We start from the raw sequence: 144,179 nt of genomic DNA on the forward strand, positions 1-144,179 counted from the left end.
GGTTCAGATTGCGAGAGAGTGCAGTCCAGGCTGAGGGACCCCAACCAGTGCATGAATCCATGCACTGGGCCTCTAGTTTAGTATATTAGGTCTATAATCCAGATTTTCTTGTTGTTATTAATAGTTAATATCCTGTGTCCCATAATGGGAGGGTCTCAAGGAACGGAAATGTCACCTTAAGTAGAGAGCACCCTGTAGTACATCTTTCCGGGCATCAAGCGGCCTCTTCTGTTGAGTACCGGTAATTAAAAAAGAAATTGGGGAAGTATGTGCCAAGTATGAGTGGTTGAGAGTGGACCCAGGAACCAGGAGGTCATGGTTTGATTCTTTCAGGGCCATGCCCAGATTTCGGACTCAGTCCCCAATAAGGGTAGTGCAGGAGGCAGCTGATCAATAATTTCTTCATCATTGATGTTTCTATCTTTTTCTCCCTCTCCCTTCCTCTCTGAAATCAACAAAAATATATTTAAAATAAGGAAATGAGGTTAGCTTGAAGGTAAAATGATGGACTCAGGTAGAAATAAGTGAACATTGAATGCTGCATTTGTCCTCCATTCTAATTTTGTACTTCTCTAAAAGTCCCTGACATAATTATGGTTTTCCCATTGGGCTTATAAAGATTTGGCTTATTGATATTTTTGGTTGATAAACTGGGAAAATACCAAGGTCTCTTTCCTGAGATCAGGTAATGCAGAGGCTCTTGGATGATGCAAAGTCTCATTAAAAAAGAAAGCCCTCCAGGGAAATCTAAAACAAGTGGAGTAAGCAATTTAAGAAGCATAGGTTTGCTCATTTAGGATGTTTATTGCTCTCTGTTTTGCTGATGTAGTTTCCTCTAATCTGAATATTTCTAAAGCTATCAAGAAAAATGCCCTGTCTCTTGCAGCAGGAAATATATTTTGCTTTCTCCATATATGTTCAAGGGTAATTATAAATATTAGAAAAGGTACCATGAGTTTCTCCCTTGCAGATATCTGGGCCTGTGCTTTGAGCATTGATCTGGTTGGTTGATTAATTCTGAAAAAAATAAAAAAACAAAAACACAACTTAGTGGTGTGCATACAAATAAGGCTTCAAAATATGGAAATGTGACATAATGGAAAACACTTTTGAGTCTTAGCTAATCTTAGGGAACTGGTGAATAATTTATTCTCTTAATTACTTTTTTTAAAGTCTAACCAAAGACTGCTTTTACCAGTAACTAGGATCTCTATTTCAGCTCCTTTTAGAGAGAGAAATAACATGATGAGTTTAAGCTGGTAGTGCAGAATGAAATAATGTTTTTATTTTCAATAATGTTTTTAAATTTAACAATACACTGTATATTTACTGTAGAAAATAGGGAAAAGTACCAGAATGATTAAAATTACTTCTAATTTTGCCAATTAAAGTAATCAACATTATATATTTTTTCAATCTTTCATAACACTGATACATTATTTTATATAGATGAAGTGTGTCAATGCATAAAAATGTGTATAAATTGGAACCATGATTTGCACATACCATGAACATTTTTTCAAGTCATTAAGTTTTCTTCTACAACACTCTCAGACTGCATAGTATCCCATTGAATACATGTATCATAATTTATTTAATTAATCCTTCTTATTCAACATTTCAATTTTGTATGGTTTTGCATTATCTCTCTACATATATTAAAGCCAAGCGATCGGAATGGTGGAACAACTGGAACAACCAGAATGACCGGTCACTATGACACGCCCTGCAATGGCCAACTGGCCTGATCAGGCCCTGATTGCCTCTCCCCCCCAGTTAGCCCCACCCTCAACTGGTCCCCCTAACCCTGATCAGGGGCAGAGCCCCCTTGGCCAACTTCCTACGTCCTCTTCCCCCCACTGGCCCAGCACCAATCGGAAAATAGGTCAATGTGCTCCTTAGCCAATTATATTGTGAGCCTCTAAGACAGTGGTTGGCAAACTACGGCTCACAAGTCACATGCGACTCTTTGGCCCCTTGAGTTTTTAGCAAAGGCCAGCTTAGGAGTACCCTAATTAAGTTAATAACAATGTACTACCCATTGGGGCGGGCCAGCCAGACCTCACCTGTGCATGAATTTGTGCACCAGGCCTAAAGTAATAAATAATTCTGTGGTAAAGAACCTTGTAACTCTTGATACTCCTGATAATTTTCTAAAGGTAAATACATAGAAAAGGGTAAACATTGAATATAAATATCCCTTATTTTTGCCTGCCCAAAATTCCTTTCCTTTATCAGATGACAGAACTGATCTCTGATGTCACATATCCATTTCCTTTCAGGAATTACTTCTCCCCCATCTGGTGGAACTTTTTGTCACATGGCTGAGACTAATCAGGATTAAAGCAGTGACTGGTCCAGGAGGGGGCATGTGATCCACTTAGGGCCAATAGGAGGGAATTTTTCTAAGTCTGAAATAGTACTTGGAATAAAACATCTCTTTACCTCTGACATGCTGGGTGCCAAGAACCATTTAAAATTGAAACTGACAGGGCCATCTTTGCCACAGCGGTGCCAACACAGAAGAAAGTAGAGCTGAGAGATTGAGAGAGGAGGGGGATTTCTGATGACACCATTTGAGTTCCTGGTTTCAGCTGTGTCAGAAGCAAGAAGTTCCCCCAGACTTTTCCAATTACTCGATCTAATAAATTCCCCTGTTTGCTTAAAATAATTAAAAAAAAACATATTTCATTGTTTTTTTTAAAGAGAGGAGGGAGATAGATAGAGAGTTAGAAACATCAATGAGAGAGAAACATCGATGAGCTGCCTCCTGCACACCCCCAACTGGGGATGTGCCCGCAACCAAGGTACATGCCCTTGACCGGAATCGAACCTGGGACCCTTCAATCTGCAGACCAATGCTCTACCACTGAGCCAAACCGGCTTCAGCCGCTTAAAATAATTTGAATTAGTTTTCTGTCTTTAGGCAACTAAAACTCTTAACTAATATATATATAATGTTTTTATTGATTTCAGAGAGGAAAGAAGAGGGAGTCAGAAACATCAACGTTTAATTATGTTTGTTCCAAGACAAATATATTGCCGAATTTATTTGTGAAATTTTAAATTTAATTATAGTTGACATTGTTGTACTTAGTGTAGAATTATAGTATGAATCAATCTTTCCTCTTCTTTCCATATCCCCTCTCCCTCCTGACTAAAGGAGAGAATCACAGTCAAATCATCCCACTCCGTGTGTATAAGGGTGAAAGTTGTGATGAATATAGATCAAGCCAGGGTTATAGTATGCCTATATGTCAGGGTGAATAAAAGCCCTTGTTATCAAGGAAGGGAAAATAGGTCAATGTGCTCCTTAGCCAATTATATTGTGAGCCTCTAAGACAGTGGTCGGCAAACTACGGCTCACAAGCCACATGCGACTCTTTGGCCCCTTGAGTTTTAGCAAAGGCCAACTTAGGAGTACCCTAATTAAGTTAATAACAATGTACTACCTATATAGTTTAAGTTTAAAAAATTTGGCTCTGAAAGTAAATTTCCATCTTTGTACTGATGATATTTGGCTCTGTTGAGTAATGAGTTTGCTGACCACTGCTTTAAGACTTTTACTTCCTTCCCACTCTCAAAAGTGAAAGTTAAGAGAAGTCTTAAGAGAAGACAGTTCCAAGAAAGGACTTAAATTATTCAGGAGTAATTTGTCAACTTCAAGTCAGTGAACCAAGGAAGAGTATTTTGGAAAGAAACTATGGGACTGGACTAGGAGGAACAAAGTTTTGGAGTCAGAAGAAAGAGGCTGGCCAGTGGACAGCTGTGGGAAGAGGTGGATGGGGTGGGGTGATTTTAAAAGGATGCTAAAAGAACACTGGCAGAAACAAGTCCACGCTAACATTTCACTGGGATGAATTGGCACACAGTGTCCTTTAACTGTGGTTTTTCTGTGGACTCCTGTAGCTAAGGAAATGAAAACGGGTTCCAGTCTCACTGAGGTAGACACCGCCCTTAAAAGGAAAGACAAACAATACTCATTATTAGCAGCAGCCCACCTACTTTGTACTAGTGATCAGCTGAAACTCCTGAGTCAATGAATGTGTGGCCTTGGCTGGTTTCTCGAGAGCAAGTGGTTTGTTTTACTCATCCTTTCGTACACCTCTGGTTCATAAAATTACAAACAAACAAAGCTGAATAGAGAAGAGAGTTTTAGGAAATGGGAACCAGTCGTTAATTTTTTTTAAAAGAAGATTTCCTATCCTTTGCTAGTGGAAGCGAATTGGTAAGTAAATCTGTTTCTTAATAATACACATTTTATTGATTTAAAAATAATTTATCCATATAACAGAAATCCTTATTCATTGCTGATGGGAATGCAAAACGTTACAGCCCATTTGAAAGACATTTTGGCTGTTTCTTATAACACTTAAAGTATTCTTACCATATTATGCTTCTCTCAAAGTGAAACCTAAAAGCCTAAATAAATGTACATCTATACAATGGAATACTATGCTGCAGTAAAAAAGGAGTTCTTACCATTTGCAACAGCATGGATGGAATTGGAGAGCATTATGCTAAGTGAAATAAGCCAGTCAGAGCAAAATAAATATCTCATGATCTCATTCATTTATGGAATATAATGAACATAAATGATGAACAAAAATAAATCCAGAGAAAGAGAAACATCAATCAGACCATTAAATCTCAGAGGGAAGGTAGGGAAGGGTAGAGGCAAGGAGGAGAGATCAACCAAAGGACTTGTATGCATGCATATAAGCCTAACCAATGGACACAGACAACAGGGGGTTGAGGGCATAAGGGGGAAGGGGTAGAGGGTGTAATGGGGAAATAAAGACACATATGTAACACTGTAATCAATAAAGAAAATTTTAAAAATAAAAAACATTAAAAAGCCATAAGCACCTAAAAAACCCAACTTACTTTAAATGGCCACATTTCAGATTATATCAACTCCCCAAAGAGATTGTCTATGGGTCAGAAAATTCTCATCTTGAATAGGGGCAAGTTCTAACTCATACAGATGTTCTTTCCACTCAAATGCAGACACTGTTTTTGTGGAAATAGTAGAAGAGTTGAGCCAGCCAGAGGCCCAGGAGACTGAGGAGACTGAAAGGTCTCCCAATGCAACCACTCCCAAAGGCGGGTCCAATTTCTATGAGCAAACAGTCCCTCCCAAGCCTTTGATGCTGAACTGGTTCAGAGACTACCCTTTGGGATCAGGTCCACTAAAGCGGCCAGGGAGCTTTAGACAAAAATAAATGTGAAGAACGTGGTCCCTGGGATTTGACACTCTGGCAGCCCCAGAAACAACATGGGTTCTCAGTCTGGTCATTAATAAGGTGAGCCTGTGCCAAACTTGGAACTCATGCCTTGGTCTGTCTGGCTTATGTCAATGTGACAGACAGGACTGGAAACTGGAGCCAAGACTCTATGGGTGGAAGTTTGGTTCTTGACCAAATTGGGAGGCTGTTTGTCTTGGAGTTCTCCTAGTTAGTTCCCTTTTTAATATCCTCTCACCTCCTCTTTTGAAGCTTTTCACTCTCCTAGCAAATTGGCACCTCTCCTCATCTCAGCTGCCTTCTGTGATGCCTCTGCACTTAGCCAAGGATCAAGGTCGAAAGGATTTGATTAATTCAAACAAATTTGGAGCAAATGAGAATTTAAGATGTCATTCCTCTCAAATGAATTATTACTTCGTAGGAGACTCTGAAAGATTGTAGTCTTCTATAAAATCTCTAATAATGGAATTTCATACCTACAGGGAACAGAGATTTGGATGAAGCACTTTTCAATGCCTTCATATCATACCATGTTTGATAATACAAGGAAGTACTCATTTAATGCCAGCCAGGGGCAAACACTGTTTTATCTACATTAGCCAATGCCAACTCAGTCACTCCTTACAGCCATATGAGGTAGATGCTTTTATTATCCCCAACTTTATAGGGAAGAAAACTGAAGAACAGAGAGGTTAAATAACTCTCCCAAAGGTTGTATAATTAAGGACAAATTTGGAATTCACATTCATTCAGTCTGCTTCTAGAAGCCATGCTCATAACCACTGTGCTGTTTCACTTACTCTGTTTAACACTTCTCCCAATCCCATTCTAAAAGTTGAAAGTCCATAAAATTACTTATATTTTTATGTTGAGTTAATTTTTTTCCACAGGGAGCCCCATGATGTGCTAGGATTACATTTATTTTCTTGTGCCACATATTTTCCCTGTGGTTACAGATTGCCTTTCAATTTTTTTTCTTTCATTCTTTGCCTCAATCCTTAATATTTTCCATTCTTTCAACCCCATCTTCTAGTACACAAAGCCTTCCTGTTACTCCATTGCCCTACTCTCTTCATTCTCTCTGTCAAAGCCCTCCAATGACTTGTCTTTTCAGTTAACACTAAAGCCCTCGTGATCTGGCTCCTGCATGTTTCTCTGACGTCATCTCCTACCACTCTTGGCTCACTCCCACTCTTCCAACCCACAAAGCTCATGTCTACCTCTGGGCCCTTGTACTGCTCCTTCTTCTTCCTGAAATACTCTTCCCCTGGAGTTTCATAAGACCCATTTCCTCTTTTCATTCAAGCTTCACCTCAAGTTCACCCCTTGGAGAGTCTTCCTGTCAACCCTGCCTGAACCAACACACCTCTCCTATCCCTGCTATATTTTCCTTCATAGCATTTATCAGTTCCTACAATTAGTTAGTGTACATATTTATTACTTCTTTTCTATCTCCCTCATTGGAATGTAGCCATTAGTATGACTTTCTTATTTATGGCTGAATCCCTAGAAGAGTACCTAGCACACACACACACACCAAAAGTATAAATCTTGGGAGATAAAGCAAAGAAATTTGGCAAATCAGAGGATAAAAAGACATTAAGGTAAAAATAAACAAACAAAAAACTAGGAGGGCCCTGCTGGTGTGCCCCAGTTGAATGAGCATCATCCCACGTATTAGGAGATTGTTGGTTTGATTTCCAGTCAGAGAACAGGCCTCAGTTGTGGGCTTGATCCCTAGTAGGGGGTGTGCAGAAGGCAGCCAATTGATGTTTCTATCTTATAGATATTTCTACCTTTCTCTTCCTCTCCCTTCCTCTCTCTGAAAGCAATAAAAACACTTTTTTAAAAACCTAGGAAGGAAACTTAAGAAATAAGGAATTATTCCATAAAGTCCAAACTGGCTAAAAAGCATTTGAGAAAGAAAGAACAGCAACATGATTGAAAAACTAATTGGAGAAATATACTATCTCCATAGTGCAAAAACCATTGATTGCAAAACAGGATGTGTGTATGTGTGTGTTTCTGTGTGGTGGGGGTGGGAATCCAGGAACATCAATGGAATATATAAAGATAAAATCCTAAAATCTTCTAGAAAGAAAATTCACATATACAACATATACACAATAGGTGCACAATAAATATTTGCAGAAAAAATGAAGGAGTTTCTCTCTTAAACCTGCTAAGTAAATGTCATCTCTTACTGCCTTCCTCACTCTCCTTCAATGGGCTTATTGATTTCTTTATCTATTTTGCTGGAAACTATATTCAAGTAACCTCCTAATAAAGAACACACTGGGAGTAAAATTTCCAAACTTACATATCTGAAAATGTCTGTGTTTTGCTTTCAACCTAATTGACTGGACATAGAATTCTAGGTTGAAACTCATTTTCTCTCGGGATTTTTACAGCACTATCCCTGTGATAAGTCTGAAGCATGCCTGCCTTTCATGCCTTTGTTCATGACCTGTGTGTGTGTGTGTGTGTGTGTATAATTATAGTTATTCATAATGGTTGTTTCATTCATTTTGGTGACCTTTAACCTCATCTTTACATATGAAATATAAATATTTTAAAAATCTCTACAGTACTATTGGGTCGGCAGCTAAGTAATTGCGGGTATCACACATATATGGCTTCAGTTGAATTTTTAGGTTTGCAGACGTAGTACAAATGTAAAACACATTTTGTTATTTGATAGTTGGCTATTCAGCTGTTAATCAGTAAAAAAAGTTTTTTGATCTGTTTTGTAGTTTTTGTTTGGCGTTCGTTGAAAAATGGAAAATCAAAAGGAACATTTTTGTCATATTTTGCTTTTTTATTTCCACAAAGGGAAAAACGTATCCCAAGCTCATAAAAAGTTATGTGCTGTTTATGGTGATGAAGCCTTAAAAGAACGGCAGTGTCAAAATTGGTTTGCCAAATTTCGTTCTGGTGATTTTTCATTCAAAGATGAAAAACGCTCTGGTCGTCCAGTTGAAGTTGATGACGCCCTAATCAAAGCAATAATCAATTCGGACTGTCACAGTACAACAGGTGAGATTGCAGAGAAGCTTCATGTATCACATACATGCATTGAAAATCACTTAAAACAACTTGGCTATGTTCAAAAACTCGATACATGGGTTCCTCACGAACTGAAAGAATCACAGTTAACGCAACGCATTAGCAGCTGCGATTTGCTAAAGAAACATAATGAAAATGATCCATTTTTAAAACGACTGATAACTGGCGATGAAAAATGGGTTGTTTACAACAATATCAAGTGGAAAAGATCGTGGAGCAGGCCAGGTGAACCAACTCAAACAACATCAAAAGCTGATATTCATCAAAAGAAGGTTTTGTTATCAGTTTGGTGGGATTACAAAGGAATTGTCTACTTTGAACTCTTACCACCCAACCAAACGATCAATTCTGATGTCTACATTGAACAACTAACGAAATTAAACAATGCAGTTAAAGAAAAGTGGCCCGAATTGACAAATCGAAAAGGTGTTGTATTCCATCATGACAATGCAAGGCCACACACATCTTTGGTCACTCGGCAAAAATTAATGGAGCTTGGTTGGGATGTTTTGCCACATCCACCATATAGTCCTGACCTTGCACCATCTGATTACTTTTTGTTTCGATCTTTAAAAAACTCCTTGAATGGTAAAAATTTCAATAATGATGATGATGTCAAATCGTACCTGATTCAGTTTTTTGCTAATAAAAACCAGAAGTTTTTTGAACGTGGGATTATGATGCTGCCTGAAAGATGGCAAAAGGTCATCGATCAAAATGGGCAATACATTACAGAATAAAGTTATTTAGTTCCATAAAAAAATTGTCTTGGATTTTCTTTAAAAAATCCGCAATTACTTAGCTGCCGACCCAATAATTTATGGTGGGATGATGATTGACATAACTGTAGGAAGCCATTCGTTTACTTCTTGCTTCTATTTTTGCCAAAGTCTGTTTTTCCTCACACCATCTCTGAGAGGAGTATGGATGTGTTTCTTGACATTTTACATTTCTCCTAGTGAACCTTCCTATTATGAAGCTTCAAGCCCCTAGAACTTTAATGACTCTGATTATCAGTGTTATACATTTTAAGATTGGTCTCAGAAAAGGTTAGGAACCACATGTAATTCTGTTTTGTTTTGTTTTGTTTTCCACTATTTATATATTTACATCTTCAAAACAAAGTCAAGTTAAAATATTTGGTGGGGAATGCAAAAGTCCATGTTTGACCCAAGTGTCACTCCTATTACAAAGCAAAGTGAGAACTTAAGTGGACAAGCCCACAGGCCAGTCTACAATTTATTGCTTAACTAGCAAGATCTCTGACTTTACTATTGAGTTTTCATTCATTTACCTTGAAAGAAAAGTTGGAGGGTATACTTAGAATGACCAATTGTTCTGGTTTTCAACTATTGAGGGAGTTTCCAGGACACAGGATTTTTAGTGCCCAAACTAAGAAATTCCTGGTCAAACTGGGATGAGTTTTATGCCTTGAGTGTGTGTGTGTGTGTGTGCATATGTGTGTGTGTGTGTGTGTGTGTGTGAAGGGGCATAGGTCTATGTGGTAGACATTATTTTCTATATCCCATATAATAACTTAAATAGATGTAGTATATATGCACATATCTATCCATCTATTATTTTTCTCCTTTTAATTTTAACTTAAGTATACACTGAGTGGCCAGATTATTATGATCTCTGAACACATAATAATCTGGCCACTCAGTGTATGTATATCCTATATAATAAAAGGCTAATATGCAAATTGTCCCCTCAATCAGGAGTTCAACCAGCAGGCAGGCCATCCAACCGTCCATGTCTCTCCCCTTCCCCCCCACGCCAGGCTTGGCTGAACCCCACACATGCACGAATTCATGCACCAGGCCTCTAATATATATATATACTGAGTGGCCAGGTTATTATGCTTTCAGAGATCATAATAATCTGGCCACTCAGTGTATGTAGTATATATGTGTCTGTATATATGCATATATCTACTTCTCATTTATCTATCTCCTTTTACTTTTTCTTTAGTTGAGTCATCTTTAAAACGAAAAGGATAGTATGCAGTGTGCTGACAGTAGTGTTCAATTGCTTAATTAATGCCTGTAAATTGTTTTGGGTTCCTTTGATGAAAGCACTAAGTAACTGTAAATGTTTATAATAATATTATTCTTATTTTATTCAGAGGAACTCAGCAGGATTCAAATACGGCTCGAACATAAAGGGATTACTTTACCATTATTTAGATACTATAATTCCCATGGAGGCTCACTAACTGTATTTACATAATTTGGAACTAGTTCCCAACAAATTGTTCTTTATAAACCATCAAAGGAAAGATAAATGATACAGGGCCTTTGGACCTAAAGAACAAAATACACAGTCAGGAAGAAGGAGGTTGCACAAGTCTGAAATAAATGAAGCCATTTTGAAATGGCTTTTGTAAAAAATTATATGAAGGGGCTCCTATAAAGAAAAAAAAGGCTCTATTCTCTTTGTATGCATTCTAGGTACACATATTTATGTGAGATGTAATTAGTCCTAGTTACTGAAAATGTCATGTTCTCTATTGACAGATATGCTAGTTTTCCTGGAGCTAATTTGGGAATATTTGAGATAAAAATAAGTGGTACTATTCAAATGGAACATTTTATCATTTTATGCTTACATATTCCTGTGGGTATTTCTTAGGAACAAGGATATTCTATTACATAACCACAGGATAATAATCAACATTGGAAAATGTACATTAATATTTTCTAATTTACAGATCTTAATCATATTTTTGCCAATTATCTTAGTAATGCTTTTTATGGCAAATTGTAATTTAATAATTGTGGTTTATACTCTGGTGTCTCTTCAGATGGCATAATTTTTTTGCCTTTTAAAAATTGTGGTTAAAGATCTAATTGGGGACTAAATGTTGCATTTAGCTGCTTATCTTTTTAACCTTATGAAATCTGAAATAATTTCTCAGTCTATTTTTCATGACATTTACATTTTAAAGAGTATAGACTAGTTATTTTTTTCTTTATTTTTGTTGTTGCCACTGTTACAGATGCTCCCATTCCACCCCCCATATACACCCTCCCCCCAGGTCCTTTTTCCCCTTCCCTCTAGCCATCTCCACACTGTTGTTTGTGTCCATGGGTTATACATATATGTTATTTTAAAATATATACTTTTATTGATTTCAGAGAGGAAGGGAGAGAGATATAGAAATATTCTATATAATAAAAGCATAATATGCAAATTGACCAAATGGGGGAAGGATAGGTCACTATGACACACACTGCCCACCAAGGGGCAGACGCTCAACATAGGAGCTGCCCCCTGGTGGTCAGTACACTCCCACAGGAGGAGCTTTGCTCAGCCAGAAGCCGGGCTGATGGCTGGTGAGCATAGTGCCAGTGGCAGGAGCCTCTCCCATGTCCGTGGCAGTCAGACATCTCCTGAGGGCTCCAGGATTGTGAAAGAGCTAGGCTGGGTTGAGGGATCCCCCCCTCCAACCCTCCCACCCCTGCCCTGAGTGTACGAATATCATGCACAACCCTGCATGTGCCCCAATTGGGAATGGAACCACAACCTCCTGATTCATAACTCAACACTCAACCACTAAGCCATGCTGGCCAGGCACATATATGTTCTTTGGGTAATCCCTTCACCTCCTTTCATTCAATCCCTGAATCCCTTTTCCCTTATAGGCCAGTTGTTTTATATAATATCCCTCACTTTTTGTTTGTCTGATGTTTCTTCATGTTTAGATTGAGGGCAAGTGGGGTAATATAGTAGTGATGTGATCTAAGTATATCATATCAAGAGGCAGTACAGACATTTTAAAGAGCAGTGTTTAGTGGTACATGAGTATAACAAACCTAGGCTGTGGACAAAGCCTTCAGTGGGCTGGTAGCAGATACTATGGAGCACCATCCAAGTCCACTTTTGGGAGCACTGGATTCTGACAACCCACAGCTGAGTCCCTCTCCAGTTAGTCCCTCAGCCTAATGAACTGTCTCTCCCCTTTTCAACAGTTTGTTGAAGTTGAGGTGCAAAGGCCTGGTTTCTTGCCTCAGATGGGACAACTCTGAAGGGTCATCCCAACTCCAGAGCTCCTTGCAGGATAGGCTGAGACCTCTGTTACACCTGCATCTGAGCTCAACATCTCCCTCTGCCTAATCCTGCTGCCTTTTCTCCCTCACCTGAGTTGTTCCAGAGATCACGCCACAATAAATCTCCTGCTGATTATTCCAAGAGCTTTGAAATCTTTTCCCCAGGAAATCTGAACTATCGATACAACTGGGCTATTTTACATATGTGAGTGAGTCTTTTAATAATTATTTCAAGTATTAAAATAGGTCTATTTAAAACATATCGACAGTATTAAAGTAGTATGCAAATTAATCCTCTTACACAAATTTTACTGTAGCACAATTCTACCATAAGATCTGTGTAGACAGAGACCAATAATACAAAGATGCCAATAAGAGACTGTCTAGATTGCTTAGGATAGTCAGAGCTTGATCTTAGCTTTGCATGTCCAGAAATTTAACTTTGTCAGGGGTGATCAGACTCAGAGAAACTAATATAGAGTGAGGGTAATCTAACTCAGAAAAGAAGATGTCTCCATTTATAGTGAGGAATGTAATTGTCAAACAAAAAATGTTTATTGGCTAATTGGCATACTCTTACGCCATAAGAAAATCTACATGGGAAGCCAAATCAGAAATTTACTTAATGCATACAATGATTTATACAATTTTAATTTCTCTGATTTATCATGATCTGGTCATCTTTGCAATATTTAGCCCTACTGAGACATACTTATAAGTAGATCTGAAATTCATTTCTGCTTACCAAGGTACTCTAGCCCTAGACAGTTTACAATACACAAGTTAATACTTAAAAATATAACACAGCCTCCTTAAGGTCCACTGATATCCATTCTGATTCCCCACACCAGTTCTCCACATTACTAGTAGAGGTACAATAGATTATTTTTTAAATATCACCCCTCTGCCTAAAACCCTTCTATAGCTTCTTATTGTTACTAAGTGAACATAAATTTCCTTCACCTTTTGCACAAGGCCACATGTGGCTTGATCAGGAAAAAAAAAAAAAATCATCAATTCTTTGAAAGCCCTGTGTGGGTTACTTCCTCCAGGAAAGCGAGTCAGCATAAAATGCATTAGGCCAACCCTATAAAAACAACAACCTGACTCACAGCGAGGTTGGGAAGGGTAGCATATGAGAGGCAGATTCAGCCATTTCATCCCCACAGTCCTTATCTCTAGATTTATGAAACCATCCAGCAAAAAGAAAATTGCCTTGCTTGTCCCGGAGGCTACTCGAATTCTCTATATTCAAATAAGCCACAGGTTCTGTGACTTACTTCCCTACAGAGTCTTGACCTGAACCTTAGCCCCAAAGCTGAAAGGAAGAAGAGGAACTTAGATTGTGTGCCTATGAGGCAGCTGTCACTTTACAGACCTTCTCAAACTTAGTTTTTACAGCTCTATCAGAGGCAGGGAGAGGGTCCTCCTTATCCTGTATTCATTCCCTGAGTCCCCATTATTATAAGATTATTCAAGGAGGTAAAAGTCATCAAAACATGAATATAATTACTAACCAATTGATCTATTACAAAATGAGTCCCTATACAAACTTCCCTTTCTGCTTAACGCTAGGGTTTATCTGTAATATCATGCCTAAGGTCTCAGTCTCTATTTGGCAAGATTAAAAACATAAGGCCTAGTCTAAAGGAGCATGTAGGGAAATGGGAATTTTCTTGTATGGCTTGCTTGTAACTGTGGAGATGAGTGAACCTCTGGATGGTAGTTTGGCAATAGGTTTGGAAATATGAAATATGCATTCCCTTTGACCCACTTCTAGGAATTTGCTCTAAAGTTGACATTGTCTAGTAGGAAGCAGTAACTGAGAAGGAAGTTCAGTTGTTTTAACTATGTTAACATCATGAAAACTGTTGCAAACAATGGTTTGACATAGAAAATATAAACATGAAAGTATTTTAGAAAACATTTTTTCAAGAGCAATACTCTATATGGCTATGACGTGATATCATACGTAAACTGAGGGATGCGAATTTAAATCATCTAAATGTGTCAGAAAAATTAGGCTAAAAAAAAATCTCTAATGTGATTTAGCCTTTGCGCAGACTAAGTACTGCATGGCAGCAATTGTAACCTAAATATTTTTTTCAGTTTTTAAAAATTATGGTAAAATACAGGTCTCATTATTTTTTCTTACACTTGGTATAAAATACTGACCCTCCTTCAGATATTTTTTTTTCTTTCTGGTAACAATTATCCTCTGATAATGAGGACCTTCTAAATTTCCTCCATGTGGATGAGTAAATTGAGGTTTAGAGAGTTTAACAAATGTGGCCCAAGACAAAGGATTCAGTCCTTAGTCCAAATGAAGATCTGCTAGTTTCCCCTACATCTTACTTGCCCTTTAATAAGCATGGTGAAAACATCTAGTAGTACTTGGGGCTGCTATGCAGGTATGAGTTAGAGACATTCCTCCCCTGGCCTATTCCTCCAGTCCCAGGAATTTCAACACTGAAAAATAAAAGAAAAATAAAGAAATTGATAATTGAAGGAGCAGAACCTGCACATAGAATCACTGAATAGGATGGCCATAAGAAAAGGAAAGAAATTCCCACCCACCAAGTTGGAAGGGGTAAAGTAAATCCCCTCTAAACTTTTTTAGTTTACAGAGTTTCTAAAACCTGCAACCATCTGTAAAGAACTAATTCTAACAATCAAATAGACTCTAAAGTAAAGTCATAATCATATAAGGAAATCAACTTGTTTTTACATATCCTATATTAAATTAAATAATAAATTGTAGAAGGAGAACCAAATAAGGTACAGGAACTCTCGTTCAGATCCAAAAGCAAAACTACACACACACATACACACACACACACACACACACACACAACTTAGAGTTAAAAATAGGAGTGTATCATTAAAATTCCTTTTAAAACTGGAAAGTAATTGTTTTTCAAAGGTATAATAATTTTAAGTGTTAGAATCACAAGGTATGAATAGATACTCTACCACAAAACAACTATAATAATATCCTAGAATGTATCAAAACTATTTTTAACCTTTCTTGGGCTGCCTGCACTAAATATAAGAGATATTTTTGTAGTTGAATTCCACTATTGTGATGAAAACAGTATTTTGGGGGTCTGCTTTCACTTACTTGAGAAAACGAGAGAAAGGCAGTGAGATTTAAGGAAAAAGCACTTTTTAGCTTCAAAGAGGAAAAGTCTTTTTTTAAAAACTTGAGTGTAATGTTAGTGAATTTTTAATGTCAAAGAACATCATTTTGGGAAGACTGAAGATACCAAAAAGACATTTTTTAAGATTTGATATTTAAAAATTTACATCAATATCATATATCAGCACAAAATATTTCAGTGTTTTGCATTTTTCTTTTGTAAAGAGTTTAACTACCAGAAACCAAGATGGTGGCATAGGTAAACACCTGAACTTGCCACCTCGCACAACCACTTCAAAGCTACAACTAAAAGACAAAACAGGGGCGACGCCGACCCCGGCAACAGGCTGGAGCAGCGCGGGAGCCCGCGGAGAACAAAGGGGTGCCACAGGCCAACCTGCTAAGCTCCCAGGACAAGGAGGAAGAAACCAAAGTTCTAATGTGAAGAAATCAAGTGAGAGCAAAAGATAGTAAAATTACTTAAGAAAGAATACAAAGAAGATCTTGAAAAATCAAAGACTAAGTCAGAACTCAACTGACCAGCCAACATTGCAACATAAATGCGTTTTTTTTTTTTTAAAAAAGGACAGAATGTTGGAACAGCGGTGGCCAGGCCTAGAGTGCCCAGGCACAAAGCAATGGCAACCGGGCCCGGAGCAGCAACGGCCAGGTCCCAGATCAGCAGCAGCCAGAACCAGAGCAACAACAGCCAGCACTGGAGCAGCCAGACCTGGGGCAGTGGCAGCCAGGCCTGAGGCGGAGACAGCCAAGCCCAGGGTGGCCAGTCCAGGAATACCCAGACCCGGAGTGGCCGGACCCGGAGAAGCCGGGCCCAGAACAGCCGGGTTGGGAGCAGCCAGGTCCAGAACAGCAGTAGCCAAGCCCGGAGCATCCAGGCTGGGAGCGGCCAGACTCAGAGTGGCTGGGCCCGGGGCAGCCAGGCCCAGAGCAGCCGGGTCTGGTGCGGCCAGGCCCGGAGCAGCAGCTGCCAGGCTGGGAGCGGCCAGGCCCGGAGCAGCGGCTGCCAGGCTGGGAGCGGCCAGGCCCTGAGCAGCGGCTGCCAGGCTGGGAGCGGCCAGGCCCGGAGCAGCCAGGTCTGGTGCAGGCAGGCCCGGAGCAGCGGCTGCCAGGCTGGGAGCGGCCAGGCCCGGAGCAGCGGCTGCCAGGCTGGGAGTGGCCAGGCCTGGAGCAGCCGGGTCTGATGTGGCCAGGCCCGGAGCAGCAGCTGCCAGGCTGGGAGCTTCCAGGCCCGGAGCAGCCGGGCCTGGAGCAGCCAGGCCCAGAGCAGCTGGGTCGGGTGCGGCCAGGCCCGGAGCAGCAGCAGCCAGGTCCAGAGCAACTAGGTCGGGAGCGGCGGTGACCAGACCCAGAGCAGCTGGTTGTGGAACGAACCAGAGCAACAGAGGCCAGGCCCGGAGCAGCCAGGCCAAGAACAGCTCGCTTCTTGCCTGCCCCTGCCCCATGGCTGCCTCTCAGACATGGCTGGAAACTTTTGTGGGAACTTGAGGGTCTGCTAAATCAAGTGATGAAGGCTTAGATCTGGATGTGTTGAGTTAGTATAGGGCTGGGGTGTTGATCTGTGAGTGCCTTGGGTGGGGCCTGGATGAGGCTGGTTGACCTATTTGGAAATGTCTTTTGTGTGAAATGTATCATTGGGCATGTGGTGGTATTATTGATATGAGAAAATGCTAAGTAATTGATTTACTATCTGAAAAGGGATTTACTATCGGGGAAAGGGAGGGAGGAAGAGACTGAACATAAACTGCACCTATAATTGAGGACAATGGGGGATGGGGAGGGGGCGGAAGGTGGGGTGGGAATCTGGTGGAGGGGGGAAGAAATGAGGAACCTTTGTAACAATATGAACAATAAAGATTGATTTAAAAAAATAAAAATAAAAAAAATAAAAGCTGCCCCTAAAAAAAAAAAAAATTAAAATAAATAAATAAATAAATAAATAAATAAATAAATAAAAGACAAAACAGACATCATCCATAACCACAGGAAGGCTGGTTAAGTGGAAATTCTACAACTACCATGTTTCCCCCAAAATAAAACATCCTCCGAAAATAAGACCTAGTACATGGAAAGATAAGACAGCCTCTGAAAATAAGACCTAGTGCAACTTTGGGAGAAAAAATTAATATAAGACACTGTCTTATTTTCGGAGAAACAGGGTAGAAGGGAAGAGAAAAGCATACTGAGACTCAGAGAAGCTGCAGAAGTAAAGTGTGGAGATACGAAGACATGCATGTGTAGAGGGCTGGCAACTGAGAATGTGGCTGGTTTTTTCAAGCCAGAGGGAGACACTAGCTCCTGACTGCTCTGAACTCCAGTTCCGGGTGAGACTCTGGAGACCCAGACTCATATGGGAGAAACTGGACTGTCTGGCAGCGGGCAGAACTTGAGGGTGGCTTTCTCTCAGAGGTGCTTGCAGTGACTATCAAGGGACACTGAGACCTGAGGGCCTCTTAGAGAAGGGCTGACGGGAAGCCATTACTGTTTGCTCCACCCTGAGACTCTGTCCCATCCAAGTTGTGCGCAGAGGCCATATGAATGGCCTGCTCCTTTGAATTCTAAACTTAGCTATCAAACTGTAGCAGAATCAGAAAGACCCAGAACATCCAAAGCAGGTTGCATTGCTTCACAGCTGGGCTTCATCTGAGCACCTCCAAAACATAAACAAAGAAGAGGAATCTGCAGTTCTCTCCATAGCTCCTACTGGATGGCCTCAGGCAGAAGCTAAATTAGCACCTCCTTGGAGATCCAAGAGCCAGTACCCACGTGCCAGAGTAGGTCCATCCAGATTATAACTCCTCAGATCCATAAGTGACACACTCAGGGGGGCAGATTCAGTGAGCACCAAAGCCCTACTGAAGCAAGTCTTGCCTCATAAGGGTGTCTCCAGCACAGAAGGTCTCCCATCATAGACACAGCTAATCCTCATAGCCAATTGGTCTGGAGGTCAATTACTCTCGTTAATACCAACAACAATCAAGACTTAACAACAAGACTGTGCACACAGCCCACAAAGGGATGCACCAAGAGTGTCCACCTCAGGTAAATGGGGAGGCTGAACCACTGGACTCTATAGGACACCTAACACACAAAGCCACTCTATCAACACAGGGAAGCAACCAAAATTTGGAGACAAAGAGAGCACAAATGACATAAATGGAGGAAAGCAAAGTACTGGATATAGAGTTCAAAACCACGGTTATAAGGTTTTTCAAGAATTTTCTAGGAAAGGCCAATAAATTTAGTGAGACCCTCGAGGATATGAAAAAGGACCAACTAGAAATTAAGCATACACTGACTGAAATAAAGAATAATATACAGAGATTCAACAGCAGACTACAGGATCACAAGAATCAAGTCAAAGATTTGAAATACAAAGAAGCATGAAATGCCTAACTAGAAAAGCAAAAATAAAAAAGAATACAAAAATATGAAGATAATCTAAGGAGCCTCTGGGATAACTTCAAGCATACCAACATCCAAATTATTGGAGTGCCAGAAGAAAAGAGAGAGCAAGATACTGAAAACCTATTTGAAGAAATAATGACAGAAAACTTCCCCCACCTGGTGAAAGAAATAGACTTATAAGTCCAGGAAACACAGAGAACCCCAAACAAAAGGAATCCAAAGAGGATCACACCAAGACACATCATAATTAAAATTCCAAGAGCAAAAGACAAAGAGAGAATATTAAAAGCAGCAAGAGAAAAACAGTTACCTACAAGGGAGCACCTGTATGATTGTCAGCTGATTTCTCAAGAGAAACTATGCAGGCCAGATGGAAGTGGCAAGAAATATTCAAAGCGATGAACAGCAAGAACTTACAACCAAGATTACTCTACCCAGCAAAGCTACCATTTAGAATTGAAGGGCAGATAAAGAGCTTCACAGATAAGAAAAAGCTAAAGGAGTTCATCACCACCAAACCAGTAGTACATGGAATGCTGAAAGATACACTTAAAGAAGAGGAAAAAGAAGAAAAAGCTAAAGATAAAAATTATGAACAACAAATACATATCTATCAACAAGTGAATCTAAAAGACAAGTGAATTAAAAATCTGAAGAGCAGAATAAACTGGTGAATATAATGGCATCAGGGGCATAGAATGGGAGTTGATTGATAATTACCAGGGAGAAAGGGATGGGGGATGGGGGGGCGGTCCAGGAAGAGACTGAACAAAAATCATACACCTATGGAAGAGGACAGTGGGGAGTGGGGGGGTGGGGGTGGGTGTGGGTAAGGGCAGAGGATAGGGTGGGAACCGGGTAGAAGGGAGCTATGGGGGGCGGGGGCTATGGGGGTTGGTATCACCCAGAGTAATTGACCTCCAGACCAATTGGCTATGAGGATTAGCTGTGTCTATGATGGGAGACCTTCTGTGATGGAGACACCCTTATGAGGCAAGACTTGCTTCAGTAGGGCTTTGGTGCTCACTGAATCTGCCCCCCTGAGTGTGTCACTTATGGATCTGAGGAGTTATAATCTGGATGGACTTACTCTGGCACGTGGGTAATATATTTTATATTATATATAAAATATAATATATTTTATATTATATTTAAAATATAAAATATATATATTTTAATAAATGCAGTTATATATATCTTCATTTTTTAAAAATTGTATATATATATATACTAAATAAGGGTCTCTGGAAAATGTACCCCACTGGGAAGACTGAGTTTCAGGAATGCTAGGCAATGCTCTTCTATCCACGGTACCTAAGAAGCTAAAGCAGAATTCTTTGAAATCTTAGTGGACACTTAAATTGGCTCAATTCTACAGAATAATAAAGCAAGATTTAAAACTTTAAAAAATAGAGTTTAATTACCAATTTTTCTTTAACAGGTGGAGAAAGGGAATAGTAATATCTAGCATTTGGAAAGTGTTTTTCATGTGAACAATATCTAGCCATCATTAGTACTATTGCCAAATAGTTATGGTTTTCTCTCCTTCCTGGGATGTCAGAAAATGGTATTCCCTGATTCCCTTTCATTTGTATGAGGCCATGCAAACACTTCTGGCAAACGGATTGTGAGCAAAAGTTTCTACCTGAGACCCTTGAATCTTGTCTTTTCCTCCAGGTATGAAGATTGGCAATATTCACGATGAGGGATGCCTGGAACTATGAGTGATTCTAAGAACAAAGCCTTTGCTGACCTGCAAAGGCCATAAAGCACAAGCAAGTAAATCCTCACTAATTTAAACTACTAAAATTCAGTGATTATCAATTATTGCAGCATCACTTAGTCTCATCTTACTTATGCACTATATTTCCTATTTCACAGATGGAAATTACATTCTGTCTACTACTATCAGCAATTTGTAAAAATGAATAGAGAGTAGATAAGAATCAAAGCAAGAAAAGTCTGACAGGGACTTTTTCTCTTTTCATGAATGTGAATTTCACACACACAAAAAAAATGTTCCTTAGATGCAGAGAAGGCATTCAATTTGTAGTTGACAAAAAAAAAGGGGGGGGGGTTGCATTCAGAAACATATTTTTGTCATATTACTAATTACTAGTATTAGTGGTAAAAAATAATAGCTACCTTGAATTTAGTGTGAATATATTCTGAGTACTCTATTAGGTGCTTATTTTATATTACCTCATTTTATTTCACTTAATCCTCTCAGTGATCCTAAGAGGTAGCTATTATTTAAACAATGCTATCTTCAAACCAGCATTTTCCCCATTACTACAATGGTGTTTTATGATTTGCAAAGTACAAAATCATATCCATCTTTGCAGCAACTATTGGGTTAATATTCTTCCATTTTACAGAAGAGAAAATAGGTCTTCAGAGAAGTTTTTAAAATCTGTGTAAGGTTATACAGGTGGTAACAGAACCAGGTCCTTGGAAAACAAATCTCATGTGGTTCTGTGTTACACTTGGCAGAGTAGTAAACATAATGCAAAGAGATAGACATATTTTTCACTTTCCTTAATGTTTTTCTTCAGGCTTCTGATTTACATAGGCGATTTTTCACTTTTGGAGAGAAATAGTCTAAATCTTGGAATGCTTTAACTCTAGGTGATAAACAGTTAGCAGTTTGGTCAAGCCAGTTAAAAATTAAAGCATGGATCAATTAGAAGTCATTGTTTCCAGGTTTATAAATTGCTTTGCAAAGGCAGTCTGGTGAGAGTTCTGAATGGATTGTCATGTGTTCAATTAAGTGGTCTAATGAAAGTCCCCTGAAGCTTGCCGAACAGAGCTTTATTTTCAAACAAACAAACTCAATTGCATTTAGCCTGGTTGGACTAGATCCCATTTGAAAATCATGGCTATCAAGAGAGGAGCCAGGCGTCAAGCACCCTTAGTGTCAATCAGAAAAGGCCCATTCAATTGTTGTTGTTGTTTTTAAATTCTATCAACATTCTATTTTTTCCATAGTGAAAAAAAAAATGAGTGGAATTATATTATGACAGTCTCCAAGGAAAACTGAAAATTCATATTTTCTCTTTCTTTCTTCTTCTTCTTCTTCAAAATCTATTGGCATAACAATGTACATCATAATCTTTTTGTTTTCATAATCACATTAGAGAAAACTTTTATTTTAGTGCTTTACTTTTCATTCTTCAAATATACATACAAACATGTATGCCATATTATGAATATATATATATATATATATATATATATATATATATATATATATACACACACACACACACATACTATTTTCAAGTAATTTTTATACAAAGCATCTTATACTATTGGTAACCTGCTTTAAAAGAACTCCCAAAACTAACAGTATATTCTGAACATCTGCCCATGTCATTAACCATTTATTTACATATGATTTTCAACACATTACATTGTATGGATTCATGATTTATTATATTAACCCCTCTGTTTATACATCTAGATTAAAAAGACAACTTTTAAAAAGTGTATTTTTATTGATTTCAGAGAGGAAGGGAAAGACAGATAGAAACATCAATGATGAGGAAGAACCATTTATCAGCTGCCTCCAGCATGCCTCCTACTGGGGACTGAACCCACAACCCAGGCATGAGCCCTGACCAGGAATTGAACTGTAACCTTCTGGTCACTCAATCACTGAGCCATGCCAGCTAGGCAAGTCTCTAATTTTAACCATAATTTTTTAAGCTTTAAAAATCTTCAAAAGGACACATGGCTCTAAATTTGTTTCAATTCAGGCACCTTCAACAATCTCCTGGGGGAATGTTTAGAATGGCCTCTATTTAGAAACTGGAGGTCAAAGTCTTAGCCTATCTCATGTTATCCTAATCTGATACTCTGGAGTAGTCCATATTACTCTAGCTAAGTATGACACATTTGAAAACAAATTTTTTGTAGAACATTCCATAAAATGTTCTCAATCCTACCCACTGTATTAGTACACACACACACACACACACACACACACACACACACACGGAGGGAGGTGTACAAGTCTCTGTCAAGCATGTTTGATCACTATTAAGCCTCCTTATGGTTAAATAAGGCAATTGCCATTTGAGCCTCCAAATGATCAGATGATATAGGTGGAACTGATTTCCCCAAGAATACAATACAAAAAACATGAAGTATGGCTACCTAGCTATGTATGCATGTAAAAAAGAGAGAGAAAAATGATTCTTCACTATGTCTTTTTAAAAAACATATATTTTATTGACTTTTTACAGAGAGGAAGAGAGAAGGATAGATAGAAACATCAATGAGAGAGAAACATCGATTAGCTGACTCCTGCACACTTCCTACTGGGGATGTGTCCACAACCAAGGTACATGTTCTTGACTGGAATCGAACCTGAGACCCTTCAGTCTGCAGGCCAATGCTCTACCCACTGAGCCAAATCAGTTAGGGCTTCACTAAGTCTTTTGCAGGGTCACCTGCTCTTGGTGAAATTAAAGATAATGGTTGGCATCTCTTAATTATATTTTTTTGCAAACACAGTATCAGCTTTTTATGTTATCTTAGTAGTTAAAAGCTAAGGTCTTTTATAAAATCTCCACTATTCAGATTAAGACAAATGTGTCAACAATAATTTGGAACTATTCTCTTGTTTTTTCCAAGAAGTTTTCTCTTAAAATTCCAATGCCTCATCTTCCCAAAGCTATCACTTCTACACCATTCTACAGGAAGGTGCTTTTTCTCGTTCTCAATCATCATCATCATCATCATCATCATCATCATCATAATAGCCGAAACCGGTTTGGCTCAGTGGATAGAGCGTCAGCTGGACTAAAAGGTCCTGGGAGTGATTCCGGTCAAGGGCATGTACCTTGGTTGTGAGCACATCCCCAGTGGGGGGCATGCAAGAGGCAGCTGATGATGACTCTCTCTCTCATTGAGGTTTCTAACTCTCTCTCTCCCTTCCTCTCTGTAAAAAATCAATAAAATATGTTAAAAAAAATAATAAAAATAGGTCAGCATTGTCAGTTATTTTAGATTTTCCAAGATAACGCAGGCAAAATTTTCATGTTTGCCATCAAATATTTTGTGGTTTTTCCAAATCTCGAGCCCCTCTCAGGTCTCTGGAGTTGAGCCATGATGAAATAGAAGGGTCAGGGAACCTCGGTGGATCCCACAGCTACTGACTGAAAACGACTTGACCAGCCAATCCTTATTGGTTGATCCTATTTTCCTAATCTGAGAAATGTACAGATTTGTGGAGATGTATCCCTCAGCCCCTATTTCTTTCTTTCTTTCTTCCCTTTTTCCAGCCCCTATTTCTAACACTCTTTGCATTGCATTGTGCAAATGCATTATGAAGTCTTGGGGGGAAAAAAAACTCTGACTACATCCAGGACATGTAACTGATGTGACCACACACTAGGCCCCTCTCAAGAGAGGCCTGAGCTAGCTCTGGGTAGAGAAGAGGGAAATGGAAGTGAGGTTGGCGAGGGAGGCAAGTGCTGACTCTCCAGCCAACCCTCCGGGGCCAATCAGAAATCCACCCGGAGCCAGACGGGTGGGGCTGGAGGCCATCGCTGACGACAGAAGGCTACTTCCGGCTGTGGTGCGTGTGACGTCAGGGCCGAGTGGCGACAGCCTCGCCACCTAGACGCCGAGGAGGGAGACCTCGCGAGAGTTCCGGGAGGCCGCTTCGAGATTTCGGCGCGCGGCCGCCGGGCCCACCTCCCGGGGGCGGGGCGAGGGCGGGGCTGGCCGGAGGGAGCGGACGGGCGGGCGCGGGGCCGGCGGAGGTCCGTGCGGAGGCTGAGCCGGCCGCGGGCGCGACCGCAGACAGGTGAGTGCGCGGATGCCCGGGCCGCCCGGGGGGCCGGCCCGCCGCCCCTGCCCTCAGTCTGCGCGCCGAAGGGAGAGACCCGGTGCGTCTTAGGGTGTCCGGGGGAAGCCGGGTTCTTGTCGGGGCTGCTCATGCCTCCGGTGAAGCGCTAGCGACGGCCTCGGCCCTCTGGATCCCCGGGGTGATGCCGGCCCCGGGTGTCCGGAGGGGCAGCCTGGAGCCTGGGAAGGCATCTTTGTCCTTCCCGGCTCCTCTCACCCCGCCGCTCCTCGGCCCTCCCGCGGGCGCCCGCCCGGCTCCCGGTCCTGCCCGGGCTTCGTAAACAATAACAATCGCGGCGGCTCCTCGCCGGCTACCTGCCCCCCGGGGGCTCGCCCGGCCGGTGCCCTCTGGCCGGTGCCCCCGAGGGGAGGGGGTGCCAGGCGCGGCGCCTGCCTCGTTGGGGGGCGGTTTGGGTACCATCCCCAAAAACTGATGCGTCAGATTGCCAAAGTCGCCCGGCTCCCGGGAGCACGGGGTGCGCGCGGCCGGGCGTCCCCCACCGCTGGCCCCACAGACCCTCCTTTTCCTCATCCCTTTCTCCCCTTTTTTGCCCCTTTCCCGTCGCGGACAGATGAGGGGTGGTTTGGTATGCCAATCAAAAAAAAAAAAAAAAAAAAAAAAAAGGTTGTTCCCGATCGGGTAGGAGATGTTTCACCTTTAGAAAGTTGTCAGGTTGACAGCCAAAGAGCAAACTTTTATCTCCCCCTCCCCACCAGGAGCCTCCTCCCGGTTTACTGCGGCTACTTTTGTGGGTCGCTTTTCGGGGTGCACTTTAGGGGAGAGAGGTAAAAAGAAATGGGGCGCGGGTGGCGGGTCGGGGTGTGTGGAGCTGGCGGTGCTGCTGGAAGTAGTGGTGGCTTGTCCAAAAGTGTGATTCCGTTCTTCACGAGATAAAATGCAGAACCAACAACAATCTTGTCTGTTTCACGTAACTCATGTTAAGTTTTGGGAGAAGGCAATTCATTGCTCAGGAAAGTCCTGAGTTATTAGCTTTACGACGGCTGAAATCCGAGGGAACAGCGTGGTTTGAATGGATGACTTCTGGTTGTGGGATGGGGATTGGCCGGGGAGACCTTGTCCTCCGGTGGTTGGGGTGGGGTGGAGGCTTAACCTTGCCAGGTCTCCCTACCTTCAAGGCAGGGTCTCTGATTTAAAGCCATTTTATTATGTATCCAGTGAAGGGTCTTTGAAAGTTCATTGTCTTGCCGGGACCGGTTTAGCTCAATGGATAGAGCGTCGGCTTGGGGACTGAAGGGTCCCGGGTTCGATTCCGGTCAAGGGCATGTACCTTGGTTGCGGGCATATCCCCAGTAAGGGGTGTGCAAGAGGCAACTGATTGATGACTCTCATCGATGTTTCTAACTCTCTATCTCTCTCCCTTCCTCTCTGTACAAAATCAATAAAATATATTTAAAAAAAAAAGTTCATTGTCTTGATCGTATATGTATGTATGTGTAGGTAAGACCCTGGAGACCTCTTTGTGTTTGATTTGCTTTTCTTTATATATACCTCAGGATACGTAAAACAATTAAGTTTATTTTACTCTCTACCCAGTAGCTGAGAGGTATTGTACCGTACGTGAATTAGCCAGTCTTGGACTATTGGAGGGAAGGGAAGTTAGTTTAAAATGTTACTAAGTTGTGATGACATTTGTCATTGTATAGGTTCAGAGTACTTTTATGTGCAAAGTTCTTATCTGAAAAGGAGTACAACGAATAAAAAATGTTTGGTTTGATCTGTCTTAGCTTTGCACTTTTCCATTCTTCTTATTAAGATGGCCTGTAATGTTTCCCCTTGGTCGGGATAAGAAGCAAATAGGGTGAACTGTTGGTACTCCTTTGAAAAGCACTGCCACTGGGGAATGAAAAAATTAGAAAAACTATGTTAAATGGGTGCAGTTATTCTTTAGCCTTTTGTTTTTGCATTTGTTTTCAAGTTGAGGATCAGATTAAAAGAATCAAGACTAGGAATATGTGTGCAGGTAAATAGGTGTCCTCAACAGTTTTTATGCTGAAAAATTAATTTCAAAAGGAAAAATGGTACTTTGTTGAAATTGGTAACAAAGCACTGGGTTCAGTTCTGCCATTTGTTTTCAGAAAAGTTCTCTTCTCTCTAAGTAAGTGCAACACGTCATTGTGTTACCAAAGTGGGATACTTTAGAAGGTGCTTTCTTAGGTAATCCTAGATAAATGAAAGGCGTGTGTGTGTGTGTGTGTGTGTGTGTGTGTGTGTGTAAATGGCACATTGTTAAGAGGGAAAAGGGAGCAGAAATCAAAGCCAGAGAGATGTACATCTTGATGTCAAATTTAAATTATTTTATTTGTGTAGGGTGAATCAAGCAAGCTTATTGTCATTCAGCATCCCATGATTACATGCAAATCAGCAGATGGGCAAGTTATGATTAGGTTAGACATGACATATGCAGAAATGCTGCTACTGTATTTTTATATTAAAAGCATCATGGGCTTTTTGAATGAGATAATGAAAGTAAGGTTTTAAAGCATAAGGAAAATTTAAAAATAAATAAACTTTAAAAGATATTCTTGCTGAAACCAGTTTGGCTCAGTGTATAGAGCGTTGGCCTGTGGACTGAAAGGTCCCAGGTTTGATTCCCTTCAAGGGCATGTATGTACCTTGGTTGCGGGCACATCCCCAGTAGAGGGTGTGCAGGAGGCAGCTGATTGGTGTTCCTCTCTCATTGATGTTTCTAACTTTCTATCCCTCTCCCTTCCTCTCTGTAAAAAAATCAATAAAATATACTTTTTTAAAAAGATATTCTTGACCAGTATAAAAATATTAAGTGAATTCTTCTTGCCTCGTTTACCCCTCCTCCCAAGTTTTTGTTTAAGTCTTAAGAGAATATTTATCAAAGTGTGATTAATATTTAAGTTCACTGGTTATGCAAAGCTCCTGTCTCCAAGTAAAGTTTTGCTGATTAGTAGGATATTATTATTCAGAACCTTTAGAGAGAGAAATGAAGGGCAACAATGAGCAATATTTGCTGCCCATTGTACTCAGATATTGTCTCTCTCTTCAAAGAGATATAATCTAATTGGAGGGAATTTTACTCAAACAACTATGAAACACAATGCATATTGTGGAGAAGTCAAAGAGGGAGGTATTAAATTCCACTAGTCGAGTTCAAGAAGGCTCTGAGTAGGACAAGGCATTTGTATAGATGATTTGGATGATTGAGTCATATGATAGTCATAATAAGCAAGCACTTTAGGTAATGCTACTTGCTAATAAACCCTTACATGAAGTAATTTACCTGGGTTTAAGCCATACAATAACAATATGGAGTAGATATTTGTATTATTCCCATTTTGCAGATGTGGTAACGAGATACTAAGGTCAGATAACTAGAAAATGGTAGAACAAGGATTGCAACCCAGGCATTCCAGCTTAAACCTGACTAGAGGCCCAGTGCACGAAATTTGTACGTGGGTAGGGTCCCTAGGCCTGATCCCTGACTACTTCACCCCCTGTTGCTGGCTGCCAGATGCTGGCTGTGGCTTTCCTTTGTTCCGCACCACCCCCTGGTGGTCAACGTGTGTAATAGTGAGCATTTGAACTCCCTGGAGTTTGGTCTGTTGAACTCCGGAGGAGACAACTTGCATATTAGCCTTTGATTATATAGGATCCCTGTGCTTATTCACTCTCCTTATTTTCTCTCCCATTCTTGATGATCTTTTTCTAGTTACAAATAATTGATTTGGGAAAATATATTTTTCTGACAACTAAATTTAGGGATCCATTTCTTAGAGCTCCAAAATAATGTAAACCCAGTAAATAAATTGTTTTTGGCATGTTAGATATTTAATCAATTTTTGGAAGTTGCTCTTTGTGCAATTTAAATATTTTATTTTATCGATTTTTTTTACAGAGAGGAAGGGAGAGAGATAGCTAGAAACGTCGATGAGAGAGAAACATTGACCAGGTGCCTCTTGCACACTTCCTACCGGGGATGTGCCCTCAGCCAACGTACATGCCCCGGGATCGAACCTGGGACTCTTCAGTCCGCAGACCGACGTTCTACCACTAAGCCAAACCAGTTTCGGCTCTTTGTGCAATTTAAAAGTAACCACTGAGTGGGACTTCTGATAAATTTGACTTCGTACCTAGTAGCATACCTATAAGGATTTAGAAATAAGAAGTTATAACTATATTAAAATCCTTTGCCTAATGGAATTTCTGAATCATATAATTTGTCTTGTAATTTTTAAAAATCATTTGACACTGGGTATTTTTTGGATTAAGTTGTAATGTTGGAATTTAATGATCGAATGCCAGTCTAACCCTTTTAGTTTTTATTTCCACAAACAGCTAAATTTATAATGTCTGAATCAGGATTATGAGAGACATTTAATCACTGATACTTTATTTTAAGGCAACTTTGAAAGCTTTTTTGGGATTGTGAAACAAAAAAAGCTATAGAAATACACTGTGCCTAGCATAGGCCTACTCAGTAAATACTGCTTTGTTGAATGAATAGTCCAATTGATTTTACTTATGAAATTTCAGGAATAGTTCACATTTGTTATTGGTTATCTAAATATTGGCATCACAATAAACTCAAGTGGATTTAAAGATTAGGAAACAAAATATATCTAGGCAGTGGTAGGGGTACTGCTTGTCCTTCCCTATCCAGCAAAAAGCAAACCCTTCTACTCTTTGTCAGTGCTCTGAGTGACTCAGTTTTAAGTAGAACTCCAGAGGCACAGTCTCTGTGAACGAATATAATAACTGTTCTCTCTTGTCTGAATGGGGTAGTTCTAGTAAACTTCCACAGCAGGATAATTCATGGTTGATAGCTCAAAACCTACTGGGGAAGTAGCAGAACTAAAGTCAAGATATAAAGCCCATGTATACTTACGTTACTGTTATAAGGTAGAAGTAGAAAAATAAAAACTTTAAAAATATTTCTTTATTTAAACAATTTAAATTAATAGGTGATAGTATATTATTTTCATTTACCAACCCCCGATTGGCAAAATTATCAGTATCTAAGCTGGTAATTTCATGGAGATGTTTATAAGTCAACTGTAGTTTGTTATAACAAAGTTATGTTCCTGTAAGTACAGGTTTGGTTTTGAACAGTATTCTTAGTAGAATGCAAACAAATACATCAGACATACTCTCACCTTTTCACTGATAGAAATTTTGGGGGCATCCTTTCCCATAATAGACTAGTTTTGTCTACATTGAAAACCCACTGAGACAGGTAGCCCTTCTCGTAGATAGTCTCTGCACAAGTCTTAGGGAAGACCTTAGCGGTTACATGTCATGTAGTGAACCTGACCATTCACATTGGTGTTGTGTAAATTCAAAAGGGCCTCAAACTTTGGCAATTTGTCTATAGCTTATGGCATTAAATTCTTTTAAATGCTCAGCTTTTAAATTCTTAATTAAGTTCCTTGCTATCCCCTGAATTAACTTTGACGAATTGACAACCCGAAATGATGTTGAGTCTCTGGCCACACATGCAGAATGTTTCCTGTTTTCCTTGTATTTTGCTGAATCTTATTGATTCCACCTGTATGGATTTTTCGTGTTACAGTATATAAGACTCTGATCTCATATGCACAGGCAGTATCCACTGCTTTCTTACCTTTTACAATTATTTGCTTTTTCTACCTCTGATTCAGGAGAGGATTCTAGTCTTCCTAATTTTGGAACACTTTTATTGCTTTTGCAGTTACTTAATATGATGGAATGAATAATGTTTAATACCTCAAAAATCAACCACAAATACAACAGTGTGCCCAGAATAAATGACAAGATGGCAGAAACTTAAGTGGCTGTGCGTGATAGTTAATACCATCTATTTTTTTGCAAGCAAGTTGTTGTGCCTTTGCTGCGGGGCCTCGCTTTCATTCTGTGAAAATTTAGAAAAATTGAAAGTATGGAAACAAAGAAGCTTCTGTATACATCAATAAGCACATTTTAAAGTTTTTATTTTGATTTTTTGATTCTGTTCTCCTTCCATACAGTCATTGCTATTCTGCTTTTATGACTTGGAGATACTGGCTTCGGTTCTCTAGATTCTTCAGCAATCCTGGAGACACAGTAAGTAATTTGCACATTTATATGAAAATGCGTTGTGTAATCTATGTTTCTCAAACTTTGTCTCCCTACAGTAATATATATATATATATATTTAGATCTCTGTATATCAGCTTCCATTCTGACATGTTCTTAGCTCCTTTTTCTTCTTGAATGCCATCAGTTAGGGTATGGGTATAACATTATTTTAATCAATAACAGTAACCATTAACTTATCACTTACTATTGTAGCATACATAGTGCTAAGTGCTTTATATAAATATAAATATTACCTAATTTAATCCCCACTTACAAATGAGGAAATTGGAGTCTAGTGAGGTGAAGTGACCAGGGTCACATAGGTAGGTAGTAAGTTGAAGAGTTAGAAATTGATCCCTAAGACCCAGGTTTGCTTTCTCTTTTACACCCACCCACCCTCTTTTCTACTTCTTCCTCCCTTTTTTAGGATTATTTATAGTTTTGTATGTCAAACATAAGTTCTCTTGGAAAAAATATACGTAAGTAATTCAGCTCTATTCAGATTTCCTATAGGGGGGATTTGCTCTTAGAGAGAGCTTATTGTAATAATAATACTAATAACACCTTCCATTTGTATTATGCTATATAGTTTTATAAAGCATTTTTATATATCTTACTTAATTCTAATAGCAAACTTAAACTCAGGTCTGTAGATTAAAAGTTGTTACAGGCAGCTTGCTAAGGAATTTATAAAATGAGTGTGTGAGACACAGTTTTTGCCCTCAGCAATTTTAATGCTGAAATAAATGATATAATCAGATGTTCTGATTTCATTCAAGCCAATTAGGAGCAGATAAATATCATTATGACATAGCATTTTCTTAAAAGGTGTTTTTAATTTTGAGCTTTGAGCTTTGTTTTTGGCCAAAATTGAGAAGTAGAAATTATAGTGTTACATTAAATCATGAAATGTTAGAAGTCTTTAATTCTTGTGATTCAGTGAATGATAGTTGAGTTGCTATCTACCTCATTCTGCACACAATTGTTGCATTTAACTAAAACAATTATGGTGAAAGAATGGGGTGGAGGTAGGAAAGACATAATTTCAAAAGTGAAATTAAAGAATTGGAGATCCTAATAAGGAAAGGTAGCTTATGGTATACCACACTGTTGCAGGAAATTGGGTGTAGACTTTAAAGAATGGATAAAAGTTTTAAGTATTCCCCTCTGAAAAGTTTTGTTATTTGAGAGATAAAAGAGCTTATTTAACAATCCATTTTTGAAGTATTTTCTTCTCTCAGTGTCTGATTTTTACTAAGCTGTGGGCATTTTTACTTATCAATAGGTAAGCATTTGGCCATTGGCTTTGTCCCCGTTATGGAAATACCACACCATGTTTGCCCTTCATAATTTTTCTGTATTTGTCACTGAGGCTGGCTGTCTGGCTTGTAGAACTAGGGAGTTGCCTTTTGTTGTGTTTTATAATAGAGGTCCATTTCGTTTGGACACATCTTTCAAATCTGGTTGAGGATATTCCCCATATATCCACTATTATCTAGCCAAACAGAATAGACTTTTTTCTATTTTAGTGGCTAGAATGGAAAAATTTTAGTCTTGAATTGCATATATTTGGCCCATTGATATTCTTATTAGTAGCAAATCCTAAAGGAATCACAAACTCATAATGTTTTAGTGAGGTTAGCTATCATAATTCAACATTTATCAGCTTTTGCATGGCACTGTATTAGGTGCCATGGCAAAATAGAGACATGTAAAGTATATTTCCCTTCCATTTAGAAAGGTTTCATCTAGTAAGAGACACAATGTATGGGTATAAACTCAAATAGAAGTGATAAGGGTACTGTGGGAGCAGAGGAAAGAGAGATTGCTTCTGGCTGGAGATATTAGGAAGGCTTCTTATATAAAATGAAATATGGATTGACCATCTAAAGTAAAGGACAAGCCAGGCCAAGGAATTAGCATGAGTTGGATATTTTCTATAACACCTGATAAATTATTTACTTATTTACTTAATTATTTATTTCTCTCTGTGTTCTATTGGATTTGAGCCCATTGAGCTTAGAGAACAGGTGTTTTTCAGCTCTTCATTCTCTGCATCATCAACTGCTCAACCTGGTACATTTAATTAAAGTTGTAATTTGGTAAGGTTACAGTGGCAAGAATGAATGTGGAATGGATTTCAGGGAAGAAGGCCCAGAAATTGGAAGACCATTGAAGAGACTGATTTAAATAATCTAGGAGAGTCTGGCCGGTGGCTCAGTTGGTTGGAGCATTGTCGTGTAAACCAGAGGGTTACGGATTCCATCCCCAGTCAGGGCACATACTGGGTGGAACCGGTCAATGTTTCTCACATTGATGTTTCTTCTCTTCCTTCCTCTCTCTAAAATCAATAATAGCATATCCTTGAAAAAAAAAAAAAAGAAATTATTAAAAAATAATAATATAGGAAATAGATAATGAAGTTCTAAATTAGGTTGGATTGGAAGAAAGAGACTCGGATGGATGTGTGTTGAGACCTATGGGATGACCGATGAGGTACGTCTTGTGTACCAGGACATGCAGTGATGGAAAGACGCAGTGCTCCCACAGAGCTACACTCGCAGGTATAGAAGTAATTGCACTAGCACACCGCTGCTGTAGTGAAGGAGCAGTGTGCGGAGCGCTTAAGGGAAAGGAGCAAGGGTTTGAGAGGATCAGAGAAGCTTTGCCTGGAGGTGTTGGTGTTAGAGCTTATTCTTAAAGGCTGAGTTGGGAGTTTTTTCAGGCCAACAAGCAGCAGGAGGACATTATAGCATAGAGATGTAAAGACTGTTTAGACAGCCACGAGAACCTGGATTATTTTAGGATTGGGACATGTGGCTGGATAGGATAGATAGACTTGCTTTATAAAATAACTTTTTATTTGCCATTTTTAAAATCCTTATTTTATCCAGCTTTAGCACTCTTGAGTTTTTGTATTTCTGTTTCTTGCATCCTAGTATAAGCACCTGTGCTGTGTTTCCCACCCCCCTATACCTTACCCCCGCCCCAGCCTGCAAGTGTATTTCCAGTGATAAATTGTCTCTTGCTTTCTTTCTGTGAAATTAAGCAGAGAAGGTAAGGATACCATTAGCCAGAGAGATAAAGAGAGAAAGAAATCCACAAAAGACTCTTTTTTCTGATTGATGTGTAGAGCAACTAGGGTTGTGTAAGGAGAATGCAGCATCAAAGCATAGCGCCAAGAGCGCTTGACTGAGGGAGGGGATTGTGGTAAGAACATAATTATGTGCCTTTCCCATAAAGTTTTATGGAACCCTTAAAAATTTCCCAGGACTGTAATATCTCGTGGTAAAGTTCTTTAATTTTGAGTCTAGCCTTGATTTCTTTCTGTCTTCTCTACTTAACCCTTCCTGTATTTTAACAGCTTAGCATGACTTCAACTTCAAATGGTGTCAGACATTCTCTCTAGTTGCCCCCGTCCCACCTTTTTTTTGTCCTTCAGAAACTTGCACCTGCAAATCATGATTCTGAACTTTGTATGTATAATCTGTATTAGTCTGTTGGAGCTGAAAAGCATACTATAGGTTTACTTTCTACAGCCATTTATTTATTTTTTTCTGTCTTGTGGATTGGGCCACTGAATCAGAATATGGTTAAGTTGTTTTCTAAGGACAACCAAAAAGTTAACTCCAATTAGAATTAGATCCATTGTATTATTTTTAGGCTTGTTTTTTTAAATAATTTTTTCTTTTTATTCAAATATATTTTATTGATTTTTAACAGAGAGGAAGGGAGAGAGATAGAGAGCTATTGTAGAGCATCGATGAGAGAGAAACATCGGCCAGCTGCCTCTTGCACACCCCCTACTGGGATGTGCCCGCAACCAATGTACATGCCCTTGACCGGAATCGAACCTGGGACCTTTCAGTCCACAGACCAACTCTCTACCACTGAGCCAAACCGGCTTCGGCTATTTTTAGGCTTGTTGGCAGCTGTGTTAGCTTTAGTGCCATTAGTGGTAATAATAAAAGTTTATGGGCATTACAGGAAGAGAAGTGAAAGACAAGAATAGGAAAAGAAAAAGAAGGCTTGCAGACTGGTGGGAGAGGCATAGGGTGGGGGCAGGAGAAGTGCATATGGTTAAAAGATGTTAAATTCCTCTAACACCTGTTCCAGGTGCCACCGGTGAGACCAGTGCCATATTTTAAGATTAAATAAAAATGCCAGTAATCTTTTCTAAAAATACACTGGGCATATTGTTTTGCAAAAATTGACAGCTTGTCTTAATAAAATATTTTTGGGTTTAATAAAAAATGTGTATGTATTACCCGTGATCCCTGTTTTTAGACTTGAGCAGAAAGGGAAACAGAAACCAATACACTGTAAATATTAGTGAAAATTATAGGTACATTTCTGAAATATTGTAAAACCTTTAAGACTTAAACCATAAATTTTGGCCGAAACCTGTTTGGCTCAGTGGTAGAGTGTTGGTCTGCGGACTGAAAGGTCCCAGGTTCGATTCCGGTCAGGGGCATGTACATTGGTTGCGGGCACATCCCCAGTAGGGGGTGTGCAAGAGGCAGCTGGTCGATGTTTCTCTCTCATTGACGTTTCTAGCTCTCTATCCCTCTCTCCTCCTCTCTGTAAAAAATCAATAAAATATATATTTTTTAAAATCATAAATTTTGGATAGTCCTAATTAGGCAGAAAGTGGCAGAAAGGGAAGGGGAAAATAAGTGGGAACATGCGTTTGGATAAAATTGCATTCTCATACCAACCATATAATGAAATATGTGTTATATAAGAACTCTGTTTTAAATGATATTTGGTGTCCATTTCACCCTGTATTTAGGAAAGGTCAGAATATAAAAGATCAGGTATGTAAGAAGCCCTCTGAAGACTCCACAGAACTTCACATATGAAAATATTTCTCATCAGCTGGCAGTTACTATCACTTAAACAATAACAGCATGGCACCTCTTTAGTTAAACTGAAGCTCAGTGAGATTTGGTGACTTATGAATAAGCAGGACTCTCTATTCAGGTCATTTGTTGTATTATGCAGTTCTCTGTGACATTCATTCCAATCAAAGCACTCTTTCAAAAGACCTAGTGTCTGTTCTCCTGAAGGTTGGAAGGTGTTCAGACTTAGAGAACAGCAAGTATTATTCCCTAGAACTTTGGGAATAATATGGGGCATACCCTGCTGTCATCATTACAGAATTATACCTAAAAGGACTTCATGAGAATGTGCTTATGAGTCTCCTATGATATCCTTTAGGATGGTGCTCGACCTGCCTAAACCACTACATGCATGTTAAAGAGAGGCTGGGACTGAAGTTGATAATTTCTTGCTGAATCAGTTATCCAATATTGAGTTCTGCACCTTGCTAAATATTGTGGGGGACAGAATAAGGTATGGCTCTTGTCCTCAAGAAGTACGGAATTTAATAGATAACTAACATATATAACAGTAAATCCACTTATACCAGTATGGAAATAAATGCCTAATTGTGAGATTCGTAATAAGTGCTAGACAAATTCTGAAAACTGAAACAAATGAAATTGGATTAATCAGGAAAAGCTAAATAGAAGAGGAAAATTCATTAAGTTCTTTAAATATGAATACAGGGGAAAGGAAGGACTTTTCTTTTTAAATTCATATATTCCAAGGCTTGGTGGTAAGATTGATTATGGCATGTCTGTTGGTTGATGAGGGAGGAGATTGGTATATAACAGAAAATCAAGTTAAGTAGTTAGGATGGATCCAAATTATACGGTTTAATAAAAGCCAGGTATAAATTGCAGTGGTAGAAAGGGGAAGGCTTTAGTACTTTTTGAGCCAATGGGTGACATCTTCCAAGTTCTGCAAAAGGAGTTGTGGCTTAGAAATGAGAGCACATGGCATCAGGAAGACCCATGCGAATGCTGGTGCAGTAACATCACTGACAGTGCTATCAGGGCCTGGACTGACAGAGTGGTGGAAGTAAGAAGAAAGAGTAAGGTGATCTGGGAGAGAAATTTTGACACCATTTATTAGTGAACTGGAAATGGGAAAAGGAGAGATGAATTTAGGCTGTTTTCCAAGCTTACTGAATGGGAGAAAGGTTATTACCATGGACAGTAATGTGTTTGCTAGAAAGTTTGCAATAGGGAAAAGTTAATGCATTTATTTTTGGACATAATTAAATATGAGTTATGTGAGTAAGGCATCCAGTTGGAATATTCAGCAGACAACTAGAAATAAGAGACTAGGTTGGATGAAAACAAAAGGTGTGTTACTCGGTTGTATTGCTCATTCTTGTAGAGCAGTGTTTCCCAAAGTGTGGTACGCGTACCCCCAGGGGTACGGGAAGAGTTTGGTGTGGATATGCAGTGCACTGTGCTTAGCTGTGCCTAATTCTGTGTTCTCATGAGTAGAAGGGGTACTCAGCGTTACAAAAATTATAGAAGGGGTACACATATATCAAAAGTTTGGGAAACACTGTTACAGTATCCCTTAAAGCAGCTGTCGGCAACCGGTGGTCCATGGAACAGTGGGAGTCCGTGAAGTCCAAAAGGTTGGCTACTGCTGGTTTAAGGAAACCTTTGGAGCAGCTATTGCCAATCTTTGTCCACGGACCACTGGTGGTATGTGATGACCGAAGGGTTGGGGACCGCTGCCTTAAAGGCCTAGGAAAAGATAAGCTGTATCTCAGAATTCAAAGGCAGAGGTTCAAGGACTGGTATTGCTGAATAGCTTCTAATACATATGTCTGAAGAGTTCTTGGTATTGTATTGATTGAAATTACTTTGATAGGTTTCCCCCCCCCCCCCCTTTGTCATAAAAGACTTTTGGAGTTCCTCAGTCCCCTCAGCCCCCAAGCCGCCCAGGGCTGGCCTGAGGTGCAGGCAAGCCTTGGATGGCGGCCGTCCAGCTGCCCAGGGCCACCCGAGCTCAGGTAACCTGGGCAGCCGAGGCTTGCACTGTGGGCAGTGGCAGCAACAGAGGTGTGGTGGGGGTGTTGCCTTCCCCTGATAGCCAGGTCGCCTCCTGCTCCTGAGGGCTCCCGTGAGATGGGGCAGGCTGGGCTGAGAGACCCCCATCCCGGGCATGAATTTTCATGCACCAGGCCTCTAGTTAATAATAATAATAAAGAAATAGAACTTTACCAATGTCCCAGCAGCTCCTGTGTGCCCTTCTTCCTCCCAGTGGTAATGACTGTCTTTAATTTTATAGTAAGCATTCTCTTGTTTTACTTATTCTAGTTTTATCACCTAAGAATATATCCCATTGATTCAATGTTATTTTCTAGGTTTGCTTGTTTTGAACTTTATTTCTTTTTAAAAATTTTATTTATTTTTATTGAATTTATTGGGGTTACATTGGCTAAAGGGAATCATAGACTATGTATTATATACTAGGACTTGCTTTTTTTGGCTTTGTTTCTGAGTTTATTTATGTTACAAATGTGCTATTTTGTGGTTATTTTTTCTTCTATGATTATATTGTGTTTTTTGCTTTAGTATTTTAATATATGTAGATTAGGTTTTATACAAAAGCTTGAAAACATAGTAATAACTATAGCATATTCATTTTGCATAAGTTACATTTCATAACATATAACTTTTCAATTCAGCAATACCAGACCTTGGTATTTCTTTTTCACTGCTGTGTAGTTTTCAGTTATATAAATATACCACAATATATATATTATTCCACTTTTGTTGGTGGTCATTTGTGTTGCTTCCTATTTGTTTGTTTTGTCTGTAGGAACAATGCTTCAGTGACTTTGTTAAGCACTGCCCCCTATTTCACACGTGCAGGCGTATTCTTATGGTGGATACCTAGAGCAGAATTGCTTGGGTATTGAAGATGTGGATGTGCATGTTCAGATTTACTGAGTAGTATCAAACTGTTGTCCAAAGCAATTGAACAATTTATACCTTCACTAGCAGTGAATAAGAGTTACCATTGTTCCTTAGCAAAACTAGATATTGACAGCTTTTTATGTTTTAACCTATCTAGGTATGTTAAATCATGTCTCATTATGGTTTTAATTTTCATTTCTCTGATTAGAATTATAGTTGAGCATCTTTAATTTTGTTTAGGAGTTGTTTGTGCTTTCTTTGAAATTTCTATTTGGAACTTTTGCTCAAAATTTTCAAATTTTGTTTTGTGTGTTTTTTTTGGTATTGATTCATAGAAATTCTTTATGAAGGTAGGACACTTTATGTTGTTTAGAACAGTGCCTGATACATAGTAAGATCCAAATAAACATAGCTGCTATTTCTGTATTACTATTGTACTGGTATTTAACTCTGTTTTTAGGTGTTGCAAATGTGCTATTTTGTGGTTATTTTTTCTTCTATGATTATAATGTGTTTTTTTGCGTTAGTATTTTAATATGTGTAGATTAGGTTTTATATAAAAGCTTGAAAACAGTAATAACTATGGCATATTCATTTTGCATATGTTACATTTAATAGCATATAACTTTTCAATCTTTATTATTTCTTGTTTTGGCTGCTGCTGTTTTGTTTTGTTTTGTTTAATCCCAGGAAAAATGAACCTATTTAATCCCCTGTTCAAATTAGTTTTATTTTCTATGTTGTAGCCTAGTTGCAGATGCACCTGTCTCTCCAAATGTATTGTGATTATTTTTAGCTTAATGATTTCCAGAGTTTAATACTCATAACTTAGGGACTGACATCTGCAACAGTTGTTCATAAGAGATTCAAATGAATCCTAAACTGCTATTATAGTTGAATCCTTATGATGTTAAATTACATACTTAAGTTCATTACAATGTGTAATTTGGTGACCAAACTACCAAGTATCATTTTCTTTAACTTAGGAGTAGTGCAGAGATCTAATTAACTTTTGACAGATTTTTCCACATTCTGAAGGAATGTTAGAGGGACAAGCTAACAGTATAATTTTCAAATTAACAACAGTGTTGATAACAATGATAATAATAATTGTTTCTTTAAGTTGACCACTTATTGTGTGTCAGGTACTGTTCTAAATTTTTATTAACCATTAAAAATCCTTTTGATTGATGAGAATATCAAGGCTTAGACAGATTGATTAACTTCTCTAAGATCACACAGTTAGCAAGAGTGGAATGAGGAATTCAAATGTAGGCAGTCCAGTTCAGAGTCTTAGAAGGAGATTCATTGTCAACTTGGTATCCAAAGAAGTATGCATTCATTTTTAGCTTCTGAAGAAGAGTTCACCTAAAACTCTGTTTTTGTTTGTTTTTAATGTGATTGGGAAAGAATGGGAAACACATTTTCAATGCGGTAGGTGGGATCAAGTACTTTTAAGGTAGGAAAAGGTTAGAGCTGGAGTTACCTAGTGTATCAAGCTAACTTTTTTTTTTTTGGTAATAAATTTCCTTTATTTCCATTTAACAATAAATGTGTACCATATTCTTCTTCATGGAAAAATAAGACATCCCCTGAAAATAAGACCTAGCGCATCTTTGGGAGCAAAAATTAATATAAGACACGGTCTTATTTTCGGGGAAACAGTGTATGAACCAGGAGGTCACTAGTTCAATTCCCAGTCAGGGCACATACCTGGGTTGTGGGCTTGATCCCCAATAGGGGGTGTGCAGGAGGCAGCCAATCGCTGTTTCTCTCTCATCATTGATATTTCTTTTTATTCTTTTTTTCCCCTTGTATTGTCAAGCTAACATTTTGAATAGCTTTGGATCTCTGAGAGTGGATCATGGCCTATGAAAGATTTCAGGAAATTCATCACTTTTTTCATTCAGTATCCCATATGCCATATACAAATATTTGGTTAGTAGTCAGTGGAAATGGTCTTTAAAATACCACATAAGAAGGTTCCAACTGATTTTCAAGCTGGTTAGTTACTATTCAGTTGAGATAGACCCTTCCTAAAAGACTGTGGTATATAACTCTTATACAAGTAGCTGATAAATAGCTAAACATATTTGAAAAGTGTCCACATATTAACTTTAGTTTCAAATAATTTTCCTCCTAATAATCTTAATTTTGGATTTAGAACATTCTCATTGATTCATGAAACAGTTTTCTTTAGGTTGCCTCAGTGCTTTGGCTATTTTCAGGTATAATTTTTGCTCAGCTGTGGTTTCTTTATTCATTTATCTATAGATTAAGTACCTAAGTGAATTAAGGGCAGTGCATTTACTTTAAAAATTAAATTACTAAAGGGAAAGAATGAAACAAGTTATAGCTTCTTAACCACACTGAGTAGAATTAGCACAGAGTTAGAACAATCATGTATTGGAAAGATAGTTAGTGTTGAGGTGATACACTTGTAGAGTATTATGCTGATGACTCAACTAGGGTGTGTATCTTACTGGAAACGTTTGAAAACTTTGCTATGGGATTTAAATGATATGTTTTTTCCCCCTGTTGCTTCCCCCTTAAGGAGGGATTAACGAAGTAGCTCTTTTCCCTCCCATGTATGGTCATAATGAAGGATTACAAATTAATTTGCTGCATTCAAGGCATCACACAGATTGAATTCCATATTTGTCTTGGAGGGAAGTCCAGTCTTCTGTTTGGAGTGATTGAAGCGGGGCTTTGTGAGACTGGGTGCAACTTCCTTGTATTCAAGGGCAGGATCATCTTGTCAGCCGCCAAATGCCTTAGAAGAAATGAGTCCCCCAAATGTGGTTTGTTTTTAATGTTTCTCTCTACTCTCTTTCACCCCTCTCCACTGCCTGGGCACACACACAGTATAATGCACCTGCTTGCTATTTGGCAGTAGAGTCTGTGAGGATTAATTGTAGACATTGTTTTCTCTATGGGTTGGGGACACAAAATTGCTCTTTAACCTTTATCCAAGTCTCAGATAAGTACTGAAAACTTTGGCAGTGAATGTGGACTCTAAAAGAAACACATAAATATTGGGAAAACAAAAGCACACATCAGAAATTTGAAAAGCATTATTTTCTAAATTAGCTCCTTTTATGACTTTAGTTAAAGGTGGCCTTGATGTGTCAAAAAAGAAACTTTATTAGCTCTTTTTTTAGAACCTTATGACCTTTATGCTATGTTGACAAAACCATTTGGTGTTTGATTTTTTAAAAACAAGGGTGAGTCTTTATACTTTGCTAATTCCTGTGGAGTGGTTATGATTTGTTTCATTGAATAGGTCCAGTATGGGAGGTAGAGTGGTAAAGGCCCTGAACTAGGAGCCTGATTCTGGCTCTATTTCTAAGTATGTGACCTTATGCAAGTGTTATCAATTTTCTGAGCCTCGAATTTTTATTTATTTATTTTTTTAAAATATATTTTATTGATTTTTTACAGAGAGGAGGAGAGAGGGATGGAGAGCTAGAAACGTCGATGAAAGAGAAACATCAACCAGCTGCCTCTTGCACACCCCCTACCGGGGATGTGCCCGCAACCAATGTACATGCCCTTGACCGGAATCGAACCCGGGACCTTTCAGTCCGCAGACTGACGCTCTACCACTGAGCCAAACCGATTTCAGCTGAGCCTCGGATTTTTAAAGTAGAGGTAATAAATACCTGCCCACATACCTCATATGGTTTAGGAGAGGCAATACCAGTCTTGTTTCAGCTATATTATTTTGTAGCACATCCTTGGTGTTATATTATTTCATCCAGAAATATTTTAGTATGCGTGGGATATAATTTTGATCTTTTAAAAGGGGTCTCTCTGGTATTTTGGGTAGTCATGATGTTTCAAACAAAATAATGAAGTCTGATAAAAGACTTGGCTGCCTCTTCCACTGGGCACTGGTCTTCTGTCCAGTGCTCTCCCCGCCCCTCTGCAAGCTGCTCCCCAGAACCCCGCTTCACTGAGCCCACCTCACTGAGCTTCCTTTGTCCGTATGCTCCAGAGGGAGTTGTGCTTTTTTATTTCAGTTCTGTTAGATGGAAGTGTAAGGGGGAGGAAAAGAAATAGTGATTATATTAGTAAGGAAAATAGATAGTTGTTAGTAGAAAGGGAAATACTCTATGTATAAAGTTAAGTAGCCTTAACAAAATTATAAGAAACCTTTAAAAGACAAAGATTCCTCGGATCTTTGTAGTAATTTTATGTTAAGATTGTATTATAAAACTTATTGTTGCAGATTTTATTGTGATTTATTACAAATATACAGAGGGTTAAAGAGAAAAATATAATGAACATTTATGTGTCTGATGCACAAATGTTAATATTATACAGTATTTGTCTCGGATTTTATTTAAGTCACAAAACATTACAGATAGAGTTTGAGAAGCCTTTCTAGTTCTTCCTTTCCCGCCCTCCCCAGAAATAACCATTATCCTGGATTTAGGGTTTTTATTGTTTCAGTGCATGTATAACCTTATGTTGAACAGTGTGTTGTCTTTTATAAAGCAATTTTTACCTCTTCCATTTGACCTTCACAGCTCTTGAAGTGTGTGGGGAACTACATAGAGTTTTTGTTTCACTTCCAAAAATGATTAGCCCACCAAATTATCCCACTTTCACTTACTAAAAGTTGTCCGGTGTGGAGTACGTTTAAGATTTACAGTGTATCTCATTACAAATAGAGTTCTGAGGCTTGTGTGTGAAAACTATTCAACCCTGCTGTGCTCTCTGCTTAATCTAAACTTGTATTAATAGTTACCTTTAAAAGTACAAACAGCATAATAAACTGGCAGGGTTCTCAGAAGGTTAAATAGTTTTAACTTACTGATTTTAGTGAAAATGCTTTAAAACCAACTACCAGGTAAGCTTTCTGCTCATTTCCAGAGAAGATACCCTCCCTGAGTAATGCTTCCTGGCGTGACAGATTGGTAAAGAAGTCACTGAAATGTCTTGCTGTGCATTCTCTAATACAGCTTTAAAAATTAAACAACTGTAGAGTTTGCATATGATATAAAATTTTTTTTTAAGTTTTTACCCTGTTTCCTACCAATCAGTATTCCCAGCTGTGTTTAGCATTAGTTTTTGCTCCTTGTAAGGAGAAAGAGTACTCATCCTGTTTATTCAATGATGACCCAAAGAAGCCCCCCCCCCCTTTCTTTTTAAATAAAAAAACAAATCTAGTACTGTTAAAAATGTCTGACTCAGTTATTTTGGAAAGAACTATCTCTTTCCACAAATAGATGAGCCCACATACTAGGTTTTCTGAGTGAGCTAGTACATTTCCATGACATCAGGAAGCTGGGTGGAGTTTTTGTGGATGCAAGTCCAATGGAATAGGGACTTTTTAGGCCAAGAATAGGGGGAGTCAGATCAGATTCTGATTTTGAATAGCCCTTCAAGCCACAAAGCATTTAGAGATTTCTCATGGGGTAATCCAGTGCTAATCACAGTTGATGTACACTGAGTGGCCAAATTATTATGATCTCTGAACATAGAATAATCTGGCCACTTAGTGTGTGTGTGTGTGTGTGTGTGTGTGTGTGTGTGTGTGTGTGTGTACACTAGAGGCCTGGTGCACAAAATTTGTGCACAGGGGTGGGGTTGTGTGACCCTCAGTCTAGCCTGTACCCTCTCCAATCTCGGACCCCTCGAGGGATATCCAACTGCCCGTTTATGCCCGATCCTACTGGGCAGTTGGACATCCCTCTCACAATCCAGGACTACTGGCTCCCAACTGCTTGCCTGCCTGCCTTCCTGATTGCCCCTAACCGCTTCTGCCTGCCAGCATTATCACCCCATAACCACTCCCCTGCCAGCTGATTGATGCCTAACTGCTCCCTGCCAGCCTGATTGCTCCTAACTGCCCTCCCCTGCAGGCCTGGTCCCTCCCAATTCCCCTCCCCTGCAGGCCTGGTCACCCCTAACTACCCTTCCCAGCAGGCTTGATCACCTCCAACCACCCTCCCTTGCAGACCTGGTCCCTCCCAATCCCCCTCCCCTACAGGCCTGGTCACCCCTAACTGCCCTCCCCTGTAGGCCTGGTCCCTCCCAACTGACCTCCCCTGCTGGCCATCTTGTGTCCACATGGGGGCAGTCATCTTGTGTGTTGGAGTGATGGTCAATTTGCATATTACTCTTTTATTAGATAGGATATGAGGCCTGATGCATGAATTTGTGCATGGGTGGGGTCCGGCCAGCCTGGCCAGGGGGAGGGGACATGGGAGTTTGGCGGCTTGCCTGCTGGTCAAACTCCTGGTCGAGGGGACAATTTGCATATTAGCCTTTCATTAAATAGTATATATGCTGAGTGGCCAGATTATTATGCATTTAGAGATCATAATAATCTGGCCACTCAGTGTATATCATCTGTGGTAGCTGCTGCAAGAACAATGAGATGCTTGCTTATAGGATCGCTGACCTTTGATTAAAGTGCTGTAAATGTGACTCAGTCTTGATTTATAATCCAAGTTGAAATCATCACTGTTTTTTTTCTTATGGGCTTCTCAATGGCTGTCATTAAATTTGGATGACTGCCAGGCATTCAGTTAAGTTAAAGCTGACCTACCCAATTTATTAGTTTTAATAGAGTACTGCACTGCAGTCCACATGGATCTTTCCCTGTTCTGAAGCCCTGCTTATGAAAGAAAGACCCACCCAGGGTTTTGTTGTTGTTTTTTTTTCCGCCCCCATTGATTCCAGAGAAAGAGAAAGAAAGAGGGGGACAGAGAGAAACATTAATTGGTTGCCTCTTGCACACTCCCCAACCAGGGGTTGAACCTGCAACTTGGGTATGTTCCCTGACCAGGAATCGACCCGAGACCTGGCAGTGAACAGGACGATGCTCTCACTGCTGAGCCACAGCAGCTAGGCCCATCCAGGGTTACTTGTCACATGTATTGATTATTTTTGTTTGCTACTTTTGCTTTTTTCAAGAGTATTATAGCATAGTAGAGTGCTCATGTCATCTCTCTTACTACTTGGGTTTCTTCCTACTAGTATACTGTCCAGTGTATGTCAGTATACTAATGATGCCAATTATTTGATCAGCCTTACCTAGAACTAGTGAAATGATTAGCCTAGCTAGTATCTTCCTTCTATTTTTCTAACTTTTGCCGGACTGAAGCCCCAACTGTCTTGCACACATCTCCTGATAGAGTTATTGAATGTCTTACTTAATACAGGCATTATAATTTTGGATGTAGCTTTTTAAAGGGGATTTTTAAAAACCTTAACCTTGAATTTGGATACTTGTTCCCAAGGTGGAAAAGCATAATATGCTAATTAGATCGGACATTCTTCTGAGCGTCCTTCCAGACAACCTTCTGGACAAAGCCGTGGTGGCAAGGGCCAAGCCCCTTGCATGAATTTCCTGAATCCATACTCTAGTATTCATATAAAACATTGTGTAAGAAACTGTGGGGGAAATACAAAGGAAAAAGAGAAATTTGCCCCACCAGTTGCCAAAATATATTTTGCAGCTCTAAAGATAAAATAATGTGACTTAGGTGTGAGAATAGATAGATATATAGATGGATGATGGTAGGTGGAAAGAACAGAGAATTTATTTAGTGCAAAAGTGCTATAGTTGCTAATCATGCTCCTAAATCTTGTACATATTTTTTCATAGTTTAAATTTTTTTTGCTATATTCGTAAGTATGACACTCTTTAGTTTTGTAAACCCCTGTTGCTATATTTTCACAAATGTTATAATGGGAAGAGATGAGAAAAGTAAAATCTATATAAAACCCTAATATGCAAATAGACTGAACAACCGGTTGCTATGACTTGCGCTGACACCAGGGGGTGCACACGGAACCTGGCAGGTGTTGGCAGCAGGCAGCAGAGTATGAAACATGGTGGTACTGGCCAACGGAGGATGGTGTAGCAGGTGAGTGGAGGCATCAGACCAAGGTGAGGTGCTAGTTGCTGTCATTGGTGTGAGCCTCTGGTGGTTACTGAAAATTCTTTGCTCCCACATGCCGCAGTACCACCAGGTGCTTGCATCTGCTGCTGGCCCCTGCACCTGCTACTGGCACCAGCCCCACTCACACCCTCTGCCAGCACCTAGTGCCAGCCCTGATTGCTTGGTGCTGTCAGCGGGTGCAAGCAGTGGTACCAGCCCCGATCACTTGGTGCTGTTAGCGAGTGCAAGCAGTGGCTGCTGGCTCCAATCACCCTCAGGGATTCTCCACCCCTCCCTGCTTCGAGGAGTGATTAGAGCTGGCAGCTGCCATTCGCACCTATTGTCAGCGATTGCCCTGTTCACACCTGCAGTGTTCACACTGGAGCTGCCATTTGCACCTGCTGCTTCTGCCACTTGCACCCGCTGCTTCTGATAGTTTGGTGAGGGTGAGCAGGACTGACACAGTCAGTGGGTGCGAGCAGTGGCTGCCAGCCCTGATTGCCCATAAGGGCTTTTCTACCTCCCCTTGCTCCTGAGGAGCGATCAGGGCAGCAGCAGCCACACTCACCTGCTGATGGCATGGGCCCTGCTCACAATTGCTGCTTGTGCCAGCCCCAATTGTTGCACACCATTAGTGGGTGCCAGTGGGGCTGGTGCCATCAGTGTGTGGGAGTGTTGGGGGGCGGGGGCTGCCAGCAGATGGGATCAGGGGCTGCGACAGGAGAGGCCGGGCGGAGGTGCAGAGGATGAGCCAAGTCCTACCCTGTGCTCACCACAGCCTCGTGGCCCACAGTTCCTTTCAAGGTGCACAAATTTTGTGCACTGGGCCCCTAGTGTATACTAATAAAAGGGTAATATGCTAATTAGACCGAGAGACCTTCTTGGAGACCTTCCAGATGTCCTTCTGGACAAAGCCATGGTGGCGGGACCGAGGCAGAGGCGGTTAGAGGGTGATCAGGCCAGGAGCGGAGGGCAGTTGGGTGTGAGCAGGATGGCAAGAGGGGCATTTAGGGGGGAGGAGGCTGACAGGGGGCCAATAGGGTGCAAGAAGGCCAGTAGGAAGAGTGGTTAGGGGCTATGAGACAGGCAGGCAGGTGAGTGGTTAGGAGCCAGCAGTCCTAGATTGCGAGAGGGATTGTCCCACTGCCAGTTTAGGCCCGGTTCCACAGGGGTCCCAGATTGGAGAGGGTGCAGGCCATGCTGAGGGACATCTCCTCTCCCCCTATGCACAAATTTCATGCTCCAGGCCACTAGTCCTATATAATAAAAGCCTAATATGCTAAATGTCCAGTCATCCAGTGACCAGTCAACTGCTTAACCAATCAAAGCATAATATGCTAATGATATGCTAAGGCCACTCAACTGCTTGTTATGATGTGTTCTGACCACCAGGGGGCAGACAGTTGACTAGTCAACCAGTTGCTATGAAGTGCACTGACCACCAGGGGGCAGAAGCTCCAACTGGTAGGTTAGCTTGCTGCTGGGGTCCAGCTGATCGGGACTGAGACAGATTGGACATGCCCTGGAACCCTCCAGCAGTCCTCCCCAGCTGGCCAACCTCTTGTGTCCCTCCCCAGCCCCGATTGTGCACTGGTGGGGTCCCTTGGCCTGGCCTGCACCTTCTCCCAATCTGGGAACTCCGGGGGATATTGAAGAGCCAGATCCCACAGGCCACTCCTCTCGGGAGGGCGCCACATGTAGAGCTCACAACTGGCGAGCGCTGCTGAGGTGGTGCGAGCTTCTCCTGATTGAGACTATTGAGGTGCAAGCCTGTGGCAGGCTCAGTGGGGCCAGGATGAGCAGGAGAGGCAGGTAGGAACTGCAGGAGACATTGGATATGGGTTTTGGCCCAATCCCCGCAGGCCAGCCAGAGGGACCCCACCCGTGCATGAATTTGTGCACCAGGCATCTAGTTTGTTATAAAGAACTTGTTGCTTTGAGGAACAAAGTCCTCTATGAAGGAAGGCTTACACACTTAAAAATAAAGGTCAGATGAAAGATGATGTAGACTCAGGCGTCTTCAAACTACGGCCCACGGGCCACATGCGGCCCGCAGAGGAGTCTGATCCGGCCCGCCAGGTTTTTTGGGCAGTGAGCGCAGCCGAGGTGTTACAGTAGGAATTAGTAGTTCATATAGTCCAGCCCTCCAGCTCTCTGAGGGACCGTGATCTGGCCCCCACTTTAAAAAGTTTGAGGACCCCTGAAGCTGAATGGGTTATGAGTTAGGCTGTGGTATAAAGCAGGCTAGGTTGCATTTACTTGTATGTCTTTGGGATGGCAACTAAGGTTCAGTTTCTTTTGTCAGTGTGAGAAATATATTCTATAGAACTTTGAAAATTGAAGCATGTCATGTGTGCTAAACATTTAGCACTGTACCTGACACAGAAGAGGTGTTTGATAAGAGTTACCTGTGACATTATTATTTAGTATATTTTTAAAATCCTCACCTGAGGATATTTTTCCATTGATTTCTAGAGTGAGTGGAAGAGAGAGGGAAAGACAGAGAGAAACATTGATGTGAGAGAAACACATGGATTGGTTGCCTCCTACACGTGCCCCAACCAGGGCCTGGGCCAGGGAGAATCCTACAACCAAGGTATATGCCCTTGACTGGAAACCTGGGACCCTCTGGTTCACAGTCTGACACTCTATCCACTGAGTAAACCTGCTAGGGCTGGTTTTATTATTTTTTTATTTTTTACTTTATTGACTTTTTACAGAGAGGAAGGGAGAGAGATAGAGAGCTAGAAACGTCGATGAGAGAGAAACATCAGCCAACTGCCTCTTGCACACCCCCTACTGGGGATGTGCCCACAACCAAGGTACATGCCCTTGACCAGAATCAAACCCGGGACCTTTCAGTCCGCAGGCCGATGCTCTATCCACTGAGTCAAACCGGTTTCGGCTGGTTTTATTGTTAATAGACCTTTAAACGCACTATGAAGGGTTTGTTTTTTAAACTCTCAATAGTTACAAGTCATGAAGACTTCAGAAAAGCAACTTTATTTTCAAATCAGTTTCAGAGTTTTCTTGGAAGACAAGCAATTCTCTTTGCAGAATGGACTGACTATATATAATTTTTTTCAGTGAGGAGAATTAAAGATTATCAGTACCTTTTTCTTATTTTCTGTCAGCATTTGAGCATGTTAATTGCTACAGTGAAATTCTTCATTTTTATGGAGAATATGAGAAAAAGAAGTGCGTTTCAATTTCAGTGAAAGAGATACAGGTTAGATGTAAGAACTTTCTGATAGTAAGGCTGCCAGGCAGATAAGAGGGACTCCTTTGTGGCCTGAGGTTATTTCAGGGCTCCTGAGAACCCATCTAGATGCACATTAAACATGGACTTCAAACCTAATGGAGCATCTTTGCCTGAATTCTGGCTGCCACCCAGTGTTGGTTAATTCTCCCACACATACAGTAAAGCATTCTGATACTTTTGATCTATTTACAAATAACAGGACAGCATAGATAGAAAATACATATTTTAACTAATCTGAAATAATTGCTAAATTTCTAACAGATTATAAAACTCTTCCAGCAGTTATAGAGCTATTTTCGGCAAGAGGACAGGTTAAGTGGGAAGAAAGTTAACGCAGCCTTGTTTCTGATAGAAGAATGGGTGAGTTATGTATTTAAAACCAGAAGTTATACAATAATTTAAGATTTATCAAGAATAAGTAAGGTGATCATATAAAAAAAAGACCAGTAATTTTCTTGATTTGCCTTTAGGAAGGCACAGATTTATTTTTGGCTTTAGCTTTGTTAAAGTAATTGAGTCTGGTCCGTAAACAGTAGGCATGATGTTAGAACATTAGAACAAGAGTCCTGTACACATGGTTCAGATCCCAGCTCTGCCACTTTCTAGCTGGCCTCTGGCAAATAAATTAACTTTTCTTAGCCTCAGTTTCTCATTTGTAAAATGGGGAAATAGTACCTTCTCATATGGTTGTTATGATGATTGAGATAATGCACACAGCACTGTTTGGCACAGAGAAAGTACTTAATAAATGGTAGCCATGATGATGACAGAGATGATTATGACAAGAACAAGGACATTGATTAGTTGCTTTAAAAAAGGAAATTATAGCCTGGCTGGTGAGACTCAGTGGTGAATGTCAACCCAGGAACCAAGAATTCACCAATTTGATTCCCCATTAGGGCACATGCCCATGTTGTGGGCTTAATCCCCAGTAGGGAGTGTGCAGGAGGCAACGGATCAATGATGTTTCTTTCTCATTGGTATTTCTATCTCTTGTTTACTCTCTAAAAAGCAGTAAACACATATTTTAAAAAATTAAATATGCTAGTCCAAATAGGGTCCAAACTATACTAGTAGGCTCTTAATGCCACATCTGAATAACAGAAAATTTTAGTTTTTGAAAACCTATGTTTTTACTTATACCCTGTCTCCCTGAAAATAAGACAGTGTCTTATATTAATTTTTGCTCCCAAAGATGCGCTAGGCCTTATTTTCAGGGGATGTCTTATTTTTCCATAAAGAAGAATAGGGTATACATTTATTGTTAAATAAAAACAAAGGAAATTTATTACCTGTATACGGTACGGTAGTACGGTAGTTGTCAACACAAACCAGACAAACTGTGAATCCTACAGTATCAAGAATTTACTCATTTATTCAATGACAATCATGTCATCGTCTTCTGGAACATCATCATAACAATCCAATTCCTGAATTTCTTGTGACTCCATTTCTTTCAGAATCAGTGGACCAAATCTCTCATGTTTAGCAATAGCACTGTCTTTAAATGAGTACTTCTTGTCAAGGTAGCCTGCTCGCAGTGCATTTGCAATGCAATTGTCAGTGATTTTCTCCCATGAATTCTTCACCCAAGTCACAACTTCTTGCAGTTTAGGTTTCACAAAGTTTCCACGCTGATTTCTCTCCAATCTATTTTCAATGTAGTCATTAATTTCCATGCGCAAATTGTCTTTGAATGGCTTGTTTATTGCAATATCAAGAGTCTGGAGATAGGCCGTCATTCCTACGGGAATCATTATCTGATCTATTTTTTTTTTCATGAAGAAATGTCTTCATGTCTTTAGCGCGGTGAGTGCTGGCTGCATCCCAGACTAGCAGACCTCTTTGGCTCCCTCGCAAAACAAGCAGCAGCATTAAATTGACCCACTTCCTTATAACTGCTTGCATGGCCCAGGCTTTTGCAGTTTCAAGAATAAAAACGCCCAAAACACATTCAATCTTTTCCTTCTTGCCTTAGAAATGATTAAAGGTGGGATTTTAGTGCCATCCAGACGAATTGCCAAAATACAGGAAACACGTGCACTTTCGTAAGCAGTGGAGGGATTGTACACTAAGGAGGCACCCTGCTGTTCAATTGCTGTTTGAGATGATTGGCCCATAAACAGTGCAGTTTCATCCATAGCAATCATGTTGGAAAGACTGTATTTAGAGAAGTCAGCATCATCAATAAAGGACTTGAATGCAAGTGCTCTCTTAATAACTTGAGTATCTTCCAACCTAAACAGTGTTGTAGATCTTCTTAAAGACAGTTCACTTCACTGAAGGAAATTATCCAGCCAGTGTTGTGATGCTTTGAAGTCTTCGGGGGCTATGTCAAACTGTGGTGCCATTGCAAGGGCAAATTCTTGAATCTGAGCCCTATTCACAACCAAAGCCTTTGCTCTCCTGTCAACAACCCATTCACAGATCAGGTCTTCCAGCTCGGAAAATAATGGTTGCTGACCTGATCCACACTTGCACTCTTTAGCATTTCCCTTGTCCACTTGTTCCGTGAGGTTACCATACTCTGCTCGCCATTTTTGGACCAATTGGATACTCAACATCTTCTCTTTGCAGAAAGCAGTAAGATTTTGGCCCCAAGAGTCTTCCATGATTTCTTTCTTGTACTCCACAGAGTAGCATTTTCTTTTTCATTTCTAGGGTAAAAAAAAGGAATTGGGATATCAATGTGGAGGGAGGAGGATCACTTAAAATGACACAGGGGGGATCAGAGTGGGGAATCAAAATGGCATAGGAGAATCAGAAGGAGGATTACCATTTTAGTAACCCCTTTTGATCCTCCTGTGTCATTTTGATTCCCCACTCTGAACACCTTCACCAGACATCCCCCCTACCCCTTTATCAGACATTTACCCCTGGGGCCTGCCTGAGGACTGTCACTGGGCTTACTGGGGCCTGGATCTGGGCTGGAGCAGGGTCTGCCACTGACTGAGAACCTTCAGCCATCATGAGGGCGACCACGAGCATTAGGTAGTGTCACCAGAGACAGACCAGCACTCACCACCTTGGCCACATCCCATCTGCTCTAATCCTCCTGTTCTTCTACATGCATCTGCAAAAGTCTTCTCCTCTCTTCTGCCCCCCGCTCACCGCTCACTCCCACCTCCGCTCCGCCTCCACACAGCAGTGACGTCAGGACTCTGAGTAACGTCACTGGTTGCTAGATGCCAGTCGGGGCAGCCCTAGCGACCAGTTTATGGTAAATTAATTTTCATTCTGAGACAGAGCCTAGGGAGGGCCTTATTTTCGGGGGGATGCCTTATATTTCACTCAGAAGGAAACCTGTAAGTAGGTCTTATTTTTGGAGGATGTTTTATTTTCGGGGAAACACAGTATTATTCCTCTTTGAGTTGTGTGACAATTTTTATTTTATCCTGCTGATTTATGGAAAAGTACCCTTCTTCTAATATAATTACAGTTCCTGCAAGAACTAAATGATATTCTGACTTTTTTCTTAAGTTGAATGAATTGAAATTATTTAAATATTGGCATATGGTATGATTTCAGCTATTTAAAATACTACCTCAGAATGGGCTGTGATATTGTTTAAATATAGTCTGAATGGTTTAAAGAATTTCTTCAATATAAAAGTAGGCAAAAGACTTAAATCAGGCAGCTTATAAAAGAAGAAATAGTACTTTAAAATATATTTAACTCATTTTAGTCAAAGAAATGCATAAGCAAAATGAAGACATCACAGGTCCTTTTTAATCCGGCTTTTGAAGATGAAAAAGATGGACAGTGCCTTGTGTTGGCTCTTAATGACTTGATGGTCAGTTGTGACTGATATAAGCAGTCTGGCAGCGTGTTTCAGAATTTTAAATGTGAATATTCTCGTCGAGACCGGTTTGGCTCAATGGATAGAGCGTCGACTTGGGGACTGAAGGGTCCCGGGTTCGATTCCGGTCAAGGGCATGTACCTTGGTTGCGGGCATATCCCCAGTAGGGGGTGTGCAAGAGGCAGCTGATCGATGACTCTCTCTCATCGATGTTTCTAACTCTCTCTCTCTCTCTCCCTTCCTCTCTGTACAAAATCAATAAAATATATTTTAAAAAAATAAATAAAAATAAATGTGAATATTCTCTGACTCAGCAATTGCATGTCTGGAAGTATATAATAAGGAAATAAGAAAAAGAGTGTACAATACATGATCTAATTACCTTTACTGTGGAATTGCTAAAAATACCCCGCAGTGGAACCCATCTTAACATCTATTAGTGGGCATTGGTTTAAAATGGCAGCACTGTAGAAGATGGAGTGTGCCATGTTTGCTTAGTTTCAGAGGAACCTAAGTTCAAATCCTGCCTCTACCACATTTAGCTGTATGATTTTAGGCAGGTTACTTAATCCAGTTGAATTTCACTTACCTCCTCTCTAAATGGGAATAATAATGGCACATGTGTTTTAGGATTGGTATAAGAATTAAGTGAGATGATACCCATAAAGCACTGTGTCTAGCCAAAAGCAGTTCATGTTAGGAAATATTACTCTGTGTTCCTTAAAAAGGATAAAAAGGACCTGTTTGTATTAACATTAAAGGATGACTGCAAGATAGTAAGGGCAAAGCAAGATTCAGAACACTTCATATAAGCCCGTTTATATTAAAACTGTGTATGTGCCCTTTTGGCTGGAACTGCCATCTTCCAGTAATTCACCAAAATGACTAACACAAAGGAAAATGCTATATATTCTCTAGGCCTTTTAGAAAACATGGAGCTGTTCCTTTGGCCATATACATGAGAATCTACAAAAAAAAGGTGATATTGGGGATGTGAAGGGAATGGGCACTACTCAAAAAGGAATGCCCCACAAATGTTACCATGGCAAAACTGGGAGACTACAGTGTCACCGAGCATGCGATGGGCATTATTGTGAACAATCAAGTTAAGGACAAGATACTTGCCAAGAGAATGGATGTACATATCGAGCATATTAAGCACTCTAAGAGCCAAGATAGCTTCCTGAAATGTGTCAAGAAAAATGATCAGAAAAAGGAGGCCCAAGAGAAAGGTACCCGGGTTCAACTGAAGCGTCAGCCTGCTCCACGCAGAGAAGCACACTTTGTGAGAACCAATGGGAAGGAGCCTGAGCTGCTGGGACCTATTCCCTATGAATTGATGGCATGATAAGTGGGGAAAATAAAAAAGACTTCTGTGCTGATAAAAAATGTATCTCTTAATTAGGTAGAAGTGTGGCATCCCTTCCCCCAAAGAATAATTAAAGAAAACTTTGTATCACCCTTAAAATAACAACAACAACAAACATACGTATGTGTGTGTGTGTGTGTGTGTGTGTGTGTGTGTGTGTGTTTGTGTTTATATATGCAAGTTTTGGAATGATGCAACAACAGTTAACATTTAATGAGCACTCTACTAAGACTCAGGTACTGTTTCAAGTGCTTTAATATATATCAATTAATCAGTTTCTTAAAATTAGTTAATATATTTTAAGTACTTGGAACAATACCTATACCTTATAAAGAGACTTAATAAAACCCTAGTTACTAATCTTCACATGTTGTCATTATCTTTACCTTATAGATAAAGACACTGACACACTACAGCCTGTAAGCAGCAGAGCAAGAATTTAAACCTAGGCAGTCTAACTCCAGTCTGTCGCTCAGCAGTTAAAACTGAATATTATGGCCCTGATCAGTTTGGCTCAGTGGATAGAGCACCAGCCTGTGGACTTAAGGGTCCCAGGTTCGATTCTGGTCAAGGGCATGTATATACCTTGGTTGCGGGCACATCCCCAGTGGGGGGTGTGCAGGAAGAGCTGGTCGATGTTTCTTTCTTATCGATGTTTCTAGCTCTCTGTCCCTCTCCCTTCCTCTCTGTAGAAAATCAGTAAAATAAAATAAAATAAAATAAAACAAAACACTTAATATTATGGGAGGCAGGATTGCGAGGTCATTTTTATTTGCATTTTAATCTACTTCTGGATATTTTCACATTTATACATGAAACACTTCACTTTCGTAAATACAAAAAAAAAGGATATTTCCAGTTTGGAAAGAAAAACGTGTATTTTTTTATTTTAGAAAATTTATTTTATCTGCTATAAAATACCAATAGCAAATTACAGACATTTGAATATACACTTAGGTTTGACCTCATGCTTGGTTGTCAGGAACAAGGAGTGCTCCGTGACCCCGTGCAATGTATAAGATTTTGAGAACCTCACTTTGGGGCACATTTTTTAAGGAAATAATTATAGACAGAGGTAGGAGCCCAAGCTAAATCTACATCACTTAATGGTGTCTAGCTTCTGTAATTAAAATCCTCATAGCTTTCAAGAAGCTTTTAGTCATAGCATTTTGGTTTCTACTAAGTATAGGGTAAAATGTCATTCTTTAGCCTTCTGAGAAAAGCAGGTAGAAGCCAGTTATCTGATCCATAGATCTACAAGCATAAGAGAAAGCAATGATTTAGTGTCAGACATGGATGTCATGGCTAGAACTAATAGATACCATATCATCCACAACTCAGCCGTGGCTGTCAGTGTTCTGATAGTTTCTCTGCAGGGTGCTCTCTCCAGCTAGATTGGGAGCTCCTCATGAGGGTTGAGTGTTCTAGTCCAAGCATTTCCACCAGATAATCCCTGGTCAGGGCACATATGAGAATCAAACGATGAATGCATAAAAAAATAAATGGAACAGCAAATCGATATTTCTCTCTCTTTCTCTCCCTCTCTCCTTCCCTCCCTGCCCCCCCTTTCCCCTTTACCTTCTATGTAAAAGTCAAGAAGAAAAAAAAAAGCTGGGACATAATTAAATTCATAAGCTGATTTATAGAAAGGCTTACCAGTACTCTCACTTGAATTACAGGATATCCTTGATAACTGAAAGGGCAGGGCGGGGCGAGGATGAGCTCCCAACTCCGCCCCGTAGGGCGGAGTTATCCCTAGCCCTCAAAACGCCTGGACCGGGAGAAATTCGCTCTCTTCCGCCATGCTGCCGGCATGAGTGGGAGGAGCCCATTGCTAGCATGGTACAGGCTCTTTTGTTTATTGCATCGGACTCGGCTCCCTGGTGGTCCTTGGGGATCACGAAGTCTGGGCATAACAGAAACCAACTATACAATGTACTTTTTGTTTCATTTTAGGTATTTTTTCTCTACTATACTTTTTACAAATAAAACCAGAATTGTGTTCTAAGATCATAAGACAATAAAATGGTATGGCCCTGTTTGATCTGATCTTAGATAACAAGCTGTTTAGGTAATACAAAGATCACTAGCACTAAGAAATGTTTTTTCTGCCTTTTTGTACTATGGTGTTTTATTGAGGTGGATATCTCCTGGACTTTCTCAGTTACATTGGTCAAGAAGTGTGTGTGTTTAACACAGTGTCTAAATTTGATGAGTCACCTGGTATGTATGATTTTAGCTGGGAACACAGTACTTTGGTCACTTGTGATGGTCAAAAAGTCTCTTGGGAGAGTTGACTCAAAATAACTAAAAGTTACTCATAGCTACTTATATCTTAAAATTATAAACTTGATGATATCATGTTCTAATTTTAGTCTAATCTAATTTTTGCCCTCAAAAAGGACTACTGCTTCTGGCTTTTAAGTTGTTAAATTAGTGTGGTCTCTTTCAGCAAGTGGTTTTTATTTTAAAAGGAACCATAAACAAAATAACACAGTAATTTTTAAATTAAAATTAAGAAATATAAAAGAAATTTGTACAATGGTGGGCTCCACTTAGGTCTCTCCTGAAGCTATGATGAAGAAGCTTTGAATATTTTGAATGAATGGGAAATTAAAATAGCAGTTTATATTTTCAATTAAAGTCATGTTTTAGAAATTTGCATTTTACATTCTCCTTTAAACTCATCTATTTTCAAGTTTAATTTTGTGTGAATGTCGGTCTGTTTCTTTCTCTCTCTCTCTCATTTCTATTAGAAGCTCAGTTTTATGATGAGCACATTTGTTATAGTTGGACTGCTGAGTGATTTATGTGTTCAGGCTGCTTCCCAAAGCTTGCTCCTCCCCTTTCCTTAACCAGCATGTCACACCACCTCTCACCACTCATGGTTTTCCTGCCCTGTCCATTTATTGGTTGTTCCCGGTCACACCATGTCTTCATCTTTTAGCACAAAATAGGCATTCTTGGCTATACTGGCGTTTTGAATCAGGCACTATCTCCTTTAGAACAGACTAAGTAGGAGTAAAGGAAAGGGGGGATATTCTTTAAAGCTAGAGAATTTATTTAGTCTCTTCTTATGATTTTGGAGTAGTTTTTTTGTTTGTTTTTTTGTTTTGTTTTTTACCTTGAATAGGACTTGAAGTTAACTTAAGTAAGACTTATGCTGCCTGCTTTTTTATTTTGACAAGGGCCTTTGAGTTACCAGTAGAAAAGCTAATTAGAGAAGAGAGTGACAGTTTGTGAATACCAAAAAAACTCTCCCTGAAAAGAGGTGTAAGAGATGACTGAAAAAAAGTAATAATTCCCACTTATCTCATGGTTTGTCTTTAGTTTTAATCCATGACTTCAAATTCTTTTTGCTGTTCTTTATAACCCTGCACAAAACCAGAACTAAGAATTTGGCTCATAGGAAAAAAAATCCAAGTTCAGTGGTACCTAGAAAAACAAATAACTGGCTGGGTGGCTCAGTTAGTTGAGCATTGTCTCGTGCACGAAATGGTCCCACAATTTCAGGTTAGGACACATACCTGGCTTGTGGATTCTATCCCTGGTTGGGGTGCATATGGAAGGCAGCCGATGTTTCCCTTTCCCTCCTTTTCCCTCCTTCTCTCCCTCCCTTCCTCCTTCCTTCTCTCTTTCTCATTCCCTCTCCCTTTCCCTGTCCTTCTTTCTCACCTTCTCCTTCTCCCTTCCTATTTCTCTGAAGTCAATAAAAACAAATCCTAGAGTGAGAATTTAAAAAACAACACTCTGCTAAAAAGTACAAATTGATTCTCTTTTATTCCTATGTCTACTCACACACAACTACTCTTAAATACTTTTTTCTTGTTATAAAAATGATTGTTTCCATCATGGAAAATTTTTTAAAAAATGATAAAGGACAAAATTGAAATAGTCTATAATTTACCTCCGTTTTTCATATAGTAGAGTGCATATTTCACGTAAAGATAGAACTTTGTATCTTGTTTATATAGCATTATTTCTCAGTCTGTTAAAGTTTTTTGAGGGAATTTTTTTCACTATTATTTCTATGTCATTTCTTGCTGTCATCATCATTTCATCAATCATTTTACCTAATTTTAAACATTTGTTCTGCTTGTTATTTTAAACAGTGCATTGATTAAAAAATTATAAATCTTTGCTGCAATTTTGATTATAGTACATGTTAGGATAGATTCCTAAAGGTAGAATTATTATGTCAAAAGATAAAGAAATCTTTAAGTTTCTTGATAGAAATTGCCATAATCCCTACTAGAAAGGATTATGTCTCTGCCAGTTAACATAAGCACAGGGAGTGATACTATCAAGATGCTGATATAGGTCATTCCCAACTTTAATCCCCATCACAGAAGATGAACTAGAAAGTCCTGCTTGCACACAGGCACTGCCTATACCCCAAGCTGAGCTGTCAGGTGAAGGTCTTTCTCTGCCAACAAAACCTGTAAAGTTTGGAGAAGGAGACCACTTACCTAAATGTGTAGATACTAACACAGGGAATAAAAAAATACAAAAAATCAGGTAAACATGATACCATTAAAGGAAACTAATAAAACCCCAGTAACTGACCCCAAAGAAAGGGAGATCCATAAAGAAGTCCAGCGAACTTCAAGAAAGTAGAGAACTAAATAAAATAAGGAAAGCAATGTGTAAACAAAATGAAAACTTCAACAAATTGATAGAAACTATTAAAAAAAATCAAACAGAAATCTTGAAGAATATCATTAAACTGAATTCAGTTAAGAGCTCAACAGCAGACTTTACCAAGCAGAAAAAAGAATCAGTGAACTAGAAGATATGTCATTTTAAATTATCCGGTCAAAAAGAAAAGGAATGAAACAAGAAAAAAAAAGTAGAGAAAGCCTTTGGACTTATGAGATAGGATTAAGAAATATAAGTATGCATTATAGGAATCCCCGAGAAGAGAAAGAGAAAGCAATATTTAAAGCAATAATGTATGGGTGGTAAATATACAATGCAATATACAGATCGTGTATCATAGAAATGTACACTTGAAACCTGTGGATCTTACTAACCAATGTCTACTGTTCCACCCCAATCAGGGGTCCTCAAACTTTTTAAAGTGGGGGCCAGATCACGGTCCCTCAGAGAGCTGGAGGGCCGGACTATATGAACTACTAATTCCTACTGTAACACCTCGGCTGCGCTCACTGCCCAAAAAACCTGGTGGGCTGGATCAGACTCCTCTGCGGGCCGCATGTGGCCCGCGGGCCGTAGTTTGAAGACCCCTGAAATAAAATAAAGCAATAATGAGTGAAAACTCCCCAAACTTGGGGAGAGAAATGGATATCCAGATACAAGAGTCCCCACAAACTTCAAATTGGTTGAAGCTAAAAGGGGTAATATTTATGTGTGGAATCTTAAAAACAAGCAAACAAACAAAAAAACTTTAAAGTTCAGAAAAATTTTTAGTTATCAATATTATTTGGATCAACATACCCAAGTCATCTGACATTAATAGCATTACTCTGGCCAAATAAGCTTTTGGAAACTCATCCATTAAAGTATATTTTGTGTTCAGGAAAAATATATCTCTTTCTAAAACAATACTGAAAATAAAAGAGATAATGTTAACTTCTGCACCATTACACCATCACCACCAGGCTTATGACTTCACACAAAAACAAAAAAGAAAGTATCTATGAATTCACTCTTCTGGACTAGTGAATAGGGCACACACCAAATGTAGAGAGTCACATTAACTAATTGAAAACAAAACAAAAGCTTTTGATACTAAATGCAATCACTAGATTATAAATTGGATGTCTGTTGCCTCATAAGAATTGCAGCATCTTGTGAGAAAAGTGATTAGTTCTTCTTAGGAACACTTTTTTTTCTACCCTATTTATACCCCCAAATCAATATTAACTTCTAATACAACTTCTACAAATACTTCTGTTTTTTACTTCATGTCTTTCAGTTTAAGAAACTGCTATGCACTTTTTGATACATTTCTCTCCTCCCTCCATTAAAAGCAATCTAATTTGTCAAATCAAGTAGGTATAAGAGTAGGAGAAATAGGGAATATACATAGAGACCACATTTATAAACTAACTTAGGATAGCAGCCCAAGGCAAAAGGGGTGACCCAGGAAGACTGGGCAGGGAAGGAAAGAAAATTAATCATTTTTGCCATTTAACATGAGTCAAGAGATGTTTTAAAATACTTTTTCACATAATTTATTGATTTATCAAAAACCTCACATTTTTCTGTGCTAGGCACTAAGTCCTTTACAAGTATTAACTTTCCTAATTCTTAAAAATCTTGTATTAGCATAATCAGCATGTGCACAGTTGACCATTGTTATCTTTATAGTTGTCTGCAGAAAAGTGAAGCATGGAACTTTTAAGTAATTTGCTTAAAGTCACACAACTAATGAGTATCTGGGCCAAAAGTCAGATCCAGGCAATCTGGCCCTGTATCATTGTGCTCTGCTGCCATCGAAGCATCACATCAAGGCCGTATAGTTGGCATGCATGATCTCCATTTTATTTTATTATCTTTTTAGAAATTGTTGTTAAAATATACTTTTCTTAATTTCAGAGGGGAAAGGAGAGGGAGAGAGAGATAGAAACATCAGTGATGAAAGAGAATCATTGATCGGCTGCCTCCTGCATGCCCCCCCACCGGGGGTCCAGTCCACAACCTGGGCATGTGCCCTTGACTGGAATCGAACCCAGGACCCTTCAGTCTGCAGATCAACGCTCTTCCCACTGAGCCAAACCAGCTAGGGCCATTATTTCCATTTTAGAGATGAGAATCCTGAGTCTAGTTAAATAACTCAGACAAGATTAGCCTTAAACTTACTCTTCCCCACCAGTTTAGCTGTTCTGATACTACCTATTCTTTTCCCATTTTAGAAGTTTGATGGTAAATGGTTAGAGATACCACCTCTATTTATAGATGGCCTGAGTGCCAGATTTTTTATCGCCTTTCCCCAGGCTTGGTAAACGAAAGAATGTTGGACTTAACTATTATTGGTAGTGTCTCCATTAATGAATAGGGGAGTCTGGAGAAAACACGTGAACAGGAAATTCAAGGGCACCTGGTGTTGTTTTTATCAGTCCAGGAATTCTAGACTTGCAAATTGTATCCTGTTCTTTTTCTGGCTAAAGAAAGGGCTTTAATAAAAGACAAAGAACAGTATTAAATCCACTAGAGGAATAAATTTTCAATATAATAAGTGCCAGTCATCTATTAATAGATCATTCTTTGTAATAATTTGGTCACTTTTGTTCTTAGTTTTGTTAAATTAGAATTTTTATAAAGCCTATTTGTGTCTGGTAACAAGAAAATATTTTTCCTTAATTTTAAAGCTCATCTCTAAAAGATGCTATTTATTCAAGAAGAATTTTTGGCCTTTTCTGTAATTGTATCATTCAAGTAGGGTTTGTTTCTGAAGTTTAACGTAATACTAAATGATTTTCTAGTTTATAATCCAAAGGAAATTATTATATGTGAAACATTATTGAAAATCCATTAAATTTAAGTTCAGTTACTCACCATCACTTATTTATAAAATGCCTACTGTGTGTTCAGTACTTTACCAGATGCTGTAATACTTTCATTACAAGGATAAATACACAACAGATTTGCTATGATTTGGTTTTTAAACAAGGCATAAACACTTGCATGTATGTGTAGCAAGAACTGAAAAAACATACTGATACGGTTAAATTATAGAATGTATAGAAGTTGTTTCATTACTTGATATCCACTTCTGAATTTTGGAGTTGAACTCATTACATCTTTCCTATGATGGGAGAAACCTGATCTTCTGTTTCTCCTTCTTTTGTAAAGACCTCAGGTTCCTAAATTTTTATCTAAAATAATTCATATTTATTTCTGTATTATTAATGCAAACAATTCCTAGTTGTTTGAAATTATTTTGAATTCCCTAATAACATTTTTTTATGTTTCATAAAATTTTCCCCAAATTTTTGCTCAGTAATATTTCTGCCTACCTCTAGTTCCCCAATATTGTTTCATCCCATTCAGCAGCAGAGGTTAATATTGGCCATCTCCAGATATTTTAAAGTGGGCAAAATTGCCTATTTAAAAATAAATTTTTAAATAGACAGTGTGTAGTCTATTTAAAAATTTATTTTAAAGATTTTGCCTTATCCTGATGCCATGAAACATTTAAATTGAATAACAATTCTATTTTTTCTGATGCCTGCTCACTGAGCAATTTTCTGACCCTCATTATGGCTTTGCACCCAGCTTGTCTACAAAGACAGAATGCATTTGTGAGATGAAAGGATCTGTTCCTTGTTACTCAATTTCTTATTGTGTAAATCAGTCAATTGACATTGTTTCTTGTGTATCAGTGTCTCCTGAACTCTCTTAGGATAAAGTAGCTTCCAGAATTCGATTGCCCTGGTTCACAGGCATCTGAAGGCCAGACCTTGCCCCTTGGCATACTGAGTAGAGCAGCCTTTTCTAAAAGGCCCCTTGGCTGCCAGTCAACTGCCTTCCATGACCGCACCCGGAGTTCATTATATAGCTTTCTTTTTGACTTCTGAAATATTTACTTGTGGGCTATTTCTTTGTGTGTTTTTCTCAAAAGGCATTATAAAATGTTTTGTTTGCTTTTTCATCATAAACTTTTTGAAAGGAAAATATAGTCCGTGGACAATTAGAGTTGGGACTTGACTTTTTTTCCTCCTCATAACTGGCAAACCAATTTGAAAATTCCTTATCAGCTATAGAACTGGACAAGTTAGAAATCACTCTAAAATCCCTAGGCATTGCTCTTTATTCGAACTTCTATGCCCCCCCTCCCCACTCCAATGTTTGTTAAAAAATAAAAGGCAATTTTTTTTACTAGTGTTTAAAGAGAATTATGTATGAACTCAAATTTTATATGCCTAAAGAAGACTCGCTAGAATACTATTGCAAATTGTATACCTTACCACCTTTTTGAGGATTTAGAGTAAATACCGTGTTTCCTCGAAAATAAGACATCCTCCGAAAATAAGACCTAGCGCATGGAAAGGTAAGACATCCCCTGAAAATAAGGAGAAAAAATTGGGAGAAAAAATTAACATAAGACACTGTCTTATTTTCGGGGAAACAGGGTAGTTACATATTAAAGATCCTGGGAAGTCTTACAACAAGAAACTTGTTTAATTTTGAATTATCGGGATTTTCTCAAATTATTTGAATTCCTCAACTTCTAATCTATCCTCCCCAGCTTCCTTCCCTGCACCCCTAACCCCCAAATCCCAATTAACAAATGGGATTTAGGATGTCTGCTAAAAACCATCCCTGTTCTATTTTCCTTCTTTGACTTTTCTGTGTCTGATCCTTTTACATAGAACATGAACCCAGTGATTCTGATATTTCAAAAAAATGGGTTGATGGTATTATCATCATAATTTACAAGTTTATCAATATTAATAAGGGGAAAAGAGCAAAGAGAGAATCAGGCATTGTAAGCATGGTCACCTGGGCAGCTTCCCCAGGAAGCTACAGCTTCAGATTCCCCAGTGAACCACCGGTCCATTCCCTGCAGATCACTAGGGGAAGGGATGGAACAAAGGGGGGAGGTGGGCACATGCATAGTGAAGTCAGGGTAACATAGGGAAGGTGCTTGCTTGTCAGTCTAGCTGGGGAACAATGGATCGGCTAGGGGGGACCACATCAGAAACACTCAAAATCTTTAATAGTTTAAATCCCTAGACAAAAGTTCCCTCTTCCTTGCTCAAGCTTGGTCTCTTGTTCTCTCTTCTTTGTGCACTCGCCCATGGGCTCACCTGTTCTCTCTCCAAAGCCATGTGTCTTTAAGCAACCACATGTGTGAACACCACAGTTGGGAACACAAGCTAAGCTAGACAAATGCTGGACTATACTATACTTTGATATGGAGCAGAAATTCTGGACAGTGGCCTTCATTCTGGCCCTGCTAAAGACAAGGTGAGACTTCTTCCATAGCAAGACTAACAGAGATGGGATCTTGGAGGGAACCCCATTAATTTTACATAATCAATAAAGCCTTCCATGAAACTCCATTCTCCTGTGGGGGCTTCAGGAAATTCTTTTCCTCTGAGGTGCCCAAGAACTCCGCTATCACCGATCCTGAAACATAGAATATGAACCCAGTGATTCTGATATTTCCAAAAATGGTTTGATAGCATTGCCTTAGATAGCATTCCAAGAAGAATAGCTTAGCAATTAAAAAGCATTTGGCTGTGATAATTCTTGGGTTTCATTACTTATTATTTTTAAAAATAATACTATTAATTTTAAAGCATTTAGCACATTTAAAATATTAAACTAAGTGCTTAAAATAATGTCTTACATTTACAATATATAAGCCATTATGGTTTTGTTGTGTATTGTCTCAGATGGCCTGTGAACTCAGCAGAACAAATACGTAATGCCTGTTTGGGAAAAAGTGACCAGTTCAGAGCTTTCTGGTGATTTGAACAAGAGCATATGATCACTTAGCAGCAGGGCCTAAGTGATTAAATCTCTGAATTTCTGGCTTCTAGGTTCAGTAATTTATTTTTCCACAGTTGCTTATTAATCAGTCTTGATTACTTTTAGCTAATTCTTTCAGCTCTTTCCCCTCCCCCATTTGATAGGTTGAGTCATTCATTCATTAATGCCTGCTATGTGTCAGATACAGTGCTTTTGTAGTAAATACTCAAAAAATGAATCAGGAAAAGTTTTTGCCCAGAGATTCTCCTAGTTTAGTGGGATAGAGAAGTGGAGTGATAAGCACCAGTACCTGAGATACATTGGTGCAAATGCTAGAGAACACATCTGGTAGGGCATGTTAGAGAAGTCTTCACAGTAAGGCTGTACCTTAAAGAATCAGGGGTCCTGTGAAGAGAGTACAGGATAGGCCCTGGCCAGGTAGAAGGTTGTCCCCCATACGCCAAGGTTTCAATTTCAATCCCCAGTTAAGGTACATACAAGAATCAGCCAATGAATGCATAAATAAGTGAAACAACAAATCATTATTTCTCTCTCCTCTTTCTTTCTCTCTGGAAGGAAGGAAGGAAAAGAGGGAGGAAGAGAGGGAGGGAAAGAAGAAGGGAGGGAAGGCAGAAAGGAGTAGTTCAGGACATAACTGATTCAGGGATGGGTCATATGAGGCCTTGGAGGCATGAAAGAGCCAAGCATGTTGGGAGAAGAGTAGGCCATGAGCAAGTGGAGCAGCTAAGGCTGGAATGGCAAGTTAGAGATAGCATTTGGAGTTGGAGTTCTAACTCCATAGCTCACTAGCTATGGGATTTTTCTAAGCTTTAGTTCCTTACTTTACAGGGCTACTATGAGGATGAAATGTAGCATAAGAAGGTGCCACTATCTTAAATCTTCAGGAGGAAAGAGGGAAATTCAGTAATAAAGTATCATAAAATTTCTGATATCTACCAGCATTCAATGTATGTGAGTTATCCTTATCTAATTTGATTTGCTATAGGCAGTGAGGAAACTGGAGCAATTTTAAACAAATAATGTGATCAGCTTCTTGTTATAAAAAAACTTAGAGTAGTTAGCAGAGGAACAAATTTATGATGGTAAAATAATAGATTGATCATGTATGGATTTGCAGGTCCTGCAGTACTTTGAGGTATAAACTCAATAAGATGACTGTGGAACTGGAGATTGCTTATTTTTATTTTTATTTATTTATTTATTTATTTATTTATTTATTTATTTAATTTTTAACTTTTTATTTGACATTTTCGAAGATAGAAAAGTTGCAAAAATACAAAAAAATTGCCATTGTATAGTGATTTTCTAATTTCATAATTTCTTTTATTAGTTGGCATTTGCTTGTAAGGAAATTTTCTCCCTTTCATTCCCACTTTAAATTTTATTTTTTATTTTTTTATTTTTTATCAATCTTTATTGTTCATATTATTACAAAGGTTCCTCATTTCTTCTCCCCTCCACCAGGTTCCCACCCCACCCTCCGCCCCCTTCCTCTCCCCCATTGTCCTCATCCATAGGTGCACCGTTTATGTTCAGTCTCTTCCTCCCTCCCTTTCCCCGATAGTAAATCCCTTTTCAGATAGTAAATCAGTTACTTAGCATTTTCTCATATCAATAATACCTCCACATGCCCAAAGATACACTTCACACAAAAGACATTTCCAAATAGGTCAACCAACCTCATCCAGGCCCCGCACAAGGCACTCACAGATCAACACCCCAGCCCTATACTAACTCAACATATCCAGATCTAAGCCTTCATCCCTTGATTCAGCAGCCCCTCAAGTTCCCGCAAAAGTTTCCAGCCATGTCTGAGAGGCAGCCTTGGGGCGGGGGCAGGCGAGGAGCGACCTGTTCCGGGCCTGGCTGCTTCGGGCCTGGCCTCTGTTGCTCTGGTCCGTTCCACAACCAGCTGCTCCGGGTCTGGCCACTGCTGCTCCCGACCTGGTTGCTCTGGGCTTGGCTGCTGCTGCTCCGGGTCTGGCCACTCCCAGCCTGGCAGCTGCTATTCCAGGCCTGGACGCACCTGACCCGGCAGCTCCTGGCCTGGCTGCTCCCAGCCTGGCAGCCGCTGCTCCGGGCCTGGCCACACCCGACCTGGCTGCTCTGGGCCCGGCCGCTCCGGGCCTGGCCGCTCCCAGCCTGGCAGCTGCTGTGGAGATTGTTTATTTTTAATCTGTATTTGACATTGAAGCACAGTAAAGACTTTTGGTTCATTCAATTATCCCTGGATTCTAGTACAGTTCAGGCCCATATTCAGGTTGGTATCTTTGTGTAGTTAAGGAGAAGTGGGTGTTGGGGAGTAGGTGGCAAGCTTGGGGGAGTATGTTTTTGCTAAAAATGAAATGTTGGATGCTCATTCTTTGCAATCTGGATCTTCGCTAGGTTGTTTTGTTATGATTCCCATGCAAATAAGCAAAAATCTCTTTAACAAATGGGAATATTCTTGTTTTTTTTTGGTCTAGATGTAGACTGTGGTAGGCAAATCTCTTAGGGTCAGTGTCCAGCAAACAGCCACCCAGAGTTCAGCAGCCTTTCTATTACATTCCTTATCTTGTCCAAGTGTACAGATTATCTTCTTCAAACTATAGTACTTTGGCTGTCCCAGTGGTTTTTCAAAGTTGGCACTTAAATGGTGTTAATTAGATATACACAAAACTTCCTCATTATCACCTGGCTTAATTCACACACTTGTGTTTCCTTCATGGTTCCTACAGGCATTTGAGTATCTTTTGAAAATAAATCGGACCTCCTAATTTGGAGAAGTATACTACACCTTGTTATAGTACTATCTGAAATGACAGAATTCAGAATGAAATGGGACAACTGTGGCCTCTGTCTAAGGAGCTTCTTTCTAAACGTATTTTCCCCTAATAAGAATTGCTTTAGACTGGTGTTTGTGTGCTTATTGATGCAACACTTCATGTTTCATAACATTTATATGGAAGAAGCTATTTCTTACTATTTAATTAAACTACATTAACTCTTAAGAGACTTACATTTATTGAGAACATAAGTATTATCAAAATCTTGTGGATTTTATTTAGTAACCAATAAAACAACAACAAAATAGATTGACCCTTTCTTGTTATGAATGCTTGTTGAGTACAACATTTTGTGTGTGTATGTATTTATATTTTCATAGGCTCTCACTGGTGCCTCTTTACTGTTATTCAGCCCTGGTTTTGCGAGTACAAAATTAATTTTTATTGCTTTGGGAATGGATCGTCTTGCTTTCTTTTCTAACATTGTGTTGTTAATAATGTGAAAGATTTGGATATATTAATTTTTAGAGTCAAATTTTGCTTAGTAGAAATCAAACTATTTCTAGAGTCTGTTATAAGGGATAAAAACTGTCTTCTACTGAATAATTTGTGTTTATATGTTATTTCAGTTTCTGTTACTATGGCAATGACGGCAGGGAGTACCACCACCTTTCCTATGAGCAACCATACCCGGGAAAGAGTGACTGTGGCCAAGCTCACGTTGGAGAATTTTTACAGCAACCTCATCTTACAGCATGAAGAGAGAGAAACCAGGTATAGTAACAACTAGTCAAAGTTTTCTGTTTAAATAAGCTGCTATGCTGCAAGTGAAATGTAAACATGTTGCCCATTAATAACATAAATTTTGGAGATCCATCCTTGTGTGTTGTTTTTAACTTTCTTTCCTGATAGTGGACCTAATTATTTGTTCTATTTTTGCAGAATAGTTTTTTGTCCTGTGAACCCACATACTTATTTCAAATGAGATGTTTTAAACAAAATATTTTCAACCATGAAATTATGACATAGCTTTTTACTTTCTTTAGAGGGCTGCATTATGAATAATTGACTTTAATCCAAAAACATTTATAGTGTTGAGTATATATAACTGGGTATAGAAGAATAAAAAATGAAAGACATGTTGTTTTGCTTTCAGGAAACTTGGAGTAAGGGAGCTAATGCACATAGATACTAGATGAAAGAGTGAAAGTATCATTAAGAGAAGGGCCAAGAAGAGAGATTGCTTTTGCCTAAGGCAACTGGGATAGCACCATAAATGGTGATGGTGTTTAAACAGGGCTCTAAAGAAAGAGCCCTATTTATACACACATAAAAGGGAGAATAAAGAAATAAAAGAGCAAGAGGAAGGGCATTAGAAATAGAAGAAACCACCTTCAGTGCTAACTCAAGTACCGTTCAGTTAAGCTCAAGCTAGAGGTCAACATTTCCTGGTAGTCTTGAGTGCTTTGTTAGTGTAGCTTCTCATGGTGGTAGAGGGCCTCCCTGAGTTTTGAACAGAAGAATCAAATGATTGCAGGTGTTTCTCTGGAAGAGTACTTTAATTGTGATGCATAGAATGGACTGTGGGAGGAGGGATTAGGAACAGGAAAGGCTAGTGATGTAGTCCAGGCAAATAGAAAGGAGTCTTGAATTAGGATTGTGACAGCAACAAAGAGAAGAATTGACAGGTGAGAAAGATTAAAAAAAAAACACATGGAAACTAGCCAAATATGAAATGTGAGAGAAACAAGTCAATACTGGCTCTGAAATATGCCTGAGCAAATGGGTTGATGCAACTTCATTGAAACAGGACTCAAGAAGAAGAATTAGGATTAGAACTTAATTTTGGACAAGTCTCACTGCAGATGAGGCATAGCTGAGGCGAGAATTGGGACTAGAAGATAAAACAGTTATTCAGAGACAGAGTAAGAAAATATGAGAGGTAAGAAACATAGAGACTAGTGAGAAAAGCTAATGTACTTTTAATCAAAGTTCTCAAAGGAAGAGGAAAGAGAATGGAGCTGAGGCAAGATAAACTAAGAGTTCATCATCAGAAAAAATTCCAAAAGATTCAATTTAAGCAGAAGGAAAGTGACCACAAACAGAAGGTTTAAATGTAAATAAGTGGCCAAAACCGGTTTGGCTCAATGGATAGTGTCGGCTTGGGGACTGAAAGATCCCGGGTTCGATTCCGGTCAAGAGCATGTACCTTGGTTGCGGGCATATCCCCAGTAGGGGGTGTGCAAGAGGCAGCCGATCGATGACTCTCTCATCGATGTTTCTAACTCTCTATCTCTCTCCCTTCCTCTCTGTACAAAATCAATAAAATATATATTTTTAAAAATGTAAATAAGTGGATAAATCCCAACAAAATTTGACTGTATAAAAACAATAATAATGACAATGTCTTAGGCATTAAAAAAAAAATTAAAATGAGGGGGAGGGGCAATGGTATATGTACACAGATAATAATTTAATAAAAAAAATTAAAATGTTTTTTAACAGTGCACTCAGTCAGGAAGAGAGTGGACTGAAATGTTCTTAGATGTCTTGGTATTTTTAAGAATAGGAATACAATGTTGTCAGGGTAAAGATTAATTTCAGACTTTGACAAATTAACTGTACATATTATTTCTAGGGTAGCCACTAAAAGACCAAAAATGAAGTTTGTAACTTCCAAACCTATAGAAGGAATGAGGGGGAAATCGGTTCAAAAGAAGGCCAAGAGGAAATAAAAACCTGAAATACCAAATAGCAGGCATAAATAGAAACCATAGAATAAGTTAGAAATAAATCCAAATATAGTAGTTACACTAATTATAAACGTAATGAAAGCCTCTGGGAGTGTTCACCTCATCAAGGGAGAGGGAATAATGCAGAAGAGAACAAAGGAAAGAAAGACCTATATTTTCTCAGGAGGGCGACATGAGTTATTTGTCAGAATTTTAAAGGTTCATTGTCTTTTCTTGCTGAAACCTTAAAGTCTTTCATTCAATTTTCCCCTAAACTAAGGAGAGTAAGAATAAAAGCATCTGCTGTTATTAAAAAACACAAATCAAAACAGCCTCAGCGTGGTGGTATCATGAAAGTCAAATTAAACAGTATATACTACACTTTGTAAAATATATAATTGTCCAACCATTATGCTGAACACCTGACACTAATACAAAATAATATTGAATGTAAACTGTAATTGAAAAAAAATTATTGCATTATTAAAATACTAAAAATAAATAGTAAAAACAGTTTATACTTTAAGAAAACATGTGATGAATTTTTAAGGTTTAACTAGTTGGATAAATACATAACCTAAATAAAGTACCAAGCAAAGAACAAAATGCCAGAGCATTTGAGGAGAAAAGCTATTTTTTTTAAAGCTACAAGAGAAGACATAGGTGTTCCGTGTAGGCATGGTGCAAATGAATGAAAATTAGTGCCTCTTGCTCCTGAATGAGATATGATTCCAAGAGATATTAGTCTTGGCAAGGAAAGGGTACAGTAGAGGTCTGAGAAGAATAGAGTTGCTTGTATGTGGCTATCCCTCCCAGATTAATGGTCCTCTTACTCTTTGGATTCTTTCAGCAGAGGAGAAAACTCAAAATCATTCAGCAAGCAGCTCTGCAGGCCCAGAGGTACACGATGGCAGGCACAGAATCCGATGTTAGGCGCTTGTTCCATCCTAAGGTTGGGCTTAGGGGAATAATATGTAAGCAAAAGATAAAAATCAGTATGGTAAGCATTAAGGTACCCATTATAACTGCTAAGGAAGTAGGTGAAGAGTATGTTATTAGATCTCATCTCCGTTTGGGTGCTCATTTAAGATATTTTTGCTTGGAATTTTCCTTAAGAAAGAAAAAAAAGTGATCTTGATGGATTAGGAAAGAGCTTACTTTTGGGCATCTTGTATAATAAAAGAATAATATGTAAATTGACCCTAATGGCAGAACAACCAGTCCTTATGATGTACACTGACTACCAGCGGGCAGATGCTCAATGCAGGAGCTGCCCCCTGGTGGACAGTGTGCTCACACAGGGAGAGCTCTGCTCAGCCACAAGCCGGGCTGACAGCTGCGAGCAGCAGTGGCAGGAGCCTCTCCCGCCTCCTCAGTAGCGCTAAGGATGTCCGACTGCAGCTTAGGCCTGCTCCCTGCCATCAGTCAGAAATCCCCTAAGGGCTCCCAGGCTGCTGATTAGGCCTCAACCCTCAGGGAGTGGGCCTAAGCTGGCAGGAGGACATCCCCCAAGGGGTCTCAGACTGCGAGGGGGTGCAGGCCTGACTGAGGATCCTCCCCTGTCCCAAGTGCATGAATTTTCATGTACTGGGCCTCTAGTACTGTTATAAATAACAAATACTAAACAATGTAAACGGTGGTTTCAATCCTCAACCCCTATACCCGTGTGGATAAAGCCTGGGAAGTTCATCTTCTAGCATACTCAAAGCTAACTAGGAAAAGCTCTCTCTCGGGTTTATCTTTAAGAAAAGCCTGTACAATAGAAATATTTGTTACAAAATATTTGTTATATTTTGAGAAAGAAAACTGTACTTAATGATTATTTTAATTCAACTTGAAAGATTTTTTTAGCATACCATATTGAACAAATAAATGTACATTTAAAAAATGGGAGTAGTTAGAAATGTATTTAAAATGTAAATTATTTTTCTTTTGTTAAGGCAGAAGAAATTAGAAGTGGCTATGGAAGAAGAAGGATTAGCAGATGAAGAGGTAATATTAGCTGTGATTGTTGTGACTATAGTTAACAATACTGTATTATGTGCTTGACAGGTACTAAGAGAATGGATCTTAAATGTTCTCACTCAAAAAAAAAAAGTAGTTATGTGAGGTGATGGATACATTAATCTTATTGTAATCATTTTGCAATATATATGGATCAAATCATTACATTATATACCTAAAATTTACACAATGTTATATGCCACTTCTTTCTTTTTAAAATTTTTTTATTAATTTCAGAGAGGAAAGGAGAGAGAGAGAGAGAGAGAAACATCATGATGAGAATCATTGATCCATTGCCTCCTGCATGCCCATTCCCACTGGGGATGGAGCCTGCAACTAGGCATGTGTCCTGACTGGGAATCAAACTGTAACCTCCTAGTTCATAGGTCAACGCTCAACCACTGAGCCACACTGGACACTAAGAATTAAAACTAATATCATGGAATAGATTTTTTTTTAAAGTAATTTAACAACATTATAGGTGATGTCCCATTTCTGTAAGGTTATATATTCCATACACTTGGGATTCTCCTTTTTTGCTATTAGCTGTCTCCAACACATAAACATTGTTAACTTGCTGTACTATACAACCTATAAAATATTAATAAACATTATTTCTTTAGCTGCTTCTCCCTTGTCTATCAATTTTGAGCATGATTTATGAAACTGTTTAATAAGGTTATATTTTTCATTCAGATTACACAAGTTTCTGAAGCTAAATCCAACTGCACTTTGTTTATTCTATAACTCATAATGTTAGAAATATAGAATGTCTTAAAATTCTTATATTCATTTATGTAATTAAAAGCAGCAGTGCCTTTACTGCTTTGAAAGACAGTACTACAGTGCCACCATGTGGCCTTTTTTATTTACTCTTAAAATCTAAAACTGCTTTTTGATCTCTTTGTTTTATTAGTAATTCAGTTTTTTAAACTGTTATTTAAATGGCATTTTTGATTCAAAAAATAGTCTTCACTGTTTTCACTATTGATGTGCTGAGTATATAACTTCACTTAGCTGTCTAAAGGTTTTACATTGAAGACATCATTCTTTAGAGAGAGAGAGAGGGAAGGAGAGGGACAAAGAGATAGAAACCTTGATGAGAGAGCATCGATTGGCTGCCTCCACCATCCTCCTGGGAATCAAACTGGTGATATCTCGGTTCATGGATTGACACACAACCACAGAGCCACACCAGCCATGTTGAAGACATAATTCTTAATTTGATCCTCTTAGATTAACTTTGTTAGAATTATCAGAATTCCATTGCATTGATGATACACATTTATATATTTCTAATTAATAGTTTACCTAATCCTCTTGAAGGCATAAACAGAGGGGTAGGGAAGGACTATTTAGTAGTTATACCGAGAGCTGCATGTCAGAGCGATGTTTCTGAGCTGTTATGGTCATTTTGACTTATCTCCTCCTCAGAACTGGATATTGGGTTCAGTTGAAGATGAACAGGGGTTTAATTTTTTTTTCTTTTCTTTCATTTTTTTATTAAGGTATGATATGTGTATATATCTTACCAATTCCTTCCCGCCACTCCCATACATGCCCTCCCTCCCCAGAGTTTTGCATCCATTGGTTATGTTTATATGCATGCATACAAGTTCTTCCATTGATCTCTTATCTCCCCCATTTTTCCCTCCCCTCCCCACTGTAATTTGACAGTCTGTTTGTTGCTTTACTGACTCTGTATCTATCTTTTTGTTCATCAGTTTATAATGTTCCTTATTATCCATAAATGAGTGAGATCATGTGATGTTTTTCTTTCATTGACTGGCTTATTTCACTCAGCATAATGTTCTCCAGTTCCACCCAGGTTGCTGCAAATGATAAGAATTCCTTCTTTTCATTTCCCACTTTATGTTACATCTCCTAGGAGCTATGTCAAAAACAGAATTTTGTTTGGTGAGGAGAAAGATGAAATATAGAATAATGAAACAAATGCCCATTCCAAATGTAACCTTCAGATATTTCATAATGTTTCATATTAATGCTAGTTATTTTTTGTGATTGATAAAGAATGAAGTATGGAATTCCTGACTCTAATATTTTAATGAATTCTTCATGTAATTATCTTTGTTGCAGTTTAATTTTTTCAGGAATTTGTGTGCCAAGTCTCAAGCAGTTTATTAAAATATTTCCAAGAATAAATTCTACCATAAGTACATCTCTATGGAAACACTCTTGTTTTGTTATTTTGGTGTCATAAGTCTCAGTAGTTATGACAAGAGCAACCTTGGGATTTAAGGAATTGAAGCAAAGTAGATTTCTTGACAGAGTCAAAATCAACATCAGAATACTATTAGCATTGCCTAAAGTTTAACTTTTATTTTTGAATAAAGTTAGCTTATAGATGAAAGAATATCATGATATAGTTAAGATGAAATATTTAATGGGATATACTTCAATAGTAAAGATTTTTCAAATTGTTAAAAAAAAAAAAAAAGTCTTTTAAAATTTTCTTTAGATTTTATTTGTGCACCGGTAGGCCTTGGTGTGGCCTGCAGGGATCTGCTGAAACTGGCAATCCAACATCTGCAGAGGGATGTAGTAATGCGTGAAGCGGCAGCCAGCTTGGGAGGAGCCCGAGCCTGGGCTGGGCACCGTGCGCTCTTCCTGTTTATCCCGGCCGCTGGCTGGCTGCTCCGTAGGCTCGCTGCTACTCTGCTGTGGGCACAGCCGCAGCAACTCTGCCAGCCGTGAACTTGGTATCTGGCGCCCATTGGTCATCTGTGTGGCTCTCCTGCTGTGGAAGCACACTGACCACCAGGGGAAGCTCCTGCATTGAGCATCTGCCCCCTGGTGGCCAATAAGTGTCATAGTGACCAGTCTATTGGTCAACAGTTGATGGTTCACTTAGGCTTTTATACGTGTGTGTGTGTGTGTGTGTGTGTGTGTGTGTGTGTGTGTGTGTGTGGTAGATAGATAGATAAATAGATAGATAGATAGATAGATATACTTTACCTCACTTTTAAAAAATATTTTTTTTATTGATTTTTTACAGAGAGGAAGGGAGAGAGTTAGAGAGCTAGAAACATCTATGAGAGAAAAACATCGACCAGCTGCCTCTTGCACACCCCCTACCAGGGATGTACCCGCAACCAACGTACATGCCCTGACTGGAGTCGAACCTGGGACCTTTCAGTCCGCAGACCAACGCTCTACCACTGAGCCAAACAGGTTTTGGCTTTACCTTACTTTTTGTTGTTGTTAATCTTACCCAAAGATATTTTTTCCATTGAGGGTTTTTTTCTTTTTTTTCTTTTTTTCTTTTCTTTAGAGAAAGAGTGGAAGGGAGAGAGAGAAACATGGATGCGAGAGAGACATATCTATTGGTTGCCTCCCGCACGCTCCCTGATTGGGGCCCAGGATCGAACCTGCAACCCAGATATGTGCCTGTGATTGTAATCAAACCCAAGACCCTTTGATGTGCAGGCCAACACTCTAACCAATTTGCCACACTGGCCAGGGTTTTACCCCCATTTTTATACAATATATCTTGTCTTTAATACTGTAGGTTTCCTTTGAAAAATCTGATTTTAAAGTCTTTTAAACTGTCTTTTTTTTTTTTTTTTTTTAAATAGAAAAAGTTACGTCGATCACAGCATGCTCGCAAGGAAACAGAGTTTTTACGGCTCAAGAGGACCAGACTTGGCTTGGATGACTTTGAGTCTCTGAAAGTTATAGGAAGAGGAGCATTTGGAGAGGTGTGGTTCTTTTTAAAAATCACTGTTACTGAATATATATCTTATAGATTTAAAATAGATATGTATTAAAATAGTTTAATTTGAATAGAATTCCTAAAATACCATGAGTGGCAAATTGCAATGCTGTTTTATTGTTTTGTTTGTTTTTTAAAGGAACCTACCATTTATTCTAAATAAATATAATAGTAGTGACTGTTTAACATCTATAGTGTGGTCAATTTTCACATTCTAGGTGCGGCTGGTCCAGAAGAAAGATACGGGCCATATCTATGCAATGAAGATATTGAGAAAAGCTGATATGCTTGAAAAAGAGCAGGTATGTTCTTTAATACATGCAACCAAAGAAACATCTGCTGGCTGATGTTGGAATTTTTAAAAAGAAATCTATGTGTCTTACTATATAATCCAGTAATTTTTGATAGCCTGTGCCATTGCTTCTCAATTCTCATAGTTAACATTTCTTCTGAATTTATAACCTAAGTATGTATTAGTCTGTTCAGGCTGCCATTACAAAATACCACAAACTTGGTGACTTAAACAACAGAAATTCATTTTCTTACAGTTCTGGAGGGTGGAAGTCTAAAATCAAGGTTCTGGCAGGCTTTGGTTTCTGGTGAGGGCTCTCTCCATGCTTGCAGGCAGCTGCCATTCCATTAAGGCCCCACATAGCTTTTCCTTGGTGTGTGCACACAGAGTGTGAGCTATCTGGTGTCTCTTCTTATACGGATACCAATCCCCTCCAACCCCACCAAACCCCAATGACTTCACTTAATCTTAAATACCTCCTTAGAGGCCCTTTCTTCAAATCCAGTTATCCTAGGGCTGTGGTTGGCAAACTGTGGCTCGAGAGCCACGTGTGGCTCTTTGGCCCCTTGAGTGTGGCTCTTCCACAAAATACCACGACCTGGCTGAGTCTGTTTTGAAGAAGTGGCATTAGAAGAAGTTTAAGTTTAAAAAATTTGGCTCTCAAAAGAAATTTCAATCGTTGTACTGTTGATATTTGGCTCTATTGACTAATGAGTTTGCCTACCACTGTCCTAGGGGGTTGGGCATTATCATAGGAATTTGAGGAAAAACATTCAGTCCATTACAAAACATCCTCTTTTCTGACTTCAGTGAAAATAAAAGTTAGTTCTCAGTACCCTCAATCCCTGTCACATATCACAAAAGCAAGAACAGTCTCCTGAGAATTTGCTTATTTTATGTATTTACAAAATCTGTAACCACTCCAATTTCATACTTCTGGGCTGTCTTCCTGCTTTCTGTGACTTAATACAGTTTCAGTGGTAGCCATAAATCTGAAAACAGTACTACTATTATTTTATGTATTCACCTGAGTTTCCATTGTGGGTAGACACTCATGTGCTATATAAACCAGTGAAGGCCTCTACAATGGAGTAGAAAGGAAGATGGCACCTCTCTGTACCCAATGCTTTACTTCAGGCTTTCAGTGCCCACCTGAAGCTTACTTTGTTATTATAGCAATATAATATTATTTTTCTTTAATTTTTTAACTTTAATTTTTACTGCATTCTTCCACTTTATTTCTATTTCATTCATTCAACAAGTATTCATATGTTATAGGTTCTGAGAGTACAGTGGTTAACAAGACACACCTGATCCTTGCTTTATAGTAGTGGGTAAAATAGGCAGACCACTAATCCAAACAGTCATGATTGAGAAGTCCTAAGAAGAAATTAGTTTTATTTTTTATAAATATATCTTTATTGATTTCAGAGAAGAAAAGAGAAGGAGAGAAAGATAGAAACCTCAATGATGAGAGAAAATCACTGACAGGCTGCCTCCTGCACGCCCCATACTGGGGATTGAGCCCACAACCCAGGCATGTGCCCTGACTGGATATTGAACTGTGACCTCCTGGTTCATAGGTTGATGCTCAACCACTGAGCCACACCGGCCAGGCAAGGCTTTTTCTTTACCATTTTAGAATGCATTGTAAAAGACAATAGGTAAGAATTTTGAAACAGATCCATAGAGATTATAAAGTTCTCTAATGCCAAAAAAAAATTCCTTAATTATCAATTTTTATTATTGTGCTTTGATCTCAGAGCAGTTAGCATACTAGATAATAATACAGTAACCTGAAATATGATATTTTAAGCAGGTCATATTTTATTATCATAAAAAGGTTTATAAAATATATGTTCAGGCTTTCGGCCAGAATTCATAGTGATGCACAATGAAAATAGCAAAAGCATAAAATCAAATCTTATTCGTAGTCTTTCAAGAAAGAATGCAAAAACATCTGAAAATTGATTATATGAATTCCACAAATTACTCAGTTTATAAAATATTCCAGCTTATAAAATGGATCCCCAATAATTGTGTATCTGACAAAAATCAGTAGCAAAACCCCACAAAATTACATTAATTTGCTATAGATTATGTTTATAAATGTTAGAGAGGTTGTATGTTATAACAAAAGAATATAAAGTTATTATAAATGTTTCTGCTTCTTAAAAAAAGCAAACCAAATGCTTAAAGACCAAGTCAAGTCCTTTGACTACTAACGGTTAAAAAATGGTTTGCTAAAGACCCTGACTTAGTCAAACCGATTTATAGAGCATTGCTTACTTCTTTTAACATTTAAAAGTCAGACATGGGCCCTAAATTTATAAGACAAAGCCAGGATCTTTGCCTAGGTGGAGAATCTGGTCAGAAAGGTTTGAGACTAGTCATTTTTCTACCTTGAAGGCCTCAGCTTCCCCTAATATACCTGTGAATTCCACCTTTTTAGGCCTAAGGATATAAGCTAAAATAAACTCTTTCCTGGGGTTCTCTGTATTTAATAAGAATATGAACATGCATATATGTTTTAAATTTTTTCTAAAACTCCAGCTTTCCTTCATGACTTCTTAGGAACTGGATGGATAATTGTAAGAGGTAAGCTTGAAAATGTGTAATATGTTACAATTATTTTTTCAAAATACATTCATCTAGGTGGCTCATATTCGAGCAGAAAGAGATATTTTGGTAGAAGCAGATGGTGCCTGGGTGGTGAAGATGTTTTACAGTTTTCAAGATAAGAGGAACCTTTATCTAATCATGGAATTTCTCCCTGGAGGTAAAAGCAAATGTAACAGCAATGACAGGCTGAACACAAGCAAATCACTATATGTAATTACAATTTTATTCATTAGGTTTACTTTGGTATTCCTAGCTCTGAGGTTTATATAGTCAGTAATGGTTTTCCAATAGTTCCTCCCATAATAATGTTAATTTTGACAAATCCGATTATTTTGAAGAAAGGAAAACAAATCACTAAAGAAAAACAACCCAATGGGCAAATGATAGCACACTGAAGAACTCTGGCTAGTCTGGAAATATATAGGAAAATGTTCAACTTCACCTGTATTCAGGGGAATGCAAATTAAAACAAGAATGAGATACCATTTCACACTCATCTGATTAGTAAAAACATTAAGTCAAATGAGGCTGCGGGGAAACTGCCCTCTCATATATGTAAATTAACCTGTAATCCTAATGGGAGAACAATTTATACATAGCAATAAAGTGGAAAATGCAGGTGTCCTACAATCCCACATTTCCACAACCAACTGTATTCCCTAGAGATACTCCCCCACACCCATGGACAAGAGACCTATACTTTCAGCATTGTTATAATAGTGAAAACCTAAATGCAAGATAAATGTCCATCCATAGAAAGATGGACAAATAAAATGTGGCATAATTATGAGATGAAATATTTTACAGTAGTTAAAAGTCAGAGCTATATCTGTTTCAACAGTAATATCTCAAACAGTGGCGTAATAAAACAAGCTGTGCAATTATATGTACAATTAGTATTATTTGTCTAATTTTTTAAAAATCTGCAAAAGTATAAGTCTATAGATTAACATATAAGTATAATATATGAAAACATATTTTAAAAAGAAGCTGGAATGATACACATCAAACTAAATGCATGATAATGGTTACTCAGCAAAATGAGAAAGAGGAATAGAATGGGAATGGAGGACAAAGAATACTTCTACTTTATTATTATTATTTTTAATCTGAAGCATCATGAAAATTTATTTTGTCTATTTTGAATGGTAAGTTCATCAGTGGTTGTTCTTTGCCTCCCTTTAAAGAAAAAAAAAAAAAATCCCTTGAAAATAGAATGTCTGGCCCTAGCTGGTTTGGCTCAGTGGATAGAGCATCGGCTTGAGGACCAAAGGGTCTGGGTTTGATTCTGGTCAAGGGCACGTACCTTGGTTGCAGGCTCCTCCCTGGCCCGGGCCTTGGTTGGGGCACGTGCAGGAGGCAACCAATCGATGTGTTTCTCTCACATCGATGTTTCTCTCAGTTTTTCCCCTTCTCCCCCACTCTCCCTAAAAATGGAGAAATATCCTCAGGTGAGGATTAACAAACAAACCAAAACAAAAGAATGTATGGAGGTAAGTCTTTTAATGGGATGATGTCCTGTTTTTGCTAGTCCAAAGAGCTCTGAGTGTTTTTGAAACTTGAATTTGAAAGAACATATCCCGTTTCCAGGTGTGCTTATTGATTCATTTTCCAGTGTGGTGGGTTTTTCTCAGCAACTTATTCCGAATGTTGAGTGATGGATATTCATCATTAGCTCTGCTTTGACTTGATTTCATGTACTTTCTATCTTAAACCCATTAAATGTCATAAAACTTTTGCCTATGCAATGACACTTTTTTTTTTATTTGGTCCTAGAAAAAGTTGGAGGTATACTGGGTGGATCATAAAATTCAAAAATCAGGCATATATTATGTAGAAAGCATTTACAAGATATTTCCCTTTTGAGGCATTTCAATACATGATACTTTCCTTTATTTTTCCTTTATAGGGGATATGATGACATTGCTAATGAAGAAAGATACCTTGACAGAAGAGGAAACACAGTTCTATATTTCAGAGACTGTTTTAGCAATAGATGCGATCCACCAGTTGGGTTTTATCCATCGGGATATTAAGCCAGACAACCTTTTGTTAGATGCCAAGGTATGCGAGTAAACTGGTGAATTATTAGGTTGCTAGTTATTTTATGGAGTAATAGAGCTAATTTTGTGATTGGAAGTGGGCAGCTGCAATTTATATTATTGCTAATCTACATTATTTTATAGAATGATGCAATCACTATCATCAAACATTTATACTATTACATTTCATTTGTATGGAGTCTAAGCTAAGAATTTTTATAATAGTTGAAAAGTTTATAATAAAGCTTTTGTTTCAAAGTTAATATAATCCACTGATTTTACTAGTTTGTGTGTGTGTGTTTTGTTTTTTAGGGTCATGTAAAATTATCTGATTTTGGCTTATGTACGGGATTAAAGAAAGCTCACAGGACTGAATTCTACAGAAACCTTACACACAACCCACCAAGTGACTTCTGTAAGTTTGATGTGTTTTCGGTTGAAGTGGTACAGATGATTTAATTCAGTACTATTGAAAACTAAAGGGTCTCTCTCTTCCTCTCCTTACTCCTTAAACCAGTGCATTTCAAATGTGTATGTGTGTATTTGTTTTGGGGTGAGAGTTTTTCTCATGATAACAATTCTGTCTTGTTGAAAATAGCATTTCAAAACATGAACTCAAAGAGGAAAGCAGAAACATGGAAGAAGAATAGGAGACAACTGGTGAGTTAGCCATGTTTTTAAGAACAGTTTGGTGCCTTGGTTCTAAAATCTCCTTTGATTTTTTTTGCTTGATTATTTTGTATCTTTCACAATGATTAGTACTTACCTCATAGCAATGATAAAGCTTGTTCTGGGATCACACAATTTTCTTAGTTTCTCTGAAGTGTTTCCTTACCTGTAAAGTGAACTGCTGATTTTTACTTTATGATTTAACTTTAAAGTAACTTATAAAACATATCTATAATTAAATAATTGTCTGTTTACTAGTGATTAGCACTTTATATAAAACTCACTGTAGTAAGTGTAATATAGTGACTGCCTGATGATTTCCATTTTTTTTTCGTTTTCCTGTCCTGATAAAACAAATATCAATCAGCACATGTAAGATGGTTGTGTATTTTTAAGAACTTTTTTATTGACAAAATAAACAGGAAGCTTAGGTTGTTAACAGTCTTACAATGAATAGAATTAGAAAGCAGACTTTACCACAGATAAATTACTCCTTTAATCTACAATAAAATCACACTCTTTTCAAATATTTTTTTATTGATTTTAGAGAGAAAAAGGGAGAGGCAGAAAGAGATAGAAACATCAATGATGAAAGAGAATCATTGATTGGCTGCCTCCTGCATGCCCCCTACTGGGGATTGAGTCTGAAACCTTGAGCATGTACCTTGATTGGGAATCAAACCAGCAGCCTTTTAGCCTCTTGAGCCTCACCAGCTGGGCAACACTGTCTATTTTTTAACCCTACACTATTTCTCCTCTATTACTAAGCAAATATAAGAATCTTTTGCCCCTTTTACTCTTTTCCTTTATCCTGTAAACTAGGTTTTTGAACACCCTCCAGGTTAAGAATGTACTTTTTGACTTTGTTTTCCTAACTTCTTATGTAATACTCACATATGGACACTCTGTAAATATGTTAAATTCAACAAAGTGATGAAAATGAAATTAATTTCCTCAAGAAGGTAAATAGACTGAAAGATAATAGCCCGATACCCTCCCAAACCAAATAAAGTGACTTTGACGTTATTGAGTTCATTTTCTCATTAGCCCAAATAATTGCAAGCTTCCTGAGCTTGTAAAACATTTCAGTGTTTTTAAAAGTTTAAAAAAATGTATTGAGCTATGCATTAACAAGAAAAACTTTCTTCTACTTTTAAGTCAAGATTTTAGATCAGATTGTACAATGGAGAAAAGATTTGCAGTATTTCCTACTTTAAAGGGGGAAAATGAACATTGCTTAAAAATATGGTGGTGATTCTGTGTGCATGTTTTACTATTCTTCTGGCCATCATCATAACTTGTATAGTATTTCCCAAGAGAGAAGTAGAGGGGACTCTGTGTATTCTAGACAGGAAATCCTTCAGAACTTGTATCCCCTGTCCACTAAATGCCAATCATGTTCATCCCCAGGTCACTGAGATGACAAAATCTGCTGCCACACATTTCAAATGGTCCCTAGAGTACTACTACCCTTAGTTGAGAACTACCTCTTTAAATTATTTTTGGTAAGACTTTATATGAATTAAGAATGAAAAACTGCATTGCTTCCTAATGGTTGAGCAGTTACCTGGAATTAGGTTTATATTGAAAATACCTGATGATTATATATATTGTAGGCTGTAGTGGTTTACAAAGCACATTTCTTCTCTTGTTTCCATCCTCATATCAATGGTGCAGGCAGGTATTATTACTTCAGTTTTATGTAAGCAGAGGCTGAGGCTCAGAGAGGGTGATGAACCTGCTTAAGACACATTTATTGTGAGTGGGAGAGCCAGGTCTACTGGCTCAACCTTTTTTTTCTTTTTGAAATGGATTTAGGGCTAAATATATAAATAACTCAATTGTGCTTCTTGCAAGGCAGAAATCATGTCTTAAATAACATGTTATTTGACTCAGTACCTATCACTTAAGTCTTATACATGATAAACATACAAAAAAAGTATTAAAAAATGAAAAAATTCCAAGACCAGTTGGCTCAGTGGATAGAGTGTTGGCCTGCGGACTGAAAGGTCCCAGGTTCAATTCCAGTCAAGGGCATGTACCTTGGTTGCGGGCACATCCCCAGTAGGGATTTGTGAGGCAGCTGATTGATGTTTCTCCCTCATCGATGTTTCTTACTCTATCCCACTCTCTTCTTCTCTGTAAAAAATTCATTAATATATATATATTTTTTAAATAAAAAAGTAACTTCTGTATACATTGCTTTTTACAGTAGTGAGCTGTATTCCCATGTTTCAAAAAATATATTAAGAATGTTGGTATGACAAGCTGTTCCTTTGCAGGCATATTCCACAGTTGGGACGCCAGATTACATTGCGCCAGAGGTATTCATGCAGACTGGTTACAACAAATTGTGTGACTGGTGGTCTTTGGGAGTGATTATGTATGAAATGCTAATAGGTATGTTTTATCATTTATTTATGTACATACCACATACATTTCCTTGAGTGTACTGATTAAACATACGCAGATACCACAGGCTAACATATCAAAACTCTTAAACCAATTTCTGACACCCTGCCCCCCAATGTCAAATACACAGCGGTAGATAGCAATGAACTCTCTAGGGATCTGATTTCAAGAAGGAGGTATTTAATTGAACTTCCATGTTTCAAAATTGTATCTGCATGGCCTTTTAAGAAAAAGGGGGAGAAGAATGCTTTAAATCTTTCATTTTATTGACTTCATTAGGAATTTAATTATGAATTGATAACTGGTGGCATTTTTTATTGTTATGTAGAGCACTAGGAGAGCTACTTTGTTTCTTGTGACACTTATGTAATAGGTTTCGCATATTTGTTCATATGATCTGATAAAACTTTTTTTCTCTGATACATAGGATATCCACCTTTCTGCTCTGAAACACCTCAAGAAACATATAGGAAAGTAATGAACTGGAAAGAAACGCTGATATTTCCTCCAGAGGTGCCTATATCTGAGAAAGCCAAGGATTTAATTCTTAGGTTAGTGGTTAAATCCCTAGAGGAGGTTGTCATATCTTAAAACTTCACAGGTACCCAAAAGACTAAATTGGCCATTTCGCTTTTTTGGGAGGGAAAGGACTACCACTGATAATTATAATCAAGAAAAATAAAGAAAATGTGTTGTTGTTTTTAAAGCAAACTCTAAAAAGGACGTATACAGGAAAACAACAACAACTAAGAGTTAAGAAGGCGGAAGAGGTCTTGTATTGTTTCAAAGGTCACTCCTGTTAGAATGCAATGATCCTATCCCATTAAAGGTGAAGGGGAAAATAAATTGTTAGGGGCAGTTCCTGTCACAAAAGTTTTTGTATGAAATCTTATCTAAACAAAGAATTCCATTCTCTTTCATAATTAAGATGAAATGTTTTGATTCTGTTGTGAATGGCTGGAAGGAATATAAATTGGGACAACCTATGGGAACAACCATTGGTAGCATATTATGAAAAGTCTTTATTCTGTATATGACCTTTGACCAAGCAATTCTACGAGGAATTTTGTTTATGCAGATAATCAGATGTGTATAAAGATTTAGGTATGATACGTTTATTGTGATACTGTTATTAATGAAAAATTGAAAAAAATCTAAATGTTCAACAGTGGTGGCTAAATAAATTTGCATGTTCAAATCTTAGAAAATAAAGTTATAGAAAAAATGTTAATGATTTTGGGAAATTTTCTCAATCAGTTAAGTGGAAAAAAGTCCTAAAATAGTAACTATTGGATCAACATAATGTTTTTTAAATTACAGAAATGGCTTCAACCTGTTTATTGTAGTTATCTTTGAATGATGCAATTATAGATGATTTATATTTTCTCTCACATTTCCCACAATAAAGAGTTAACATCAATAGGCAAAAAAGAGAATGAAATGTTTGGAATAGAGTACTTTAGATGTAATTTGCATATAATTTCTCTGTTTACTTTCTAGATTCTGTATTGATTCTGAAAATAGAATTGGAAATAGTGGAGTAGAAGAAATAAAAAGTCATCCTTTTTTTGAAGGTGTAGACTGGGGGCACATCAGGTATGTTCATAGGCTTTGAATGAGAAAGGTCAGAGTAAAAAATGATTTGGTGATTAATTTGTCTCTGATTCTGCTAGATTAAATACAAAAAGTAACACTGTTATAATGTTTTCCAGATTATATAGGTGAGTGAGACTCTAGTTAGACTATCGCTAAATGGCTGGTTTTAACTGATGTACATTGTAGGGGACAAATCATATATTGTACACCTGTTTGGATTTTGTATCCAGATTTATATGATGAACAGTTTTAGCACAACCAAGATGTACTTACATTTCACTCTATAACTTTTCATTTTTACTATATTTTGTCTCATTTTTACCATATTTAATGTATAAGATATAGTCCCTTTTTAAAACATTGTGGGAGAAGTTAAATAATGTGACCTATAAAAATTTGCTTATAGTTGTTAATTGTGAGCACTAGCGTTTACTCAGTTTATCGCCAGACTACCTTCAATAGGTCTCCACATAGCAACAGTTTAGAAACAAATCTGATCATGACATTTTCTTCCTTCCCTTTGCATTTAGAATAAAATTAAGGATTTTTAACTGCATTTCAGGATTGAGGCTGTTACCTCATCACTACAAGTTGCATCTTGTGTGATCTTTCCCACTCTTCCTACCTCCTGTCAGTTGCTATTCATTCTGACTGAAATGCTCTCCTCCTCCTTGCTCTCGTTCCTGACCCTGCACCTGCCAATCCAGCTCCTTTTCATCTTTTAAGACAGCTTCTGTGTAACTTTCCTAGGCTTCTCTAATATCTGTAGAACAGCATAAAGAATTCTCAAGTAGAATTATTTTTTGGAAAATTAAGAGTTCAAGAAAATCATGGTTACTCAATACCTTTTGTAGGGAAAGGCCAGCAGCAATCCCTATAGGAATCAAAAGCATTGATGATACTTCAAATTTTGATGACTTTCCCGAATCTGATATTTTACAACCAGGTAAGACAATCGACAACACAACTAATACTATTAAAAATCTATAAAATGATGACATTTTCACTAATGAAATTCTTTTGATCTTGGTTAATCTTTCTGTCTTTCTAGTGCCAAACACCGCAGAACCGGATTACAAATCCAAAGACTGGGTTTTCCTCAATTATACATATAAAAGATTTGAAGGGTTGACTCAGCGTGGCTCTATCCCCACCTACATGAAAGCTGGGAAATTATGAATGAAGATCACGCTCGCCCAAAACCAAGAGAACTCAGGTAGCTGCATCACAGGCTTGCTCTGCGTAGGTAACAATACACGGAAATTCTCCCGAAGACGGTGGTGCTTATGACTACAGAGGAAATTCTACAGGATTAGGATTTCTGAGACTACTATAGGAATTGGTTGGCAGTGCCAGCTGGCATTTTTGGGGTTTTTAAAAATATTTTATTATTTTTGTTAACTTTATTATACGAAGGTACTGGAATAAAAGAAACGTACATCCCTTTATAACTGCACTGCCTACATGCGTATTAAGGTCCATTCTGCCTGTGTATGCTGTGGCTTCATACTGTAACACCTTTAATCTATTCAGGAGAAACACATATCATTTAAAGCAACATAGGCTAACCTGTAGGTAACACTACAGTATTGCTATTTTACTGCAAATCTTATGGGTCTAGATAATCAATAAAAGCCATCTTGCATAGTTGATGTTAGAACACTTGCCGTATTGGTTTGGACATCTATAGAAAAATACATATGAAGACAATTTCTATAATGCTTTTAAGAAATTTTAAAAACGAAATACACTGGTTATTTAAAAAATAGAACTTATCATCATATTATGACACAAACTCCACAGTAGGGAGTGACAAGTTTATAACAAGGAGGAAGTTTAACACCTTCACTCAAGCGCTCCACTAATATATTTAATTTGCATTTAGAAATACTGATGACCTTTATATACGTAGTCTGTGTACTCACAGGGGAGATGTACTATATTATATAAAATATAAAGTTGCTTTTATTGTGACAAGAGGACTTCTTTTTTAACAAGAGGACATGGCATTATTTTAATTTGATTATAGTGAGTTGAATATGAGAAATGACCAAAAAGGCTGCTTGTAGAACTAGTTTATTTTTATTAAACTATTTTTTTAAATGTCAAACTTCTGATCATGTAAATGGACTTGTAAAGTACAAAGAGTTATTTACTTTGGTTTTCAGAAAGTTGTTACATATCATGGCTGGTTCACTTTTTTTTTTTTTTTTAATGAAAAAATTTCCTTTGGTAGTACTTGTATTATTGTGCCATTAATTTCTTATACTCCAGATGTACCAAAGATCCTGAACAGAATGGATGTTCACAACTAAGTAGAATTTTACTTTCCTGTGTGAATGCTGTATTCAGACATGACAGATCTTTGATAGAAATCAGCTTATTGAAGGGCAATATTATTCATGTTTAGCTACATCACTGTGGATACTGTAAATGGGATTAAGGAGGTAAATGCAGGCTGGAAGGGTTGTGATTAGAGAATAAGCGAGACAGTGTCAGCATCACATTCTTTGGATATTTCCCTAAGAATCAAGTTATCTTTCTAACTCAACATTTTAATTCTAAAACAACTCTCTGTGGTTTTGATTTCTTAAATACTAAAGAATAAGTCTTTATTAAAAAATGGCCTAATGTTCCTCTTAACTGTTGTTGATACAAATTTTTAAAGATATAACAATTATAACCATTACAAATGATATGTGATCAAAATCCAAAATGATGATTTATTTTTAGGAAGATTCTTCTTAATTGGGAAGAATTGCATAGGATTATTATGCAAATCTACAAATGTTTTTATAAATATTGCTGCTAGGAAGTTCCACAATGTTTCAAAAAGGCCATACTAGGAGTTCTCCCCCACTGCCCCCCCGCCCCCCAATTCTTTCCCTCCTTCCTTCCTCCCTTAAATTATTTCATTCTAGTATTTGTATGATACTTGTTTTGGGTTCCTCTAATAGTTCATATCTATTTTCTTATTTGAGTTATGTGGCTGAGTAGAAGAGAGAATTATTAAAATTCGGGGTTATCTCAGTTATACTAACTTGGTTTTTCTTATTATAACCACCTTTAACTTCTGCTCACATTTATGAATTTTCCCTCGCTCTTACCCTCCTCCTTCCTTGTTAAAGGACTGTTTAGCTGGTGTGGTAGTGAATAGGCAGTATATGAGGAAATTGCAACATTCTCTAGTTCTAATATGGTAACTATTCTAGTACAGAAAAATATCATTAATTCAAGTTGACAGAGAGTAAAATAAAGCAGCTGAATTATCTACGTTTACTTCTTAATTGACTAAGAATAGAGCGTTTTAGTTTCCTTCTTCTTCATTCCTGTTAACTGGCAGAACTTGGAAACAGTTGTGATTTCCTGGTCATGAAAGGCAGTTCTGGGAGTCCACCTTTGTTTAATTTCTTATTTTTCCCTGGAGTCAACAGAGTGATTCACAATCTTTGGGGTTTCCTCTTCGTCAAAAGCATTTCTTAAGTGCCTATCTAAAAGCAATTAAAGACTGTGTCTGCCCTTTGGAAACAAGAATTTGATTCCTGATGCAGGTTAGCTAGATAATTTGTGAAGTATCTTTGAGACTGAATTTTCTCTATTGTGCATTTCCCACATTTCAGGTGAACGATTTAATTTAAATGACAAAACCCTATCTACCCAACTGGGCATAATGATATTTTCTTTAAATTAGACTCTATTTTGAATTAAAGAGTTTTATTATAAAGTGTGTGTTTTTGGTTTTTCTAAATATATAGAACGCTTGTATAATTCAGATTTATTGATTTCCTGATTTAATGTAGACCAACTTTTTTATTAAAAAAACCTTTGTATTAAAGCAAGTTATGTTATTTTTCTTTTATGCTTTTCTTACTAACATAGCTTTAAATCTTTAAATGTATCGAAGCATAGTTAGTGCTATCTGAATATAAGGAATTTCTTATAAATCAATCTTTTCTGAATTATATAGCTGATTTAATAAGCTATTAGTTGAATGGAAAATAACAAATGTGGAATATTCAAAATTTTCTTTGGTTGCTAAGGCTTAAGAATTGTGTTTTATTTTTATCTATAAAAGCATACTTTTTCTGTTTTGTAAACACCTGTATATCTCTGTGTAAATTTGTAAATTTTAAAATATTTTAAGTACATTTATTTTTGGTGTTTCATTGTAGAAAACCCTTAGACAACCAATCAATCAGTATGTACTGGTAGGAGATACAGCTATTCTTCTTTTGATGATCTACAAATGAATGAATTGAATTGAAATTTTAATCAAGTAGAGAGGTCCCTGGCTACTAAACACATTTTCTCTTTGAATTGCTAATATTCAAAATATTCAAAATAACTGTTTTGCTACAACTGTGATGATTTCCTCTTGTCTTTAAATTTTATTTTCTCTTTAGAAGTGCACTTATTTCTGAGACATTTTAATGAAACAAACACTTAGAACAAATGTAAATAAGACACTTGGGACTACTAGAGATATTTTAGATTTTTATGAAAAAAAATGTGAGGGGATATTGCTACTTTAAAAAGAAATTAAGTAAAATAGATCTTAATTATTTTTTAAAAAGCAATATAAATTATTTAGCAGTTGTCTAGAAAATTAATCATCAGGCCCTTGAGTTCTGTATTCATTCAGTTTCAAAAAACGTTTTGGTGGCATGAGGCCTTTTTCAATGAAGGTAAGAAAAGAATAAAAACTATGTTTGTAATACTTACGTTGATGAGGTTTTTTGTTGTTGTTATTTCATTTTTGAGTTTTGAGATAGGTGTTACCGAAAACTCAAGAAAGATTGATCTGCAAATGTATTCAATTTTTACACTTAAATATCACATCAAGAACAAAATAAAATTTTGACGTTTCATTTGTGTTATGTTTAAATAATCAAGATAGTTGTACAGGTTTATATACAATGATCCCACTAGGCCAAAACCAATTAGCAAGCAGAATTGGAATTGAAAATATTTCAAAATTAAATTGAAAATGCCTCAAAATAGCATGGAAACTAATAATATAAGTGGCCCAAGTACCACTACATTCTGTCCCATGAAAGACACTGATAATCATGATACTCTTTCTGCAGAGTTCAGAAGGAGCCAATCAGAAAACCTACTTGTTCCCTGGCTTACATCATTTCAATAATGTGATGGTGAAGGCAAAACTGAAAAAACAATGTCAAAATTTGAGCATTGGCACAAACTTGGAGATTAAATTCATCTTCTTTTGAAAGCATCTTGTGATAGATAAACTTACATTTGTATACAAAATGCTTTCACTTACATTATTCATTTTAGTTTTTACTACTCTGTGAAATAAACATAATTGCCATCATTTTACAGATGATGAACATGAGGCTGAGTATGACTTATCCAAAGTCCAGGGCTCCTTCTGTTTCCCCAAATCATATCATGCTTTATTGATAAATTACCTCACATGCTTCTAAACCTCAGAAAATGTGTGGGGAGCTAGTGACAGTTGTCACTGGGTACTTTTGAAGGCAAATGTCAGAAGACAGAAGTAAAAATACGTTCAACAATAAGGAAAATGTCTTATGTAACATTAAGACAAGATAGAGACCATCCAGGGTAGTCAATTTAGTGTATCAAAAACATTATGGAGCCGGGACCGGTTTGGCTCAGTGGATAGAGCGTCGGCCTGCGGATTGAAAGGTCCCAGGTTTGATTCCGGGCAAGGGCATTGCCTTGGTTGCGGGCACGTCTCCAGTGGGGGTGTGCAAGAGGCAGCTGATCGATGATTCTCTCTCATCAATGTTTCTAACTCTCTATCCCTTTCTCTTCCTCTCTATGAAAAATCAATAAAATATATATTAAAAAACAAAACAAAACAAAAAAAACCCAGAAACTTAAAAAAAAAATCATGGATGCAAGTTTTTTCCATTTTTTTATTATTCTGTCTATTTTTCTACTTTGTAATCCTTGGTCTGTTTTTTCAGATGCTAGATGGCTACAGGGACTAAGCACCAAATCCTCATGCAGCATGTAGGTCCTTAAAAAGAGAACTATTGATGTGTGTCCCCTTTTTAAAGAACAAATAAATCCTTTCCCAGAAGCATTCTAAGGAAATTAACCTCCAGGTTTTATCGGCCATGATTATGTCATCCCTTCATTCCTACAACAGTACCTGGCCTGTTTATGGACTTAAAACTAATCAGGATTCACATTCCTGGTACTTGAGTAAGGCTGACCCAAATCACATGGCCACCTGCTACCAGAATAAAACTGGCTTGTAATGATGGCTTTTACTTGAAGCCACTGCACCTAGATTTTGTTGCTAGTTTTGCCGTTATCTATGAAGAACTGAAGGGCTGGTCCACCTACTCTTCCCTGGCCTATCTAAAACAGGAATGTGGCATGCCACTGTGCTAGACCAGTGCTCGGCTGTTGGAATCCTGGGTTGCTTGTCCTTCTGAGAACCAGGAGTAGGAGTGGGTCTGTGGACGACATCATACAGGATGGAAATTGGTCTTTTGCCATCCCTCCCAGGTCCTATTCATCTCTTCATTGGTCCATCTCCCCCCACAGCTGTTCTATTGCTGTAAGGGACCCTCATCAACTGACTTCCCACCAAGACCCAGACAGGGTGGGGTGGCCAGTTACTACTGACTGACCTGCTTTGTCTAACTGAACAAAAGGGACTCTAACGAATAGAAATCGAAAAGGGTGAGTTTGTGCTAATTCCACAAAGTTATCTCTAAATTTCATTACTGTTCATATTAAAGGATTAGTTATCAAAATCTAAACAGGATGACTTGTAAGACTCTTCCACAGGGAGAAACCCATAAAAGGAAAGGGAAACTGTCTTTTGACTTTCTAGTCCTCTTGGGTAACATAATTAAAGAAAACTAGAAGAACTACTGTGGGCAGAGGGGGACTAAAGGGGTGGGGAAGGGAGACATCTCTAATACTGTCAACAGTAAATAAATGGAAAAAAAAAATATATATATATAAAACTTGAAGAACTCTCCTGTAGAATGCTAATCAAGTCAGGAAGGACTGAAGAGGACCCGGAACACCATACTTGCTTTAAAAGTGTCCAAAACCTGCAAAAGTAAAAATTAGTTCCGCTTTTGACATATAAACACACACACAAAAAACATAATTTCCACGGGAAAAATAACCTTAAGCAATAATTCCATATATGAGATGTCAGCACATCTTGTCCTAGCAGGGGTCTTCAAACTACGGCCCTCGGGCCACATGCAGCCCGCAGAGGAGTCTGATCCGGCCGGCCAGGTTTTTTGGGCAGTGAGCGCAGCTGAGGTGTTACAGTAGGAATTAGTAGTTCATATAGTCCGGCCCTCCAGCTCTCTGAGGGACCATGATCTGGCCCCCACTTTAAAAAGTTTGAGGACCCTCAAATGTATATTGTTCCTCCATGTATTTTTCTTGGATTTTACTCCTGTCCTTTAGCTAATAAAAAAAATCTTACACACACATACATGACTTACTCCCTACAATAACCCAGGCTTAACAAAACTCATTTTTAACAAGTTGAAGCAATATTTTCTAAAATAGAGCACTCAGAGCAACTGTTTCAAAATCAACTAGGGTGCTTATACTATAAAATAAAAGGCTAATATGCAAATTGACCAAACTGCAGAATGACTGGTTGGTATGACAAGCACTGACCACCAGGGGGCAGACACTTAACACAGGAACTGCCCCTGTTGATCAGTGCAATCCTATAAGGGGAGCATTGCTCAGCCAGAAGCCCTGAGCTGGGTTCACAGCTAGCAAATGCAGTGATGGTGGTGGGAGCCTCACACACCTCCCTGGCAGCCCTAAGGACATCCAACTGCCAGCTTACGGGGGCGGGCCTAAGCTGTAACTCTGACATCCCCTGAGGGCTCCTGGACTGCAAGAGGGCACAGGCTGGGCTAAAGGACACCGTCCCCTCCCCCACCCAGCCAGTGCAAGAAATTCGTGCACCGGGCCTCTAGTTTGAAATAAGGATTTAGCATGCCTCTCCCAGTCCTACTAAATCAGAGTCTCTGAAGCTGGGGCTGAAATTCTGCACATTCTCATGCACATGGGAGTTGGAGAACCACTGAACTGAGGGGGGCAAAGGGCACTGGTTGGACTTTTCAAAACAAAATAGCACTGCCTCATCAATTGTGAGAACATCTGTAAGAAGTAAGGGGTTTACAGTGGGTGAAGTACAAAAGTCAGTGCTTACAGTAGTGCCTGGCACATGGTAGGCGCACCATAAATATTTGTGAACAAATTAATGAAATAATTGCATTTTGTGGATGGCCCTACTTTCCATCTAAGGTCAATCTCAAAATGTTTTCACTTTTAATATTATAAAACAAAACTAAATTCTAAAGACATTGAGAAGGAATGTAGCTTTTGCCAAGGCTGCCAGTTTCTAGAAAAATAATGTAAGAGGTGTTGCATTACATAATGAAGTTCCCCAAATACCCTTTCAAAAGATCTCTCAATTCCCATTCCCTCTGGCAGCTGCCACCACAACCTTTCATCTTTCTTATGAGTATATCCTCCTAACAATTCTCTGCTTCTCCCCTTCATAGGCCTAGCTCAAGCTGATCCTTCTGAACACATTTGGCCTCCCTATTTCTCCCAATTGCACTCCCACTTGTCAACCTGCTCAGCAAATCCCAGAATCCTCCCCAGAATTTACCCTTCATAGAATGGGGTGGGCTGGGAGCAGTGGGAAAAAGGGTAGTTTAACTTTAATAATTTAGTTACTTTCCTCAGGCACTTAGGAGCTCATTAATGGACAGTTGTTACTGATTTTCATTTGAATGCATCATTGGAAATACATAGAGTTTTCCTTCAATTTAACTACAATGTGAAGCAGGTGGATTTTTTTTTTCTTGCCTTGGACCAACTAAAATATCTAAATGGCCTTAAAGGAACCCCCAAACTAACAACCCCAGCAGGAGATTGAGGAGTGTAGGAATGTGTAGTTTGCAATACAGTGATTTCTAATTCCAGTATTGTTCTTATCTGATCATTTACTTGGCAGTGAAGCAAAATTAGTGAACAAACTAAGTTCACACAAGGATTGGCGATGATTCCTAAAGAGCAAAGCTGTCCCTGGGCTTTTGGCAAGGAAAGCACATTGACCAGAAGCAGTATATGTATATGTATATGTATATGTATATGTATATGTATATGTGTATGTGTATGTGTATGTGTATGTGTATGTGTATGTGTACATGCATTTTGCTTATGTTTTTTTTCTAATGTCCAAGGATATGCTTACTGATTTGAGAGGGAGGAAGGGGGTCAGAGTGCGACAGAGAAGAAGAGGGAGAGAGGGAGAGAGAGAAAGAAAACATGGATTGGTTGCCTTCTAGACACAACCAACAACCTTTTAGGATATGGGATGACACTCCAATCAACTGAGTCACACTGGTCCATTTGTTGCATTCGCCCACGGAGAAAATATGAGGAAATCGCTAGTTGCAAACGAGAGATCCACCTGTGAAGATATTGCATGGCTCTCTGTTTTTTCCTATGCGGCACAACAAACTACTCTTTTAAAATAAAAGATCGTGTAGACTTGAACAGTTAGGGGAACCCTGTGAGAGTGAATGCCCTGCCAAGCCGGGTTAGTCTCTTCTTGGGCACACTTCCTATTATCATATTTAAGTTCTGGATTCCTTCTCTCTGGCTTTTAGGCTGTTTGGTGCAAGTGAATCGTTTCTTAGAAACAAGGATTGCGATGATTCACGGTAAGCTTTTGGACACCATAGAATGAACTTCTAAGAAGGAGATCCGGCTTTTACCGCCTGGCTTCTACCAGCTACTGACTGATCCTGGCCAACATTCTCATCACCTCTGAACCTCTGTTTGCCTACTAATCAGGCGAGAATTACAAGTGATCTAACACCTCACAAAGGTCATTTGTCAGCAAACAAGAAAGTCTTACAAAGTCTGTGCTGTGTATTTTCATTCTGCAGGCTGACACTCTATCCAATGAGCCAAACCGGTCTCGGCTGTGCTGTGTATTTTAACCAGGGTCCTAGCAACTCCGCTTCACCATTAAGGTACCCTGTGCCGCATGCCCAGGTCTAAAAGTATTCTCCCCCCCGTACCCCCTCCCCCCACGTTGGAAAAAGTGTCTCAAAACCGAGTACTTGTCTAGAAAGCTAGGGTTGAACACGTGCAGGGAATCCTAGACCAGATTTTAAGAATATCTGCCAGGCTCTCTGGAATCTTTCCTGCTGAGCTGCCAGCAGAAGCTAGTATTGGTGGATTCCAGGTAAAGTCCCAAGTCAAAGCTAGGATGGAGATGTTTCCAGAGTGGTTTTGATGAGGATGTGTCGGTGCGTTTTATGAAAGGCAGCACAGTTTTTAGCACCTCCACCTCCAGCAGCATATAATCTCGGTCCCCACTTAAGGCTGTGACCGTCTTCCCCTGCCCTGCCTGCTTCTGGGGGGAGCAGGCTTCCAGCCCCTACCCCAGGGCCAGCCCCTAAGGAGCTCTGAGGACCCTGCCATCAGCAGCCGGTTAAGACTAGAATGAAGAGTCCGGTGAGGTGATGAACAGGTTTAGGCTGGTTGGAACCAAGCTTTAGTGTTTCCTCTGCGGTTCCTTCCCTCCACCACCTCTAATAGACTAACTGCAACCAAGAAGCAGGTGCAGGCGCCAGTGAGCGGGTAGGCGAGCCCGGGATGCAGGGACCCTGGAAGGATCTGGCTTCGGGATCGGAAACGGCCTCCTCGGTCCTTACACCCTCCTTTCTGCAGCTAAACCTTCCTTCTTCCCGAGGCAGGAAAGCGCAGGGGACAACCTCCCTCCCACCTGGACACTCCACCGCAATCCCCCGCCCCGCTACCCCCTCCTCCTCCAGCAATGATCTCCATCCACCCTCCGCCTTTCTCCCCCAGGGAAACCGCTCCAGCCTCCGCAGCACTCAGACAGCGAATCCCAAGGCGGCGGCGAAACGCTGTTCCAAACAGGCGCGTCTTCCGAGCGGCGCCAGGTGCGCCCTGGCCGCTGTGCCGGCGGCCGCGGGGCGGGGGCGGGGCCCTGTGACTCCGCCCCCCGCCGTCCGGCTCAGGCCGAGCCCGGCCCCGGGCGGGCGGCCGGCCAGTCCGCATGCTCCGCGGCCCGGCGCGCGGCGGCCCCTCGGCGGCGGCGGCGGCGGCGGCACCTGGCGGAGCGCGCGCGCCCGGGTCTCCGTTCCAGGCCGCCACCTCGGCCGGCGCCGCGCGGGCTCCGGGCTCTGCATGCGGCCGGCCTCGGGGCTGCGGAGCCCGTCCCGCGGCTCCTGCAATGTCGGTGGTGGAGGAGGCTGCGGCGAGAGGTGAGGGCGCGGCCGGCGGCCCAGGTGGGGGCGCGGCGCCGGACGCGCGGGCTGGGGTGGACGGTGGACGGTGGACGGGGCGGGCGAGCAGCCGGCGGGGCACCACCAGTTGTGCATACTTTGCTGGCAGCTCGCTTCGGCCAGGCATTGCCTCCCGCTGGCCTCGGAGCCAGGGTCGGCCCTGGGGGCACCCGTGCGGGGTGCCCCGCGGGCCCCCAGGGAGCGGGAGGCGGGCAGGGGCGCCCGCGGTCGTCGCCGGCTTTCGGGTCTGCCCGCAGCCCGGTTTCGCCGTCCCGGGCCGGGCGCTTTGGCGACGGTGAGCTGCTGGCGGGGGACCATCCGCCCGGGGAGGGACGGCGAGCAGCCGCCCCCCGCCGACCCCTGGGCGCCCGCCTCGCCGGCTGCAGGGGCTGCTGCCGGCACTTGTTGGGTTTCATCTTCCTTTCGCATGAAGTTGTCCTGGGGCACGGAAGGAGCTCGGGTTCTGCGGGCCGGGCCACGCGGACCGGGAACGGGTCACGTCCATCCCCGGCTTCGAACGCCGCTCCTCCGCGGGCGGGCAGGGAGCCTGGCCGCGGGCTCACCGCCTTCCCGCACCGCCGCCCGCCCTGCGGCTTTGGGGAAGTCGTCGGGGAAGTTAGTTCTGTGCTTCTTGGAGTTTTGTTGTGAACTGAGTTGGAAGCGAAGCGGTGTCTTCCTCCTTCTTCCTCTCTGGAGTATTCACTAGTGACATTGGTCTGGTCTCTTCGGTGGGACTGTTCTCAGTTATCAGGTGATTATAAAATATCTGCTATTTAAGACACACGGGAGGCAGAAACACACACACACACACACACACACACACACACAGAAATAACTAACTAAAGGAAGACCGGCAGAGAGAGTTCAGGGAAGCAGTTGCCTTTTGGAATATGGTGATGAGTTTATAAAATATCTGTTTAAGACACATACTCTCTCTCTCTCTCTCTCTCTCTCTCTCTCTCTCTCTCTCTCTCTCACACACACACACACACACACACACACAGAGGGGGGTGGGGGTTAGAAATAACTAAAGGAAGATGGGCAGAGAGAAGTTCAGGGAAGCAGTGGATTAAATCTTCACTTCCCTTTTGGAATACGGTGATGAGTTTAGACTCTTCTCCGAAATACAGCAAGGAGGAGTTTTGGAAAATCTAATTCAGTCGTGGGGATTTGGATCATGGGGAGATTGCCAAAATCCTTTCATTTGAATATTTGAAGGCTTTCTGAATGATAGCAAGCACCGTGTTTGAAAAGCGAATGCAGTTTGTTCCGTTGGGGCTCCCTCTCTCTGCTCTTGCCTGTGACTGAGGGTCCCCCGGGTTAGTTACCCTTTTGCCTTAGTTTCCTCATCTGTAAAATGGGGAGAGTTATAGTATGTCTTATAGGTTGTTAGGTTTAAATGAGATACGAATGCATTTAAATACATATAAGTGCTTAGCCCAATGCTTGGAAAATAGCAAGTGCTCCTTAAATGTTAGCTTAATATAGTTAGGTTAATATATAGTTAAAGCTCCAATTTGCTTTGTGAAATTAATAGGTTTTATCTAGCCTGTTAAGAAAGTGTTGTCCCTCACAAGTTAAAATTAGCCAAATTGAAAGATATTTAGGCTTTACTGAGAAAAAAAAAAAAAGAAGAAAAAAAAAAAGAAGAAAAAAAAAAAGAAAAAAAAAAAAAAAGAAACGTGAAAATATCCTACTAGTTCAAAAAGCAGCTTTCACTAGATACGTTTTATGGACAAGTAGTTGGTTGCTTTATTTGAAAACCAAATATGACCTCAGGAAGTGATAACAATGAATTCTTCTTGGGTAAAAGTAGCGAAGTTACAGGGAGGGCCAGCATTTTTATTGGGGTCCTATTATGCACCGGGCATTTATTTCATAAGGAATTACCTTGCTTAGTCTCCTAGCAGCCCTGCCATGTAGGTGGTGTTCTCTCCATTTCATAGATGAGTTGAGGCTGGGCCCTCTCATAACTGAGGCTGGCCCACCGTTACTGCCAGAAAGTGTCAAAACTGGAGTTCAAGTCCGTGGCTCCTGCCCATGCTCCTCTCTCTCCTTTCTCTCCTGTCTCACTGGGTGGTGCTAAGGAGCCCTGTGCCCACTTCCAGACACCTTTTAGCTAAAGAGGGTGAAAAAGGTGTTGCAAGTTCCCCCAGCCCAGGAGGGGAAAAACGAGAAACAGGTCTCTATGTCAGAATACAGGGCCATGTTTTCCTTACACCTTATCCCTGCAGACTCCTGTTTCCTAGGCAGCTTCACAGGAAGGCCCTCATCCGAATAAAAGTCTAAAACTGGCCTCGAGGAGGGCACCCTTTTAAGATTGGTCACCAAAATCAGTGGGTGCTGACCTACTTGCCTGATCACTTTTTCTGACAGGCTCACGGTAGACACTAAGAGTAAGCAGGCTGTCAAGCGATTGGGTGCCCTCCCGGTCCATGACTGCGGAATCCTTGGAGGTCTGGAGAAGGCGGTGTGGGAGGAGCAGCACATTTTCCAGACTGAGGTGGTCCGTGGGGCAGTTTCCTTTCCTTCCCTTCCCTTTCCAGTGGTCTTGCCTGGGATGTTATCAGACCCAGCTCTTTGGAGGTGTCAGTCTGCCTTTCTTGTGGCTTGAATTTGTGTGACTCAGAAATGAAAAGTCAGGTTCCAGTCAGCTTTGCATTGGCCACTATTCCTGGGCTGGAACTTAGGCAGAACGTCAGCCAGGATCACAGTACTCAAGATAAACCAGGATGGACTAAAAGGGCTTTTCACATGTTTCAGGGAGAGGAAAGAGGAAAAGAGAGAAGGGGAGGAGAAGCGAGGGGGAGAAAAGAGAGAGGAGGAGAGAGAGAGGATAGGGGTGGGGAGAAAGGAGTAAAGAGCCAGAGGAGAATGGAGGAGGAAGAGATGGAGGAGGAGAGAAGCGGTGGGCAAGTGAGAGTGTAAGAAGGGAGCACTGGGGAAGGAGAGGGGTGAGGAGAGAAGGGAGGGAGGTGAGAGAAGGGAGGGAGAGACACCATCAAAGTTTGGCTCCAGGAAGAGAAATCCAATCGAATGTTTAAAATATTTAGGGTAAGCTGAACTATTAGTATAGTAAGCACTTCATTGTTTTACTTGTGGAGAGACTCCCTGGTTCTAAAAAGCAAGATCTCTTTCCGTGCTGTGAAAGTGATTGTAACATCCTTTCCAAATCTCCCCCTCTGCGATGGGTGTAATGTTCAGGAAATTGTAAGTCAGGTCATGACATTTCATTCAAACATTCAATTTGACTTCTCTTCCTGGGGTCAAACTTTAATGGTGTGGCAGTTCCTCCCTTCTCTCATCTCCCTCCCTCCTCACTCCTCTTCCCCTCACCGCTCTCCTTCCCCAGGGATCCTTTCTTACACTCTCACTTACCTCCCCCTTCTCTCCCCTTCACTCCTTTCTCCCCATCCCCTACCCCCTCTCTCTCCTCTTCTCTCTTTCCTCCCCCTCGCTTCATTCTGGTAGCCCTCATTTCAACGGTGCCATGTAGCTGAGGGCCTCCAGCTTCCGTTGTGAGAGCTGACTTACTCAGGTGCCTGGGATTGGGCCATTAGTCCACACCTACACTGCCATCTGTGTGCCAGGGCCCTGCAGAGACTAGTGCACCCCAGATATCTGGGAGCCAGTGATTTTCTGTCCTGGTTTCTGCAAGTCTGCTAACGGGCATGGCAGCCCTTTGCGTACCCCTCACCTTGCCCAGAGCCTCCCTCACTCCTGGCTGGAGGCTTTGAGAACTTCGAAGACTCTACAACGCCCCCCTTCCCCCACCCCCAGCCAGATGGCTGGCCAACCTTCTATGCCCCCCCCCCCCCCTTGTCCTCCTCCTCCCCCACAGGCTCAGCCCTGGCCAGGCCTTGGGACCCCACCTGTGCATGAATTCATGCACTGGGCCTCTAGTATACTATAAAGTGTCCCCCCTGATATTTCCACTACCCACCTGGCACCATGTTTAAAATATTTTTACACTTCTTAAAATGTTTAAATCAGTTTGGTAATATACTAGTAACATCAAAATTCTCATTTGAACATACTTAACTGTTGGTTGGCATGATAGGACACTTGTCATCTCAGAAAATAACTGGTATTTAGTGTCTCTAGTCTTTATTCTTGCGGTTTAAGTCTCTAGATCACATCTTCACAGAGAGATAAAGACAGAGAAGGCTGGAAGAATAGGAAATGTAGAGTCAGTCTTCCACTCAGCGTAGTTTGCATTATTAGATGTTTGTGATTGAGGGCCAAGATTATTGTCATAAAACAGTAATTTCAAATACATTCAAAATGCTTTACTTACGATGTTTATCTTCTTTAGCAGGTAAGAGATGTATATACTTTACCATAAGCTCCGAGCATATCACAGGGAAAGTGCTCAAACCTCTCCACTTTATATGCCTACACTTGGTTATGTGAGGGGATCTCCTCTCCCTGGGTGGTTTAAACTTTGCCATCTCCAGGCTGTTGGCTATCCCTGGAGTGCCCCTGCCCTCCCTCCAGACAGGCCTGTAGAAGTCTGTTGTAGTCCTGAAGGTGGGGCTCAGGTGCCACTGTTTTTATCTGCCTAATGAGGAGGGGGAGGAAGGAGAGGATGGGGAGGAGGAGGAGGAGGAAATCTGGGGTAGGAACTAATGTGGAACCAGACCACTGGAGTGTGATTGCCAGTTTGATTATTTACTAGCTGTATGATCTTGGCCAAATAATTTATCTTCTCCTTGCCTCAACTTCCTTATCTAAAAAATAGGGGTAGAAAATAATACCTAACTTAGTCCGGTTGGTGTGGCCCAACAATGGTCACGGTTCCAGTCAAGGCACATGTCTGGGTTTCAGGCTTGATCCCCAGCAGGGGGAGTACAGGAGCAAACTGACCAATGATTCTTATCATTGATTTCTCTCTCTCTCTCCCTCTCCCTTCATCTCAGAAATCAATAAAAAATACATTAAAAAAAATACCTCCCCTAGCTGATTTGGCTCTAGATAGAGTGTCAGCCTTCAGACTGAAGGGTCCCAGGTTTGATTCCAATTAAGTATGTGTACCTATGTTGCAGGCTCAATCCACAGTCTCTCTCACATCGATGTTTCTCTCCCGCTCCCTTCCATTCTCTAAAAATCAATGGAAAAATACCCTTGGGCGAGAATTAATAAAAACAAAACGAAAGTTCCATACTTAATTTAAAGGGTTAAGTGGGAATTAAATGAGATGATTATAAAATATTTAGTGAAGCCTGATTTTCAACAAATGATTTTTTTTCCTTCCATGAAACCTTTCCAGAACTTTTCCTGCCATGGAAATGATTCTCCCCTTCTATTTTCACATGTGAGTGTGTGTGTGTGTGTGTGTGTGTGTGTGTGTGTGTGTGTTATGACCTCAAACTCCTTGCACTTATTTTAAATGACTAATAAAGGTTTGTTGATGTTAAATGAATGATGGCTGGTTTGAAGTGTGGGCAGGGCTGGTTCATAAAGTGTGCACTAAAAGCATCCTTACTACTGTCCTAAACACACAGAGATGGAGAAATAGATAAAGCAAGAAGAGGGTTCAAGAGTTTATAACATGTACTACGCTGGGTGAAAAGCAGCCAAAATATTTGTATTACAAGATAGAACCTATTAAAATCTGTAGTTTAACTTCTGGGAGTTAACTGCTGGGAGCCTCCCCAGCCAGAGTTGGGAGAGATTGTATCCAGTTCATGGGGGAGGGACTCACAGAAGACTTTCAGAGAAGATGCCAACTTTAGCACCGATGGAGAGAGAACTCTTGGGGCTGGCAGTGAAGAGGGAAGGCGTCTTTCAGGGCCGAGATGAGGCATGGAGATGGAAAACTGTCAGTGATGTACTGGGAAGAACTGATGTGTTGTTTGGCTCCAGCTAGGAAAAGTGGAACAGAAGAATTGACCATTGAAGTTGCATCCTCAGTGCTGGGAGGCTTCCCCTCCCACCTCGGTGATGGGGCGCAGTTGACACGGGAGCCTCGATTTTGTTTGTTCTCCAAAAAGACTGATACATGCATTTTCTTTTTGATACTTGGTCAGCAGCAGAGTTTTTGCATCACCTTGAAAGGCATATCTCTAATCAGAAACACACAAACACACACACATACACACACGCACACATACACACACACCAGAGGTCCTGATTCCTGCCAGGTGATTGGCTCTTAAACCATAGCTTTCGCCGAAACCGGTTTGGCTCAGTGGCTAGAGCATCAGCCTTCAAACTGAAAGTTCCCAGCTTTGATTCCGGTCAAGAGCATGTACCTGGGTTGTGAGCACATCCCCAGTAGAGGGTGTGCAAGAGGCAGCTGATGGATGACTCTCTCTCATCGATGTTTCTAACTCTCTATCCTTCTCTCTTCCACTCTGTAAAAAATCAATAAAATGTATTAAAAAACAACAACAACAACAACAACAACAACAAAAAACCTCATAGCTTTCACTCCAAGTCATTCTGGACCCATTCTTTCTCTCTTTCATCCTCTTTTGTTCCCTGAAAAAGTACTAGTAGCTGCTTATATCTTTAAATTCATTTCACACTCTTTCTTCAAACAAGCATCGCAGGTACTATTTCATTTATTCCCATGGCAGTCCGTTGGGAAGCAGGTATCTAGACTTCCAGCATCTCATCAACATAATGGCTGTGTGGTTCCTCTGTCCCAGTCACGGTGGACTTTGTGTGGACACCCGCTCCAGGTGTGCTTGCCCTCAGGCCCTTCCATGCAGCTCCGTGGGACAAAGCTGGAAGATACCCTCCGCCTTCACTTCCAATACAGTCCCCAGGGAAGGTGCACAAACCAAAAGGAAGCCAGCGTCCTAACGTGAACCAGCACTCCGGGAAACACCTGTGTGTGATAGCATCAGAAGATGCCCTTCTTATTTTGATTCTGAAACAGAAGATCTCTGGCTTAGAAGTCACTGAAAAGTACATCTTCCTTTTTTTCCCCCCTTGGGAGAGGAGTATATAAGAAGCTTAGATTATAGTTGAGTCTAAATAATGCCAAAGCCATGCATATTTTACAGAAATACAGATTTTTTAAAGGATAGATCAGTGTACCATAGAATTGAAGTCGAGCTCTTTCTGGAGTAGGTATCAATAGGCGTTTAAATGAATAAAAGATTGTGAAGATTTTTTTTCTTTTTTTTTATTAAGGTATTATATGTGTACATATGTTACCATTGCCCCCCTTACCCCCCACTCCCATACATGAAGATTGTGAAGATTAAGAATTGTTTTGTCATCGATCTGGAGAAAAGTTTGATTGGAATATTGAACACAGTCTCCACCCCTACTTTTATTTCTCCTATCAGCGGCCTGGTTGGAGAATTGGATTTCCTTTCTTAGTTTCCCGGTACCCAGAGATCCTGTGCTTACAATGCCCTGGTGACAAACACTGCTGCATTCTAGTTAGGCTTTCTGGTCTACAGTGAGTCACCCAGGCAACTACCCTGACCTAGAAAAGAGAGACCAAACCCAGCTTTCCATGTATCCTGGTGAGAGTGGCTTCTTAGGGACAATTCTCCTTTTCTTTAGTTTTCAACTAGAATTTTGGCTTATCAGATTTTTTTCCCGGTAATAAATGTGGCTACCTAGTCTGGGACATGTGGTCATAAGCAAAGCAGCCTGACTCTAGAGCAGTGGTTCTCAACCTTTCCAATGCCGCGGCCCTTTAATACAGTTCCTCATGTTGTGGTGACCCCCAACCATAAAACTATTTTTGTTGCTACTTCATAACTGTAATTTTGCTAGTGTTATGAATCATAATGTAAATATCTGTGTTTTGTGATGGTCTTAGGCGATCCTGTGGGTCAACCTGTGGGTCGAGAAAATAGTTTTATGGTTGGGGGGGCACCACAACATGAGGAACTGTATTAAAGGGTTGCGGCATTAGGAAGGTTGAGAACCACTGCTTTAGAACCACTGCTTTAGAGGGATGGTCAGATTCACACCTCACGTTCTAGAAGTCCTCTAGGACACATTACTCATTCGCTTCAAAACACATTTTTATTAGCTACTTGGGAAGACCTGAAAATAGCTTTAGATCCCGGTCATTAGTGTAACGATGGCATGTTATGCCTGGATGGTATTAAAGTCATAAGTGTCACTTTGGGTTTTATTACCTTAAAAACTTATGTTGTGTTTCAGTTTATAGAACTCTAACATTTGCCTTGTAGTGTCAGTCTCCCCTCCCCTTTTAAAGGATCTTTCTTTTATTGAGAATAATTCAGTGAAAAGATAAACACATCTGTTTTATGAACACTGATGAATTTTTTCCCCCCTCCGAGTTAAACAGAAGGTGCCTCGTTTTGTTGACACTTTAGATGTTAGGAACCATTCTATCTTTTGTAGGTCCTGTATCGACTTTGGCGTATCCACTCATGCCTGATGAATGTTAATCCTGACACTTGCCCACATCGTCGTGCCTTCTGTTTACTCATAGCTGGCATGTGTAACGTGTGGGTATAGACTATCCAAAGCTAAATGCGTTTTTGTGCTTTTTGGAAAACCTGATGTTGAAAACATTATACCCTGTGCTCTTTTTAAGCACAAGGATCAATCAGGCCCCGAACAAGTTAAGAGACTTTTCTGTTTCGATGTGGGACTGAAATTCTGATGAACTGTTGCTTCTTGCTTCTGCCCATCCCTGGATTAGGTTGGAATGCCTGTGAAACCTTGGTCTTCTGCAGAGTTGTCCTCGCCAAGGAAGCATTCTTTAGTTCTGCTATCACTGTGATTATATTCTGCATCGTCACTGCTTTCCCAGGACTCTGACTTCCTTACAGTCATCATGGGTGTTTCTGCTACCCCTCCCCCCACTTCAAAAGCTTAGCCAGGGTCATTCTCACCCATTGGTTCTGCTAAATAGTTAGTAATCCTTCGCCTTTACTGAATATTTACAATGGGTTAGGTGTCCAAATACTTTACATGGTATAACTCATCGAATCCCCAGCAGCTCTATCAGGTAGATATTATTATAATTTCACATTTCAGGTGCGGAAATTGAGACACGGAGGATTTAAGTACATTGCCCAGGATTGCAGAGTAAGTAGCAGAACCAGGGTTAGAACCCAGGGAGACTGGCCTCCAGAGCTTTTAGGCTTTTCATCTTTCATGAATGCCTGCTAGATGTTTGGATGTGGTGCCATGTCTGTGAAGTGCTGATGTCTGCACTTGAACTTCTGTAGGGAGGGAGTGTGGAAGACAGGCCTACTTTTGGCTTTGTGAGACTCTGAGCTCTTTCACCTAATGATTGCGTGATCTTGGCATGTCTTCCAGTCAAGAGTTCAGCTCGGGGAGCAGAACCTATATCCTTTACAGACCTTATTTCATACCACCCTCACAACAACCCTACGCTGGTGGTTTAGCTCGTGAGGAAACAGGCTCAGGTACGCATGTTAAGAGATTCATTGAGAGGAATTGACACATGCGTGTGTGGAGATAGGCTGAGCAGTACTGGAGTCTCAGGGCAGGCCGTCGGGAAACCCGGACAGGCACTCTTCAGCACAGGCCGAAGTGGCTGTCACTGGCGGAGTTTCCTCTTCAGGGAAGCCTCTGCTCTGTGTATACGTTTCAGTTGACTAACTCAGGCCCGCCCATATCTAGGATACTATCTAGACCAGCAGTCGCTGATTGGTGGTCCGTGAACCACAGGTGGTCTGTGAGGTCCGAAAGGTTTGCAACTGCTGACCTGGATTCTCCCTCGTGAAGGTCAACTGATGATGGACTTCAGTCACATCTACCAAATACCATCACCGCAATACTTTGGTTTGTGTTTGATTGGGTAACTGAGGGCTGTAGCTGAGCCACAACAAAAAGACCATCACAGTTGTTGTTTTTTATTCTCTGAGACTCTTTCCTCGTGTGCTAAACCACCACCGTAGGGTTGTGGTGACAACTATATGAAATAAGGTGTGTAAAGGGAGTAGCGCCTGGCCTGGAAGGACTCAGTAAAAGGTTGTGTAATTGGTGGTGGGAGTCGGGGCCGGAGGGGTAGCCCAGCAGCAGTGGCCGTGGTCTCGCCCACAGTAGTGACTTCAGCCCCATTGCTGCCACGCTCCTTCCTGGTCATTCTGGTTTGCTGAGGCGGCTGGCTTCCTGACTGCTATTTCTGCCTCAACTCTCTTCTCATCCATCTTCAATTTTTCCCCTCAAGGCTGCAATGGAGGCCTCGCTACTCTCCAACTTTGAAAAAACGTCTTACTTAAATCGAGACACACAGCGTTTATAGCTTTCCTCATTACATCAGAGCAATACTACCACTCCCCCTCCAAATGGTGCCCACACCCCCTCACTTGCTAAATGCCAGTGGGAGGGCTGCCTTCTCCAGTGGCATTGATTTAAAAAAAATCCCAGCTCTCTTTTTAGGGTTTTCTCCAAATAGGGATTTTTATCTTCCAGAGTAAAACGAGTTTCTTTTCTTTTTGTTTTCCAAATCCAAACATATTTAAAAGGCAATATCTAGTTATAATTGAATCAAATCATAAATAAGAAAACAGCCAAGGAAATCTTTCCCTTTCCCACTCCATCAGATGAGAAACCATGTGTGCATACGTGAATGAACTTAGGGACTGTTCTAATCTATAGGAACGTCCTCTTTGGCATTGACTGTTACACTGGCGTGTGAATGACCATGTAACCTCGACACTTCAACATTTTGCACTAGATTTTACTCACTGATGTGCATAATTGCAACCATTTCCCAATAATTGTGTTCCTCCTGGGCACTTCATTGCACTGCCTGCAGTGCTCGAGCCTTGAGTAAAACCTGGAACTCCAGGATCCACAGAAGGATCTGTTAGATTTTAACTCTCATGAAGGAGCAGTCTCTGTGGCCGCCGTCATATTCCCAGCCCCTGTGGCACAGTGTCTGCTTCCTAGTAACCTGAAGAACATGTACTGGTGATGTGCAGGACACTATGGGATCACAGCTGACAAGTTTCACTCACCAGCTATCTAAATATGGGAATAGACTGGCTCTTTTCCCTACCATCTTCTTTCTTCCTAGTTGTGCTGCAAACTGGAGACCTGTCTTTTGAGTTCATTCTGAAGTTTCCAAGTGGTAAACTTCCTGTTTGTCTGTGTTCAGCTTCTCCCATTGACACCCATCCAATTGGTTTGTGTTCCATCCCGAACACCACGCCCTCAAGAGCAGATAGGGAGAGCCTTACACCTATGGTGTGGGAGAGCCGGGGCACCTGCTCCGTGGAAGGCCACGGCTGGGACATAGTCTGGTGGGACTGGTATAAGCAAGTCCTCCTCTTACTCACACGTGCTTGGAGATATATGTGGTTTTGCACTGAGTAAGCCTGGGGAATACCGGGCCCCTCCTCGCTTAGTGGGAAGAATGTGTCATATGGGTAACCAGATCCTCTGGCTCATTGTAAGCCATGAGGCCCAGTGGCCCTGTGTCAGGGAGCACAGCCTAATCCCCGAGGCTCTCTGACACCCTTGCATTGTCCGCAGCCTGGCCACCTTCTCCGGCCCAAACCAGCTCCGTGTTCCTGTGTGCTGAGTGTTCGAGTCCATTCTCACCACTCTCATCGCATCCCTGGTGTCAACCTTTGGCTTTCCTCTGTAACTCTTACTTGGGTTCTCACTTCACCTCCATATTGTTTGGTCACATTCCTTGCTGTTTCTTTCCTTGGCTTTTTGTTGTTGTTGTTGTTGTTGTTGTTCAATATGCCAGTGAGACATTTGATTTGAAAATGTACATGTCATGCTGGTCACTTTTGCAGATGGCATATTTTGAGGAGTCGTAGTCTGTTAGATATAATGCGAATGCAAAAAGATGCTGAGGGTGACACAGAAGGAGATTAAACTTAAAAAAAAAAAAAAAAGCAAGCACCTATGTACAAAAAAAAAAAGCACATGTATGAAATGATAAAGAGGGGACTTAACACCAGCCTAAAGGAAAGACAGGTTTGGGTTTAATCGGGAAGAGACTGTATGGGAGTCAAGAGACATTATTCTTCCTAATAAAGGGCAGATGCCCTAATCAGCTGTCTTGGAAAGCGAGGGAGTTATATTAGACCATTTATAATGTCAGCTACAGTTCTAAAATGATATAAATGAATGAATCAACTGTGTAAAGGCCCAATGTATAAAGTAAAAGCTAATGCAGTCTTACAGCTGTAAGATAATGAATGTATAATCAAAACTATCAGTAAAAGTTCTCCTCTCTGTGGACTAGACAACTCTTGATGCTATACTCCAATCACACCTTACAGCAAGGGATTTTTAGCCAACATATAGCTGAAAGAGAGCTACCAGATAGCGACAAAGCATCGTGTGGGTAAAATTTGAAAGAATCACATGGTTTGGTTTAGGAGAAAGAGTAAATTAGGACAAAAATGTGGGATAATATGGTTGTCAAAGCTCGAGGAATTATATACTATAAATACACGAGAAGGTAAAACTCTTTGGAAAAAGTCCAGGTTTACAGATTAACTTTTTTTTTTTTTTTTTAAATCAGGAGATGCATTTTCTGACACCCGACTGATATGTATTCATTGATTCAACAACTAGATGTCATTTTTAATGACGACATAGGATTTTACTGAATGCTTTTGTTTTGCTTTCTGTTCACAGTGCTCTTTTAGCCTGAAATATGCATTTTAAAAATGCCTTTAAATGTTATTCCCTCCCCCTAAGTGTCCTTTCCTCTGTGTCCTGAAGCATAAACTTATTACCTCTCTGTAGGTCTAAGTTCATTCTGTATTTCGTTTATATGTCTTTGTACCTACACAGGCATAAACCATATAGTACAGGATTATATGCTTCTTGAAAACAAGTACTAGATTATAATCTTTTAAAACACATCCTTTACCTAGCTTAGACTCTTAATAAATACTGTGAAATAATAGGATATTTTTCATCTCGGCTCAGGAAAAGCTTTTTTAATAACTTGTGTATAGTACTATCTGCAAAAGTTTTTTTTTTTTTTTGAGTAGTGCCAAGTAATACTTTATTTCTATCTCGTATGTGACTCAGCATCTTCAAGCACTGTGCCGGTGGAAGGGAACAATGTTCGGTTTCCACTGTAATGCATTAGCACAGTCCTCTGAAACCATTACTGCTTGTCCTTCTGGAAAGCCAATTTAGACTGCCAAATCCTATGTCACACAGTGCCCTTTTCCCAACAGATCATCAGTGAATCTTCTCTTCTATGGGAGAAAAAACAGTAAAAATGAAGTAATGGCCGGAAGCGGGCCTCTTTGTGTGAAATGGGTACAGTAGGACACTGCGTATTCCTTATTGTAGAATTTCACCTTCCCAGCAGCCCAGGAAGGTGAACCTGGAAGTTTCTGTGTCATCCCTCTTTCAGACTCTCTTTCGAATGTCCAGGGTAATGAAAGGAAATGCCACTCATCCTACCGACAAACTCCAAACACGGACTGTGTGTCAGGCACTGTGCTAAGATCCGGGATTAAAAGGTAACATGGTCCCCAAAGCTCTCTGATACGTGGATTTGCAGCCTAATGAGCAGCTCATAAATCTTCCCTCTGCCTCTTCTCTGGTTGATTCCATGAGCTGAACGCCATTTGGAATTTTGAAGATCAGGATCTTAATGAAGTAATAAAAAGTACCAGAAACAGTACAAATGAAGGCTCCGAGGACAGCATCACTTGTGTGGTATTCTTGACAAACATGCTTAACCTGAATTTAGTCATGAGGGAACATCTGACAAACACACTGGAGGATATTCACAAATCTCCAAGACAAAGGGAAAGGAAGGCTGAGGAACTGTTATAGTTTAATGGAAACTGAGGGCACATAACAGACACTAAATGTGTCTCCTGGATTGGTTCCTGGACCAGCAAAAAGACGTTAGGGGGCAACTGAAACAATTGGAACAAGGTCTGTAAGTTAGATAGTAATACTAGAGGGTGGGGCAAAAGTAGATTTACAGTTGTTTGGATAGAAAATAACACCACAATCCTATATAATAAAAGAGTAATATGCAAATTAACCATCACTTTGCTACACCCACCAACTATGCCCACTAGCCAATCAGGAGTAAGTATGCAAATTAACCCAACCAAGATGGCTGCGGCCACGGAGAGAGCAGGAGGGAGGCTTGGGTTTTCCTGGTGATGGAGGAAGCCAAGCTTTCCACACACCCTGGCCGGTCCAGGCCACCACTCCAGGCTACAAAGTTTCAATTGTAGAAGATAAACAAATCCCAGATACTAGGGCCTCCACTTGGGTCCCGTGGGGGCATGGCCGGCCTGCAAACCACCACAAGCCCCTTGCCCAGGCCACCCCATGCCCCAAGGGAACCCCCCACCGAGCCGATCCGGGACACCCTTCAGGGCAAACCAGCTGGCCCCTACCCATGCACCAGGCCTCTATGCTATCTAATAAAAGAGTAATATGCAGATTGATCATCCCTCCAATACACAAGATGGCTGCCCTCATGTGGTCAAAGATCCTCATGTGGACACAAGATGGCCAACAGGGGAAGGCAGTTGGGAGGGACCAGGCCAGCAGAGGAGAGACGTTGGGGGTGACCAGGCCTGCAGGGAGGGCAGTTAGGGGTGATCAGGCCTGCAAGGGAGGGTAGTTAGGGGTGACCAGGCCTGCAGGGGAGGGCAGCAGGGGAGTGGTTAGGGGTTGATCAGGCTGGCAGGGGAGTGGTTAGGGGTTGATCAGGCTGGCAGGGGAGTGGTTAGGGGTTGATCAGGCTGGCAGGCAGAAGTGGTTAGAGGCAATCAGGAAGGCAGGCAGGCGAGCAGTTGGGAGTCAGCAGTCCTGGATTGTGAGAGGGATGTGTGACTGCCCTCGAGGGGTCTCAGATTGGAGAGGGTGCAGGCTGGGCTGAGGGACAACCCCCTTCCTTATGCATGAATTTCGTGCACCGGGCCTCCAGTATATATATAAAAAGCCAGTGATGAACACTGTAACAACCAGAATGACTGGTCACTATGATGTCCACTGAAGCCAGTAAACCAGCCCCATCAGGGAGTGGGACTAGCCGGCCAATCTCCCACGGCCTTCCCCCACAGCCAGTCCTGCCCCTGATAAGCCAGCAGCCCAGGCCGGCCCCACCCTTCACCCCCCTTCCCCCCTGCTCAATAGGGGGCAGGGCCAGCCAGCTAAACTCTTGCAGCCCCATCCTTGATGGGCCCCTACCACCCCAATCAGCCTGCAGCACCTCCCTCACCTAGCGTGCCCCACCCCCCCAGATCCAACCACCTACCCCTGATCAGGGGCAGGGCCAGCTGGGTAACCACCCATTGCCCCTCCCCCCAGCTGGCCCTGGCTGGCCAACCTCCCACCATCTCCTCCTCCTGCAGGCCCAGCCCCGATCTGCCCCAATTGGGGCTTGGCCAGTTGGACCCCACCTGTGCATGAATTCGTGCACTGCACCTCTAGTTTAAAATAAAACCACAGACTTCCTTTGTAAAACAGTTTCTTTGTTTGGTCTAAATTCTGAATTGTTTTACTGAGTGTTAAATAACATGTATTACCTTCATCATTGAGAAGTGACCCAGTTTGGTGAGGAAAGACAGTATCAAACTATGAAATGACAGCCTCCAAAATGAGTTATATAAAAGCAGAGCTGAGTTTCAGTTTCTAACATACAGTTTCATCTCCTAAGTAAGTATATGTGGAGACCGAAAGTAAATTAAACTGTAAAAAAAATTAAATCTTTGTACAACTGAAACTAATATGTTATTTACCAATTTTACCTAAAAACAAACAAACAAACAAACAAACAAAAAAACACCAGAAATCTTTACTCTTTAAATTAGGAATCACCTTCTAACAAATAAAAATCCACTCCATGAAGGTTGGGTTGTTTCCAAAGAACAGGTCCTTTAATCCAGAACTAATTGGTCCCACTAAACCCATATTTCCCCTTTGTTTACAGAAAACACTCTGTTTTGAATACGCTTTTACTGATGTAACCAGACTTCACAGAACAAGGCTATTTATGGGGCAGTACTCCACCCATTAGGGGACATAAAGACCCTTAGAGCTTCAGATTTTGATTTTGTGAAAAGAAGGATATTATTTTATTTTGTTTGTTTACAGATAGTCCATTTCTTATTTTAAAGGTTAATAAGGAAGTAGGATTGAAACTTGTGAAGATCATTCCCCCTAAAAAGAGAGGCAGAAAACAAAATATTTTATTTCTATTTTGAACTCCCAAGGGGGAGTGTGTGTCCTTGCATGAATGTGTGCTTGAGGGTGGAGGGATGAGAGGGAGGGATTTGATATTTTATATGCTAGAGTGTACTATGGTTCAGTGTTAGTGAATTTTTCCTATTGATTGGCTATCAATAAGAAATTCCCATTTTTCTGTGGAGATAGAAGGTGTTCTGCCATTCAAACTTTTTTGACCCATACTTGCTTGTATTTCTTTTGTGAGATAGAATGAAGTGTAGGAGTTGAAACCATAATTAATGTCATGTGGTATTTGGTGATTGCAAATAGGTCCCATTTAGAAGTTTTGGGATATCATTACTTAATAGAAACTTAATTCTCAAGTGAACAACAATCATTGGCCAACAATTATTTTTCCCCAGCAACTATCCAGGAATTTACAGCCAGGCTAAGAAGTAGAACATGAATTCCTTATAAATTCCCTATGTGTCTGTCCCTCACTTATCAAATTTCTTCTCCCAGAATAAATTCTGATTTTTGTGTTAACTGTTCCCTTGCTTTTCTGTAAAATGTAGCAATCTCTTTAGATATTGTTTTAAAAAGTTTTGATTAGTTTTACCAATTTAACTTAAACATTTTAAAAAACATGTTGTGTTTTTGGCTGTGACTTACTCCCTGGCATTATTTTGGGATTCATCAGTGTTAATATCAGTACTTCATTCATTTTTATTGCTGTTAGTATTCTGTTCAGTGAATAAACAATTTATCCATCTGTTGATGGAAATTAATTTCCAGTTTTCTCATGTTTTAATTTCTATTGTTCAGTTATAAGCAGTGCTGTTAATACATTTCTTGTACATGTCTCCTAAGATATATTAAGAATTTCTCCAAGTACCTAGCAGTGGAATGCTGAAAAATGTTGTGTGCATGTGTTCACCCATCTTAGGAAATGCAGAAATAGGTTTCCAAAGTGGTGGTAGCAGTTTACAGTCCCACCAGCATAGCGTGATTTCCCCATTACTCCACATCCTCACATTTGTTATCAACATTCAATTGTAGCCGATCAGATGGGTATGTACCCTGTTTCCCCGAAAATAAGACAGTGTATTATATTAATTTTTTCTCCCATAGTTGTGCTAGGTCTTATTTTCAGGGGATGTCTTATCTTTCCATGTGCTAGGTCTTATTTTCGGGGAAACACAGTAGTAGTACCACTATTACTTTGGGTCTTCCTGAATTAGTAATGAGATTGGAGATATTTTCATTTGTATATTGATAGTTGGAATTTCTCTTTTGGAGTGCCCATTAAAATCTTTTATTCAGTTTTCTATTGGTTGTTCATTATATTAAAGGCGTTGTTTATGTGCTCTAGATATTAGCTCTTTGCTGTTTACATGTATATAAAAATATATAAAAATATATGACTTGTAGTTTCATTCTCTTTACGTTGCCTTTTGATCAACATTTAATAATATTAAACCAGGCTTGCATTCCTGGGATAAAGCTATCTTGGTCATGATGGGTTATTGTTCTTATATATTTATGAATTTTGTTTGCTGATATTTTGTTAAGATTTTTGTATCTGTTCATAAATGAGATAGATTTTAATATCAAAATTATATAAGCTTTGTAAAAAAGAGTGTTAGGGGTTGGGAGAGGAGATTAAGAGAGGAAAGAGAGACACATCGGTTTGTTGTTCCATTTATCAATGCATTCATTGGTTGTGACTGGAGATTGAACCCACAACCTTGGCTATCGGGATGATGCTCTAACCCAGTGGTGGGCAAACTCATTAGTCAACAGAGCCAAATACCAACAGTACAATGATTAAAATTTCTTTTGAGAGCCAAATTTTTTAGATTTAAACTTCTTCTAACACCACTTCTTCAAAATAGACTCACCTAAGCCGTGGTATTTTGTGGAAGAGCCACACTCAAGGGGCCAAAGAGCTGCATGTGGCTCCCGAGCCGCAGTTTGCCAATCACGGCTCTAACTAACTGAGCTACCAGGCCAGAGCAAGTTTTTTATTTTTTTTGCTTCAGTTTTGTTGTTATAGTTAAAATTCTCTGGCAATTTTTAAAATTTTCAACCTTTAGAATAATGTTCATGAGACTTATTTTTTTTCAAATCTCTAGGTCATCTAAAATTATGACTCCATGCTTATTTCTATTTGTTTATACCCTCATTTTCTCTTGAAAAATCTTGTCATAGAGTTATTAGATTTTCCTATCTTTAGAAGAATACGTTTAGCTATTTTGATACATACTTGCTTGTATTTCTATTTATTTCTGGTGTTATTTTAATTTCCTTTCTCCTAGTTCTTTGAATTTAATTTACTAATCTATTTCTAATTTCTGAAGTTATTAGCTCATTACATTTTAGCCTTTCTTTTTTTAATATATTTTATTGATTTTTTTTGCCCCCCTCCCTCCCTCCCACACATCCCCTCCCGCCCCAGAGTTTTATGTCCATTGGTTGTACTTATATGCATGTATAAAAGTCCTTCAGTTGATCTATTATCTCCCCCAGATCTTCCTCCCCTCCCCACTGTAATTTGACAGTCTGCTTGTTGATTTACTGTCTCTATATCTATATTTTGGTTCATCAGTTTATAATGTTCTTTATTATCCACAAATGAGTGAGGTCATGTGGTGTTTCTCTTTCATTGATTGGCTTATTTCACTCAGCATGATGTTCTCCAATTCCATCCAGGTTGCTGCAAATGATGAGAATTCTTTCTTTTTTATGGCAGCATAGTATTCCATTGTGTAGATGTACCATAGTTTTTAGATCCAATCATCTGCTGACGGGCACCTAGGCTGTTTCCAAATTCTGGCTATTGTAGATTGTGCTGCTATGAACATAGGGGTGCATATATCCTTTCTGATTGGTGTTTCTAGTTTCTTGGGATATATTCCTAGAAGTGGGATTACTGGGTCAAATGGGAGTTCCATTTTCATTTTTTTGAGGAAACTCCACACTGTTCTCCACAGTGGTTGCACCAGTCTGCATTCCCACCAGCAGTGCACGAGGGTTCCTTTTTCTCCGCAACCTCACCAACACTTGTTGTTTGTTGATTTGATGATGTTGGCCATTCTGACAGGTGTGAGATGGTACCGCATTGTTGTTTTGATTTGCATCTCTCGGACAATTAGTGACTTTGAGCATGTTTTCATGTGCCTTTTGGCCTTCCTTCTGTCTTCTTTTGAAAATGTTCTATTTAGGTCCATTGCCCATTTTTTAATTGGATCATTCATCTTCCTTTTATTTAGTTGTATAAGCTGTCTGTAAATGTTGGAGATTAAGCCTTTATCAGTGGTATTATTTGCAAATATGTTCTCCCACACCCTGGGCTTTCTTGTTGTTTTGTTGATGGTTTCTTTTGCTGTAAAAAAGCTTTTTAATTTGATGTAGTCCCATTTGTTTATTTTCTCTTTAGCTTCCATTGCCCTAGGGGCAGTATCAGTGAAGAAGTTCTTTTGGCATATGTCAGATTTTGCTGCCTGTGGATGCTTCTAGTATTTTTATGGTTTCCCGTCTGATGTTTAAGTCCTGTATCCATTTTGAGTTTATTTTTGTGAATGGTGTAAGTTGGTGATCTAGTTTCATTCTTTTGCCTGTGTCTATCCAATTTTCCCAACACCATTTACTGAAGAAACTGTCTTGACTCCATTGTATATTCGTGCCTCCTTTGTCAAATATTAGTTGAGCATAGTGATTTGTGTTGATATCTGGGTTCTCGATTCTATTCCATTGATCTATATGTCTGTTCTTGTGCCAGTACCAGGCTGTTTTGAGAACAGTTAGCCTTTCTTTTTTTAAAAAAATATTTAGGGTTAAAATTTCCCTCTAAATAGTGCTTTCACTGTCTCTACATGTTTTCATGTATGATTTTTTATTATTTAGTTCAAAACATTTTACAATTTTACATGGAATTCTTTCTGGTCCCAAGAGTTAATTATGTATTTCTTAATTTTATATGATGTAAGTTTTTTTCTACTTATTACTGCTATCTGATAATTACACTGTAGTCTGAAAATATTTTATGTATAATATCAATCTTTTGAAATTGTTGAGATTTACTTTGTTTTGGTCCAGTATACTGTCAATTTTTATAAATGCTTTATGGGTACTCTAAAACAACATGGGATTTAGAATAGCCTCTGTGTGTTTATTATATCAAGCTTGTTCATTATGTGGATTAGATGTTTTATGTCATTTTTCTTGAATGCTCAAACTATCAGTTACTGATAAGGATATATTAAAACTCTCCCACTGTTATAGATTGATTACATTCTCCTTATAAAATATTGCTGATATGTTTTCAACATATAATTCAGGATACAAATGAGTTTAAACTTGTTATATGCATTTTAATATGTGAAGGATGCTCATATTTGGGCTATAGGTTATTTTTAGCTAGTGATTCTGATTTTTATATTTTATAAAACATGTAAGAAAACACATTTTATTTATTTATTTTTTAAAATATATTTTATTGATTTTTTACAGAGAGGAGGAGAGAGGGATAGAGAGCTAGAAACATCGATGAGAGAGAAACATTGACCAGCTGCCTCCTGCACACCCCCTACCGGGGATGTGCCCACAACCAATGTACATGCCCCTGACCGGAATCGAACCTGGGACCCTTCAGTCCGCAGACCAATGCTCTACCACTGAGCCAAACCGGTTTCGGCGAAAACACACTTTAGACAAAAGCACACTTTAGACAAAAAGGGTTTTACTGTCATATTTATTGATTTAGGGTTTAAAATATTCTTGTCCCTTGACCCTGTCAAGTCATTTCTGAGAAGCTTTTCAAAAGAAATAACCAGTAGATTAAAAGCTTTATGTGCCACAATACATATTTGTGATGGTGAAAAATAAAAAAACACATATTCTCACAGCAGCAGAGTAGTTAAGAAGCTATCTACATGATGGTGTATTATGCAGCCATTACAATAATTTTATAAAGAATTTATAACAACAATGTAAAGTTATCACAATGATGAATAAATAAAACAGTATACATGATGCTTTCAATTACTTTATTGATAACTATAGGGATATTCTAAAAGGAAATCTCTAAATAGTAACATTGGTTTGTGAAATTTGGTATTCCCCCTTCCTTTCTACTTTCTTTGTGTTTTCTATGTTTTCTTCAATATTATTATTATTATTATTATTATTATTATTATTTTAGCAATTAGATTGAGAAAATAAATTTAAAAGTCTGGACTAACAAATACATTTCTAATATTTACATGTACACAATTATTCTTTCTATGCTATGTTGTTTAGTTGATATTTTTAAGACAGAAAAAAAACCATTTAAAATGTGTGATATGGATATATATAAAGTAAAAGTTAACATTTAAAATTGGGTATCTTATTGTGCTTTTATCTTTTTATATTTTAGTAGTGGCCCGGTGCACAAAATTTGTGTGTGTGTGTGTGTGGGGGGGGGGGGGGTTCTCAGCCTGGCCTGCACCTTCTCACAATCTGGGAGCCCTTGGGGATTGTCTGGGGGGTGGGGGTGGAGGAGAGCGGGCATAAGTCCTCAGTTGGACATCCTTAGTGCTGCCACAAAGGTGGGAGAGGCTCCCACCACCACCGCTGTGCTCGCCAGCCATGAGTCCGGCTTCTCTTTGAGTGGCACTTCTGTGGGAGTGCACTGACCACCAGGGGGAAGCTCCTGCATTGAGCGTCCGCCCTATGGTGGTCAGTGCTCATCATAGCAACCAGTCATTCTGCTGTTCAATCTATTTGCATATTAGCCTTTTATTATATAGGATTGTGCTTTATCTTTTGACCTCTCATAGGTAATGTATGGATAGAAGACAACCAGTTCATTGCTCCGATGGTTTCCAATCATATGAGCACATGGGCAAAACCAATAACGGTTGGATCCTTCAGCCCACACGTGAGAGAGTTCCCAAGAAAACGAAAAGAAAGTGATTTGGATCTATCCCAGTAAGTACTTTGTTCCTTTAACCCCATTAAGTCTTTGATTCTAGGGACAAAAAAGAACAAGATTACTTTTTAAAACATTAATTTCATTTATTAGATGTGGTAGCATTTGGATAGGGGCAATTATTTATCCATCCAACTGCCACCTCTGTCATTGACTGAACTCGCACTTTTCAGTCCAGATCTGAAGGTTATTAGATATTCAGGAGGGACAAGTGGAGTCGGGAAGAAAACAACCTAAGGTTAATTTGTTTAATGTTTATGGTCACAGCGAAAGACTTGTCTTCCTAATTTGCTTCTCACTTTACTCATCATTTATGTGGCATCCTTCCTAGACTCAGGGCATGAAAACCAGTCAATAGATATGAAATTGATTTCGTCGAGGGAGCCTCAGAATATTAGATATTTGTAAACAAAGAAGAATGTTTAAGAACGTTTATCCTTTCTCCTCTGTTGGTTTTGAATGGAAAATTGGTTCTTTGAACGGGGTTATTGATGAAGATTCCCTGGAATGTAGTCATTATGCATTTATTGAGTACCTAATATGTGACACCTAGTATAATAGACTAGGAGGAAGAGATACTGATAAGACCCCAGAAACTTGTACAAATGGAAAATGTACAAAGAATTATTACGCATCATAAGAACCTCTATACTAGAGATCCTAGGTATTATGGCAACAAAGAAAGTTGGGGATTTAAATAACACTGGGATCAGGAATGAAGGACAGCTTTCTAGAGATGTTGAGATACACTACATTTTAAATGAATAATGGGAATAAGCAATTCGGAGCAGGAGTAGAGAAGATGCTTGGAAAGCACACTGCTGATCTGGAAACAAGTGGTTGTCACATAGAGCAGAGGGTGCATGTGGAGGAGGGTGAGCTATGACTTGAGGAATAAATGTGAATTAGATTCTGAAGGTCATTGAACAAAAGAATCTCAAAATTGTCTTGAATGTGGTTAAGAAAAATGGAAGGATTTTTAAACGTGAGAACTTTTCTTCCAATTACACTTCTTAAAATTTCTTGCCTTTGTACTTTAAAAACTTTTTTATTGCAGTAAAATTTATTGTAGTAAAATATTTAACATAAAATTTATCATTTAATCATTTAGTGTACAATTCAGTTGCATTAGTCCCACTTAATGTTCAACTGTCAGCATTGTCTATTTCTAAAACTTTTTCATCATCTCAGTCTGAAACTCTGTACCCTTCCTATCTAATACAAGAGTAATATGCAAATAGACCACACCTCTGCCACACTCACAAGCCACACCCATCAGCCAATTAGGAGTGAGTATGCAAATTGACCCAATCAAGATGGCTGCAGCCATGGAGAGAGCAGGAGGCTTGGGTTGCCCCTGGCAATGGAGAAAGCCAAGCTTTCTGCCTGCCCTGGTGGTCCCAGGCCTCTGCTCAAGGCTATAAAGTTTTAATTATAGAAGATAAATCCCAACAAAAATGGAGGCAGCCACGGAGAAAGCAGGAGGCTTGATTCTGCTCAAGGCTACAAAGTTTCAATTATAGAAAATAAATGAATCCCAGATAGTAGGATCTCAGCTTGGGTCACTGGGGGGTGTGGCTGGCCTGCAAACCATCGCAGGCCCCTCATCCAGACCGCCCCAATCCCCAAGGGAACCCCTACCCTGATCCAGGACACCCTTCAGGGCAAACCAGATGGCCCCCACACGTGCACCAGGCCTCTATCCTATCTAATCCTATCTAATAAAAGGATAATATGCAAATTGACCATCAGTCCAACACACAAGATGTCTGTTCCCCATGTGGACACAAGATGGCCGCCACAAGATGGCCAGCAGGGGAGGGCAGTTGGGAGGGACCAAGTCTGCAAGAAAGGGCAGTTGTGGGAAATCAGGCCAGCAGGGGAGGGCAATTGGGAGGGGTCTGGCCTGCAAGGGAGGGCAGTTGTAGACAATTAAGCCTGCAGGGGAGGGCAGTTAGGAGTGACTGGGACAGTAGAGGAGGGAAATTGGGAGCAACTGGGCCTTCAGGGAAGGGCAGTTGGGGAGGACCCAGGCCTGCAGGGGAGAGCAGTTGGGGAGGACTAGGTCTGCGGGGTTGGCAGTTAGGGGTGATCAGACCTGCAGGGGAGGGCAGTTAGAGGTAACCAGGCCTGCAGGAGAGGGCAGTTAGGGGCAAATAGGCTGGCAGGGAGTGCTTAGGGGGTAATCAGGTTGACAGGCAGAAGTGGTTAGGAGCAATCAGGAAGGCAGGCAAACAAGCAGTTGGGAGCCAGCAGTCCTCGATTGTGAGAGGGATGACCTACCTGGATCGGGCCTAAACAGGCAGTCAGGCATCCCTCAAGGGGTTCCAGATTAGAGAGGTGCAGGCTGGGCTGAGGGACACACAGCCCATGCACAAATTTCCTGCACCAAGCCTCTATTTAAATAATAATTCTCCATGCCCCTTTTCCCCCAGTCCCTGGTAATCTCTAGCCTACCTTCTAGCTCTATGAATTTGCCCATTCTAGATATTTCATATAAGTAGAATTATATAGTAGTATATTTGTCTCTTTGTGACTGGCTTATTTCACTTAGCCTAATGTTTTCAAATTTATTTCTTTTTAATGGTTGAATAATATTATATTGTTAGCATATATATCAGATTTTGTTTATCCATTCATCTGATGATGGACATTGGGGTTGTTTCCATCTTTTTACTATTGTGAACAATGCTTTCAAGAACATTGGTGTACAAGCATCTGCTTTCAATTCTTTTGGGTACATACCTAGGAGTAGAACTCTTGGTTGTATGGTAATTTTATATTTAGTGTTTGAGAAACCACCACACTGTTTCCCACAGTGGCTAACCCATTTTACATTCCCACCAGCGATATACAAAGATCCCCTTTCTCCACATTCTCGCTGACACTTGTTACTTTCCATTAAAAAACAAAACAAAAAGCTATCCTAGTAGGTGACCCCTTTTCAAAAGATCACTGGAAACAGCCTGGAGGATGGGCTAAAGGAGGAAAACCCAGCAGGTAGAAGAACCAGCTGAGAAACTTTTACTAGGAATTAGGTATTGAGAGCGTGGCCATGGACAGAAAGGGACATATTATGACACATTTTAAAGATGGAATCTTTTTAGATATTATGATTGTTAGGGAGAGTAGGAAAATAAGAAGTGTCTGAGTTTTCTGACTTGGACGGATGGATGATGGTATCATTCCATGAAGTGGAGGGAAAGACGAAGAATTCCATTTTGGACACAATGATAATGCAACGTTTATGGGATCTTCAAGTAGTCGGTTGGATATGAGGGTTGCGGTTGGGAGAGTCAGACACCACGAATGCACAGAAAGCAGGTGTGGTGATTGGCATGGGCACAGCCTCTCGGGGGCTGAGGATTCTAGTGTATACTCTGGTACCGAGCCTAAATACAGCAAAGAAAGAAGGGGAATCTCACCCAAAATGTGAGAAGACCTGGCCCTATAGTGGGAGTGGTATCTCAGAAACCAAAGGAAGAAAGTTTCAAAAAGAAGAAGGTAGGAAAAGTGGCAAATCTGGAGAATGTTTTGATTGTATTTGCCTTCAATTTCATTGTCTGAGGTTGGTTCAGGGAGCAGGCCTCCATTTTATTAAACATGCAATGGAAGTAGTTTTCAGGGAAGCTTGCATTCTTCTTCTTTTTAAGAAAATATATTGATTTTTTACAGAGAGGAAGGGATAGAAATAGAGTTAGAAACATCAATGAGAGAGAATCATCGATCACCTGCCTTCTGCACACCTCCCACTGGGGATGTGCCCACAACCCAGATACAATGCCCTTGACCGGAATCGAACCTGGGACCCTTCAGTCCGTAGGCCAATGCTCTATCCACTGAGCCAAACCAGTTTGGGCCATTCTTTTTTTTTTTCTTTCTTTTTTTTAAATGTATTTAAATAAATGTTTAAAAAGAGATTGGAAGGAGACCCATTAATATTAACTGATTATTTCCAGATGAGATTATGGGGGCTTTTCCTGAATTTTCAAATGCCCCTTCAGAAAAATAACACATTTGGAAATAATTTGTTAATGTGGGAAGTATTCTATCACCCTTAGTGTATTTCACTTTGGTAGTGGTCTGGTGACTAAATTTCTAAATTAATACAAACACGTGTATGCATATTTAGATATAAATATTTATACACATATATGTACATATAGTATATTTCCTAGCATAATATATTAATGTGATAATATTATTGGCAAGTGATCAAAGTTTTTCAGTTTTCAATATTTCTTATTCAGATGAATTTTTAGGCAAAACAAATTCCTTTTGATTAAAGGTCTGAGGCTTTCAATACATTTTCAGGCTATTCTAATGCAGCTACAATAAAATTTTTGGTTAAGCCATCCATTGGTTTAAAAAGAATAACTTTATTTCTATAAAATTATATTCTTAATATATTGGCATAGGATAATTTTTAACTAGGGCACCAGTTTTTGTTGTCAGTTAACGTCGTTGTAACCCTGACAGAGAAGATGTGCTTCTTGGCTTTCATAGAGCAGCTCACGTAACAGTGAAAATCATTTCAGGTCATTAGGAGCATATGATAGTATCTGTTACTAAAGACTTAATAGGAAATTAGGTTGATTGGACTTAATCTCCTCTTTATTCCTCAAGAATTACTGAAAAGCTGTTTCATGGAGTTGTATCCTGCTTTTTGTAGAATGGAAGATGGTCAACAAGTAAAAATGAAGCCCTTCAGCGGCACTGAACTGTATAGATGGTCCACCCATGCACACCTTTAGCCAAAACCGAAGGTGATGTCAGGAGAATGGATTCATAAATATTAGGGTTTTCTCACCTTATGCTGTAAGAGGTAGTGATTATCAGCAACCTCTTACCTTTCTTTTCTGTTTGAATAACATTTTGGCTTTATGTATCTTTGAATTTTTTTAGAGTAGCTGTTTATTAAGAACTAGTATTTTTCAGCACTGGAGAAAACTGATTCTTGCTGTAAACAAATCGGAATTACAACACACATCTGATTAGGAATCTATCATCATGAATTTTTTGTCAATTGTTTCAACATCAACAACATTTTTTTTTTTCTATATGTGGCAGCATGGCCAGATCTCAGCTTTGCCTTTTCTCCATTGATTCTGTTTTATTGATATAATTCTTCCCAGACACTGACATGATTCAGAATGGCAATAACAGTATACAGGATTAAGAACCAGAGCCCTGATAAATTATTAAGCAGAAACTAGCCTTTGGATACATATGTCTTTTAAAAAAAATATATTTTATTGATTTTTCACAGAGAGGAAGGGAGAGGGATAGAGAGCCAGAAACGTTGATGAGAGAGAAACATCGACCAGCTGCCTCCTGCACCCTGCACAAGGGATGTGCCCGCAATCAATGTACATGCCCTTGACCGGAATCGAACCTGGGACCTTTCAGTCCGCAGACCAACACTCTATCCACTGAGCCAAACTGGTTTTGGCCATATGCCTTTCTTTAATAAAATCTCCAACTAATCTACCTACCTTACTAAAAAACTGGCTATTTCGCCTTTCTCTGAGTTTCCTAGCTTCCACCATTATCCTTCATTGCTCTCTTCAGTGGCCTTGCTCTCACCTTCCTCAAAACCCTCCCTGAGAGAGAGCATAACATCCTTCCTTTGCTGTATACTCCTGGAATGAGGCATCTCTTGCTGTTACTGCTGTCTGTTCTGATGGGAAATACTGGTAGAAAGAAGAGGTGACCATTTTAGCAAGAGGGTAACTATCACATTCTTTTAATCATAGAATTTTAACTAAAAATTTCTCATGAATAAGCCAAAGTATGAGTAGATATCTAAATTGTATGCAAACACACATATAATTCACATTCCATCCCGTTTACCCAAAAGTACGTATTTTGTTTCAGGAGTGGCATTGCCCAAGAATGAATGGTTGGGGGGAGGTGGGGGAGTTTAGCTCCATCTGTCTCCATCAGTGCTTCTCCCTACTTCCATGTAGAAAAATTACAGTTCCTTTTATGTATTTTAAAGTTCCTATAAAAATAGATCAAGGCAGGTCTCCTACTTATCTTCTTTCCCATTAGGTTGTTTCCACTAAACTTTACATACAAGTCGTAGTCTGAGTGTTGGAGGAGAAACAGACAGATGTTTACAGTTAAATATGAAGAGTAAAATAGCCTAATTAGTGAAATCTAAGATGTACAGTTCCCCCTACCTTTTATAATCTGTGAAAAATGTCTTATCATCATTGGTATTTTCTTATTAAATTGGCAGCATTTCTCTGTCTCCTTGTAATACATTAAATATTAGTGCATCTTACAATTGATTGTGGCTTAGATTTGATGCATATAGTAGTGGCGTAAAAAGTACTGAGGTAGCTAAAACTGGTTTGGCTCAGGGGATAGAGCGTCTGCCTGCAGACTGAAGGGTCCCAGGTTCGATTCTGGTCAAGGGCTGGTTGCAGGCACATCACCAGTGGGGGATGTGCAGGAGGCAGCTAATCAATGTTTTTCTCTCATCGATGTTTCTAGCTCTCTATCCCTCTCCCTTCCTCTCTGTAAAAAAAAAAAAACACAAAAAAAACCAAAACCACTGAGGTAGCTGAGAGGGAAGTGATAAATTGTACAGTAGTCAAAGAACGCTTCCCAGAAGGCTACCTGAGCTGGGCTTTGAAAAAGGAGTAGCTTTTTCCCAGGGATATAGAAGGGAAAGACTTTCTAAGCCTAGGAAAGAGCAAGGCATAGAGAAGACATGAGGGGAGGCGGTATGTTTGAGGAGTGCAGGTCATTGGGCATGCTGCTGTATGACATTTGGAGTTGTAGGGAAAAGTCAGGGAGAGGTGAAATGACTTGAAAGGATGAGGCAGAGGATGGAGAAATTTGGGGTGTCATTAGGGAGTTTGGCCATCCTTGGGCAGTAGAGAAATGCATTTTGGCAGTTTTATGCAATGGGATTAGCTGGTTTGATTTGTTTAGAAGTAATAATTCGGGAAGTAGTGGGCAGGATAGACTAGAAAGGGAAAACACTAGAAGAAGGAACATGAGTTGAAAAGGCTTTCTGGGTTAGTGCCATGAGCTATCATAAGTGTCCATCAGTAGATGAGTAAATAAAAAGCTGTGGTACATTTACACCATGGAATATATGCAGCAGTAAAAAAGGATATTTTACCATTTGAGGCAGCACAGAGGGACCTGGAGAGTATTATGCTAAGCAAAATAAGTCAGAGAAAGTCAAGTACCACATGATCTCACTCATATGTGAAATCTAAACAAAATAAACTGATGAATCTCAGAGGGAAGGCAGGAGGTGGAGGTGGGTGAATGGGTGGGAAGAAATTAACCAAAGAGATTAACCAAAGTAGGGAGAGGTGGAGAAGCTCTCGGGGTGATTGGGGCCGACAGCCGCAGCTCGAAGCCACTGATGGCGCTAAGTGATCGGAACTGGTGCCAGGTGCTGGCATTGGGTGTGAGTGGAGACTCTGGCGCTGGCTGCTGGTGTGAGAGGTGGCTGCCAGCCCTGATTGCCCCTCAGGAGCAGGGGGAGGTGAAGAAGCCCTGAGGGGCAACTTGGGCTGGCAGCCACAGCTTGCACCCGCTGATGGCACCAAGTAATTGGAACTCGTGCCAGGTGCTGGCAATGGTGTGAGTGGAGACCGGCACTGGCTGCGGATGTGAGAGGTGGCTGCCAGCCCCAATTGCCCCTCAGGAGCAGGGGGAGATGAAGAAGCCCTGATGGGCAACTTGGGCTGGCAGCCATTGCTTGCACCTGCTGAAGGCACTGAGCGATTGGGGCTGGCACCGGGCACCGGCTGCGGGTGCAAACAGCATTTCCAGTGCCACCAGTGGGTGTCAGTGGGACTAGTGTCTGCAGCAGGTGTAAGTGCCAGGTGGGATCCAGTAACCACCAGAGGCTCTCCCTAATGATAGCAACCAGCGTCCTGGTCTGCTGCCCGAACTCACCTGCTCCACCATCCTGCCGTGGCCAACGCCCACCATGTTCTGTGTGCGCTCCCTGGTGGTTAGTGCACATCATAGCGGCTGGTTGTTCAGTTGTTTGGTGGTTCTGCAGTTCGGTCTATTTGCATATTAGGGATATATATATATATATATATATATATATATATATATGCATGACATGTGGGATGAAGGGAGAGGGTAGGCTAGAAGGAGTCAATGAGAGAAAAAGTTCATCTGTATAACTTTTAACAATTAAGATACATTTTTAAAAAGTCAGGAACTGGGTAACAAATAAACATTTAAAAGTAAGTAGCTTATGAGTAGCTATGAGGGAATGAGATCTCTTAGGGTAAAGCTATAGGGTGAGAAAAGAGTGGTGCCAAGTAGGAAATCTTTGGAGAAATCAGGGTTTAAAGATAGACGAATGTGTGGGGTAGAGAGACGAAGGGACTGAGCCGAGCAGGGAGGCTGGAGGTGCTGGAGAGGTCATGAAGCCAGGTGAAGAATGACGAATGTAAGCAGTGACAAGTTCAAGAGATCGCACAAGATAAGGGTGGCCCAAGGAATCTTCCCTTGCTAGAATAGTTTCAGTGGAGCGGGGATTATGGAAGGTTCACTTTTAATATCTGGAGAAGTGCCTGGGAAATGAGAGATTGAGTGGAGACTGTGCACCTTTATGAAGCTGGCTGAGAAGAAGACAGTAGCAAGGAAACAACCCTGCAACAAGGGGAAGGTGTGTGCAGAGGGCAGAGATTGGAGCACATTATAGACCCCCAAGAAAGAGCTATGGAAGAGAATGAGGTTACAATGCTGATAACTGCTAAGCCAGTGGTTGGCAAACTCATTAGTCAATAGAGCCAAATATCAACAGTACAACGATTGAAATTTCTTTTGAGAGCCAATTTTTTTTAAACTTCTAACGCCACTTCTTCCAAGTAGATTCTCCCAGGCCATGGTATTTTGTGGAAGAGCCACACTTAAGGGACCAAAGAGCCACATGTGGCTCACGAGCCGCAGGTTGCCGACCACTGGCCTAAGGGAATATCACAGAGGAGTGAGCTTTGAATAGAAGGCAACCCATCTTCCTTTAAGACTGGAGGGAAGCCGAAACCGGTTTGGCTTAGTGGATAGAGCATCAGCCTGCGGACTGAAAGGTCCCAGGTTCGATTCTAGTCAAGGGCATGTACCTTGGTTGCAGGCAGGGGGGTGTGCAAGAGGCAGCTGATCGATGTTTCTTTCCCATCGATGTTTCTAACTCTCTATCCCTCTTTCCATCTCTCTTCCTCTCGGTAAAAAAAAAAAAAAAAAGACTGGAGGGGAGCAAGAATACCACCCATCATGCCTCTCAGACAAATGTCTTAGTTCTTGAAGGTGTCAGGATATAAGTAGGGTAAGGAAGGAGCAAGGGCAGTGGCTGAGGTGGAGAGTGCTGTGAATTTCATGTGTGCTTCCCGTTCCCAACAGCTCCTCCTCCTTCCCAGGCAGCACCTGCAGGGCCGTGGGAGGGGAGAACGGTGTGGACTTGCTGCCTCCACACAGGCTCTGGCTCGCGCTCCTGGGTCACCATGGGGCTGCTGAATGTGAAATGTAAAGGAGGTACTTTTCCTTCTTAGAGAAGCTCACAGCAAAACTGAAAAGCGGAGGAGAGATAAAATGAACAACCTGATTGAGGAACTGTCTGCGATGATTCCCCAGTGCAAGCCCTTGGCACGGAAGCTGGACAAGCTGACCGTTTTAAGAATGGCCGTTCAGCACTTGAAGTCTCTGAAAGGTGAGTTAGAACGTTGCCTCCACACCTGGCTTTGGGACATCCTCCCTGTCACGGAGGTCTCTGCTGGGTCTGGCTTCTTGCTATTGGCTGTTGAGATGCTATGCAAAGGTATCGTTCAGCTTTGGAGACATTAATCTGATGCTTGACCATGTACTGTATGTGGAGACGATGCTAATTTGGGTGTCAGGAAACTTGGTCCTGCTAAAGGCATTATCTTCAGCTATGTGTGTGACTTTGAAAATTCTTTACATTTCTACTTGTTTTCCTATGTATGTAATGCAAAGATAGCAATGCCTGCCCTAGGTGCCTCTCCGTATTTTAAAAGTTCTGAAATGTATTATTATAGTTTTAAATTATTGGCAGATTTCCATTCTTCGAAAAGAAAATCTTCTTAAATTCAGCCAATTTCTCTTAAAACTTCAGATTTATAACCAGTAGTACCTTAAAATGCATTACACCTTCTTCTCCTAAGGGGTCCTTACTGGTATTAGACATCGGATGAAGGCGATCCTTAGCTATTGCTTCTTGGGTTTACAAGGTCATTTCTGACCCAAGCAGCTCCCCAACTTGACCTTGAATTTTAAATTGAAGTGTTTGTGTGTGTGTGCACACGCGTATGTGGTCAAAATCACATCGAGTTTGAGAGTAACCCCAGGCCAACTTGGGGGAGGGGCAGTATGATGGAAATGAGTTTTAGATACGGGAATGTTAACGACACAAATTGATTTTGAGAGGACGTAGAAGAGGAGTGAGCTACAGGCCACAGAGGAGACTCTGGAAGTTCCCATTTGTCAGATCTAAAAGATTATGGTGACATTTGGTTCTTTTTTGAGCCAAGAAACAAAACAAAACAAAACAAAAAAAAACAATCAAAAACAAAACATCTCCCCAAAAAATTGTAGAAAGGGAATAAGCAAAGGATGACCAAGGTTCTTAATTAGATCTTTGTCCTCCTACATTGCATTCCAGGAATAGGAAAATCTGTTTAGAGGGATTTGGCCAAGAGTCTTAGGGGAAAACAGTGTTAACCTAGACTTCCAGTGAAAACTGGAGCCCAGAGAGGATCTTACTTCATAATAAACAAAAAAAACCTGGCAAATCCATTCTCATTGACTGAGGTAGGGAGGGCGAGCATATACAAATTAGGAAGTAAGATTACAGACAACTATTAATGGCCTGTTTAATAGTAACTTGTGCAGGTTGTAAAAATAGATACTTTAAATCATCTTCCTTAAATCTCCACATATGGTAGAAAAATGGTACATGCACCCCCCTCACCCCCCCTCCCCGCCCAGGACTCTGTGCAGATCTGGAGGGGAGGCCTGGGGGACGAGGAAGCGCAGCCCTTGGTCCTGTCAGTGCCACACAGAGCAGCTCAAGTGCTGGGATATGCCTGGCGGGCTTCCTGTTGGGAGCATGACTGGCAGGCTTATTTTCACAAGTCTGTTGTGAAATGACATACGTAAGATTCTCTTTTACCTACTATTAGGTCTTGTGTAAATTGCATGCAATATTTCCCTTAAATCTTTTAGCAACGAACGTTTGCAGGCTCAACTGAGGTCATTTGGTTGCAAACCTAAAATTTCCCAACAATTTTCACATTTGCAATGTCCCGAGGGAGGAGGACCTCAGGGAGAAGCCATGAGTCAGTTAATTCAACCAGCTGATTACTGACGAGGCTCCTGTTCTGTGCTGGGGATAGGAAGTTGACTGAGGTAAGATCTCCGTGCTTGAAGGGTTGTTCATGGCTGGTGGAGGGACTTGGACCTGTGAAGAGATCAGTAAAATCTGATGGCATAAATGTTTCAGTGGAGGAATGAGTGAGAGGAGAGTAGGCAGGAGAAGTTGTCTACACTGAGAGAGGATTCTGGAACAGAGCATAGATTTCACCAGTGGCCCTTCGGAGCCAAAGTGAGGATGTCTCGAGTGAGCCACAGCGAGAGGACTAAGAGCAGGTGTCTGCATTCCAGCACACTTACCAGAGTGAGTGCACCCCAACTCACCCCGACCAGAGACACTGGTTCATCAGAGGCTGGTGTGGATCATCTTATTTTGGTTTGTACATAATCACCTTAAAGAAAGAAGGATGGTGAAATGTAAATGTGTGTGTGTGTGTGTGTGTGTGTGTGTGTGTGTATATATATATATATATATATATATATATATATATTTTTTTTTTTTTTTTTTTACTACACTCTACATACAGCAATACTTCTCAAACGATCTGGGTGAAGGCCACGTGTTCCCCACCCCCATCCCTTGTAAAATATAACACAGCTGGTTATTGGGAAAATGTTCATGGGCTGGGGTGCCATGAACATTATCTCTGTAATGGCGTCTAAATGCTTATTCTTAATTTCTGTACTCGTCTCACCACAGTTGACCGATGACATTGGTCTCTAGGCCACACCTGGAGTAGCCCTGCTTGCAGCCTATGCTCTTGGAGAACCTGTGGACATTCCGTGGGTGTGGTCTTAATACCTGGGCCGGTAGTGCATGCCTGTGGGTCCTGGAGGCAAACCTCCAGGGTTCAAATCCTGGCTCCCTGACTTAATAGCTATGTGACTTACCTTTCTAATCCTCAACTTCCATAACTGTAAAACAGGGATAATGCATTTGTCTCATAGGATTGTTGAGTAAAGAATAACGCATATATATAGTGAGCACAGTGTCTACTAACAGTGGAAGTGGTGGTAAGAGGAGGAGAAGAAATAGTTGGTATTTTGATCATTTTCCTATATAATAAAGAGCTAATATGCTAATTAGACCAAACAGCAGAACTACCATCTGAATGACCTGGACAAAGCCACGGCTGTGAGGGTGGAGCCCCTTGCACGAATTTTGTGCATCGAGTCTCTAGTTGTCATTATGATGATCATTCTCGTTTTAATGATCATTATTATTTTTGTCATGTTGACTTTTTTTTTTTTAACATGATGAACATTGTAACAAAAGTAAGTGATTTGTTTCCTCGTTAGTTTTTGATATCAGAAATTGATCATATTTGTTACCTGCCCATGTTTGGCAGGTGTACAGCATATTACAGCATGCGTTTTATTAACTCGCCTCACCCTGGTTCCAGCTCTGCTCTGACTCCCTCTGTTTCTCCTTAGCTCGTACTCACTCACTAGTTCACTCACCTAGCCAGGGCTCGCCCCTTCCTGGTGGTTTACACCATCAGAGTTTCCCTGGCACACGTCTGCTTCGGGCCAGGCCTGGAAATGTCACTGCCTTGCTCAGGTTGATTTATGGCTGAATCGTAGCATAGCACTCAGAGTCTGAACCTTTTAGCCCTTTCTCAGTGCTCTGCTCTCTGGCTGCTGTGCAGTAGTAACAAAAAAATCACTTACTGAATTCTTTGAGGCCTACCTAGAAGGAATATTCCAGAAGAAAAGGTTTTCTTTTGCTTATGCCAGATTCTCAGGGGTGCTACCAGTCTGAGAGAACTTTACCAAGTCATAATATGAGGTGTTTTTTATTTTCTGCCTTTGTTTTCTTTCCACCACTTAGGTAATTGGTAAGTTTGGACTGTAAATCCATTCAAGAGTTAATTTATGGCTAAAATTTCTCTTGCAAAAGCAACTTCCCTTGCAGTCCTCAGAAGGAGGGGTTTGGAGGTAAGGAGGTTGGGAAGTATAAAGGAGAGAGCATTGATTTACCTGGGAATCACCCTCGCTCAGAGTTATCTGGGGACAGCACACCTTGCCTTTGTGGGCTGTCTCTTGCGCCCCCTTGTGGCCATGAAGGGCTTTCCTGTGTCAGTGTAGGATGTCCTCAAGTATTCCTGTTTTGAGCTGATAATTCCTCATTAGCTCTTCAGTTGCTTTAGAGAATTTCATTATAATACAATAAGCTCTGTGCTAAGGATGTAAAAGGAATTATTTTACTTATATTAGCAGAAATTTGTTATATATGTATATTACTGTATAATAACAGAAGTCATCATGTGATCTTTAAAGGGTCATATGCAAAATCCTATGAATCTATGACATTTGTTTAGAATTCCAGAATCACCCCATTCAAGATAGTTCATATGAGATTAGTTTTAAGCTAAGATATAAAAATAACTAGATTTTTGAATATTGTTACCTATTATAATGTTAAAGATGATGTATTACTTGACTTTTCTTTTACATGATGCTCTTACTATCTGCACATTTGAATCTATAAAGGAATAGTAGTTCCAAGAATTAACATTCTAAATGCAGGAATTTTTAATCTAGTAATAAAGAAAGAGAATGATAACAGAAGAGGTCTCAGGATGCGCTGAAAGAGAAAGTTCTCACCAGTGACAACCATCGCCAATGTTCATTGAGTACCTACTACATACCTAACCCAACCCTACTATATTTTTAGTAACTTTTTGACTACTTATTTTTAGGTATGACAAATTCTTATGCAGGAGATATTTACCGACCTTCATTTATTCAGGATAATGAGCTCAGACACCTAGTCCTTAAGGTAAGTCAAGAAATACATTTGCCTAAGTTGTATTTGCCCTTTCCTTTCTATTTAAATGGGAGGCAGGTTTTCTCTAGTTTGCTTTCTGTTGCAAACATACAGGACTCTACATTACACCAAACTTCCTTTAGTATAAAATTTAACTTACACAAATAACCGTGTCTTATTGGTTTGGGCTAGTGAAAGTAGAGAGGGAAGCGAGGCGCTTCCTAAAATATGAAGCAAGGCTTGTCTTTTTTTTAATATATATATTTTTTATTGATTTTTTACAGAGAGGAAGAGAGAGGGATAGAGAGTTAGAAACTCTCAGGATCTATTCCTCACCGGTACCTCCTACAGAGCCGTCTGTCTTGTATGCTATTCCTTCAGGATCCTGTTCTCTGCCCATTAGCTAGCCACTGCTAACTAACTGAGCTGTTAGGCCATGCTTTTTCGGATGGGTTTTTTGGCATGGGTTTTCGGATCCACCGGTCTATTCACCGGTTTATTGGACATGGAAAACATGACTACGTCCTTGGCTCATCCTGTCCCCAGGGCTAAGTGTCTTGATCTTGTGCTGTGACTACTAGGCTTTAACCTGTAGTTTGATGAAACAAAAAGACTCATGTCCCTCTTTTTGAACTGCTGAATTTAAATATAATATTCCTTATAGGAATAAAATGAATTTTTTACAGACAACAAAAGTATTTTTAAAGACAGTGAAATATATAATACGCTTTGGAAGCTTTCTCACCAATTTTTGTGTTTTTTTTTTTTTTTTTTTTTTTACATATTTTAATGATTTTTTTTTACCCCCCTCCCTTCCTCCCCCATATCCCCTCCCTCCCCATAGTTTTATGTCCATTGGTTGTACTTATATGCATGTATACAAGTCCTTCGGTTGATCTATTATCTCCCCCAGATCCTCCTCCCCTCCCCGCTGTAATTTGACAATCTGCTTGTTGCTTTACTGTCTCTATATCTATCTTTTGGTTCATCAGTTTATAATGCTCTTTATTATCCACAATGAGTGAGGTCATGTGGTGTTTCTCTTTCATTGATTGGCTTATTTCACTCAGCATGATGTTCTCCAATTCCATCCAGGTTGCTGCAAATGATGAGAATTCCTTCTTCTTTATGGCAGCATAGTATTCCATTGTGTAGATGTACCATAGTTTTTGGATTCAATCATCTGCTGACGGGCACCTAGGCTGTTTCCAAATTCTGGCTATTGTAGATTGTGCTGCTATGAACATAGGGGTGCATATATCCTTTCTGATTGGTGTTTCTAGTTTCTTGGGATATATTCCTAGGAGTGGGATTACTGGGTCAAATGGGAGTTCCATTTTCAGTTTTTTGAGGAAACTCCACACTGTTCTCCACAGTGGTTGCACCAGTCTGCATTCCCACCAGCAGTGCACGAGGGTTCCTTTTTCTCTGCAACCTCGCCAACACTTGTCGTTTGTCGATTTGTTGATGTTGGCCATTCTGACAGGTGTGAGATGGTACTGCATTGTTGTTTTGATTTGCATCTCTCGTATAATTAGTGACTTTGAGCATGTTTTCATGTGCCTTTTGGCCTTCCTTCTGTCTTCTTTTGAAAATATTCTATTTAGGTCCCTTGCCCATTTCTTAATTGGATCATTCATCTTCCTTTTATTTAGTTGTATCAGCTGTCTGTAGATGTTAGAGATTAAACCTTTATCAGTGGTGTTATTTGCAAATATGTTCTCCCACACCGTGGGCTTTCTTGTTGTTTTGTTGATGGTTTCTTTTGCTGTAAAAAAGCTTTTTATTTTGATGTAGTCCCATTTGTTTATTTTCTTTTTAGCTTCCATTGCCCTAGGGGCAGTATCAGTGAAGAAGTTCTTTTGGCATATGTCTGAGATTTTGCTGCCTGAGGATGCTTCTAGTATTTTTATGGTTTCCCGTCTGATGTTTAAGTCCTGTATCCATTTTGAGTTTATTTTTGTGAATGGTGTAAGTTGGTGATCTAGTTTCATTCTTTTGCATGTGTCTACCCAATTTCCCCATGTGTTTTTTTTTTAAGCCATAACTTAATATAACCCCCGGAACACATCTGCCTAATTCACGCCATGTTTGTTTCCAGTTGGTAAACATTTGTTTAAGAAATGTCAGGTGGGAGTGCTAGACTCACTCTCTGTCCACACATATCCATTTCCAAGACTGCTTCACAGGGGATTTACTGGGTATAGCTTATGGAAGTTGCCATCTATTAGAATTTTTAAAACTTAGTTTTGGCCAAAACTGGTTTGGCTCGGTGGATAGAGCGTTGGCCTGCAGACTGAAAGGTCCCAGGTTCGATTCCAGTCAAGGGCATGTTCCCTGGTTGCGGGCTCATCCCCGGTAAGGGGTTGTGCAGGAGGCAGCTGATCGATGATTCTCTCTCATCGATGTTTCTAACTCTCTATCCCTCTCTCTTCCTCTCTGTAAAAAATCAATAAAATATATTTAAAAAACAAACAACTTAGTTTTGATTGATAGCTTATCATTATTCAAGATGTATAAATAGTAAAATATTTCCATGCCTTCCTCGTTCCAGTCTGCACATCTTTCCACCTCCACACATCCACAGGCAGCTGTTACTGATTGGTATCTCTACAGAGTTTCTGTTTGCAGTAGTGTGGAATTTGGGATAGGTAATTTTTACATTATGAAATTTTTAACTAAATATTCCCTGAACTTCTCATGTAGAAAAAAAACATTAATTTAGACAGGGGTCCAAGGTGATATTTCTTTATAATTTGTATATATCTTAAGAAAATTTCTTAAAATTAATTTTACTACATTTATGCCCACTCTGTTGGTTTTATTGCTACAGCAGTTTCCTCAGAAAGGATGTGTGTGAGAAATACAAATGATATTTTAAAAATTGACTTTTATATTTTTTTATCCTAGACTGCAGAAGGCTTCCTGTTTGTGGTTGGTTGTGAAAGAGGAAAAATTCTCTTCGTTTCTAAGTCAGTCTCCAAAATACTTAATTATGATCAGGTATGCAAAAAAGGATATTTCCCACACTATGTTTAGTTTTTTTAAATAAACGGATTTCAGATCTCTTTTTCTGAATTCTTTTTTCCTTTGGGCTGTGGGTGAGGTTCTGCTGAGTTAGTACTTGCTCCAGGAGAGATGCACAGATGGGTGGAGTGAATATGGATTGTCATTTCTGACAAGTGGTCACTTCCTGACCTTTAGCAACTTATTTTGTTTTCCTGAGCCTCAGCTTCCTCTTCCATAAAAAGTGGAAATGATGACTATACCTGTCTCTCAGGATGTAAAGGCTGTCATATTTGGGTGTCTGAAAAACATTAGTCACCCTTCTCTGCTTCCTCCGAGAACCAAATTATTTGCTACTACCGGGTCTAGTAATAATTAATGTCGTTTTTAAACATTCATTTAAAATCTTGCTTGGCGTTGACTTGTATTGACATAATCTTCAAACACGTGGTATCTACAGAACGTGTGAAGTGCAATTAACAAGTTTTGCTTGAAAAAGTTTGTGTTTGGTTTGGTTTTTGTTGCAAAACTAGGGCTAAGAAGATGGCGGATGAAGAGCATATTCGGCACTGCATGCTTTACGAGTTCCAATTAGGAAGAAAAGCAAGTGAGGCTGCAAAAAACATCTGTAGTGCTCTTGGTCAAGATGCAGTTAGCGCCAGAAAATGCCAGCGTTGGTTTGAGAAATTTCGCGAGGGAAATTTTTCGTTAGATGACAAGAGTGGTCGAGGCCGTGTGTCCAATTTTGATCAAGAAGCTCTTCAAGCTCTTTTGGTGCAAAATCCTCAAATTACCCAACAAGAGCTTGCGACAACTTTAAATTGTTCACAAAAAATAATTTCCAATCAATTGCGTGCACTTGGCAAAGTCCAAAAGTTTGGAAAATGGGTTCCTCATGAGTTGACCGACAACAACCGTAATCAAAGAGTCACAATTTGCAGTTCGCTCCTCTCTCGTCAAAACCGTTTGCCGTTTTGAGAGCAAATTGTTACCGGAGATGAAGAATGGGTGCTGTATGTTAATTTGAAAAGGCGGCCTCAATGGTTGGACAAAAATGAGGCTCCGCAGCCCACGCCAAAACCTGACTTGCATGCGAAAAAAGTGATGTCGTGTGTTTGGTGGAATTTTAAAGGAATTCTTCATTATGAACTTTTACCATCTAACCAAACCATTACAAGTGCAGTGCATAGTGCCCAATTGGAAAGGTTAGCCCAAGCTTTAAGAGAAAAAGAACCCGCGCTGATTAATCAGAAGGGCGTAATTCTTCACCATGATAACGCACGACTGCATACTGCAAGAATCACTGCTGAAAAACTGCGCCAGTTGGAATGGGAAGTTCTCCCTCAACCTGCATATTCTCCTGATATTGCCCCTTCCGATTACCATTTGTTTCGTTCTTTGCAAAACTTTCTTCTTGGAAAAAAATTTAATAATGAAGAATGCCTCAAAAATGCATTGACCGAATTTTTTGCATCAAAATCACAAGAATTTTACATCAGAGGGATTAAAATGCTTCCTGAGCATTGGGCACAAGTAGTAGAAAACAACGGCAACTATATTGTTGATTAAATTTTGTTGTATTGTTTAAATAAATTCGATTTAAAAAAGTATTAGAAAACGACATTAATTATTACTAGACCTAATAATTTCCATAACCGCTTTTGATCTCAGTTCTGGCAATCAACTCTGAAATGCATTTTCTGCTTAACTAGCTGTGTAACTCCTTTATGTCCCCATCGCTGAAAACCATTTATCTTAAACTAATTATCCAAAAAGGACAGCACTGAAAATAATCCAACAGAGTGAATAAACTAGCACCTGTGGTCTCCTTTTAGAAATCACATGACCCAAAGATTTCGTCTTAATAACTCCCATTAATGTCAGCCTGTCTTCCCCCAAAACTTGGAAATTTGAAGAGATAAGGCATACATAGATAATGAGCTCAGCAACGAAGATATTATGAGTCTGCACTCAGGAGGAATGAGGACCAAGTGAATCATGCAGCTGGTTATAGCTGGGGACACAGAAGCAGGGCAGTGCCTGACAATTCTGACTTCTCATTGGAAATAGAGAACATCACACATGCTAGGATAATCAATAATGCAAGGGGCACTGAAGGTCCAAATAGGGACATAGAGTCCAACCCCACAGGGCACTCACTTTGCATTTCAGAGACTATTCAAGAGACTCAGCATCTGCTTAGGAGGACTTTGGGATCCCCATAGTGCAGGGTCTAGTCCATCTTTTCAGATTCAGAAACCTGATTTGCTCTAAAGCAGAGTTCTGGGCATAGACTTATATTACCCAGTGACACAATAGACTATGTGTAAATCAGATTGCTAGCTTTTTAAAATATGATGTGTCAACTGTCAAGCAAACCAGGCTGTTTGTATTGCCTGGTCCATTGTGTTCTGTCTTTTATAGGAATGTGTACTTGGGAAGTAAAGGTCAGGGAGGGTTTCTCATGCAAAGTAGGATGTCTACTGTGCTTTAGGATGTGCAGAGAGGCGAGGAAGAGATTTTAGGTCGAGAGAGGGAATCTAGGGAATCAAAGGCAATTGGCTGATGGGCCAGGGAATGGAGTTTGTCGAGATGGAGTAATGAATTCCAGGTGATGAGACCATGGGGCAGAGACCCAGACCTGGGAATGCTCTGCATAATGGGAGAAGTGGAATGGGAAGTGGGAGGTGTCCCGGGTTGGGTTTTGTCTTTTGATAGTATGGTAATTTTTTTAACCGTGTGGTAAATCTAAGCTACACCATAGATTCACATTTTGTGACTTCCATATGATATTATAATATACTTGCTTTACTTTTACCAAGGGTAAAGTTTATAATTTTTTTTTTATTGATTTCAGAGAGGAAAGGAGAGGGAGAGAGAGATAGAAACGTCAATGATGAGAGAAAATCATTGATGGGCTGCCTCTTGCCCACCCCCTACTGGGGATTGAGCCCGCGCAACCTGAGCATGTGCCTTTGACAGGAATCAAACCCAGGACCCTCTATCCGCTGAGCCAAACCAGCTAGGGTGCCAAGGGTAACGTTTAAAATAAATCATAATATGACTTATAAGTAACATATATGAATGGGGGATGTTACCAGGAGTTAATAAGAGTAAACAGTACCAGTGGCGAGGTGTTGGTGTTTATCCAGTTATGGCTGGCTGTGCATGTATTTCTTTTTCTATCTAGAGGTATGACCCTGCTTTTAACACTGTTGCTATCATACAGGATGGTAGGTGCATCTTTGAAATTAACTAAAAACAACTTTAACAAAAGAAAGCATTATGTCTAAGAAGAAAGATAGGAAAATTATGGTACTGATTTTAAATGAATGTCTGCTTTATGTATAGGCCAGTTTGACTGGACAGAGCTTATTTGACTTCTTACATCCAAAAGATGTTGCCAAAGTAAAGGAACAGCTGTCTTCTGACATTTCACCAAGAGAGAAGTTAATAGATGCCAAAAGTAAGTGCTCATCTCAGTGTGCTTACCATTTCATGTAAATATACTTAGTACTTAAAAGTACAGCTATATAGTGTTCTTGAAAAGTTAGAACTTTTAAAAACAATATAATTATATAGGCAATTCCTATATTCATATAAAAATAAATATTCATATGAAGATGCCTTGAGGAAAATGTGGTTGCTTCATGTTCATTCTTTTTGTATGCTAATAGAATCTTGACAAGAAATGAAGTTTTCACTATTCAGCTATTGCTGAGAGAGAATTATTCTCTTATATGGGTTAGGTCTATTCATTGTGAAACACCATGTATAATATTGCTTGGGAGTTGAAGGTATTCTTTATTTTCTCTGAAAATACTTAACCTTCTCTGAAAATGCTTAGTGCCAAGTAATCATTTATAATATAAAATAATGATGCCTTTGCCACTGATTATTATAATTGATGTGTTTGTTTTTTTAATTTCATTTCAATTAAAATGATTTTTATGTTCCACCCCTTGGGGGGGGGATAAAAATAAGTTGAAAGATTGTAAGTTATCAAAAATATGATTGCCTGACAAGTACATTTTTGGTATGTTTTACTTCCTTACTAACAGTGATACTGTTTTAAATGACCATTTCTCTTTTCTATATATAAAAAAATGTCACGGATGATCAGAAAAGTGTTAGAGATAAATTTCAAAATTGATTAAAAGTATTCCTTTCTACCTATTCTTGTGCCTCTCCCTCCTGCTCCTGTGCCAGCGGGTTTGCAGGTTCACAGTAATTTCCATAGCAGACGGACTCGCGTGTGCTCTGGCTCCAGACGGTCCTTTTTCTGTCGGATAAAGAGCTGTAAAGTCTCAGTCAAAGAAGAGCACGATGGCTCGCCAGACGCAACGAAGAAAGGTATGGCTGTGAAGTGTCAGCTGATACAAGACGTGGGTGTGACGTTCATGTCCTAATTATTTAATGTTCAGAAAAAATAAGGCTTAGGCAAATGACTTAGGCCCAAAACACCTTAGGAAACAGCTTTTAAATTTATTAAGTAATTACATATTTTCTTTATGGCCCAAGATTTTAATGGTGCTGTTGAAATTACAGTTTGGGGGCTGTCAAATGGGAAGAGCTGGAAATAAAACGTTTGTTATGAATTTCTGTTGCTACTTTTAAAATATAAAAGTTAGGTCTTAAAAACAGCAACACTGCAATATTACAAGAGCCTGATTTGATTAATTAAGATGTTCCAGGTATCGTTTTAATTTTTATGACATGTGGTTCTTGATTTTATATTTCTATTTCTGTTTTCTTGTGATTTTTGAAATAGATTGGTCTTGCAGGTCTTTACATTTTGAATTAACATTGATGTATTTTACTTGCTACATTTCAGGGACTACAAAGTGTCTCATGATGTTTTTATTTATTTTTTTAAATATATTTTATTGATTTTTTACAGAGAGGAAGAGAGAGGGCTAGAGAGTTAGAAACATTGATGAGAGAGAATCATCGATCAGCTGCCTCTTGCACACCCCCCACTGGAGACGTGCCCGCAGCCAAGGTACATGCCCTTGACCGGAATCGAACCCGGGACCTTTCAGTCTGCAGGCTGACGCTCTATCCACTGAGCCAAACCGGTTTCGGCTCATGATGTTTTTGCCTAAGAACGTATTAACCTATCAGATACAGAATTTCCTATGCAAATTTTAACATGAGATTTGATTTGACATATTTTAAAAGGATATTTATATAGGGCTGCAAGATTCAGTTTATTTACAAGTTTTGGTCAGAGTTGCTTTTGGCAACCACCTAAGATGATAATGTATTAAGCCCCTTACTCTGTGCCAGATACTGTGCTAAGTGTTTTCATCCCCATGAAAACACTGTTCTCACCTCTGTTTTAGAATCAAGTGAAATAGGCAAATTCACTCTCAAACCTCAACCCCTTACTCTGATGCTGTACTATAAAGAAACAAGGGCTGTGTGAATCAGCAGTCCTAAGGGTGGGACTGTTTGTAAACCATCAGTTATTTCCCTCGTGCCCTTGGCTCCGAGCTAGCTGTCTAAAGCACATGTGTCAAACACAAGGCCCGCGGGCCAAATCCGTCCCGCCAGGCCTTGCAATGTGGCCCGCACCACGCTGTCATCACTGCACTCCGCTGCGTTTCCATCACAATGACAGTTTATGACTGTTCAGTAAACCATTCGGCCCGCGATTTAGGCTGGATTTTAGATTTTGGCCCCTTCTCTGATTGAGTTCGACACCCCTAGTCTAAAGTCTCAGGGTTGAACTCACAGTGGACCTGTGGTGAAAAGGCTGTGAGATCCAGCTGACTGGGTTCAAATGTTTGCCCTACCAGATGCCAGTTGTATGACTATGAACAAGTTTCTTAAAACATCTGAGGCTCAGTTTCCCTATCGGTAAAACAAGGATATTCACCGGGATGTCTGGCTTTGCAGAGTGGCTAAATGCATAGATTCTGGAGCCAAACCTTTCAGATTTGAATCCTGACCTGTGATCAACTACATGAGTTAAGATAAATGATTAAATCCTTCTGGGTCTCTGCTCAACTGTAAAATGAGAATAATGACAGAACCTCCCTCACAGAGTTGTTATCAGGATTAAAGGAGTTAATACGTGTTAATGTAAGCCATCACGAATACTATTAGCAGCAATACACCTAAACTTAGGACGGTGCAGAGCAGAGATGGTCAGTACCGTTATTGTCATCATTTCAGGGTTCCTACTCCATCTTCCTCAGATTAGCCTCATGGCCAGATCATATGGAAATACTCTCCAAGGGCAGGAATGTTTCTTCTGTGTGGATGGTCCAAGGAGTCATACTCCATGTAGACCCTGGACTGAAGTACATTTTACCCTCAGGATTTAACTAGAGACGAACTAATGCCCTGGGTAGTAAATACAACCACAACTGAATCACCTAATCCACACGGCGGTCTCTGTGAGAGAGAAACATGTCGACCAATGCAGCTACCTTCACGTGATTGACATCTGTGTGGTGTTTGATGCAGGTTATACAGTGAATGGGGACGAAAATGATCAAGTCTTTTAAGTGTTTTCAAGATCGCAGATTAATTTGTCTTTGCTTCTGGAAGAGAGGAGTTTCCTCGTGGACTTACTTAGTGCTAGTATTTTCGTCATCTGCGTGCATGACTAGTGCTCAGGGTCACCATTTTACTTCTGTAAAATGTGATTTCATCCAACGACCGGTGCCCTACCATCTTACCCTTTGCTTCCTAAACCTCACAACCTCACAGGTTTGATCTCAACCTTTCTCTTTGTTTTGAGAACCGTTGCTTTACATTTGTCTCTCCAGTCTGAGTCTCTGAGAGCACAGGAGAAGGAAAGGGCGAGAAAGGGGAAGAAGGGATGGATGCTCTGGGCAGCAGTGCCCAAAACTGCGGTGTGATTTCTCCCCACTGGGGTTTTTCACAGCTTCCTTCGCCATCTCGGTTCTAAAAAGTTCCCTATCTATTGGCTGTTCTTAAGGAAAAGTGGTAGTAGTGATAAGCCTGAGATCGTTACCTGACACAGTAGTTTCTCATTGGTCTCTCAGCAACTATTTAGTCCCTATTTAGGCACCATACCAAGTGCAAAGGCTACACTGGGAATAGGTAGATAAAGGTATTGCTGTAGCGAACCTCAGAGGGACAGGAGGCAGCCATTGGACGAGTGAATTAATAAATACCTCAGGTAGCAGAAAGTAAAATGACGCCAATAAAATAGGATAATGAGGGCAAGGACTAGGAAGAAGTAGTACTTTAGAGCAGCGGTCACCAACCTTTTGGATCTCGCAGACCACCAGTGGCCCACAGACCCCCGGTTGGCGATCACTGCTTTAGAGT

General features: G+C 39.9%; 2 protein-coding genes and 1 pseudogene across 14 annotated transcripts in view; all 3 read left to right on the forward strand.

Annotated features, from left to right (window-relative positions):
- Positions 1–24,555: 24,555 nt before the first annotated feature.
- Positions 24,556–91,037, forward strand: STK38L (serine/threonine kinase 38 like). Of its 9 annotated transcripts, none has more exons than XM_045587871.1 (16): positions 24,634–24,744; positions 30,780–30,855; positions 68,848–68,992; positions 71,801–71,902; positions 72,891–72,942; positions 76,551–76,673; positions 76,906–76,989; positions 79,635–79,758; positions 81,511–81,665; positions 81,956–82,058; positions 82,242–82,303; positions 84,595–84,712; positions 85,152–85,275; positions 86,225–86,320; positions 87,175–87,266; positions 87,372–91,037. In XM_045587871.1, the coding sequence occupies exons 3-16, from the start codon at positions 68,859–68,861 to the stop codon at positions 87,497–87,499; spliced, it is 1,497 nt and encodes a 498-aa protein (XP_045443827.1). In that variant the 5' UTR covers positions 24,634–24,744; positions 30,780–30,855; positions 68,848–68,858; the 3' UTR covers positions 87,500–91,037. The 9 variants fall into 9 exon arrangements, with proteins under 9 accessions (XP_036315073.1, XP_045443827.1, XP_036315069.1 ...); XM_036459176.2 differs by having other exon boundaries at positions 71,801–71,878; XM_045587873.1 differs by having other exon boundaries at positions 71,804–71,902.
- LOC118728709 lies at positions 36,655–55,009 on the forward strand (annotated as a pseudogene).
- A 6,389-nt stretch (positions 91,038–97,426) lies between the features above and the next one.
- The window catches only part of ARNTL2 (aryl hydrocarbon receptor nuclear translocator like 2), a 69,915-nt gene continuing 23,162 nt past the window's right edge, over positions 97,427–144,179 (forward strand). For 3 of the 5 annotated variants that reach the window (XM_036459172.2, XM_036459173.2, XM_045587876.1), the window contains exons 1-7: positions 97,455–97,623; positions 119,568–119,718; positions 129,259–129,416; positions 133,798–133,877; positions 136,776–136,868; positions 140,223–140,337; positions 141,081–141,224. In XM_036459172.2, coding sequence (XP_036315065.1) covers positions 97,593–97,623; positions 119,568–119,718; positions 129,259–129,416; positions 133,798–133,877; positions 136,776–136,868; positions 140,223–140,337; positions 141,081–141,224 — 772 coding nt within the window. In that variant the 5' untranslated portion in view covers positions 97,455–97,592. Of the gene's footprint in view, positions 97,624–119,567; positions 119,719–124,391; positions 124,433–129,258; positions 129,417–133,797; positions 133,878–136,775; positions 136,869–140,222; positions 140,338–141,080; positions 141,225–144,179 lie in introns of all 5 variants that reach the window. The other 2 variants (XM_045587877.1, XM_045587875.1) reach the window with 2 other exon arrangements.

Source organism: Pipistrellus kuhlii, unplaced genomic scaffold, assembly GCF_014108245.1.
Source record: "Pipistrellus kuhlii isolate mPipKuh1 unplaced genomic scaffold, mPipKuh1.p scaffold_m20_p_3, whole genome shotgun sequence".
Taxonomy (NCBI): Eukaryota; Metazoa; Chordata; class Mammalia; order Chiroptera; family Vespertilionidae; genus Pipistrellus; species Pipistrellus kuhlii.

What these genes read in the sequence shown, in the direction of transcription:
- STK38L (XM_045587871.1), top strand. Translation starts at nt 68,859, where the DNA reads ATGGCAATGACGGCAGGGAGTACCACCACCTTTCCTATGAGCAACCAT. An exon ending in AAGGATTAGCAGATGAAGAG is followed by an intron (nt 72,943 to 76,550) that starts GTAATATTAGCT and finishes TTTTTTAAATAG; the next exon opens with AAAAAGTTACGTCGATCACA. An exon ending in ACCTTTTGTTAGATGCCAAG is followed by an intron (nt 81,666 to 81,955) that starts GTATGCGAGTAA and finishes TTTGTTTTTTAG; the next exon opens with GGTCATGTAAAATTATCTGA.